The 144,179-nt window shown below is 36.3% G+C and overlaps 3 protein-coding genes, 3 long non-coding RNA genes and 3 pseudogenes across 11 annotated transcripts; 6 read left to right on the top strand and 3 right to left on the bottom strand.

Moving 5' to 3' along the window:
- Positions 1-20,708: 20,708 nt before the first annotated feature.
- LOC147501395 (putative NAD(P)H dehydrogenase (quinone) FQR1-like 2 pseudogene) lies at positions 20,709-21,469 on the bottom strand (annotated as a pseudogene).
- Positions 21,470-47,517: 26,048 nt separating this feature from the next.
- LOC147501394 (protein FAR1-RELATED SEQUENCE 5-like) lies at positions 47,518-48,252 on the top strand. The gene has a single exon (XM_086604305.1). The coding sequence runs from the start codon at positions 47,518-47,520 to the stop codon at positions 48,250-48,252; it is 735 nt and encodes a 244-aa protein (XP_086460431.1).
- Positions 48,253-56,937: 8,685 nt separating this feature from the next.
- On the top strand, positions 56,938-59,967 carry LOC147501392 (uncharacterized). Of its 2 annotated transcripts, XR_015221378.1 has the most exons (5): positions 56,938-57,330; positions 57,594-58,322; positions 58,425-58,562; positions 59,214-59,437; positions 59,533-59,967. It is a non-coding gene; the product is annotated as an uncharacterized LOC147501392 (long non-coding RNA). The 2 variants fall into 2 exon arrangements; XR_015221377.1 differs by having other exon boundaries at positions 59,214-59,967.
- LOC147501393 (uncharacterized) lies at positions 57,792-58,998 on the bottom strand. Its single transcript, XR_015221380.1, has 2 exons — positions 58,741-58,998; positions 57,792-58,401 (listed from the first exon to the last, which is right to left on the bottom strand). It is a non-coding gene; the product is annotated as an uncharacterized LOC147501393 (long non-coding RNA).
- LOC147501391 (uncharacterized) lies at positions 59,701-61,692 on the bottom strand. The gene is made up of 4 exons (XR_015221379.1): positions 61,181-61,692; positions 60,692-60,913; positions 59,969-60,345; positions 59,701-59,839 (listed from the first exon to the last, which is right to left on the bottom strand). It is a non-coding gene; the product is annotated as an uncharacterized LOC147501391 (long non-coding RNA).
- Positions 61,693-67,309: 5,617 nt separating this feature from the next.
- On the top strand, positions 67,310-71,612 carry LOC147501390 (homogentisate phytyltransferase 1, chloroplastic-like). Its single transcript, XM_086606444.1, has 13 exons — positions 67,310-67,447; positions 67,551-67,595; positions 68,149-68,408; positions 68,494-68,577; positions 69,011-69,085; positions 69,242-69,325; positions 69,567-69,656; positions 69,758-69,859; positions 69,942-70,037; positions 70,351-70,422; positions 70,522-70,617; positions 71,112-71,216; positions 71,364-71,612. The coding sequence occupies exons 1-13, from the start codon at positions 67,390-67,392 to the stop codon at positions 71,403-71,405; spliced, it is 1,209 nt and encodes a 402-aa protein (XP_086462570.1). The 5' UTR covers positions 67,310-67,389; the 3' UTR covers positions 71,406-71,612.
- A 5,561-nt stretch (positions 71,613-77,173) lies between these two features.
- LOC147501389 (uncharacterized) lies at positions 77,174-81,499 on the top strand. 4 transcript variants are annotated; one of them, XM_086606441.1, is made up of 7 exons: positions 77,174-78,142; positions 78,278-78,307; positions 79,142-79,340; positions 79,465-79,605; positions 80,675-80,822; positions 80,904-80,923; positions 81,026-81,499. In XM_086606441.1, the coding sequence occupies exons 4-7, from the start codon at positions 79,472-79,474 to the stop codon at positions 81,141-81,143; spliced, it is 420 nt and encodes a 139-aa protein (XP_086462567.1). In that variant the 5' UTR covers positions 77,174-78,142; positions 78,278-78,307; positions 79,142-79,340; positions 79,465-79,471; the 3' UTR covers positions 81,144-81,499. The 4 variants fall into 4 exon arrangements, with proteins under 4 accessions (XP_086462567.1, XP_086462566.1, XP_086462568.1 ...); XM_086606440.1 differs by having other exon boundaries at positions 78,278-78,348; XM_086606442.1 differs by having other exon boundaries at positions 77,174-78,307.
- Positions 81,500-106,482: 24,983 nt separating this feature from the next.
- On the top strand, positions 106,483-115,087 carry LOC147501388 (3-dehydroquinate synthase, chloroplastic-like; annotated as a pseudogene). Its single transcript, XR_015220870.1, has 8 exons — positions 106,483-106,682; positions 107,716-107,866; positions 108,779-108,948; positions 110,464-110,690; positions 111,571-111,691; positions 114,267-114,329; positions 114,545-114,689; positions 114,781-115,087. The product of XR_015220870.1 is annotated as a 3-dehydroquinate synthase, chloroplastic-like (transcript).
- Positions 115,088-141,682: 26,595 nt separating this feature from the next.
- Positions 141,683-142,513, top strand: LOC147501387 (uncharacterized; annotated as a pseudogene).
- Positions 142,514-144,179: the final 1,666 nt, after the last annotated feature.

Below are 144,179 nucleotides of genomic sequence, written 5' to 3'. Positions count from 1 at the left end.
AATTTCACAATTTGAATTACATCAAACAAAGTTTAAATATGCTATTCAAAATTATCAGAGATGCATTTTAAATTGTTAAAGCTGTATTGAAATTAGTTATAATCAACATACATTTTTTCCGTTTTTGAAGTTGATGTTTTCCACATTGTTTTGGTCTCTCCAGAAATTCATCTCACTTTTAATTGGAATTTTGTAGATTTTGGATGAATTTTAGTTATTTTGATTAACCCACTACTCTTTTGGTAACTGATTTAGTTCGTAGTTTTTTTTTTGTTGGTAGTTGGCTACTTTAGTTGGGACTAATAAAAGAGGTCAAAATTGTAAAAGTCAGTCTGAAATTTGAGACAGATGTCAAATTTCAGTTTTTATGGAGGAAAAACAAAAATAAAAGTTTGCTATTTCCTCTGAACTTAAGAAATTTGCCTCTGTGTACCTATACCCAATTTTCTGTATACTAATTTACCCAAGGCCGGTCTTGTTTAAATGGGCCAATGCAAATCCACAAAATGAGTTTTTTTTTAGTGGAAATTTTATTGAAACTGATAAGGAATTTTACAAATAATTAGGACAAACGTGCAACAAGCTGCGCTGCAAGTCCTTTATGAATAGCAAATCCTATTCTTCTAAAAACGAACTCGTTAGAACCAGCTGTCATAATGTTACTGTCAATAACTTTTTGAAGTCTCTTGAGAAGCTCAACAGACTGTTGTTCCAAGAAACCAAAAGTGTCGAAACTAAACGGAATGAAACAATGCTGGTTAGCCGCGCAAGCTTCCTCATGCTTCTCCATCTTTCTTGTCGCTGCTCTCTTAGCTGCTTCTCCCATCTCAAAGACTCCATTCCCAAGCCCTACTAATGGAGAGGCTCCAGTTACATCAACACATGCATGTCTCCCCTCAAACCAACTGTAGATCAATACATCCGCAGGCCGAAGTGTAGATCTTTCCTCATTCAGATCAGTGAGAAAAATCACGGGAGCCTCCTTTTTCACTTGTACCCCAGCTCTCCAAAATGCATCACATAAAATATCTCTGACATGATCATGTCGATATTTGAAACCTGAAAAATGTCGACAATGTGCTGCATGGTCCCCGAAAGCATCTAGTCTACTATTTTTGCAAACATGGCATAAACCACCATTAGAGTACAAATGAATCATGAGACGGTACCGGAGAATAGAACGATACTCTACCGGTGACATACGCTGTCCAAGTCCCTCTGTCACACCCCGAATTTTGACAAAATTGGAAAAACAATATTTGTTCCCGACTCTTCGATTTTTGAAGTGTGATACACTCTCAACTTCCAAAAACCCATAAAAATTTCGAATAAACAAAAGTCCTCTTCATTACAAAAATTCACAAATATGATTAAATTACAAATTTCTTTTCAATAACTCTTTAATTATAATTACAAATGAAAATACAAAAAAATATTGTCTCAACTGAAAATCTATTGCACCTTAAGGGAAAACAAAACATATCCTGTAATGCGATGCTAACGCAAACTACAAGCAGCAACCAACCGTCTTCAACACTAATCCTGTTAAGACTTATCAACTGGGTTCATTTTATGAACACACCCGATAAGCAAATATGCAAATTGGGTCAGCATTATAAACAATACTGGTATGAGTAGCCATAAAATACAAAATATACTTATACATATATATACACAATCCATAAGACAGTTAGTTCCTCCACCGAGGCCCCTTAACTTCTAACGAATAATACAACATTCTTAAATACAATAATTAAGGCAGATAGTTCCTCCACTGAGGCGCCTTAGCTTCCAATTCAATAATAATAAGTCATTTAGTTCCTCCCATCGAGGCATTTTTAGCTTCAAACCGTACTAAATTAACTGCATCTAATAATAAAATAACAAAACTAAAACTTACTCTATACTTACACTGGTATAAGCCTAATCACAGAGTGGGTCACACCTGCATAAATAATCAATTCCACCCACCCTTTTGCAAAACTATTGTGAAGGCAACATAACTTACAATAAATTATTTGTTATAGATTTAACGTACACTTTGATATATCATCACAATTATTGTCTAAAGTTTCTTCAAGTGTCTTAAGAATCACGTCGTCTCTATGCAAATAAAAATAGGATAATGAGCAGTAACAATAGACAGAAACCTTAGACAGAGAAATATGTCCGTATACACCGATACACGGAAAACTATAGATTCAGTGAAATAGCAAAAATAACTACTCACTTAATTAAAAGCTCCATGAATTTTCCACTAGTTCGAATCGTCGCGCTCCAACGCTCTAGCCAACGAGCTTTTATCTCCGCCTCCATTTTTATTTTATTTTTATCTCAAAACTCTATTATCTAGAAAAATATGTATATATACCTGGGTTTGAAACCTAAGCCCAACACAGACTCGGGCCCAGAAATCAGGCCCACATATCCCAAATCCAAATCCAGCGAATTTTAAATAAATAAATATATATTTTAAATACGGGCGTTACATTTGGGCCAGAAAATCAAGCCCAAAACCCAATTTCTTCAGTCCATAGAGGCCTTTTCAGCTAGATTTGACTTCCACGGAATTTTTGTCCACTTTCACTCCTTTGATTGGATCAAGGCTTAGACCATTTGAAAGCTCTTTCCGAGCCGGTCGTTTTGACATAAGGTAAGCCCAATTCCGAGGTCTGAGTCCAAAGATACGCCCGAAGTTCTCACGACTTTTTATCTTTGTTTACGCCCGCGTTGACTTTGACTTTTCGGCTTTGACCGGGCTTTAAAAAGGTTTTTTCTCCTTGAATCTTGGCCTTTTATCATAGAACTTTTTAGTAACCAACCCTTGCTTTTTTATCTCGCAAAAGGGACGCATTTCTACACATATTCGACTCCAATGCCTGAAAGACACAAAAGCACGATAACAATATTAACTCTTACTTATTAATCACATAATTGGTCTAAAGAAATATTGTTAAAGGAGTTAAAACTACAGTTTTGGGCTCTTATTAGTGTTCAGAAACAAGTTCAGTAGTGATGGTTCCTTAGAAAGGTCTAAAGCTCGACTTGTTGCAAGGGGATTCACCCAAACTTATGGTCAGGACTACAAGGAGACTTTTGCACCAGTTGCAAAAATGAACACGTTTAGAGTTCTTGTATCTCTAGCTATAAATCAAAACTGTAAATTATTTCAGATGGATGTGAAAAATGTATTCTTATACGGAGATCTTAAAGAAGAAGTGTATATGAGGATCCCACCTGGACATCCGAAAGAGACTAAGGTTAGTGATATTAGCTTTTTACGACCACTTAGAGTTTAGAACTCTCTAAATTGAAGCAAAAGAAATCAAGGTTCCTTACTCACTATCTTCGTTGAGTAGAGTTAGAATAAGGATTCGAACTACCTAAAGTATAGAACAACTACAAATTGGATGTTACAAAAAGGGAACTAAGGAGTAAGGGTCTAATATAAATGCTAGATTTTTTTCATTCCTACTTAAACATTAAGAAAACATTAAGTTGAAAACATGCACTTGATACTAAAAATTCAAATTACTAAAAAGAAAGGTGGAGAGTTAATCCTCCTCATGTGAAACTATCATTAGTTGTTTATTTGAAAAAGGTTTTGATTCTTCCTAGACTCATAGACAAGTCCCTAATGGAAAAATAGAGTTGATCCCCTAAAGACGCATGGCTCACTTAAAAGCTCATACATGCTAGCAAGTGAAACCAAACAATGACTTATCTCTAAGCTCATTGTTTGATTTCTAACTAGACACTACACCAACTATCATTTTGGGATAGGATGTAGTGTTAGTTGTTCATCCTAAAAACCTACCAAACTCACAACCAATGTTTTCCCTCACATGAGTTGGATTAACTCCCCAAAGGGAAGTTAGCTCATGATCCTCGGGGACAAGGACTTATGAACTAATAAAAACTCCAAAGAGAAAGAGAGAGAGAGAGAAGAATTAACAACAACCAAACTCACTTCTATTATATCTCTAGAAGAACAAGTGTTCCTCCATTAAAACTATTACAAGCTTTTTGCAAAATAAAAACTAAAACTTCCTTCTCATTCTCACTAAGGAACTAAAATAATGCCATGTGAAGAAAATAAGTCAAGGGAGTAAATGGAGTATCCCCCACCTTTGTCTAATTTCTTCTCCATTTGAGAGAAATCTCATTTCCTCCCACGTGAATTATCAAACCACATTGATTCATTTTTATCTACCACATTAAAACAAAGTGACACCTTGCCTTTTTTCTCACTATTAACACCTAATCTAATTTATTACATGCAAGGTGTCAACTTTGCACCAATAATTTGTTATCTTTGTCTTGACATGCTCCATGATTGGTGACTCATCCAATCTTGTGGCCCCAAGATAGTGGGTCCATGTGCAGTCCAATGGTGATCCCGGTATTTTTGGGCAGTTTTACAACTTCCCCGCTTATCGCGTAGAGTTCATCGCCCGATTGTCCGAAAGCCTCTCTCTCTTGTCGCGATTCGAGTCCCCGGTTCAAGAGGTAGGAGCTTTGGAAGTATGATGCTTCTACGCGGATTTGAGAAAATTCATATATACGCCGTTCCCTCGTTTTTATTGCAGGTTTAACCAATATTTCCATGTTCTTTGCAAATACCGCAAAAGTATGAAAACATATTTATTTCATGATTATTAAACACATAATGAACCAAATTTATATGTCTCAATGGGGTTTCATAATACACTTTTGGATGCTTATCACACTACTCCCCAAAAAGCACTTTGCTTGTCCTCAAGCAAAGAAGAGACACTAAAATAGATAAGTGGCCAAAAATGTGTAGTCCTAAACTAATTCTCGTTTAGAGAGTGCGACAGCATTGACCATATGCAACAAGGCCTTAAACCACTAGGAATTCCCTAGTGGACGAGTTATAGCCTCGTGAGAGTTTTCCAGAAAAGATACTCACAAACTTCATTTATACTACAACGACTCAGTGACAGAAACTTGTTTCCTAAATTAATCTCAGATATCCATACATCTCCTTAGCAGGGAATGAGGATTTATTTCTTTGAAACTCAAGTTAATATGTATTCAATAATTAAAACATCTACATATGATTATTCATGCAGTGAACTTTTCATTGAAATATACTAGCAAGGTTGTTTCTAGATCCTTGGAGAGCATACCTAAATGGGTTCTCACAGTATATGTGTTGAAACACATATTCACTCAAAATTTTTCCACTCGTGTTTTGTTAACTCCGCAGTAAGTGGGCACACGTTTCCTTACATCTCAATGATCAAATGAGGAGCCGATGTCGATCAATCACGCCTACTACTTATTATCACACCACCCTACTCCTAATTGAGCTAGAGGTCTTTATTAGGTATTGTGGGGCTTAGGTGATAGTGTACAAGAAAATGGAAATGGATAATCAAAATTTCACTGTAGTATGAGAGAATAGGGTCTTCATATATTTATACTAGAGAAATCCTTTTTTCTTTCCTTCTTCTTCTAACCGAAGTTTTTTCCAACCTTGTTCTTAAGCCTCACGGATACTAATATATATATATATATATATATATATATATATATATATATATATATATATATATATATATATATATATATATATATATTTTATATAAGGCTTAAGAACATGATTCTATTTTTTTTTTAAAGCAAGTAAGACTTAAATTTGGGACAAGTCTTTCTCTTTATTCTTTCCACATTTCATCCTATTTTCATACTCATCACTTAGGTAGGTTCTTTTATTTGGTTTAATAGATGGGTAAGGAATTTTTGTGGTGAAAGTGAAAGGTTTGATGAAAGGTTCAAGGAGTTTGACTAGCGGTAATATTTGTAACAGGTAAGAATTTTAGCTATGTCGATCCAAAGAAGGCCTAAATTCTCGCTTAGGGGGTCGGGTGGTGATCAAGTAAGTAGATGCGTAATTTCCTCTAATCGAAAAACTACTCCTCCGCGGTCATCACACACAAATCACTCATATCAAGGCTTTTGGTTAGATTCTCACAGGGGTTTATAGTTTAAGTAACTAACCGTTGTTTCCGTAAACTTACCGCTATGTACAATCAATGATACTCAAGACATGAATATTCATGAAAAGATGTATAAAACTATTGCGCACGATTATCTAAAATTTCTAAAAACAAATCCTAATTCGGATACTAATGTGAGATTTCTAGACAATTTTCATCATTGAAAAGGAAACAAGACTTTGTCACTAAGTACAATTATTAATATGAAAATAAAAACTATATATAGGCTACAAGATGCCTAATTCTTGCTATAGGTTTAAAAGCACCCCCAAACAGTAATGATGCTTAGTCCTCGAAGGATCAATAATTAAAGAGAGAAAGTACACGAGAACCGCGGAGCAAAATTAGGGCTAGATTGCCGGAACCGAGAGGTTGTAGATCATAATATATTATTCAGAAAAGAACAAGAAAATGTTCAATAGCACACTAAACATAGCACACGCATATAATAAACCAAAGATATGAAACATGAAAAACAATAGCACACCAAACAAAAGGTTTAGCTAGATATATGTACAATGGCAAACTCAAGTTTACCATCCCGCAGCAGGCGAGAGGGTCAAGGCGCCCTCTTTAAGGAAATGCATTTCCTTAGCATCACGCCAATAGATAATAGTCCGCCAAATTTCTGCCCATTCTTTGTCTCCGGATTTCCTCAAATTGGTCTTCATCTTTTCGCCCTTTGGGTAACATCGAACATGCCCTCGTATCGCGGGACGCTTCCATTTTTAAAACCTTAATGAGCTTAATGATTCCGCTTTGTCGGGCACATGGAATCCACTTTGACCCGATCATGAAAAGTAGCCGCAAACCGTGGGAAATGTGTCTTCATGATTCGCAAGAGGTGATCGGTAAAAGTATATACTTATCTGAAAAGTGCGCGAGCTCGCTTCAGCCGGAGACAACACAACCTAAAATGTTAAATAATGCATGACCCCGAAGCTAGTGCAATCGGAATACAACGCAGCAGCCCTCATTGGCGAGAAAAAATGCCAATCTCCCATAATGTTTAGGAGTACAAATAACATGGCAGTCCCCATGTTCATGGTCATGCTTGCTAATGGAATGGTGATGTTTTCGCCATGGCACATGGCCATCTCCTTCCCGCTTGATCTCAAGACCATCACCATAAGAGTCGCCAAACGCTTTGCCACCGAAATGAACCGGTAAGAATTATGAAAGATGTACCGCCAAGATGCAAAAGGTTCGTGGATATGGGAGGTCCAAAGATAGAGCAAGTTGTTGTTCAGAAAAAGATATGAGGTGTGTCACCAACTCGGATTGTGAACCCGTCTAAGTAGAAACCATGCGCATGGTTGAATGTCGGTGTGTCATCCATATTAGCATAAAAGTATGCAGCCAAACTAGGAGAATAAGTTTGGTCGGTTGAAGAATTAGGGAAGACCACCCAATGTTTGTGATGTAATCATGGAAAAGATGGCCATAGGCATTGGAATCCATCATAGATCGAAAGGATTGCTCATGAATGAGTTTGGGAGGGACCATGGATGATGAAGATCCGATTGATTGATGAAGATGCCATAGTGGATGAAGTAATAAACTAGGTACGCATTAACCGGATGGAAAAATGAGTATGTAAGAAAATAGACCCTCCTCAGAAGCACATGTTAAAATTATATTAGTCACAATGGAAATGATGACAATCCTACTAAGCATTTCATACAAAATAAAACAAAAGGATAAGATAAAATACATAGTTTGACGAAAAAACGTAATAACATATATGATTATATACTTATTGACTTAGTAATATCATGGATTCCGATATTGATCTAGGAGATGCATATTTTGCACCGTGATTTGTTTAGGTCTTCTATTTGTTGGCCGAAATGCATCCGAATGTCCCCTGGTCGGGAGAGAGTATGCTTTGATTTTCCATTAGGAGCGCGTGATTTTGCAAGGATTGAGAATGAGTTTCCAAGATCTCTTCCTGTTCAACATCATGAGTTGCTTGACGATCTTGGAAATCCTGAAGAGTTGTGATGATGATATTCTGACGAGCGTGTAGTTCCCTCAAACCCTGATGAAGGAGTTTAATGCCGTCCATAGGATTAATAATATTCACCATGGCATTTTCATCAAATAAATGGTCAGAATTTGAGCTTGGGGTGTTCTGCTCATCTATCAGAGTATTAGGGGTCCAAAACCAACAGAGTAGTCTGTTTGAAAGACCTTTATATATGCTCTTTGAAGGGGTGTCTCGGAGAAATTACTGGATAACCCCAACGCATCATAATCTGCGTAACCAAAGTGGGCAGAGTCGCCGACCTTCTTGTTTTCTTGGTGATTACGTTCCAAGAGGTGTTGGATCATACAAAAGTCATCTCTCTGAGTTTGCAAAATCCAAAGTAGGTGAAGCTGAGGCTTTGTGACTTCAGATTGGTGTGATGTACCTAACACATTATGTCCCAACCAGTGGAGCACAACACGTTGATTCTGTTTCAAAGAGCGTTGAAGAACAATGTGATGTGTATTTTCGACGTCGCCATGAGATATACGGTAGCTCGCAGAAAGTTTTTTATGAATCAAATGATGACTCTTGAAAAAGGGACTCCCCGGTTATTTATTGGGATTTGAAGTATGTCTGAGATCATGTCCTTATTCAATTCCAAACGCTGTCCATAGGCATTGAAGTAGAATCTTCCATCTTCATAACCGCTTAAATTGGTAGAACATCAAAACCAATTCTGAATAACTAGCTGATGAATGATATAGAAGAGGCGCCCAACCATTTTAATCGATTTTGTCAAAATAAGGAGAAAACCGCCCTCTTCGAAAGATTTCGTAGTCTTTCTCGCCTTATTATTTTTCTTGGTTGAGCCATTATTGAGGGAAGGATAGTGAAAATTGTATGAATAAGAATGGCTTAAAAAGAAGAGATTTATAGCCAACTGAGTTCCCATGTAGTTAATGACCCATGTGATTATGAACAAAGATCATAGGGATCCACAAGAAGTCTTTGTCATGTCGATATCCAAATATAATTAATGAGATTGTTTAATGTTTAGAAAATACGGAGGAAAGTTTCACAGTGGTAGTTAAACTTACACTTAATTTCAGAATTGATGATCATAACTCAAGAATAGAATATGGATAGAATAATCGAAATGATCCGCGTGACAAGTGTTATGTGTACCTTGAAGGCGGCGTGATTTTCTCTCAACACCATGTGTATCCATTAATGATTTTGTTGAATTTTGGATGGCCTTTATGGTTTGTTTGGTTTATTTATTTATTTACTTATTATATATATATATATATATATATATATATATATATATATATATATATATATATATATATATATATATTTATTATTTTTATTGTTTTTTTATATAATTTTTTTTATTTATATATATATATATATATATATATATATATATTAGAGATCTAAAAGACAACTAATAGACACAACTAATTAATACGAACTTCTCCATTTAATACGAACCTGCATAAATGTGTGAGAATTATTTAACACACCATACTAATATACAAAATGAAAATCAGAAAAACAAAAAAAAAACGGTTACATAGATCTAGTTATGCTGTGATCGGTTATGCATGAGTGACAAGAGAATGATGATAAACACCGCCATCACAATTAATGTGATAGCCCATTCGCGTTGCTTCCTTTTCCCATCGCCTAGTTTATTCATTATTGTCAAGAAATTGAAAAATTTGTGAAGAAGAAGTTGTGAAGATTGAGAGAAGGGAATGAGTGAAAGAGGAAAGGAGAGTCAGATTTATAACTTGGTTTCAATCATTGGCATGTGACCGCTTTGATCAAACCATTGGTTCTCAATCATTGGGCTTGTGAGAGTAGGCCCAATGAATCAAGGAGCAAACTCATATTTTGAAAGTACTATATTCGTGATAACATAAATAATTTCTCATTTAAACCGGTTCGAGATACAAAATTATGAGAAATCAACCGATATATAATAATTTAGCACTAAAAATAAAATGCGATGCATTAGGGAAATAAATGACATAGTCATTTTAAACCAAAGAAAATAAACAAACCATCGAATCCTCCGGTTAGCAGAAGATGAACCCGGTTTCTACGCCTTCGCCACTATTTAACTTCAGCCGAAGCCGATCGGGGTGAATGTGGCCTATGATCAGAAAGTAACCGATCTTGAATTGCTGCCGATTAGCCATCATCATTCTCCTCGAATTGGCCTTGGCGATTTCATTTTTTGCTGGAATTCATTCCGGGAAGTAATCATCTCTTCCCCTGGCTAAGAAACATCCCTACAAGATACTAGAATTCATGTTCCTCAAGGCATCCATAGGAGTATTTATTCGGCGCGATGGTATCTTCGTTAAAACAACCCGTGGTGAAGGCGGAGGAGGAGGTACGCTATCATGCTCAATGTCATCTCTAGCTACCGGGTCCCAATGGTCCAAAACACAAGTCTCAAAAATTCCAAAATTCTCGAAAAGCCCTTGTTTCAATGAAAGGCGAGCAGACCGAACCCTAAATTAAGCATAAGCCGAAGTAACAAGTACAAAGAAGAGGAGTCTGACCCGCTTGACGCGGTCGTAAGAATATGGCCCGTGAAATGGACCATACGTAAAGTGTGCTTCCTCTCTGTAGGATCCACAACAGGTGCAAGAAAGTCTTGTTCACGCCGACGCCTTTGAAGTTCCAATGACGCCAGGCGCCAACCATCGAAAGTGACGGCGCTAATTGGTTACGCCCCTCGAATAACGCCGGTACACGCAGTTCGAGCGTTGTTGTACTCCCCTCGAAGCGCGGTCAAACATCAAATCCCTCGTGGTCGGATACTCGACAATAACAGGTCGGGCTATCCGAAAGTTAATCGAATCGCGCAGTATTCAAATCAACTCCAGCTGTGAGTTCACGCTCCATCCCATCCGCCAGAATCCAAAATTCGCCACCCCGAAACCTCCATTGTTATAAAATTTCAACACCAAATCTTCGAATATTGAGCTGGGATTCGATGCAAAAGATATTCCCACTCTCTACTTTCAATTTCCTCATCAAAAACGGGTGAAACATCCCTAATTATATAGATTTTTCAAATTTCTCTCGACCGTAATTCGCCTTCGTGCTGCCATAGCGGTTTAAATTGAATTTTGATAGTGCAAATAGTAAGAGGAGGTGGAGGAGGGTGCTGCTGGAGGAAGGGGTTGAGTTTGGTGGAGGTTGACTACGCTGGCCGTCGATTTTTTCGGTGGAGGGTGGTCGAGAGGTGTATGTTGGGGGACCAAGATCCGTTTTTCAGGGGAGAAGAAAATAGAGGGGGAACGCTGCGGGTGCCCCGCTGCGTGGGCTTTGTAACCGATCTTGGGTTTTGGGTGGGTCAAAATTTTGGCCCAAGTACAAATGAATTACAGAAATTCCTCTTATGTCCCTAAAAGTTCAAATTTCAAACGTGAAATTTGATTCGCTTCAACTCCGAATTTAACGGATGAGATATCAAAACGATCAAGATTAAAAATGCCATCCACTAGAATATGAAAAATCGCATTCAAACATCAAATTTTTTTTTTTTTTTTTTTAACAATCTTTGGTTTTATTTATTTATCCTTTATATACAAATGTACAAGTCGAGAAGAACGCGGTCAACAACACCGAAATCCAAATAAAACAACACATCACAAATGCTTTAACTCAGTAACTTTCATGTCGGCTCTGGGTGAACCCAATCCACCCGGCGCGGGCTTATCCTTTATGTTTTGGGGGCCTAGGGTTTAGGATCGGCATTCATCCTTGACCAATGTGCAATGGTCTAATAATAATATTACCCTTAGTACATATGGTATAGCCTCAAACCGCCCAAAACAGTCACATAGAAAACTGAATGGGTTGGCCTGGGGAATCCATTGCCCGCATTTAACTATGAAATATCCGATGGTGCATATCACGACTTCTTTGGGGGCACCATGTCGGGTGCTAATAACACAAAACGTATATACATGTTGAGTCTTTTAACGCCCGATCCTCAAGACGAAGTGAAGTCTTTTAACGCCGATCCTCAAGACTAATCGTGAGTCTTTAACGCCGATCCTCAAGACGAATGTGAGTCTTTTAACGCCGATCCTCAAGACTAATCCCAACCTCGGGGAGCAACGGACGACGATTTAAGTTTATCCCGTTGAGCTGGTGTCGCATAATAATATACCTTATACCGCTCATCTCGATAAAAGATCAAGACCGGACGTAAAGGAGTTTGATAGTTCATACACCACCCCATCCTTTCGCCGCCGCCGGAGCAAAAGTACTACGCACCATTACCAATTCGAGATGGGTGAGATTTGGACCAAATGATGAGTTGGAGTTCGCGAGGAAGAGAATAGAAAAGGGAAGAGAAAGAAGGAGTTGAAATTTTGGTACCCATTGTTTTCCGAGGCACGCTTTTGCTCGACATCAAGACATTTATACTTCAGCCTCAATTAGAGTTTTTTGTGGACTAAGGTTCCGGCTTTGCAACCACACACCTCTAGGAATTTTAGAAAAGAAAATAGAAGAGGTCCGGCTACCCTAATGGTATACTTTTCCTTGTTTAAATACATGGAAAGAAGTACACCAAATGAATCTATTAGTCCAGGTGGACCGGATCATTGAGAAGAGTCTCTTCGACATCCGGAGAGCGAACTCATGATAATGTTTAAGGCTACCGCCATTTACTTGGAATTCGCTACCATCATTTTACCGTTTTCACAGAGATAGCCCCATAAGGTGACAGAGACAAGTGGAAAGGACCGCACTCATCGAAGTTTTAATTTTCCCCGAAAAATGTGTAATCTTGAGTTGTACATCAAAACTTTTGACCGATTTTGAACTCTTTTTCGCAATATGTGCTTGTCATGCACTCTTTTCATGTTGGCTTTATAGGATTCGGAGAGATCATAGGCATCACTCAATTTCCTCAAGCTCATTTAACCGCAATTTTTTTTCACCGCCACGTTAGTGTTATAATTGAGGCTTTTGATGGCCCATGTGGCACGGTGCTCAAGTTCAACCGGCAGATGACAAGGTTTTCCAAAAACGAGGCGATACGGAGACATCCCTATAGGTGTCTTAAAAGTCGCTCAGATGCCCACAAGGCATCGATAATCGTAGAGACCGCCTTTCCTAGATGGATTGACAGCTTTTTCCAAAATGGATTTTATTTCGATTAGAGACTTCTACTTGACCACCGGTTTGAGGATGATACGGAGTTGCCACTTTGCGTGTGACTCCATATTTCTTTACTAATGATTCAAAAATTTTATTGCAGTAAATGTTTTCCCCATCACTAATTATAGCTTTTGGAACACCAAATCGAGAGAAAATATTTTCTTTTTACAAACAAAACTACCGCTTTATGATCGTTAGCACGACATGCCAATGCCTCAATCCATTTTGACACATAGTCAAACCGCTACAAGTATGTATAGGAAGCCATGAGAATTTGGAAATGGACCCATGAAGTCGATGCCCCATACATCAAAGATTTCCACAATTAGAATGGGATTTAAGGGCATCATATTGCGCTGAGTAATGCTAACCTAATCGGCTGGGTAACGATTGCATGCTTTGCAATGCTCATGTGCATCTCTAAACAAAGTTGGCCAATAAAACCACATTGTAGAACCTTGGCCGCAGCTTTTCTTTACCACTAAAATGACCACCACAAGATTGTTCATGGCGTATGATAACACATCGCCAGGTTCCTACCGAATGCAACGCGGATTAGTTGGTCCGAACAATACTTGAAGAGGTAGGGATCATCCCGTAAATAGAATTTCACAAAGTGGATAAAACTTTTTCCTGGTCATTACGGAGACCAAGATAAAGGAACTTCCTCGGTAACTAAGTAATTTACTATGTCCGTAAGCGGGACGAAAAAAAATAGAGTACAAGTGTTCATCCGAAAGGAATCACAGATAGGTTCAAGATCGATCAACATCAATCGACAAGTCTTGATAAATGGTCCGCAACCACATTTTCGCTTACCTTTTTATCTCTAATTTCGAGAGTAAACTCTTGCAAAAGGAGAATCCATCGGATCAACCTTTGTTTTGCATCTTTTTGCTAATAGATAACGGCGCCGCATGGTCGGGCAGTAGATAATAGTTGGAGAACCTACTAGGTAAGGATCTAAACTTATCTAACGATATACAACGGGCGAAACTCTTTCTCGGTGGTGGTATAGTTTCATTGAGCTTCATTAAGGGTTTTACTCGCGATAGTAAATGACAACCGGCTTATCTTTCGGCGTTGTCTAATACAGCTCCAATAGCATAGCTAAGGCCACACATTAATTCAAAAGGTTTAGACCAATCGGGTGGTTGAATTATAGAGCGGTAGTTAACGCGGTTTTAATACCTCAAAGGCTTGTTTGCAACCGAAATTGAAATCAAAAGCCGCATCTTTAAGCAGGAGATTGGTTAAAGGTCTAGCAACCTTGAGAAATCTTGAATAAATCTCCTATAGAAACCCGCATGTCCTAAGAACGCCTTGAATGTCTCAACAGTTTTGGTATAGGAAGTGAAGCAATTTTTTCTATCTTAGCTTTGTCTACTTCGATTCCGCCCTTTGAAACGATATGTCCTAAAACTATTCCTTTAGTAACCATGAAATGGCATTTTTCCCAATTAAGAACAAGGTTTTTCTTCACAACGGTAAAGACCTTTTTCAAGATTTGATAAACACCTATCGAAAAGAATCTCCATAAATTGAGAAGTCGCCCATGAATACCTCCATAAACCGCTCAACCATATCATCAAAAATATGAAGCATGCAAATATTGAGTACTGTGTGCATTGCGAAAGCGCCAAAGGCATTCGCCTATATGCAAATGTTCCAAATGGACAAAGTGAACGTTGTTTTTTCTTGATCGCCAGGATCTATGACTATCCGAAAATAACCTCAATAATCATCAAGAAAACAAGAATAGGCATGACCGCCAAACGCTCGAAAGCATCCGATCGATGAATGGAAGTGGAAAGTGATCCTTACGAAAGTGACATTAAGTTTTCTCAATTTATAGTCAATGATATTCGCCATTTTATCGATACGAAGCGAAATGCATTCATCTTTATCATTTCGCATAACCAGAATGCCGATTTCTTTGGAACTACGCAGGTAATGTGACTCACCCAAACACTATCGAGATAGGGTAAATAATGCCGTGATCTAGTAATTTTAACACTTCTTCTCGCACCACATCTTTCATGGTGGTTTAGGCGACTGGTTCACGCCGACGCCTTAGCATTTTCTTCCGTGTATGCGATGGGTGCACACATTAGGTTCAATGCCTTTAATGTCATCGAGGGACCATCCAATAGCGTAACGATGTTGTTGAATGACATTAATTAAACGAAGCTTCGATCGCCGCTTAATCAGGAAGAAATAATAACTGGTGACGCACCATCAAGATCAAGTCGACGCGATTTTAATTCAAGGAAGTGGTTTTAATTCAGCAGGGCAGAGCTGGTATTAAAGATTCGCGGAGGAAGGTCATCATCCATGTAAGACAGAGGGATGATCATCCAAGTTACTAGACATCACCGGGCTGGTAGGTCAATTAATGGTAATCGACTCTAATAACTCATTTACTTCGTTTGTATAATCATCGCCCTCAAACTCGTGAGTCGCTAAAGGAAAGAAATTGGTACACTTCATCCTCGTGAAAAGAGTTTGAGAAATACTCTTTCATGGAATGTCACAATCCCTGCTGACTTCACCATCAATGTCGCTCGAATTTGTTTCATTAACTTGAACACATTCACCTCGAACGAAAAGATTTTCAAGGACATGGTCATGGAACCATCTCGACAGCTTAATAAGAGCATTAGCGATTGGCAAAGGAACGGACGCCCTAAAATGATAGGAATGGAATCACAAGCAACTTCAGATCCAAAATAACAAAGTCTACAGGATAGAAGAAATCTTGGACTTTTACAAGGACGTTTTCCACAATTCCTTTTGGATACTTTATGGAACGATCCGCTAACCGTAGAGTCATGGTGGTAGGTTTGAGTTCATGAAGACCTAATTGTTTAAATAAATAATATGGAAGTAAGTTCACGCTTAGCTCCAGGTCTAATAGCGCAAAGAGCGGTATTTGTCACCTAAGGTGCATGGAACCGATGGGTCGACGTGGTCCTTGTATTTTACAATACCATCGTTGTTCGGTGATGGAGGAAACCGCTCAAAATGAGGAACGCTTGTTGAGGAACATTAGTTCTCCTTTTGTGGTGCACATATCTTTTAGAAATTTTGCATGTTTTGGTAGTAATTTTAAGGCATCGGTGAAAAGGTAAGTCGATTGTTAAATTTTGAAAAGCTCTCGAATTTCAAAGAAATTGTCATCGTTTATTCTTTGCCGCTGCGTGCGGAAACGGTGCCTTAGTATGAATTTGGCAAAGGGTCTACTTGCTTGTTTCCTACATTCGAGGTGTTGACTTTGTTGTATCCGGGGAATCTTCCGTGAGGTTCATTATTAGAAATAGATTCCTTGAAACCCCCGTTCTTTTGGTCGATCATCCGCATACGTGATCCGACGTTTACGCTTTTCCAGATCGAAAAGTCGCGGATTGCATGGACCTCACCTTGGGGGGGGGTGTTTGTATTGTGGGCATCGGGTCGGGCCCAAAGGTCGTGGTTTGCCGGTTTAGGGTTTCGAACCGCCAGGCGTGAAACACTTTTCCTCGACTTTTTCAAGGCCAATCGCCGAAGTTGATTGTTGGATAGACGCTAAAATTTGAGACCGCTGGTTCATGTAAGCCAAGAAAGTCTCATTTGTTCTATCCGTAATGGTTGGCGCAGTTGTGCAACGTAGTAGTTCTCGATTATTGCTTAGAAGTTGTTGATTATAGTTCGGATTGATTACCGAACAAGGTCGCGTTGGTTTGATAATTAGCATTGGAATTATTTTGAAATCGACCTTGTTGGTATTGTTGATTATTTCTTTTACGGTATGGAATAAAAATTATCGTAGGTCGAACAATTGTGTTGATTATTAAAACCCGAGGAGCCCCATTTGTTGGTTATTTTGGCGCCAGTTTAAATTCGGATGTTGTCTCCATGGTGCATCGGGAATGTTGAATGCACATGCCTCCGCTTTGTCGAAAGTAGGGAAGCATGTATAACAAAAGGACAATACGCATCGATGATCGTGACTAAGATAAAGGACACAAGGAGTGGTGTCAACATTCATGACCGGTTTTCGTAGTTGATCGCTTATTTGAATTGCAAGGGCATCTACTTTTTAGTTAGGATTCTATCAAATTTTTATTTCAGATCAGGTTTTACCTCAAAAATAGATGTGGCTTTTGTAACAAGATCCTTTTTGATGATCTAGACGGTTCTTGTTACCCAAGCAGTACCTTTTTTCTTTGTTTTTCAAGAAAAGTATAAGCTTCCTTTTCTTTTGTCCATGAAGCAACCTCCGCTCATTATATCAAGAGTTTCTTTTGACGATCGCATTGCACTATTAAAGAATGAACGAACAAGGACGCCTTTTTCTAGTTGGTGGTGAGGACATTCTAACGTAAGATCAAGAAACGACTCCACAAGCCCGTGAAAGGATTCATGAGGATTTTGACGAAGAATTGAATTTTTCAAGCATTTCATTGTTTTTTCTCGAAAGTGTAAACCGAAGCATAAAAGCTTGAACTAGTTTATTCCATGTGTCTATGGATCGTGATTGTTGTCCGCTAGCCGATTGATGCTTTTTCCGCTAAAAGTGAATGGAAACAAAACCAAGCAAGAGTTGTTCCTTAGAGACCACGATGATGAAATGTTGTTGCCACTTGTCAAGTTCACGTAAGATGATCAGACGGGTTTTTTCGCGCCCAAACCATGATATATCGGTAACAAACTCAAGACGCTTAGCGGATAATGAAAATCACCGACAATGTCCTCAAGTTTAACGCAGGAAGAAGGTCCTTCCCCCAGAATAAAAGATAGAAGTCCGAGAAGCGGCTTCTTCGCTGGTGGAGGATCGCCACCATAATGACGTAAGTTGATGGCTTACGCATGATTGGATGAAGGTAATTAGCGTATAGAAGGACAATTTTTATGGAGAACTCCACTTAATTGCTTATCGATTTTTTCGACGATAGTTTGTTCAATTTCTTTAGTGGAACTGCACTTTAATCTCATGCAAGCATAAAATTAGATCTAACTTACGTATGTGAATTATGAGGACTCAATTTTATTATTATCTTAAGCATTAACAATTGAACAACATATGCCTAAGTCAGCCGCTTAACGTGAAGGGTTGAAGCTAGAATATGTGCGCATAAACCAACAACCGTGTCACAAGATAGATTTAGGAGGATTTCTGCAAGCACTCCGCTCTAATTAAGTAACCTCAATCTTCAAGTTTCCTAGACATAACCATCGAATATGATTAAGATTTACTAATTAAAATTTACGAAAGAGTGGTATTAAATTAATTTTAATTTAATTTATTTTTTTTTTTTTTTTTTTTTTTTTTTAAGATTTATGCAAGGTTTAAAATACAAAACATACAAATACGCATCTACTCATACAATACTAGGTGCAAGAGTATGAAGGTACTTACTCATATAATGATAGCTATACCTAATAAAAAGTTTTGTGTCATCCATAAATATTTCCATACGCATGCAAAATATACATCAAGAATAATGATATGCACTTAATTTGTAAATCGATATTACGAAAATGTATATCAACAAGAATTTGAATTTGAATCGCCATAATGATCTAAATACCTTAGCATACTAATACAAGATACATAATGCCAGTAATAGATGACAAAACTAAACATGCAAAAGTATTATACCCAAACTAAAATACGACTTTGTATTGCATAATAAATCGATTTCGGACAATACTCATCGAGATTGCGAATGTCCCATAGAGAAATTTTTTACCCCCGTAGGTTTAGGAAACAACTTACCCAACTAAGATTTTAACCCTCATTGAATGTTCTCTCTTTTCTTGACAAAATCGACTTAATATACAAGACCGTAACGATAATGAGGAGAGAAATATCAAACATGTAACAAGAAACATTTATAATGAGAAAGACATATACCCATGCAAAACAAGTATCATTAATATGTAAATATACATTAATATGTAGATCATGTCCAAGTAATCAGATATAAATATTTACCGTATACCTAACTCGATTCATACATAATTCGAGGCTAAAACTTAAATAATGATCCATAAATATTACCTAATACTATATATACATGGCATACATGCAGAAAAACATAAAAAATTTACAATAATAATCAAAATTGAACCTCAGAAGCCCCGCTGGCCAAAGAATTAAAAACGAACGTTTCGATCCGTCAATGCGATTAATCCCAAAGGAATATTGAATGTTTCAGGTACAGGGCCAAATATTTAGGCCTGGAAATGGATCAAGGTGGATCGAGATGTCGTGGTCGATGATGAGCAAGAACAAGAAAATTGATCATGGACGCTGGTCCCACAAGACGACGACTCCACAATAAAGACGCTGGTTTTTTTTTTCAAAATGACTTCAATTTTCAAGAAGTCTTATAATTTGCTGAAAATGATGTTTCCACCCTAACTTTTGAACCCGGCAAGGAATCCAAATTTTTTTGGATTATCTCCCCTCTGATAAAGCCTTCCCTAGTGGAATTGATGAATATCTAAGTATCTCACTAGTTAAACCCATCAAAGCCCCCACAGAAGGATGGGCTTGATAGAATTACTTGATCATATGGTTCAAAATAGGATACTGAATGCAAAACAAATTGCAGCTTACAATGATGTGTCTGTATATACTGGGTCCAACCTAAAAAAGTTTGTTTAGAGTTGAGAACATAACTCAAAGGTAACCATATGTATGTGGTGCTGTATTTCCTTCAGATTTTGCAATTTCATTTAAGAACATAGCAATTTTTTTTCGATCGATTCCTAGGTGGTGGTCCAGGTTTTCAAATATCGGAACTAGGAATTACCAACTTTATGAGGAGACTTGACAAGCTAAACTAGATGGCTTCTACAATGACAAAACTTTTGTATGAATCCTCCTTTTTCAGCAATCTACCTCTACTAAAGCGTCCTCTTCTAAATGCTTAAAATGTCCCTAATATGCTATTTGACTCTAAAAATTCGTTGAATTTCCTCCAATTCCAGGTAGATATTTCACGTAAATTCTCTATTATATCCATCCGCCCCTTTCAGAGGTCTCCTTCAGCTCTTTTAAGTTTATTTCATATCTAAAAGATTGTCCTAGCGACATAACTTTACAAGGCAAGCCCAGAACTTTTACAAAGGGTATAACGGCTCAACTGTGTGTCAAATCCTAAATCCAAATAGAAGTTGCTGTTAGCAATCAACTCTAACAAAATGGTTTTGTGATTGTAATCACAGTCTAAACTACTTTTAACAGTGACATGTCTACCCTAACCAATGTAACTTCCAATAACCAAAGCAGGTGATACCATTACAATCCATGGGAAGGATAACCAACATTTCCTTTTAACAAACCCTGCTTCAAATACTACTCAGGCTAATTAGGCATTCTTCTGCATCACTTCTCGACTTTCATAACCTATACTTCCTTTACAATATACGCACAACTCATATCCAGTTAACAATATGAAAACATTAAACAACAATATCACACAATAAAACAAACAAACAAACAATGCAATTAAAATTTGGACTTACGCGGTGGTTTCCTGCCCACCACCTTGTGTCCCAGTACTAACAAAAAACCACCGGGCTTCCCAGCAAGTTTCTGCTCCTTCCACAGTTAGCCCAGTAGAATCGAAAAAATGACTTCATTTGTGCAGCCATTGACCCATACCTAGCTGGAAAGCCAAACAAAAATCCATCAGCCTGGACCAATTCCTCGGCATTCGATATAACTTCAATCCACCGTCTTTCTGAGGAACCTTCATTTGTTCCAAAACTTGAATTGATAATGTTTCAGGCACCCTATACAAATACCCTTGAACCTTCAATTAAATCAACCCCTTTTTTCATTCTCTTTGCTAATCCTTCCACGTGTCCATACATTGAGTAAAACACTATAAAAATCTTGAGCTTTGAAGCTGCTGTTGTTGTTGTTGAGGGCAATGCTAGTAAATTTGAATTGTTGTTCTCTTCAACATGTGTAGTAACAATGTCATTATTATTACTAGTTTGTTGTTGTTGTTGTTGTTCACTTTCTCTTTCTTCAGGTGATGCTACTACTGGTGCACGTTTCTTGCTTGGCACGCAACCTCCTCCTTTCCCCATTTCTTCTTCACTATAATAACATCAAATTATAAGACAAGCCCAGTTTTTCTGATGTTAGGGGAAAGTTTTAATCTTTTTTCTTGGGATTCGTATGAATTATAGATTTTCGGGGGTGAAATGGTAAAAAACCCTAATTTGATGATGAAATGGAATGGAAAAGATTTGCAGATTTGAGCTGAAGAAATAAAATGGAATTATTATGTTTTATTGTTTGCAGACATTTTGACTTTTAGTGGTTTGACTTTGACTACAACAGAATTTCTGTCTTTTAGTAGCTAGTGTTTGCTGGCCCGTGTGCTTAATATTCTCGGGGATTGAGTTACTTGGTTTACAAGTAGATTTTCCAATCCGTCTTCTGAATACGAACGGATGGCGTTATATTAAATTATTTTAAAATCTGGATAAGCTAGCAAGAAATTGAAGTGGAGGAGGGTGGAGAAGAGATGGAGAGATGGGTTTGTGGGTGGGGAGAGTTAGGGTTTGGTTGAGGGGAGGGAGAGAGAAGGAAAGAGGGAGATGGAGAGAGGGAGGATAGGTGGGATTGAGATAGACAAAAATCAACCAAACTTAGTTTGGCAGCATAACCCCTTACCAGATCGTTAAAACAAATCTAATTGAAAACATATTAGAACTATGAGATATGAAAATTATATTAATCAATCACGTTTCAATTTTCTTTGCACTTTTCTATAAAATGAAAACACCAACCTTGATAAAACTTATCGACTTTTTTTGTTATTAGGTTTAATAATTGAAGTTTAATTGAAATTTTGTGAGAATGCCAATGTGGTGAAGATAATATTGAAACTACGAATAGCAGACATTCCCCTCATAATAAAAGAATTATGATAAACACTACTTAAAATGCAAAACTATATTTGCTCGAGACATTCTATTCCCCGCATATAATACAAATATATGTTTTAGGGTTATTAGTTTTAATGCATTTGTATCAAGTTTATGATTTTCCATTAATTATTCTTTTGGTTAGTTCACGTAGAATTCATCCCAGTTTTCAATTTTTTAGTTAATTATTATTTGAGGCTTAGTTGAGTGCAATTTAAATCAATTTTATGATTTCTTGCTAGTTATTCATAAAATTTAAAGGCTAATTCATTCTGATTGCATCCAGGTTTATTAATTAAGTCTTTGAGATTAGTTTATTCATTTATATCCAGTTCAGATCTCCGTTAATTATCGATCTTTGAGTTAGTTCAATACATCTACATCCATTTCTAATTTTTACATTAATTATTTTTTGATGTTAGTTTGATGTATTTGCATCTAGTTTACAATTTATAGTTATTTATGCTTTGAGATAAGTTCGATGTAGTTACATCCAAACCGATTTATGCTTAACTATTATTTGAGGTTATTTCAATGTATTTGCATCCATTTTTGATTTCTTGTTAGTTAATCTCCTGATTTTAGTTTAATGTAGTTGCATCGGTTTAAATTTTTCAAGCATTATTTTTTTGAGATTAGTTTAATCTTTATTTGCATCTAATTCCCCGATTTTATGTTAATTATTCTTTGAGGTTAGTTCAATGCATTTGCATCAAATTTCCGATTTTCCATTAATTATTTTTTTAGGTTAGTTTAATGCGGTTACATTAAATTTATAATTTTCCAATTATTCATTTAAGTTAGTTTAGTGCAGTTTCATCCATTTTTGATGTTTCGTTAATTAATCTTTGATATTAGTTCATTGCATTTTTGGTCTAGTTTCGATTTTCCGTTAATAACTTCTGTAAGGTTAGTTCATACATCTGCATCTAGTTTCGATTATTTATGCTTTAGGGTTTGTTCGATGCAATTACATCCGAATTTTGATTTCCCGTTAACTATTCTTTGAGGTTATTTCAATGCATTTGCATTTAGTTTTTAATTTCCCACAAATTATTTTATGAGGTTAGTTCAATGCAGTTGCATTCGATTTTTGATTTTATGCTAATTATTTTTTGAGGTTAGTTTAATGCATTTTCATCCAGTTTCCGGTTTCCCGTTAATTATTATTTGAGGTTTGTTTGATGCATTTGCATACCGTTTCCGATTTCCCGTTAAATATTATTCTCTGACGTTAGTTTAATGCGCACCGATCCAGGTTTCATTTCCAGTTAATTACTTATTTGAGTTTAGTTTATTGCATTTGCATAAAGTTTCTTATTTCCGTTATTAATTACTCTTTTGAGCTCGCCATGTCTTTGAATCCGGTTTCCAATTTCCATTTAATTATCTAATGTGGTGTGTAATACCAACTTCTACCGATTCTTTGGTTTCTATTAGAGATGAATTTAAATGTGATACCGGGTTTTTGATAGTGGTGGGTTGGGATCCGGAGTTATTTACTAGTAAATAAAGGCCATTGAAATTGGGCTTTAATTCTCTTTTTCGATCAAGACTTCAACTCAAGCAAGTACAAGTGAGTCTGACTTGAGAGCTATTCAAGCAATCAACAAGCTTAAAAAGCCTCCATGGTATTGTGAGGACTTGGTTAAGGCCATTCATTTATGTTTTTCTTTACTAATGTATTCGGGGAATGTAATAGGCGATAGATTATCTAAGCGGGCTATATGTCGAGAGATTGCATTTTTTTAGTTTTTGAGTCCTCCACTTGATTGTAATTTACATATAATAGTGGAGGAAGATGCTAATCGGAAAATTGTACAACATAGTTTAATTCTAATACAAGTGAGGGTCATTCTAACCCCTAACTTATTTTGGAAAAAAAAAAAAGAACTTTCTCGATCCATCCATCAGAGTGTCCCTCGCAACATGACATAAAAAATAAATTATGCTTGATTTACTATGTGGGGTCATCAAGATTATCTAGTTTCCTATTTTCCATTAATTATTATTTAAATTATGCATGACTCAACGTAGTGGAATCTTCAAAGATTATCTATGAACGGGTGTTGCTATATTAATTATTCTGAAAAAATATTTGCAAACTATATGGGAACTATTATATATTAATATTTTATTGATCACTCATCTAAATTTCTTATAACGTGAAAATCTCACTCTCCATTAAAAAAAAAACTCACATTTGATAAAATCCTTCAACTTCATTTTGTTGTTTAATAATAGAAATTTGATTGAAGTTTTGTGAAATTGCCTAATAAGGCGAAGTTCATATTGAAGCTACTTGAATAGCAATGAGTTCCCAATCATCTAAAAGAGATAAGATAAACATCATTTTAAAATGCAAAACAATGCTTATCGAGACATTCCCACAACATATAACCCAACTATGTTTTGAGGTTAGTTCAATTCATTTGCATCTAGTTTATGATTTTTTGTTATTTATATTTTGAGGTTAGTTCAATGCACGATTGCATCCAATTTCGATTCCCGTCATTATTTATTTTTGAAGTTAGTTCAATGCAGTTACATCCAGGTTTCTAATTTCCATTAATTATTCTTTCATGGTTAGTTCAATACATTTTGCATCTAATTTCCAATATCATGTTAATTGTTCTTTGAGGTTAGTTTAATGCATTTGCATCCAATTTCCGATTTCCCAATTATTATTTGAGATTAGTTTAATATATTTGAATCCATTTTTTTCTTTCTTTTGTTTATTATTTGATAAGGTTGCATTTGCATTTAGTTTCCAATTTCCAGGTTAATTATTGTTTGAGGTTAGTTCAATAAATTTGCATTCGGTTTCGATTTCAAGTTAATTATTTATTGAGGTTAGTTTAATGCATTTGCATCCAGTTTATTTTTGAGATTAGTTCAAAGCGAGTTCTATCCGGGTTTCGATTTTTCAAGGTGGTTCTCTTTAAGATTAGTTCAACGCATTTGCATTATGTTTCCAATTTATAATTAATTTTTCTTTAAGGTTAGTTCAATGGATTTGCATTCAGTTTTCGATTTCCCGATAATTATTCTTTTATGTTAGTTTGATGTATTTGCACCCAAGTTTTGATTTTCCTCCAAATTATTCTTTAAAATTAGTTTAATGCAGTTGTATCCATATTCCAATTTTCTATTAATTACTTTTTAAGATTAGTTTAACAATTGCATTTGCATTCAGTTTCTGATTTCTCGTTAAATATTATTTGAGGTTTGTACGATGCATTTGCATCCAATTTTCGGATCCCCGTTAATTGTTCTTTGAATTTAGTTTCATGCAATATTATATATATTTTAAAAATATTTGTCATTATTGGTTTGTCATTGTTATTTTATTATATTTATTTTTCATTTTCTATTATATATTTTGTGATGTTATTTTTTTGTATAATTTACTTTTCTGCATGTAATTTGTTTTAGTTTGGTATATAATTTATTTAAGCCCAACGTCCACTTTAACTGAATCTCGTTATTCCGCCAAAATATATATTTTATAAAATTGGAAATTACATTATAGTGTTGAAATATTATAAATTTATAAATTTAATTGGAATATGTCGTAAGTAATTATTGTGGTCGGAATTATGATTTTTGGAATCCTTAAGTTTGAATAAATGTCTAAATCCCACAGTAGACGGCTCATCAAATCGAAAGGGTTTTAGGAGAATCGTTTTTTATAGAAATTATTGTTTTTAGCAATTCAGTTTTTTGTCTCCTATTTTATTTTTTTCGTAATTAACTATATAACTATATATATATATATATATATATATATATATATATATATATATATATATATATATATATATATATATATAGCAAATCAAAGTTGAATTTTTGTAGAGATGTTCTTTATGGTTAGTATATCATATCTTAAAAGATTAGATTTTAAATCATTTTGTAGGTAAAGTTGTAAAGTGTTTTTAGATTTGGTACTTATTTAAGGTCCTTTTAGAGCTAGAAATTTGTATATATATATATCGGTTTGGCTAAAAGTGAATAAAGATAAGAGCCTAAAACAGTAGTTTTAACCCCTTTAACAATAATATTTTAGACCCGACCATGTGATTAATAAGTAAGAGTTAAACTTATCGTTTTTTTGTATATTTCAAAGCTTGAGTCGAATATGTAATGGAAATGCGCCTTTTATGAGATAAAGGAGCAAGAGTTGGTTCTTAAGAAGTTACGCGATTAAAGGCCAAGATTCAAGGAGAAAAAACATTTTAAATCCCTTCAAACCAAAAGTCAAAGTCAACGCCGTAAAACAAAGACACAAAAATCGCCAGAACTTAAGGCCGCGTATCTTTAGACTCAGACCTCGGAATTGGGCCTACCTTATGTCAAAACGACCGGCTCGGAAAGATATTTCTAATGGTTCAAGCCTTGACCCAATCAGAGAAGCAGAAGTGGGCGAAAAGTCCATGGAAGTCAAATCTAGCTGAAAAAGCCTCTGTGGACTGAAGAATTGGGTTTTGGGCTCGATTTTCCGGCCCAAAACATGGCTCCTCAGCCCATGCACGAAAAAGTGGATCTGGTCTCCTCCATTTGTATGGAGAAGACTTAGCTCTTAAGCATACCTAGATCTAGGTTAGAAAAATTAGGTTAGACTCCATTAATTAGTTAGAATAGCTTGTTTTAGATCTAGTTTTTTACCTTCAATTAATTAGTGTTAGAACAAAGTAGATTATTATTTAGAATCACTATTAGTTTTATAATAAAAGTATTAGTTTTCATTTCAATTTAGTTATTGATTAAATTCTTATTTAGTTTTAGTTGTTTTAAATTCATAAATTAGGTTGTCCTCATTTTGATTCTTAGACTATTGTTAAAATTAGATTTATAAAGTTTAAATTAGTTATTAAATTATGACTTGTTATTATTGTTCTTGTGTTGGGAATGATAGTATAATGATATTAGCTAAAACCTCCATTGTAGAGGAGGTTAAGGAAGACACATGTGAGGATGATTGCTTGTTAGAATAGTTGTTATTTAGAATAGAAATTTCACATCTTATTACTCTCACCATTGTTCCGTTTTGATTAGTTGAATTCGTTTAAGTCTAGATAGATTAAGAGTGGAACGATTCCGTACTCTATATATTGCATGAGTATACACTTGAGAGTAGGAAATAAAATAATTGATACCGTAAGAACAAGGTTAGAAAAATCTAATTGAGTTTTTACGGGTTATCAAATGGCTCCGCTGTCGGGGTAATCTCGTTCAAGACAAGAATTCAATTGCTTGAATTCAAGGGGTAATCCCCCATTCTCTACCCACCCACCATTTTAATTTTTCATTCTTATTTCTTGAATTTTTGGAACTGTTCACTGTTTTAGACATAGGGGCTGCGGATTCACAGAGGAAAACACTGCAGTAAAGGTATTTGTAAATTTTGAAAAATTCTGAAAATTTATAGGAATAATCCTTAAGGTGTTATTGATTTACTGTAATTTTGTCAGATTTTTCCTAGTTGTTTTACCTAGTGAACTAATACGATCATTACAGTGCTGCATTTCAGTTTTCAAACCGTAAGTTATTGAAAAACAGACAAGTAACATTACTTAGGTAGTTCTAAAAATTCTAAACTTTTTACAGGAGTATCTATCCTAAGTCAGGAGTTTGCAGTAAACATTTGACGAGTTTTTGATTTGTTTTGACCTCCTAACTAGTGGAGTGTTTCCAGTGTGTTTCTGCAGTTTTGGAAACACTTAATTTCTGGAACAACAGCCGATAAGGAGGGTTTGTAGAACTCCAATTACTCTAAAATTTTTACAGGAATACCCATGATCTGTCAGGAGTCTCCAGTAAAATTTTGTCAATTTTTTTCTCTGTTTTGATTGGTTAACCATTTGGTTGTTTGCATTATGTCCGAAAACTGTTTCACAAACTTTGAAGGGAAGTAGAAGGACTTTTATAGCTCTGATTGATTTGAAATTTTATAGGCTACTTGATAGACATCTTAGCAAACTACTGTAAAATTTCAAATTTTTGGAGTGCGACCCGCGCCCTAGATAGCCTATTTCCGCCCCACGCTCAACCGCACGGACATTGTGTCAAGCACGAAGCGCCTTCGTTCCCTAGATAGCCTATTTCCAGCCCCAAACTCCGCCGCTTTCGGCCGCTGTGTCAATGTGTCCAGCACGACCCCCCGTCCCCTAGGTAGCCTATTTTTCCAAAACCGCCCGCCAATGATAAGATCCCAAAATCCGTAGTTTTAACACCTTAACAATTGTACTTTTAGACCAATTATGTGAATAATAAGTAAGAGTTAATATTGATTCACGTGTTTTATGCATTTCAGGCTTCAAAGTCCATTATGTGCGAGAAATGTGCCACTTTAGCGAGATAAAGGAGCAAATGGTCGGTTGCTAATGAGTTAAACGATTAAAGGCCAATTTTCAAGAAGACAAAGCCTTTGTAAAGCCGCCAAAAGTCAAAGTCAAAGTCCACGCGGGCAAAATCTGTAATTAAAGTCGAAGAAAACTTCCAAGACCATATCTTTGGACTCGGACCTCGGAATTGGGCCTACCTTATGTCAAAACGACCGGCTCGAAAAGAGATTTCCAATGGTCCAAGCCTTGGCCCAATCAGAGGAGCAAAAGTGGACGAAACATTTGTCAAAGCCAACTATAGCTGAAGAGCCCATTTTGGACTAAAGAAATTGGGGTTTGGGCCCGATTTTCCGGCCCAAAACATGGCTCCAAGCCCATGCACGATTTTTGGATCTGAAAGTATAAAAACAAAAGCTTGACTCTTTGTTAATGGTAGTGAGGTTAGGAAGCTAATGTTAATGGAGTTTAGGGTTAGAAAAAGATAGATCTAGATCTAGTCTTTTTACATTCATTCAATTAGTTAGTTTAGAATCATATTTAGTTTTTAGAATAAAGTATTAGTTTTTCATTTCAATTTAGATTATTGTTTAAATTCTTATTTAGATTTAGTTGTCTTAAATTCATAATTAGTTATTCGCAATCTTAGTTCTAAATTAGTTTTAATTTCAGTTTAATTTAATTATGTCTTATTATTATTATTGTTCTTGTGTTGGGAATGGTAGTATAGAAATTTTACATCAAATCATTACTCTCACCATTGTTCCTTCTGGTTTGATTAGTTGAATTCAATTTAAGTATAGAGAGTTAAGAGTGGAACGAATCCTTACTCATTATATTGCATGATTATGTTTTGAGAGTAAGAAGAATTGATTTAAACGTAAGAATGGTAGGATTACGTATTAGTGTTGTTAACATTAATATTTAGGATTCTATTGTTTTTATGTTTATCACTCAACCACCTGGAACTTGAGTTAGACAGAGCGACCAAGACCCTACCAGGCCATTTCGAGAAAGTGACTCGCCCCTCTTCTCGGAGCAACTCGATTTTCACAGTCACAAAAATTTTCATTTTTTCAGTTATTCAAATGTTTCTAACATTATACAAACACCGAGATCGTGGTATACAAGACACTATTCAAACGCGTAGCAAGGAGGCATTAAGGTACTCCTTCTTCCACTCCTCGCCTCTTACGTGAGGAGGAGTTTAATTCTAGTATAATCGGACTTCTTTTTCGAAATGTCAACGCATTGCCTATCTAGAAATTTATAGTTAGAGTTTCGTTTGCATATTAATTGTCTTAGAATATATTTTTAAAACCAATATGGCATATCAATATGTAGGCGAACAATCATGTGATTATTATGTAAACCTTCACCATGTTCATGTTTGCGGTAGTCCTTACCATTGGGCTTCTCATTGCACATCATACCAAGAGTTTGGACCTACTATAGAATATAATAATAATTATGAGCCTCAATTTTCAAATTTTCATAGTAACCAATACAATCACGAGTTTTCTAGTCATCCAAACTATACATGGAGTCAATCTAACCCAGCATAGTACGAAATTAACTAGAGTTACTCAAACGCCAATAACTATGACTATCAAACACCGTACCAACTAGAACCACACCACCAATCTTCCCCTCCGCTAACAACATTTGATAAAATAATGGCCCAAAACAAAATAATACTTCAGAACCTAGAACGGACAAGATTGATGCTAACCTCACCTATGCCAGACCTTTCCACCATGCCAAAAATCACCCACCCATCTAGTTCACCACCCTTCCCAGACAAAATTTCCCAACAAATAGCCAACAATGGAAAAACGTTTAGAGAACAAAATGCAGAAACCCAAACTATGCTTCAGAATCTAGCCAAAATGATTTCCATGATCCCCTCACCTAACACAGAACTTTCAACCTTGCGGATCGACACACAAGATGAATCATTACCTTCCCATGACCCTCCCATTAACCATTATATTAACTCCACACAATCCTGGATGAGGAAATTCTTGAAAATCCTCTGTAGGACTTGTTTGGATGACCATGATGCCATTGAGGAAACTTATATTGTTTTAGAGGATCTAGAGCGAGGAAATAGAAATCAATAATTCTAATATAAGGCATGAACAAGGTAATGTGCAGGAATTAAAGGAAGTAACATCTTTAGAGCAATGTGAATCTAAATTTAGTTTGGCGGTGAGGAAATAACAATGGAAAACATAGATGAAATTCTTACGATAAAGCCACAAACCACAACTTTATAGATTCAGGCTAAGCTAGATGAAGAGTTCTATGATTTCTTAAGAGCATGTGAGGATCCACCAATTGATAAACCATCAACTCCACCACCATATCATCCACCGAAGTTACCACCTCCTACAATCCAACCATCTCCCACAACTAAGCCATCCATTCACCCACTATTTTAGAAGAACCTCGAATTTGCACTTGAGCCTATTGCCTCGAGAGACCTCTATAATTTTTTTCAACCTTCATGGTGAAGAGTGTTTGCCTAGTACACAATCCCACGAAGTACACCATTCCCGTAGTTGAGAGCCAAGCTTTGACCGAGTGTAGTGAGAAACCTAGTTTGTCTTATTTTTCCTCATCTAAGCCTTATGAAAGACATCAAAATCCATACTTCATTCATTTCTCACCTAAAATATCACTAATTCATCTTTTGGGTCATTCTAACTCTTTAAAATAGCAACAACATGATGGTTTGCATATGTTTTTTGATGGGTTACATAAGTTTTCTTTCATTCTTCTACATAATTGCTTCCAATTATACAATTTCATTTTGTTTGGGGGTGCATTTAGTATCATGTTTTTATGGCTAGACACCCAACTCTTTCGGCTATTAGTTTATAGTTGACCACACATCATCCATTTTGTGTCACCCCAGTTCTTGCTTGTTTGGGGGTGCGCACAGTCTAGGAGAATTTGACTTTAAAAGACCCATATAATTTCTTGTAAAATACCACCTTAATGGAGTATAGACCACAAAATTTTTCAAACTTAAAAAGAGTTTTCCAATTTTGTTTGGGGGTGGCGTATTTTGGTATTTTATTTCAAATCTTTTTGCCGCCCTTTGTTTGTCATGTTTACTCCAGTAGAGTTTGTGTTAGTTCGTACATAACAGTTTAATTGTGCTTCACGTTATCATATCATTTTTACAATATTTCTATTACAGGTACTGCCAATTTTTGCCAAGTTTCTATGGTAAATTATTTCATAATCTCTTCACACTTTGAGGACAAAGCATTCAATTGTTTGGGGGTGGGATAGAAATATTTGCAAAAATTAGACACCTTTAGGATGTAAATTATGCACTTTTCTTTATATAAAAAAAATTAAAAATCTTAAATATTGTTTATACTAGGCACTTAGTGATAATGGTATTGTTCCCTTCTTCATGATGATATTAGTCTAGAAATCTCACGTAATACTTGAATTAGGATTTAATTTTTGAAATATAGATTAATATATAGGTAATAGTCATTGCATCTTTTCACGAACATCTTGCATGAGCATCTTTGATTGTACTTGACAGTATTTTTCTGAGACCTAGGTTAAAGTACTTAATATATATCCTGTGAGCATCTAGCCTAAAAGCCTCATAAGAGTAAAATATTTGAGTGATGACACAAGGGAGAAGTAAATTCCGAGTAGAGAAATCACACATCCACTTGCTTGATCACCACACCATATCCTAAGCGAGAATTTAGGCCCTCTTTAGATCGATATATCCAGAAATTCACACCTATATGAAATTTATTATCCATTTGAAGTAAGCCCTAATCGAGCTTTTTCATTAGCCTTTTCACAAACCACAAATTCTTTTACCCAATAAAACAAAAGAAAAATAAAATTAGCCTACCTATCTGGATAAGTCTGAGAAATGGGATGAGTGAAGAAAAGAGAAGAGAAATGTAAACAAAAATTAGCTAGTTGCTTCAGAAAAGAAAAAGAAAAGAAGTTTTCATCCAAAGAAAAGAAAATAAAAGAAAAAGAAAAATAGAAATAAAATAAAAACTCCAAAAATAGAATAAAAATAGTCAAAAAGCCAAAATAAAAAGACTAAGGATGGAAACAAAGTGTAGAAGCAAAAGAACAAGGTTTTCTCTAGTTACATAATATAAAGACCCTACTTTGTCAGACTTGTCTTTTTGAATATCCATTTCCTTCCTTCTTTAACCAACACCTACGCCCCGTATCACCTAATAAGACCTCTAGCTCAATTAGGAATAGGTTGGTGTGATAGTAAGTGGTAGATGTGTTTGATCGACCTCAGCTTCCTTGGATTATTATTGAGATTGTGAGGAAACGTGTGCCTACTGCACATTGGAGTTAGCAAACTTGAGTGGAAAAATCAGAGTGTTATGTGTTTTGACACATTCCTTGTGAGAACCTACTTAGGCACGCTACCCAAAAGTTTCAGAAATGGACCTGCATTGCATTTCATATCATAGTTCATTGTATAGTTGTTTATCTTAAGATGATTTGATTATTATGCATGTATTAGTTTAAGTTTTAGAATGATCATTCTTGTTTAAACACTAGTGAGATGTATAGATCATTGAGACATAAATAAGGAAACAATAGTTTTATTTCTTAGTTGTTATAGTATAAATGAAGTTTGTGAGTACCTTCACTGGGAAACTCTTATGAGGCTATAACTCGTCCACTAGGGAATTCCTAGTGGTTTAAGGCCTTGTTGCATATGGTCAATGCAATCGCGACTTCGGATAAACGAGATTAGTTAGAACTCCATTTTTAGTCACTCATTCTAATTTCTCATATTTGCTTGAGGACAAGCAAAATGCTGTTTGGGGGTGGTTTGATAAGAGCCCAAAACTGTTGTTTTAACCCCTTTAACAATATTGCTTTAGACCAATTATGTGATTAATAAGTAAGAAGAGTTAGTACTGTTATCGTGCTTTTGTGTATTTCAGGCTTCGAAGTCAAATATGTGCAGAAATGCGCCCCTTTTTGCGAGATAAAGGAGCAAGGGTTGGTTGCTAAGAAGTTCTGTGATTAAAGGCTAGGATTCAAGGAGAAAAATCCTTTTAAAGCCCGTAAAAGCTGAAAAGTCAAAGTCAACGCGGGCATGAAACAACGACAAAAAGTCAGTGAGAAACTTCGAAGGGTCGTATCTTTGGACTCAGACCTCAGAATTGGGCCTACCTTATGTCAAAACGACCGGCTCGGAAAGATCTTTCCAATGATCTAAGCCTTGACCCAATAAAAGGAGAAAAAGTGGGCAAAAAGTCAGTGGAAGTCAAATCCAACTGAAAAAACCTCTGTGGACTGAAGAAATTGGGTTTTGGGCTCGATTTTCTGACCCAAAATATGGCTCCTCATCCCATGCACGAAAAAGTGGATTTGGTCTCCTCCATTTGTATGGAGAAGACTTAGCTCTTAAGCATACCTAGATCTAGGTTAGAAAATTAGGTTAGACTCCATTAATTAGTTAGAATAGCTTGTTTTAGATCTAGTTTTTACCTTCAATTAATTAGTGTTAGAACAAAGTAGATTATTATTTAGAATCACTATTAGTTTTATAATAAAGTATTTGTTTTCATTTCAATTTAGTTATTAATTAAATTCTTATTTAATTTTAGTTGTTTTAAATTCATAAATTAGGTTGCCTTCATTTTGATTCTTAAACTATTGTTAAAATTAGATTTATAAAGTTTAAATTAGTTATTAAATTATGACTTGTTGTTATTGTTCTTGTGTTGGGAATGATAGTATAATGATATTAGGCTAAAATCTCCATTAGAGGAGGTTAAGGAAGACATGTCACTACTAAAAAATTGACATTTCCCAACGGATGGAAAATAGATATGCCTACGGATCCAGTCCATACTTCTATTGCTGATGGACATTATCCGTCGGCATAAAAGCCCAGGTCCGTCACAGCTCACTTTTTATCTATTCCAACCCGGCGACGGTTTTGTTGGGAATCTAATCCAACAAAATTCAACCCTAAAATCCCAAATTTTCTTCGGTGGCTCTATTGTTATTTAGACAATAAAATTTTTTGAAACCGTCGGCTTACATTTAGGCACCAAGGTGAAAATCTCCCCCCAATAGTTTTGTGAGCTTGAAGATTTAATGTCGTCATTGTTTTTTCTAGAGAAGTGTTTTTTTTCGACCGTTCATTGTTCTAACGCGAACCAAACACAATCTTTGCTCGTTAATTTCTCGTAAATTTTCAATCTTTTTCACTTTAAGCATCGATATTTATAATCTTTTTGTGAAGAAGAAATTTGGTGTTTAGAAGTTCAAGTTTAGATATGTGGTTTCTTTTTTTTAGTGATTGGCAATTTATTATCTCATTCGTAATGAGTGTTTGCTGCAACTGTCAACTCAAAAAGATTTCTTAAAGACTGATGATTGAGGTTAGCACACTAAAGATTCACTTTATTTTGTAGATCGAGTTTTGTAGTGAGGAATTGAGGTTAGCGCACTAAATATTTCTTAAAGACTGATGATTATTCAAAGAAAAACATCTATAGTATTAATAAGACATCCTAATTCTATTGGTGGTAATCCAAGTTCAAAAATCCCGTCAAGTGCATGCATCCGGTTTCATGTTGAGTTTTATTAATTCCTTCCACTGTCTACACTTTGTTATACTAAGTACTAACAATGAAATTATTCTTAAGCTTCTTAATTTATGTTCTTCTTTTTTTTTTCGATAGGAAACTTCTTAATATATGTTCGAGAACCATCTTTTTAGCAAGTACATTATTGAATGACGATGACACAAGCTCTTGCTAGTACCAACTCACAAGGACAAAACACACGCTCTTGCACACTACTGATACACAATCACTAAAAGCTACTTTAAATTTGATAAGAGCGGGAAATTTTCAGTGGTTTAGGAAAAATTCAAAAAGATAATGCCCATTTCCCCGAGAAAAGTCATTATGAACTCGGTCTACTGATGAAACAAATTGAAAATAGTAGCGAAAGCATAAGATTTTCAATAATGAAGCACGGTGACATTATACTTTCAAACCGTGCATCTCCTTTGGTATTAAACCAAGTAGTCTTTGCAAGTGCATACCCACGAGCTTAACTGAAAGGCCCAAATCCCTCCAACAATTGACATCTCCCTTATTGGATGAAGTACAGAATTCTTCCCCAAACAATTGACTTAGTAATTCTTCCCTCCAACAATTGACATCTCCCTTATTGGATGAAGTACTACCGTTATATTTTCCCTCCATGAAGGCATAATTTAAGACCATAAGCAAACCCGACTCTTTTTTAGCTGCCGATGCATATATACCTTGAGCTTTTCCTACGAGTTTCGACGTGAGCTCGAGTCCTTCTGTCAAGGGATCGTCTGTAATCATCATAGTTCCAAATCCAGGGACTTTCGGTCCAACTATTTGCTTGGCTGATGGTTTGCCGCCACTGATAGTATCATGAAAGTAGAAATGAAGGTGGCTGAATTTCTCCTTCATTTGTCCCAAGAGTTTGGTTTCAGAAATCCATTCAGAGTTTTCTCCATTTTGATGATGAGTATGGTTGAGAGAACGAGCAAGTTGAAGAAGTTTGTGAGAGAGAAGCCATTGCAATAGTTGTTGAGGTTAGAAAGGCGAGAATATATGAAACTAATCTGCATGCTGAAAATAGTGTAGTCGGTAGTGGAAGGGAGTTTATGGTTATATATTATGTGGTTTGATGTTGGCGTGGTAGCTAAACTTGGAGGACATTATACTTTTGAGACTTCTAAACCCGACCAATGTAAGACCATTGGGATTAGAATAACGTAATTAAGTTGGCCCGGTCGGATAATCATTGGTTCCATCTAACCATGCACTTTTATCTCATATTTATGTTCTAGAGTGGGTATCCAACTATAGGAATCTCCTTTTCTCTGTTCCAAAATCTGAGAAAGAGTGTGTGATTTTGGACATAATGGCATTTTTTTATTTGGTGAATTGAATCTAACTAGGCATAACGATATTGGTGTGGCCATTGATAATGAGTGAATACATATTTGAAGAGGATCACTCTTGAGGGCATATGACACATTTTAAGTAGTCTTCAAAGTCGAGTGAGACATGGTCTTAAAAAGGTTTGTCTCTCTCATCATTTCACCTACCCAGAGCTTGATGTTCCCATAAACCATGTTAAAGCATCTTTCTGAGAATGCTAATGAACTTCCATTTCTCAACCGGATACCTGTTGGTTGTCGTTGGGGGTATAATTATGACTTTCTCGAGCATGCTTGCTTTAGAAATAATGAATGCTTTTTCTTTACTCATGTTTCCACATGCATAATAGGTACTCAATACATTGTAATGGGGTTGGGCTGTTGGGGCCTTCTCGTTGCTAGGTCGGCAATATCTTTAGGGACTTTCATCCCTTTGTGGCTTTGTTGATGAGATTGCATGTATGTAGTAATGTAGAATTGTAGAGCTACAAGCAAATTCATGATGAAAAATGGCTTATTTCTTCACAATAGATCTAGTACAACCTAAACTACACGGATATGGATTTGAGCTTATAAATAAATGATTGTGCAAATTTGGTGTTTTCACTTTGAGCTTATAAATAGATGGTTTTTTTTATACTATATAGTTTATAAAGTCGTTGTTTTGAGTATTGGTGTTAAGGTTATAGTTTTATTTATAGATAGTTTAGATCCGGTTCTATTAATTGCACTTTGTTAATGCTTTATTTATTTTATTATTTTGGTAAAATAATTGTATTAATTCATGGCTTAGATTTGAGAAATTTTGGGTTATTGTTATTTTGTTTTAGGTTTAGGGCATGTGTAGACAATCAACAATTTAATCAAGTATATTTTGCATGAAAATTGTTGTTAGAAAATGATGCTATTCTAGTTCTCCATCTATTTAATTCTTAGCATGGATGCATTGCATTGTATGGTGAGGTGCTTAGTATTGCATTCTAGAATGCTAAATCATAGATTTATTTGATGCCTAATTATCTGATTTGGTTGATGCTTCTTACATACTAGCTTTTCTTTGTTATATATAGTGGTATGGATGCTTTCGCTTCATCGATAGATAAAAGTTGGATTTCCTTGAAATATCCGGATAAGCGTTTTATAGCTGGTTTAGAGAAATTTGTGGAGTTCGAAGATACACCATCGTAATAAAAGGTCATACCACATCCATGTGGCAAATGCCTAAACCAAGGCCCGCCAAGACCCATGATGACGCCAAAGTAGATTGTTTTAGGCATGGCTTTGTGAAACATATAATGTGTGGTTAGTGCATGGTGAAGTAGCACAAAATCGATTATGTTGAACAAGGATCGGGTTTTAGGATAATGCATATAATGAAACGGACATGGCTAATGCCCTTAACACCGTGGTGGGAGAACTTGGTGGTGATAATTTGGATACGCTAATGGGAGAACATAATGAACAAAATGACTTATTTGAAGATGTTAAGTTTAGTTCTAATTTCGTAAAGGCGATGAAAGTGAATTGTATCTTTGGAAATAAGGACTTCACCGTTCTTAGATTTGTAGTGAAATTATTTAATTTGAAGATCACACATGGGTGAACCGACCAAAGTTTTACTGCATTACTTCAACTATTCCGGTTGGTGCTTCCAAGTGGGAATAACACACCAAAATATATGTATCATGCGGGATAAGATAATCAAAGATTTAGGATTGAAGTATGATAAAATTGATCGCGCGAAAATGATTGTATGTTATAATGGGGAGACTACAAATCTAAGGTTTCTTGTCATATTTGTGGGGTCTCGAGGTTTAAAACTTTAAGCATTGAGGAAATAAAGAAAGGGGTCGTCCGTGCTTTTTGAAGATCTTAAGATATTTTCCACTAGCGAGATAGGTTAAAGAGATTATATAGAGTGGATTGGGTAGCAAAGGCTATCGTTGGCATTCAATTGGAAAGTCCCCTCCGTACTACTTTGGGGCATCCAGTTGACTCAGGGTGTGGAAGTTAATTGATACACAATACCCGTGATTTTGTCTGCCGAGCCTCGAAATGTCCGTTTAGGGCTAAGAATGATGGCTTCAATCCTTTTGGGTCATTAAGCTCATTGCATAGTTCGTGGCTCTGATGATGTGTGACTTACAACCTTCCACCTTGGTTATGCATGAAACCCCAATTCACCATGCTCACAAAGACTCATCAAGGTCCAAAATAGCCGTAAAGATATTCATGTGTTTTGCAACCATTGGTCAAGGAGTTGAATGACTTGTGGCATGAAGGAGTAATGGTAAAAGATGCATCAAAAGGAGACGTATTTAAAATGCGGGCTGTTTTGATGTAGACAATACATGACCTTCGGCTTATGGAAATATCTCCGGTTGTAAGACTAAAGGAAAACATGGTTGTCCGGCTTGTGGTCCAAAGATCGCTTCTTTTGGCTTCGCAATGGAGGTAAGCATGTGTACATGAGAAGCGTTACGTTGGTTGCCTTTGTTAGATGAAGCCGAAATGATACAAGAGAAAAGCACCTATGATAAAACTCAAGAGCTAGAGGAGCCACCAAAGAAGGCTAACTGGGATCGAGGTTGATACTATGACAATGAACTTAAAAAAAAAAGTTGGGAAAGGCAAAACAAAACACAATGTTACCGAGTCGCGATGATAACCAAGAAAATGAAGGTGAATCGTGTTTTTACCAATAGGTCGGATTCTTTGGGTTGGATTATTGGAAGTACATTCCAGGTCCCTCATAATTTTGATGTCATGCATATTGAGGAGAAGAATTTTGTGAAAATCTTGATTGCAATGATGCTTAATTCGAAAAGAAGACCAAGGATAATGACAAGGCACGCAAAGACTTGAAGCTTTTGAAAATTAAAAGAAGGTATTGGTTATCCCAGTGAATGGTAAAACTGTTATGAAGCCGGAATTTTTGGCTTAACAAAGTGGAGAAGAAATGCTTTCTTGATACATTCAAGCGAATCTGAGTGTGCCCATTGGTTTTAGTAGTAATTGGTCTAATATTGTCAAGGCTGATTCAGTAGATTTAAAGGGATTGAAGTCACATGACTATCACATCTTGATGCAAAGACTTGCTCCCTGTAGCAATTCAACATGCCTATAGAGATGGCAGTAGAAAGGAAGCTCAATCTATCATCAAAAGCATTTGTACTTTTTTTGGTGCTTTATGTGCTAGAACAATAGATGTCGAAACACTTAATGTACTCGAAAGAAATATGATTAAGACATTGTGCGCACTCGAGAGACATTGCCCTCCATCACTTTTTGTTATCATGATGCATTTGCCCATTCACCTTGCTCAGGAGGCTCGTGAATGTGGTCCTGTTTGGGCGAGATGGATGTATACATTCGAAAGGTATTAGTTTTGTAATTATTGTCTTGCAAATTCTGTTTCCTATTAATGTTATTCCTATAATGTGTTCCTTGTCGTTTAAAGGATGATGAAGACTTATAAGAGATCCGTCTCAAACAAAGCACGTCCCGAGGGCTGTATTGCGGAGCGTTACTTGAAAGAAGAGACCCTTATTCATTGTGCAGGCTATAAAGGAGGGGGTGGTATTCTAGAGAAACTTGATAGGATGGCTGAAAATGAAGCTCCACTTGTACCTGATTTGTTTGATAAGATTCATGATCATACTATCAAGGAGGTTGGGCCAATTGGTGTGGGTCATGGCTATGGGTTAGAAGGTGTTGAGTATGAACAGGCACGTAATTGGGTATTAAAAAGCCATGCTAAATATGATTATTGGCAGGAGTAAGTATACCTTGACATAATTGTTTGGAATTGCATACTAGTTTAATCAAATGAAATTTCTTTCTAACATGTTAAATAATATGTAGGAAGTACACCAAATTTCTTGAGGACCAGAGAAGAACCGGGAGGAAGAGGGCAGGCCATTTAAGGATACCTTTGTGTGATAATTTCACATCATGGTTGAAAACACAGGTTGAGTACATAGAGTCAAATGATGTCCAGTTCAAAGATGTTGTGAGAGGACCTACAGGTTTGGCAACAACATACACAAAGTATTGTGTAAATGGTTTTCTCTTTGTCACCAAGGATCATGAACGAGCACGAAGGAACCAAAACAGCGGTGTTAGCACAAGATGCATGACTACTTTTGGTGTAGTGCTAAGGACAAATATCCAAATTGAAGACTATGTCGAATACTATAGTGTTCTTCGAAAATTGTCCACCTGATGATCGAGAGGGGTACAAGCCTGTTTTGTTCAAGTGTGATTGGGTAAAATGCTCCCAAACCGGTGTGAAAATAGATGTAGAAGCAAACCTTAAATTGGTGAACTTGTCTAACCTAATGAGTTCGGACCGCATGGTGATGAAGCGTTTATTTTCGCGAGCGTCTTTGCCTGAGTTTTTATTCGAGGGATCCAATGGATCCCGATTGGCATGTAGTCATAGAGGTTCCAAAAAGTTGTATTCGATCATGATGAAGTGTGTTTGCTACCGATGATAGAACGATAAATATTAATATTGATATAGGAGGCCTTCCAATGTGGAAACCATGGAGGATGATCTAGTACCTAATGACCCGTAAGATGTGTTTGTGGTTGTTGAGAATAGGAGAAATAAAAAGAGACAAAGATCTAATAGACCCTAGACCATGACTTGGTGTCGTTGTTTTTTTTAATTTTATTTTTTGACTGTTTTGTTTCCATGCTATGTATTTTGTTGGTTGCAATGACTTGTGAATTTCTTTGTTGGTTCTTGCATTATATAAAATTAAACTATTTGGTTATGTCCTTATGTCATTGGCTATGCCCTTATGTCATTGGTTATGTCCTTATGTCATTAAACTATTATAATTGATTGTGAAGTGTCATCATGGGAGCAGAAAATCAGCACAAGTATAGGATTAATAACTTCTTTTTCCCTATGTTATGTTATTAGAATCTTATAATTTGACTGTATGCTATCTTTGAAATTCCACATTTTATTTAGTGAACATGGACACTCACTACTCACACTGGTGGTTCAAACTCATTTTGGATGATGATCACCAATGAAGACATGGGTAATTAATTTAAGTTTAACATCTAAGATTTCTTTTTAATAATTATGATATGGTACAAGCTTAATTGTGGCATGTTGTCTGCTTTGTCGCAGTGATGATGCCACAAACATTCGGGTTCATCCGGAATCGCATCTTCTAAAAAAGAGGCCCCTTCAATTGGCATCAAGAAATTGAGGTCAACCACTTCAAACTTGTAACGCTGACTAACCGAAAAGGCCAACCACCACACACCCATAGATGTTGTTAGTGAATTTGGCACAAGATTGGGATACATTGCTCGTCGAGACTTTCCAGTATGCTATGAGGATTGGCGACATATTGGTAAGGATCTCAAAGACAAAGTTGTTAAGACTTTGGGATGCCAATTTGTGTTTGAATATGAGAAGACGATAGATACTGACTACACAAGGCAGAAACTGAATGAAGCATGGAGGAACTACAAGCACACGTTGTATGAAACTTTTGTCGAAGATGAAGATCCTTCCTTGGTGAAAGAAGTTGCGCCACGTAACATTCCCTTGGAGGATTGGCACAAATTTGTTGATTATTGCAATACAGATAAGTTTAAGGTATGTGTCAATGTTTTAATAGGTAGTGCTTCATGTTAGTTTGATTTGACATTGCTTTAAATATGTAGGCCATGAGTGCAAGGAACAAGCCCGAATCAAGAAAGCAATGATCATGCCTTCATCTCTTTGGCGTAACTTCATTGCTATAGCTTCGAACGAGCTAGCTTTGGAGAAAGGTATTCCTGGTCCGGAGATTACAAGGCGGAACTCCTATATGCTTATTCACAAACCAAAGGAAACTGTTCCACAAAGCCGGAAGTATTGGTTAGTGTTTTAGTATGTATTTAGCTTATATATACATCTTTAGTTTAAAATGAATGACTTTCATCTTATTTTTGTAATTTTAACGAATTCGATTAAGAATCACATCTCGAGCATCCGTGAGTCGCAATATGATTTGTCCGGAGACGCATTGCTACTCTGGTATAGTTGTTTAAATATCATGATAGATATTTATTTTAGTTTTGTACTTGCTATAAATTGCTCAATGAAAACAATGTGGTTGGGCGGATAAAAGAGGTCGTTTCCGAGGTCTAGGTACAGGGGGTTTGTAAAAGCATCTCGCGAAAGGGAGACTCTTTGATGAAAAAGAATGATGGCTTGATGGAGGCAAATACTCTCCTTGAGAGGAGGATCGAGACTATGGAGGCTAATATGGATGCTAAAATGTCGAGGCACATGGAAGAGGTTAGAGGCCCGTTTATGAGCCAAAGGGGAACTTTAAACGACAATGTTCCATCGCCACATTCTCATGCCACCATCACAAGATCTCCCCAGTAACTATCAATAACTTTCTCTTTGTTTGCTTTTTGTTTTTCTCACTTAGGTTTTCAGTTGAGCTCATTTTCTTGTTTTTTTGTGAGTTGGGTTATGTGGAGATTTGGGTTTTGTAGAGTGTAGCTAGGCATTATTTGATTTTGTTTGGTGTTGGGCCATGTGACACTTTGCCTTTTGAATATTTTTACGGACCGACAAAGAAACAAATAGATACTAGTTCTTCAATCTAAAGTAGATCATTTGGGAGTCCTTCACTGCTTTGCTTAGCTTCTAAGGGATCTCCTTACAACCAAAACCATGAATTGCAGCTGTAGAGTCCGGCTTCTATCCATAGGTTCACCTGCCCCTCATTTACGGCTCTTTCAGCTAACAGAATTGTATAGTATATTGCTTAGCATCGGTACATCATGTCTACATGTAATTCAGATTTTTAATTTTAGGGGAAATGGGTGAATCAAGTTTCCGAGTGGAATTGTACACAACCAAAAATAATCACAATATATTAATGCCACCCGGTGCTTCATAACCTCTATTGTTTGGTGGAAACTGGCAATCCAAAACATTGCCTTCAATGGAACCATTTTAGAACACCATTTCGCTCGATAGGGTTTGTATCCACTATCTACGCACTTCAAACCCTCATTTATGGCTCTTTCATTAATTGAAATATAGTATATTGGGTAACAATAATTATATATTGAAGGGTATGATAGGCTAGCTAGCTCGTCTTGTGATCGAGCTAAGCAACCTCAAGTATTAGGTTTGCAGACTATGGTTTGTATACCACTTTCTCTTCGAGTTGTTGAATTGGGTTCCACCGATTTGATTATTTAGAGTTCAGATCTAATGAATAAAGTCGAGGTGTTGTTTAATTTCAATAAAATTGAAATTGGATCTTGCCATACCGCCTTCAAACCACGGAATGGAGATCAAGGAGAAAATGATCCTTCCTTGTTATGGATAAAGCATAGCCATCTAGAGTGGAGGGAAGGCACCATAGGCGGGGGGTTAAGAAAGCAACCAAAGCAAATACAAAGGGAAGCGTTAGCTTGGGTTTCACCCGGCGCTTCAAAACCAATAGCGGGGCCAGTGTTGGATCCGGTTCCACCATCATTGGCAAAGGCGGGAGTTGAAAAACAATACCGGGAGCAAAGGTAGAGACACCACTACCAAAGGACAAAAACTAAGGTAGAAACCTGACAACCGGAGAGGGAGTAGAGGGAGAGGACCCAATATGTTGCGGGGCGGAGCTAAATAATTGTCCGGAGCATACCGCTGTTTCCGGATCGAGGAGCAACATCATATGGAACCCATTCTATTAGTAGGGGAGGGAGCCCTCGACGGAACTACACATATGCATATGCAAAGCCTTTTGCGCGATCGGCTTTTGGTCGAATCTTGCGGAGTTAAACCCAAGATTAGGGGACGTTGATCCGGAGTTTGAGGTGAGGTGCGCACAAGAGAGTGCAAATGGCCCGAGAGGCGCTCATCTTGGTTGATATTGAGAATGGCCTTTGCTGCCCGCCTTTGGCTTTCATCTTCGATCGGGGGCTTATTTGCTTGCTTTGCGATACGGCTTTTTGGCCATTATCTTGAAAGTTAAACCTAAGATCGGGGACGTGGATCCGAGTCCGAGGTGAGGTGTGCACAAGAGAGTGCAATGGCCCGAGAGGCGCTCATCTTGCGATGTCGAGAATGGCCTTTGCTGCCCGCCTTGGCTTTGGTCTTCATTGTGGTTTGAAATGAAATTTGTGCATGTAGTTTACCTAACGATTATGCTTCGTGATATTAGTATTCTCTATTAACTTATTTGTTAGAGTACGGTTTGTGTCCTAACGCACCTTTCTATTTCTTTAAATGTGCTTTCATAAATAGATCTTGTTATTTGCTTTCAATACTCAAAAGATACCCTTTTGATTTCCTTAATCATTTTGATGTCGATATGCTATATAATTCTCGATTAGTTCCTCCATGTGATATGGTTTATCATTGTGTGTTGGATGCATCAAGGCACCCAAAAATAGCGAGTTTGTTGCATTGGTAAGCGTGGATTAGTTAAATGATACAACCATATGTAGATCGATAAAAGTGACAGATTTTACAATGCATGATGGACAATAAGTTATGTCTTGGTACACCGTAACCGTGTTTCTGGCAGTTGAATGGTGTGGGTACGATAATCTGTAGTTTGCTAGTTTTGTTTTGGAGTAAGTTTCACGATGTAAGAGTGTTTGAGCGCACCACTTGCTGATAAAAAAAAATAAAAAAATAACTATAAGCGTTAAAGGCGGTTTCAACATCAATCAACTTTGTAATAGTTTAAGGCTTGGGGATTTTAAGCGGTGTGTATTGTTCAATTTTGTCTTTCAGATTAGGGAATTTCTGCAAGTTATGAGCATCATTCATAAGCGTTTGTTATTCTTGTCAGACGTTAGAACTTAGAAACTTGTCGGGTTCATCACGGATATTGTAGGGTGGTAAAACTATTGCCAAGAATGCTCCTCTCTAGTCTCCTCATATATAGTTTATGAGGTAGAAGGTGTTAAGGTGTCATAATCGGGGACTTCATTTGGGATGACATTGAGCTCTCCACCAAATAACGACTTTTCCTCGTTCCCATGACTCCGCGACCCATATGCCTTTTCCATTGTCAACCCGGCAACTTATGAGTGGAGTGAGGCTTTTTCGGGCTACCTACTTTAGGGTAGGGCTTATGTAATATATAAAGGTGAAGAGCTCGGGGGCCTTTTGTAGAGTCTGTTGTACCTAATTCAGTCTTCTTTGTTGTTCAGATATTCCGGTTTCTAAATAAGTCAGACGGTTTGATCACCCTAGTTCAGGTTCTAGTATACAAAGTAGCGGACCTAAGCTCACATCGTAACCAACAAAGATAATCAGCAGAGTTTCTACAATAGATCGATAATTGAATTTTTCGAATTTAGCAACTTTCAAATCCTCTCGCCATGAAACTATAGGCACCCTTTCTAATCGCTTAGTAAACATATTGTCATCGGTGTGTTTTCGTAAGGTTTAGGCCTAAATCTCTTGGTATTGTGAATGATTTTATTCTTAAATGTTGTGACAGCTAAATATAATCTATTAAGTAGTAATATGTTACTAATTTCAATTGTCGTTGTCATGTCTTTCCTGCTAATCGTTGGAGTCGGTGTTGTTAATCCTATATTGTTATCTTGAGTCATCAAATTAATGAGGCAAAGATGACCGGTAGTAACAAAAAATCTAGGCTTTTGTTTGGTTCATTATCTAGTTATGTTCACTTTCATGTAGAACAAATGTTAATTCAAGTGTAACACGAAATGATTACTTGTTATGTGTTGCATAGCTTCAAAACAAATCCACGAAACTAAACATTATTGATCAATGGAGAGAATGCATGTCTATCTACATGTATGTATTGTTTTAACGTGAAATCTTTATTAATTAAAATGTTTTCTTTTCAGCTTTGGAAAATGCCTACTATATTGGCAAAGATTGTGAGTTCATGTGGAGGTTGGCAGCTTGAACTTGTTGCTAGAGGCGTTGTGCAAGACGCCGACCCTAACACGTAGTATGGTGAAAGGACCTTAGAAGAAGGGAACTTCAAAGTTTATGTCCAAGTCGTGCATAGGGCTGATGCTATCCTGCCTTTCCCTCACAATGCATGGCAAAGAACGCTTTGGTCAAGTTGTGCAAGGAGTCATCATCCGGCCTAAAAGAGTTCTTGGTGTTTGCATCTCGTGAGTTCGCCTCTTCTTGAAGTGTTTATTTAACTTCATCTCTTTAGCGATCTTTATTTTGCCCTATTACTTAAGAAATTAAATTGACGTGGTGGAGGATGTGAACTCAATAGGTACTTAAGTAATCACATAAATATGGTTTTGCTAGATCAATTCTCTTTTAAGTTCAGGGATGTGAACTTATTTTGTAGTTGAAGATGAGAATTGAACATCTTTTTTTGTGTTATGAGCACAAGTTATATATATATATATATATATATATATATATATATATATATATATATATATATATATATATATATATATGGTCTACTACCTTGACTCAATCCAATTGACTTATCTTGACAAAATTCGTCACGTCCGTTTGATCACAACCATCCAACGCCCAAGAACTATTCCTTATCAAACAAAGAATTCAGAGTGGGTAAAATGGTCATTTTGATTTTCTATTCATAAAAACAAAAAAACCCAACAAAACACCACGAGACTTCTTCTTCCTCTCTCTTCCTCACTCACTCTCTACAGAGAAACCCACGCACCGTTTTCTTCTTCACAAAAAGATCACCCGACTATTCAATTAGAGCCCATTATCTTTCTTTTTCACAAAAGATCACTATACTATTTTTTGGAATTAGCCATCTCTGTAAAACCAAGGTAAGTTAATCTTATTTTATCGCTCTTTTGGTTTTCCGATTTGTAAGAAGTTAATATTCTTTGCTTTGATATTGTCCTTTTGAACTTAAGTGCTTTCTTTTCGAATTAGAATTTTTAGTTGTTTGTTCTCGAAGAATTGCTCTATAGCCCTCTTTTATACCATAATCGTTTTTTGCTAATTAGAATAGACGTTAAAATTGTCAATTTAATATATGGGAGTCATTAATATCTATTTTGCATCATTTGATATTTTCTTTGTTTCTTTTTTTGCTAGAAATGGAAGAAAATGTTAGAGCTTTTGTTGGCACTTCTTCTTGTTGTACTGATTCTCAAAGTAATGACGTTAATAAATTAGTTGCTCCACACTTAGGTATGAAATTTAATAGTGTTGATGAAGCAAAGACTTACTACAGAGAGTTTGGTAAACAGGAGGGATTTGAGATTCGTGTTCGGACTACGGATAAAAAACAAACGGGTGTGGAATTGCCTTCTAGTTGTCTATTGGTTTGCTCACGCGAGGGGGTCCATAACAAGAAAGAAGAAATTGAAGGTGTAGCTTCGAAGTACTTCACTATTAGATGTGGTTGCCAAGCTAGAATGCGAGTTACAAAAAGAAAACTTGAAGATATATATGATGTGAGTTTGGCTGAAAATCGACATAGCCATGGTTTCGTCACTCCATCAAAGAGACAATATATGAAAGGTAACAAAAATATGCCTGAAGCTGCAAAGAGTTTGACAGAGGTTTTTCATGACAACGGTATACCTGTAGGAAAAGTGGCAGACGTTTTCCATGGGGATGAGATTGGGTTTCGAGAAAAGCATTGTTGGAACCACCATTATGGTTTGACGAGAAAAATGCCTAAAGATAATGATGCAACAGCCGTGCTTCACTATTTTAGGCAGAAGAGTGCTGAAAATCCTCAGTTCTACTATGCCGTTCAATTAGATACAAAAGGTGTAGTAGTAAATTTCTTTTGGGTTGATGGAAGGTCCCGCGGTCCAATATGAGTACTTTGGGGATGTCGATCTTTTGATACAACATATAGAACTAATGTTTACGGTATGCCGTTTGCCCCTTTATCGGAGTCAACCACCACATGCGGTCCATTCAGTTTGGTTGTGCCCTGCTACTTGATGAGACGGAAGAGACATTTGTGTGGTTGTTTCAGACATGGCTTGCAGCTATGGGTGGTCGATCACCAACTTCAATACTACTTATCCATGAAGATTTAGCGATGACTACAAAGAAGTTAGAAGAGTTTTCCCTACTATTCGACATCGATTTTGTCTTTGGCACATTATGCAGAAATTTTCGGAGAAGTTGTCATTTGTCTACCATAGGCTCGATGCTTTGTGTTCGTGAGCTTACATATATTATTTGGAAGTCATATAGGATTGTTGATTTTGAAAGCAGGTGGTCTGCACTCATCATTGAAGTATAACTTGACTGAAAATACTTGGTTGAAAAATATATAAAACCGTGTCGTCTTGGGTTCCGGCTTATCCACAATGACATTTTTTTTGGCTGGTATGCATAATGACCGGGCTGGTGAATCAATGAATTCTCATTATGATCAATTCGTTAGTTCGGACGACTACACTTATGGAATTTGTCCATGGTAATGAGAGGTCTTTGGAATCGATAGCCGAAATGAAAGGGAATCGATTACCGTGCATCGAACATACTTCTCGCATTGTGGCTAAGGATGCTTTCCTCCTCAAGCATGCAGGTAAAGTTTATACCATTAGTGCTTTCAATAAATTCAAGAAACATTTAGAAAAGGCTAAGATGAAGTATAGAATTGTTGGAGAAGAGATAGACATACATGGAACAGAATTTATCACGGTGAAGACAAGAGACATTAAGCAAACTTCAATTTGGAAAGTGACTTTTAATAGAGGAACTTTGGAGGGTGATTGTGAATGTAAGAATTTTCAGTTCGAAGGATTACTTTGTGCTCACATTTTAAAGCTTTTTCAGCGTTATGACATCGAAGAGATTCCAGATCATTTTATTTTGAAACGGTGGGTTAAAAGGCAAACACATATAGGCGGTGTTTGATGGTGGACTAGTGGCGGTCATGAAGACCATGAGCCATTAAGAGTTGCCCATTGTATCAAGGTTGCTACTCAATTGGCTTATGATGCATCAACTAGTGTTGAGACATATGCATATTTTATTCAAGATGAGTGAAATGTCTATTGGAGTTTGGAGCTCAAGGAAACTATCAACAAAACGGATGCAATGAATAATGAAGCACCTCCAGTTTGAAGAGCCTATAGTTGATACCTCCACAGGTAATTTATTTAGTTTGTTTTTTATCTTTGCAATGATAAAAATCCTATTTGATTTTAACTCTTAAATCTTCTTTTCAGCTCTTGGTTTTAAATCCCAACATTTCTCAAACGAAGGGGAGGAAGAAGAAAACGGAGAGAATGAAAGGCCCCAGGGAGGAAGCCTTAGAGAATCCAGGAAGAATGTGTAAATCTTGTAATAAGATTGCTAAGCACGACTCCAGAAATTGTCCAGAAAAATTAAAAAACAAGAGTGTGGAATGACATGTTTGTTGAGTGTGGAAGGACCGTTGGTTATGTTCTTACTGTCTTGGTTTTTTTAGTGTTTTTTTTCTAATTGTAAGAATTATAAAACTATCCAATTTTTTGGGAGCTTACACCAATGATTTCGGGGTTTTTTTTTTTATGTCGGATAATTGATACTAGAAAAATGGTATGAGGCAGCTGATCCTAAGTTGTAGAAAGTCCGAGTGATTCGATTGTTGTTCCTGATGGAACAGCTTTGTCTGCATATCAGTTGTTATTTTCGGTGAGTAGATTGTGGGCTTTGTGACTATGAACAATTGGACTATGAACATTGATTGTTCATAGTCATGAGCTATTAATAAACGGAGAATGATTATTTGCGTTTTGTTTTCTATGGTGAAAAATAGGAAAATGTATGTTATCTTGTTGGACTATGAACATTCAGTGTTCATACTCCTAGTGGACTATGAACATTGAATGTTCATACTTTGTTAGACTATGAACATTCAGTGTTCATAGTTGATGCAATACAGTTTTGCCAATGATGTCAATGAAGTTGGCATATGATGTGTATGTCAATGAAGTTGACATACATCAATGAACTGGAAAAGTTGGATTATTCTCTATTAATAAACGGATAATGATTATTTGCGTTTTGTTTTCTATGGTGAAAAATAGGAAAATGTATGTTATCTTGTTGGACTATGAACATTCAGTGTTCATATATTCTAGTGGACTATGAACATTGAATGTTCATATTTGTTAGACTATGAACATTCAGTGTTCATAGTTGATGCAATCTGATTTGCCAATGATGTCAATGAAGTTGGCATATGATGTGTATGTCAATGAAGTTGACATACATCAATGAACCGAAAAGTTGGATTATTCTCTATTAATAAACGGATAATGATTATTTGGCGTTTTGTTTTCTATGGTGAAAAATAGGAAAATGTATGTTATCTTGTTGGACTATGAACATTCAGGTGTTCATACTCCTAGTGGACTATGAACATTGAATGTTCATACTTTGTTAGACTATGAACATTCAGTGTTCATAGTTGATGCAATACAATTTACCAATGATGTCAATGAAGTTGGCATATGATGTGTATGTCAATGAAGTTGACATACATCAATGAACCGAAAAGTGATTCTTCATAGTTCGGTAGCTATGAACACTCATTGTTCATAGCTATGAACATAGTCCATATTGTACAATGAGTGTTCATAGTCCATATTGTACGTACTATGAACAATGTTCATTGTTCATAGTCCAATTGTAGTATGCACAAAGAATATTCATAGCTCATGACTATGAACATTGATTGTTTATAATACATACAGTATGAACTATGAACACTCACTGTTCATAGTTCAATTGTGATATGAACAAAAAATGTTTATTACCAGTTTCATGACCAAAATTATAGAGAGCTTGTTAAGCATCATTGGCCATGCACTAATAATATTGCACATACATACAAAAATTCAACTTAGATTGTTTTGGTCACTTAAAGACTAAATTTAACAAGGCCAGAAAACATTCAAACAATTCCTAAATCAGTCCTTTAGAAAATAAAAGAGTAGAAGTTGAAAACTTGAATGCTCATAAGTTATCATAGGATGTAGTCCACTAGGCTGAAAAAAACTAACGATAACTGGTTTGCCTTGGGTCACGAAAACACTAATAAGATTCGAAAACAGAGAAGTAGTTCTTGTGCTTAATTTGTTATATGAAAAATCAATATTTTCCCCTATCAAAATTTTCTACAAGAAAAAAACGGAATGCTTTTTCAAATCAAATAACTCATCAGTTCAATTGTTCAAAAATCCCAATTGACCACTCCACTAATCTTAATCAATTTTAACAACATACGGCAGTATGATTGACTTTGATTGACTTTGTTGACTTCAACTGATTGAACACGGTTTTTGACTGATCGAAAAGGTAAATTCAATGGGGGCTCATCGGTGATAAACTTTCTCTGTTATATAGTGTTGTACACATTTTATATAGTGAGGTATGAACATTAATTGTTCATACCCCAAATAGGTATGAACAATGAATGTTCATATGAACAACGACTGTTCATAGCTCATATTGGGGTATGAACATTGTTCATACCCCAAATAAGAGAGGGTACAATGGTCATTTGACTTTCTATTCACAAAAAAAAATAGATCCACAAAAAAACCACGACCCCATTCTTCTTCCTCCTAACAAAAGTCATCTCTGCACAAAACTTCATAGTTGGGTATTGATTTGTGTATAATTCTTCAATTTGGAGATGGGTTTAATTTACCTTGGAGTTATCCTCATAAATATGAAGTGGGTTATCCTAGTTTATCTGTAGAAGTGAATTCTTTGACTTCCATTGAATCATTGATAAAGAAATACCTTATATAGTTATGACACCTTTTTATGTAAACCATTGGAAGGAATTAAAGATATGGTTGAGTTGAGAATCTTGGTGAGTTTTTGTATCCGCTTTTGATTCTATTGTTGTTGAGCGAGGAGGTAATCAATTTTCAAATGAGTTCTTCAAACTTGATTGAGTTGGGTTTTAATTATATTTTCCTTTTGATTCTTAAGATTTGATTGTGGGTTAACCGGTTCCATTGAGTTTCCAAGTAGAGTTTTCATGAAAAAACGTGGTGGTGGGTTTCTCTGAAAACTTGGTGGTGGGTGTCCCTATAGTGAGGAGAGAGAAAGAGGATGAGGAAGAAGAAAGAGGCGTCAGTTTTTATCCAATTTTCTAATCTAATTTGTGAAAGAAAAATAAAATGACTATTATACCCTCTCATATTTGCTTTGTGAAATTAGCACAAGATCTGGACATTGGATTGGGTATAATCGAATGGACGGATGAGTCAAGTTAAGATGGGTCATTCGCTTTAAGTCATCAAGATAGCCAAATTTCCTATATATATATATATATATATATATATATGAGTTCATGCTAGACAGTTGTGTATGGATTCAAATGTAGGATTTTGGTAAATATTGATTGAATTAGCAAAATATGAGTATTTTAAAAAAAATTAATAGAAAAAAATTAAAAAAAATAAAAATCCGACGGACAAAATCCCTAGCTGACATCAACGCAAAAGGTGACCTATACCGACAGATAACATCCCACACATAACTGTTGGCATAGATATTCTATACCGACAGATACCATCACACACCAATCCGTCGCCAAATGTCACCTATAACGACAGATAAAATCCCACACATAACCGTCGGCATAGATATTCTATACCGACGGATAAAATCCCACACACATCCGTCGGCATAGATATTCTATACCGACGGTCCTTCCCGACGGTTTTTGTCCCTAACTAAAGCAATGGCGACAGAGCAAATTAGGACAGCCTAGGGATGGTTTTAATCCGTCGGCGTAGCTCTATAAGGACGGTTTTTGTCCGTCGGTATATATCAATTATTTTGTAGTGTGTGAGGACGGTTTTGTTCACTAGTTCTTCTTTTCTAGTGCAGGCTTGTATCTTTTTGTTTCCTTCTTTTGCTACATTGGCTATCATGTAATCCTTATTCTTTATAATCAATCAATTACCTTTAACAAAAAAAAAACTGTGAGGATGATTGTTTGTTAGAATAGTTGTTATTTAGAATAGAAATTTCACATCTCATTACTCTCACCATTGTTCCTTGTGTTTTATTAGTTGAATTCGTTTAAGTCTAGATAGATTAAGAGTGGAACGATTCCGTACTCTATATATTACATGAATATATATGTGAGAGTAGGAAATAAATAATTGATATCGTAAGAAAAAGGTTAGAGTAATCTAGTTGAGTTTTTACGGGTTATCAAACAACCAAATTTGGGACAGCCATCGAACAGCCAAAAAACTATATGTATAGAAATGCTCTAGTGCGGGCTTCCCGTACAAAAAATAATCCGGACCAAAATAAGCCAACTTGAATTCTCGTGAATTTATTCCCTCTCTCTCATCTCTCCACTTTTTTCTCCTATTAGAACTCACACTCTCTCTCTCCACTTTTCCTCTCTCCTCTCTCTATGCCCTCTCTCTTCTCTTCCATTTTTTGCTGCCAACTCTCTCTTCTTGATTCAGAGACAATATAGTTTAGAACAATCCCGACCATAAAAAAAACTCTTTTTCTTACTCCCCAGATTAATATAGTTTAGAACAATCCCACCATAATAAAAAAAAAAAAAAAAAAAAAAAACTCTTTTTTCATACTCCCTATATTGGTTTCACCAATTTCTACCGCAAAACGAGAATATATATACCATTTCACGCTCATAGGAAATTTAAACATATATATTTGCTATTGATTGAACTATTTGAATCATGCCTTTGATTCCTGCTACTAATTACAAATGAATAGTTTAATTGATAAATCTAAGATATCAAAAACGGTAATAAATAGTTCATTGCATTAAGTTTTTCTTATTTGTTAATTAGTGCAGGCAATATATATTTAAGTTCCTCGTTTTTTGTTTTTTTGTGATGCATGCATGTGTGGCAATGAGTCCGTGGATCACATCATAATATGTTGTCATTTACATGGAAAATGTGGTGCTCTTTCCTCCCCTCAATCTGTCAGAGTGTCTTAGAGTGTGTGTACTCCCCAAATGAGTGTGCGCTTGGGAGTGTCTTGTGAGCTTGCTCTCTTTCTCAATCCCTAAGGTGTGTGTCTAGAATCTAGAGAGGGATAAGTGTCGGTTTGATGGTTTGGGATGGGTTTAATCGATCTTTTGTTGTTTGTTTTCATCAAACTTTTTAGGAAGAGTTGAGGGTATGCTCTTGTTGTGAGATTGAGTCGTATGTATCGCTCACAAGTGGTAAGGTTAAGCTTTTACTCTTTAAAAATAAATAAAGCGGTCAACTAAATGAAGGCATCATTGTCCATCTTTGTAACATTCAATTGTTTATTTAGTCTTTGTTTTTGATTTTGCAATAACTTATGCACATGCAACATAGCAAATTTAATTTCTTCGGTTCTCGACTTCTTAATCTATAGAGTGCCTCTCATTTCCATATATATCTTGTTTCCAAAGTTCAAAAGCGGACATCATTATCGGCTTAATATAGATACCATTATCATTTAGCCCTTATTATTTCTCACTTGTTAAACCCAAATACTTGTTCATGTCATCAGTTTTCAGCTGGAGGAGTCATTCGCGTGCCACGGTTTGATATGGCAATGGCCAAAGCTGAGGCCAACAAGAAACCCGGCCCCTAGGCTCCTAGCTGAGGAAGATGTGCATATTGTGACAATGTAAGTTCAATTTTATGTATTTCTTTGGCTAATAGATAGTCTCATTTTCGCCATGGGTTCATTTCTTTTCAGCCAGAAGATATTAATTTTCAGCTTGCATTTGAAAGTGATTATGATGTACTTTCACCAATATTCACATGCAGCTATGGTAGAATATATTGCTCGCGAAAGTGGATAGGGTTGCAATGTTTGCTCAAATGGTACAGATTTTATCGTGGCGTTGTTGTCACGACAGAATGCGTTCATGCCCTCAATGCGTGGTATGATCTTATCCAAACTCACCACTTCTAATAATCGATATGATTAATTAGTTATAAACAATGTTATATTGTTCTAAATTATATTGTCTCAATCAAGAAGAGAGAGTTGGCAACAAAAAATTGGAGAGAGGAGAGAGGGCGTGAGAGAGAGAGAGAGGAAAAGTGGAGAGAGAGTATATGGGTTCTAATAGGAGAAAAAAGTGAAGAGATGAGAGAGGGAATAAATTCACGAATTCAAGTTGGTTTATTTTGGTCCGGATTATTTTTTTGTATGCGGGAAGTCCGTGACTAGAGCATTTCGTGTGTGTGTGTATATATATATATATATATATACAACCCGGCTCCTAAAAGGACCTTAAATAAAGACTTTAAATAAGTACCAAATCTAAAACACCCACAACTTTACCTACAAAATGATTTAAACCCTAATCTTTTGTGCATATGATCTACTAACCATAAAGAACATATCTACAGTTATATATATATCGGTTAGGCTAGAGTGCCACTCTTATAGTGTCACCCTTATTTCACACTCCTCCTGGTCCGTTAGATCTTAAGATGAGATGATAGATCTAAAACTGATAAAAACTCGAAATTTCAAAATTTCAAAAACCAAAAATACAAAAAAAAATATGAAATTTATTTGCTTCACTTAGAGAGCGATGGGGATGAAGACACAGAGTCTGACAATGAGGCATCTTTTTCTAGGGTGCTCATTGCACCGAATGGAAGTGTTTATTCACTTGGTGTCCCACTCTTGGCAGATTTTAGGTGCAATGACAAACCTACTTCAGAAGCAAGCACTTCAGGTGAGGTGAAGCCTGTTCCAGCGGACCAGGCTATATTTGATGCAGAGCAAAGTTTTGAGAGGGAGCTCTCTTTCATTCGGGAAGCCAAAGAGTCCGGAGTCGTTTATCTTCTTGGTCACGGAGATATAAGAGCAAGGAAGGACTCTTGGTTTATCAAGAAATTGGTTATAAACTACTTTTATGCGTTCTTGAGAAAGAACTGCAGGAGAGGAATTGCAAATCTGAGTGTACTGCACTCTAATTTGATGCAAGTTGGCATGACATACATGGTCTGAAGCTGATTTTCCACCCAACTAAAGGCCTTTTCTCCTCGTTTCATTTTATTTGGTGTCGAAGTTTACATTTGCAGTTGGATTGAAAGACCATGTTTGAGCTGGGAATATTGTTAAACGAGACATACAAATGATACTACATTGTTCTTCTTTATAAACACAAGTTCTTAATGCTTCACCATATCTGTTCAATGCTTCACCAGATCTAGATTCGAAAATTGAAAGTGAGAAGAAGGGGTTTTGAAATTTCGTATTTTTTGTATTTTTGTTTTGAAAATTTGAAATTTCAAGTTTTTATCAGTTTTAGATCTGATCATCTCATCCTCGAGATCTGATGATCTGAGAGAATGCAGGAGAGTGTGAGATAAGACTCTAAATTTAACCGTATATATATATATATATATATCGGGTTTGTCAGAGTCCACTTTATAAATAGTGACACCCTTATCTCACACTTCTCTTGGTCCGTCAGATCTGTTCTTTAGATTATCAGATCTAATTCACTAAAAAATCGCGAAATTTCAAAATTTCACACTATTTCAAAAACAAAAAAACTGAAACCGAAACCCAATTTTCTCTCTCCTATTACGAAGGTTTTCTCTCTCCTATTTCTATTCTCCAATTTTCCCAAATCCAAACCCAACAATTTTCGGTAAATCAAAAATGGAAAATTGAAACCAACTCAGTTCCATCTTCAAAACAGCCCCTTTACTAGAATCAGTTGCATTTCAACTAGGCCAAAGAGGAAAGCAGGTGTGAAAATCGACAAGTCAGAAACTGAAGAGTTGGTTAAGACTCTTTTTTTAAGGAATTTTAATGATAAGAAACCTTTGGTTAATGTATTGGATAAGTATGTTAAGTTGATTAGAACCGAACATTGTTTTCATTTGTTTGAAGAACTTGGGAAGAGAGATAAGTGGCTTCAATGCCTCGAGGTTTGTTTTGTTTTTTTTTTTTTTTTTTTTCACATTTTGATTGATATGGGGTTTGTTTATTAGACTATACTAGATTTGACATTTTGATTGAACTTGTGTAAGTACCATTTTGGTTTAATCATCAAAATCAATAGTAGCTTTGAACTCATGGAAATGTTAGCACAATTTCCATCAATTTCAGTGTTGATGGAATTGCATCCGTCAATTTCAGTGTTGTTTCATGTCAGCACAATTTGATTATGTATGGGTTTTGTGCCTTGCAGGTCTAAGACAATCCCTCGGACAAACTTCGCCGACGCGGCCTCAACCATTTTTGTTCATATACAATGGAAAGCAAGGCAGCAACAAGGCAACAAGTACATGTGTTGTATTTGATTATGTTTGCTTAAGCTGTCAGTGACCGCCTTTTATCACTAAAAGCCTATCCTTTTTTGAATGTACAGTTTACATCAATCCAGCTAGGCTGGTTTAAGTCTCTGAAGGGGTAAGCTAGATTGAATGACTTGGTATGACTTCCAAGTCGTTGAGTACAAGCGAGTGAGTAGAGAGGATTTGCGTCGAGTTAGTTTTGGTAGTGTTGACCGAAGAGGACATTGCAATTGGAAGCTATAGTGGCATTTGGCCTTTTATATGTCGGTGTTTTACTGTGAACATATATATATATACTTATGTTGATTGGCCTTTTATGTTATGTGAAGTATCATCGACAAATTAGAAATGGAGAATTCTATCATTGTATATGCTTCAAAGTATTAAGTAAAAGAAAATTTTCCTTCTGTTGATATTATGGATTTTTTTTTTGCTTTACTAAGATGATTCTTCTGACAGATCAAAAATAAAAATCATTAATACCTCGTAATGTATTTGACAAGGCTAGGAAAGAAGGTCCGCTCAGAATGCTCAGCATAAAAGAGTGCTGCATTGCTTTCATCAAGCTGAACCATTGTCGCCTTGAGGATGCTAAAACCAGACTCATCTATAACTCTTTTAATGTATCCTGTGTAATTTAAACCATCTGGCTTTATCATTGCCAGTGTCTTTTCTTTTTCAGTACTTGCATAACTTCCTGATCTACATTCCAATCAAAATTGCAGTTCAGTGAGATCTTTCAAAAAGTAGACATTGACATTGAAAGGAGTAGCACCAGTATTCAATTTTTCTTTCCTTAATGATAACACTGCTAAAGGAAGGTAATGGCGATGCAAGAAAGGACATTACACTGCTAAAGGAAGGTAATTTATTTTTCATAGAACATAGAAGTAGAACAAGCACTGCAGGTAGAATACATTGCACAAGGGAATTTTACCATAAAGTATGAAACAAACTTTCCATTAAGCATTTAATTTGAATCAATGACAGATATTTAATAAGAAAAATTGAGAGTAAACAAGTGAAGAAAGGAAATGGTACCTGGAAAACAGAGCAAGAGAGAGTAAGAGAGAGAACAAGTGTTTTAGCCATCAAGTAAGTAAGGAAGATAACGCGGGAAAACGAGTAACACTAACACACATCAATTGGTTTTGAGTATCTCCAAAACTGAAAAACACACGCCAATTGATATTCCAAACTTTAACCCACGCCACCTATTTTAACTCCATTTTCTTCCCATCATTGATAGTTTCCTCTCCTTGTGGAGCCACTCAGCCACATGTGACTCTTCATGTGAATTATAAAAGCTTACGATGATCAGATTACTTGGTGTGCAGAAAAAATGAATTGAGTGTGTCGTGTATTCAAATTATAAGCGATGGTTTGATACATTTGTGGAATAATATATACAACCTTTTGCACACATGCATGCATTTCTAATCCGGATTAAAATTTATAAAACAGAAAGTTCAAATGAATAAAATTGTGAAACTGAAAAAGGCCTCCTATTACAGAGGATTGTGCCAAAGGCTATTGATGGCTTGAAAGAATGATACAGAGCCAGGTGCCCGTCCCTGTCCCTGCCTTTTGGTCGATCTGGCAATCCATCCACCATGAAGTTCTTTGCTAAATACAGGTACAAGCGTCTCCAGCTGCGATCGTTGGAGGAAGCAGGAAGCTACTGCAGATCTTTAAATGATCATTCAGAAATCAGGACAGCAAATAGATCAAACAAAAGGTGCAAGCAAACCCTATCAAAATGTTCCATGCGGCGATGCTGCCATTTGCTCAGTACTATAATACATTTGGCACCATTCTTATCTTCCATTGCAGGCCTTGTAAGCCTTTACGGACGATCCTTCGTTGCATTTAAAAATCGTAATCTATGTCAGTAATATTCTGGGAACTTGAACGCTTAACCAACTGTTCTTGCTCATTGTAAAGATCAAGGTTATCACATGGAGCAGGGAAGATTGTCCCAATCACACGTCCCTGAACAAAAGCACACTGGAAGATATGTTTCTTCTTGTACGTTGTACCCACTGACATATCCCGGAATGTGAGGTTCCTCAACGGTATATCATCACTTCCATGGAGTCGTACAGGAACACGAACTCCCTGGCCGTGGATCCCAATGAAACTGATATTTCCAAGGATTGTAATGATTTTATATGTTTCGTTTGATTCAGAAACTCAGATGCTGCAAATATCGGTCCTAGCAAGTACTAAGACCTTTAGAGACTAGTAAGAGAGAGATGAGGTTAATTACCTTGGCTTGCAGAACACAAAGCTTCCCGTAAGTAGGTAGTATAATCATCATCAATATAAGTTAAACAGCCATCTAAGCTAGAAGCAACAGAAACCATGTTTCCGACATCAAAGGTTTACTAAAAAGAGACAAATTTAAGGAATAATGCACTATATATATAGCAGCAAGCCTGCAAAGAGTACTCTCTCCAACTACTACAACAACAACAATACTAAATACTAACAACAGAGGTACATAGACGTCAGTGAAGAATCTTTTGTCAGACATTCATACTGTTTCATTCGGTTGCATACCATCCAGTATTTGAGAATACCCCTTCAACATTCTCAAGTGGAGGACCAAGACAGTTACAAGTAATGCTGGTCTTTTCCATTGATCTGTCAGAAGAATCATCTTAGTAAAGCAAAAAAAAAATCCATAATATCAACAGAAGGAAAATTTTCTTTTACTTAATACTTTGAAGCATATACAATGATAGAATTCTCCATTTCTAATTTGTCGATGATACTTCACATAACATAAAAGGCCAATCAACATAAGTATATATATATATGTTCACAGTAAAACACCGACATATAAAAGGCCAAATGCCACTATAGCTTCCAATTGCAATGTCCTCTTCGGTCAACACTACCAAAACTAACTCGACGCAAATCCTCTCTACTCACTTTCATTTGTACTCAACGACTTGGAAGTCATACCAAGTCATTCAATCTAGCTTACCCCTTCAGAGACTTAAACCAGCCTAGCTGGATTGATGTAAACTGTACATTCAAAAAAGGATAGGCTTTTAGTGATAAAAGGCGGTCACTGACAGCTTAAGCAAACATAATCAAATACAACACATGTACTTGTTGCCTTGTTGCTGCCTTGCTTTCCATTGTATATGAACAAAAATGGTTGAGGCCGCGTCGGCTTAAGTTTGTCCGAGGGATTGTCTTAGACCTGCAAGGCACAAAACCCATACATAATCAAATTGTGCTGACATGAAACAACACTGAAATTGACGGATGCAATTCCATCAACACTGAAATTGATGGAAATTGTGCTAACATTTCCATGAGTTCAAAGCTACTATTGATTTTGATGATTAAACCAAAAATGGTACTTACACAAGTTCAATCAAAATGTCAAATCTAGTATAGTCTAATAAACAAACCCCATATCAATCAAAATGTGAAAAAAAAAAAAAAAAAAAAAAAAAAAACAAACCTCGAGGCATTGAAGCCACTTATCTCTCTTCCCAAGTTCTTCAAACAAATGAAAACAATGTTCGGTTCTAATCAACTTAACATACTTATCCAATACATTAACCAAAGGTTTCTTATCATTAAAATTCCTTAAAAGAGTCTTAACCAACTCTTCAGTTTCTGACTTGTCGATTTTCACACCTGCTTTCCTCTTTGGCCTAGTTGAAATGCAACTGATTCTAGTAAAGGGGCTGTTTTGAAGATGGAACTGAGTTGGTTTCAATTTTCCATTTTTGATTTACCGAAAATTGTTGGGTTTGGATTTGGGAAAATTGGAGAATAGAAATAGGAGAGAGAAAACCTTCGTAATAGGAGAGAGAAAATTGGGTTTCGGTTTCAGTTTTTTTGTTTTTGAAATAGTGTGAAATTTTGAAATTTCGCGATTTTTTAGTGAATTAGATCTGATAATCTAAAGAACAGATCTGACGGACCAAGAGAAGTGTGAGATAAGGGTGTCACTATAAGAGTGGCACTCTAGACAAACCGTATATATATATATATATATATATATATACACGGTTAGGCTAGAGTGCCACAAACAACATATATATAGATTGTTTCCTTATCTTTATATATACTAGGTATTATTCGTGCCTACGACACAATTTGTTATTATGTGATTATTATGTTGTTTGTGGCATTAATCTTGGTATACCATAATATTTTCAAATGTGTGGCCTATGTGAGAATTTCCTTGGTGTGGTCTTCCAGTTGTTTTTTAGTACCTTAATATGAATTGAAGAATTTCCAATAAATATGTTAGTGGAAATAGTTAATTGACCTGTGTCATTGTTTTTGTTAAATAATTTTCGAGTATAGTCTAACAAAATGGGTTTAGGGAAATGGATAAAAATAGTTGAATGATTTTTTTTTCAAAGCAAATTAAACCCCAATATTGAGCCCTTTGAAATAAGTAAAAATAGTTGTATGATTTTTCAGAGCAAACCCCAACATTGAACTCTCTAGTAACATTGTTTTGTAGATTTTCCACCATTTGAATTGTTTTGGATCAAACTTAATAACCAAAAGAAGTTCAACTACTATCACTGACATTGGTTGATGGAAGGTCATTAACCAAAATTTCAAATGTATTACCGAACAAAGGTAGTGAAGGAAAGAATAGTGGATGAAAAGAAAAGCTAATAAAGGAAAAGAACGACTCTGTAACTATAAGCTCAACTTTCCTTCCGCTCATAACAAAACATCGCTCATTGTCAAGCCACGACAATTTGTATCAATTTGTGTTTGAAGTGCTAATCTGCTTCGCACCTTTTGCCCGATGCATAATATAGGTATGGTACTTTATTCAACCGCATATGTAATGTTTCAACGATAAGTATGGCACCAACGACAAAATAAACAAACACATAGAGAATAAACAATGTACACACTAATTTACCAAGTCAAACAAAAAAAACTTTGGAAACCTGAGGAATTGTAGCAAAATAATAGAAAAAAAAGCTAAAATTATCTCAAGAACCATCCAAAAAAAATTAAAAATGGAGCCATTGTTAGAAAAGATAAAATACTGGCCAAAAAATTATAAATGCACTTAATTAATATCCCAAGTAAAAAATTAACACAAATTAGGCAACCACAGACCAGCTTTCAGAAATTATAAACATTACAATGAGATTAATAATAACCATAATCATTTACTATGCTGGTTAGCATCCTCACCGGGAGCTTCAATTGTTTTCACTTGTGAGGCTTTCTCTAGGAAAGCTTGCTGTTGTATGACTTTACGCAATTCGCTTGAAGTACTACTCTTCCTCCAACCAAGCATAGTATCTTGGCATCAATTCCTAAAGAGTATTTTCCACCACCACAATGAAGAAGGCATTCAGCTATTATCACAACGAAAAAGCGTTACTCACTATAAAAGGCGGTATTCAAGATTCAAAAGGCAGCATTCTTCATTTTATACATTTCAAAGTTATAAACAGAAATAAAGTAGACATTCTCTTGTATCCCAAAGTATTCAAGTTCAGCTCCTGACCTGCTCAATTTCTAGCGATACATATGCACCAATAGAAATAGACTTCATTATACAACAGCAATCAAAGCTTTTTAACTACCAAACAATAAAAAATTTGCCAATGCGAGGGAAATTTGAGTACAACCACTTCTTATGTATAAATATCATCGGTAACTATTCAGAATAAGTCCATAGCTGAACTAAACTATCAGAAGGACAATTGCATTCTATCTATCAACTACTCTTAATTGCTTGTTTCTTAACTTTGGTGCACTCTGAAGATTCCTAGATACATACACTTCCATAGTTTAGCCATATAAACACACTACACAGTCCAATAGAAAGCGTACTTTTCAAAATTATGAAAAATCAAAGGTAAAAAGCTTACCATTCATCTCCTATACGTTCCTATGTAACTGACAAACATGCTTAATACTTTCACAACAATGTTCAATAGGCTTTACACATTTATCTATAAACTTGGTCACTTATACACACTTGAAAATCACATTAGGTTATTCAAGTCTCAAAATGTTAATATATAATAAGAAAAATAGAAAGGATTCGAAGTGTCAACAAACTATGATTTCCAGGCTTGTTAGAGATCATGAATTAAGCGTGTGGAAAAGGGTCAACAAAGTCTATCTTGTGCATGCACATCAATGAAAATAGGTACCAATTTCTCTAATGTCATTACCTATACCTGACAAAAAGTTGATGTTATATATACACAATAAGTGTTATTGTTTTTATCAAGGAAGTCTTATGCATCATAGAACGCAAAAGAAACCTCTCCTGACATGACCATTTGTTTTCTTACAAAGAGATAACACATGCACCATATCACCAATGCTAGTCGTGTGATGTGTTTTTGTGCACAATTATATTGTTTAGGAGAAAATTCCAGCTCCCTAGCACCCATAAGAGATCAGAAGAATGGACAACGGATTAGTAGACTAAATATTCACGAAAATTCAGCCATTAACGTACACCATAGTTCACAATTCAGCCTATAACAAAGAACCAAATCACAAAGATTAAAACCCACGCCTATGTGTAGTCTCCACTCTCCGCTCTCCATTCTCTTATTCTCCGCCATTCCTCTCCAAACCCTTATTGCACTCATGTTGAGTGTCATTGATATCAAGTGAGATCACTTCAATTTCCATAACAACAGGTGAGTTGTTTCTCTCTTTTTTTTTTACCGATGACAATTATAAAATTTTATGCATCTTTTTGGATATGGTATATTGAATTTAACATTATGTTTTCCTATGTCGAATGCAAAAGAAGATATTACTTAGACAATGATATTGGAAATTACAGTTTGTGTTATACCTTATAGAGTCCCGGGGATGGTTACAACAAGTGAGTTTGAGCAAATTCGGGAACCCGATCTTGGGAGAGAGGGAGTGTGGAATTGGGGGTTTATCTTGTGAAGTTTGTGGTTCTATTGAATAATTGAATTGAATGGGAAAGGAAAACAGAAAAACGGAATAAGGAGTAACGGCTATACTAATGGCAGTCTTGAATAATCCAATTAATTTTCTGGTGAAGAAAAAAGGAAACTTTAATGACTCCGTTTGGAATACAAATCGAACACGTTTGCTAGGCTTTCTAAAGAATTGAGTGCATGCTCTTCTTTCCAAAGAATCAAGTACATGCATATGGTCTTTCTAAACTACTCAACCATTTTAAATTTCATTATTGTAAATTTAGTGGATGGGCTAAATGGTTTTTATTTTTTAATTTTGGTAACTCCTCTTTAGGTTATTTATAAAGTACTCCACCGTTTCAAATTTAATTATTGTAAATTTAGTGGATGCTAAATGGGTTTTATTTTTTAATTTTGGTAACTCCTTTTCATGTGATTTATTGTTTGATGATTAAATGTGGGCTATTAGGAAGGTCATGGGGTTTCAAAATTAATTGTATTCATTTATGGCCCTACCTCAAAGTTTTTCTCAATGCAATATTTGTTGCACACGTGTCCCCCATCTAACCCATCTAATGCAGATCCCTATGAACTTACCTCACATAAAAAATGATATGCGCCTCCACGGTAAACATGTTGGTGGTAGTTTTTTTATTATAGTTCTTCAAGATCTCATGGGGAAGATTGTGAGCAAATCATCTGCAAGAACATGAGTGACTATACCATTTCAAATTTAGGGGGGAGAGTTGGTATAGGCCTAAGTAACGTAGTACTTCAATTCATCTTAAGCTTATGTGGTACCCAATTTTAGTACTATGTAAGTATTTGCAATAAACAACAGAAATTCAGAGTATTGTTTAAGTTCATACATCATAAATGCGATAAACAACACAAACTAACAACACTAATTAAGTTCATACCATTCATATTTTGAGAAACAATATATCGGAATTTCTCAAAATATGAATGGTATGAACTTAATTAGTGTTGTTTCCAATTCATGTAGAAATTCAATTTGTAAGTTTCCAACTAATGTATCACAATATTAATTTGGAGAGGGGAATTTTGACTTGAGTTCCACTACTTTGTGGTCTTTTATTTACCCAAAAAAAAAAAGAGTTCCGATCCACTTTGTGGTTATCATGACTCATGAGACATTTATCAAGGAGCCGAAAAAGGGGATTGTTCTCCGTTATTATTACCATTTAAGTTTTGTTTTTTCATCAATGAATTTCAATAGTTATTACGTCACTGAAGTTGTTTCACCCTCGTCGGTCCAACTCTATCATCAGTGATCTTATGAATCCATGATAGTTCTTTTTCTCTTCGGTGGAACCGTTCAACTCCTTATATTCCACTAGAACTTTGCTCATACATGTTTTTTTTTCCAATCTTAACTTTGACTCAGAAGAAGAGAAGCAGCTTGATGTGGAAGAGAGCGAATGAGGGTCAAACCGAAGGATAGAACTAACCCACACGTTCCAGCACAAAAAAAAACCTCCGAAATCAATTCTGATTGGTGTATTGTATTAAAATAATGAGTCAAATTCTCTCTCATCTCTTTCCTCTCTCCTCACCAGCCGATCACAGCTGACTTCTGAAGTGTGTTTTTGTGCTGGTTCATGTGTGACAGTCGCGCCCCAAACAGAAATCCGAAGTTGTTTTTTATCATACATTTCCAATTATTTGACTTGTTCCCTACCAATTGTTGAGTGTTGACACGACAACTTAAGCCCAAAACACAAAAAAGAGTTGATACCGAATTTGAACGAATGCCAAAAAAATATTTGGACGACCAAAAAAATAATTGAACGAATACCAAAAAAAAAAATGGAACGACCAAAAAAATATTTGACCAGGTTACCAGGTCTTTTGCCAAGGAAATGTAGTTTGACTTTTGAGTTGCAAAGTTTCAAACGATTGAATGAATTCGACCAATACAAATCGAGTCTTTTAACCCAAATCAATCTCACAATCACAGCACTTGCCTTGGCGTTGACATTTTTAAATCAGGATTTTATTTTCTCTTTACTTCATCAAAAATCCCACGCCCAACTAGTTACAGTATAGTAAAATAAAATAATATATCTGGGCTACCAAGAGGATATCCCTATAGGGATGAGTGTTTCGAGACTGTTGGATCCGAAATCCAACGGTCCGAAAATCAAAAACAAAAAGGAAAAGAGAGAATATGGGTTTGTTTTTGATTTTCGGACCGTTAGATCTCGGATCCAACGGTCTCGGCTGGCGTCCCTATAGGAATATCCTCATGGTAGACGAACTCATAATTTTATGTATTTTTTCTTTTTGGGACTATTTGGCCCAATACATTTCTTAAACACCTGTACTAGTTTTTATAATATATAGTAATAATAGTTGAATTAGAGGGATGAATAGGAAACTGAAAAACCGTGGGTCAGTCAGCAACAGCACCAACTTTTTTGTAACTTTTTATCTTGAGGCCTCACAAACATTGGATGTGTTTAATCCAAACGGGGCGATGAACGAGCGTAATACTAGCGTATGTAAATTGTGAAGTGTCCAGTTTACAATTTATTCTACTTTCGTAGCTGAAAATTTCAGGTCTCGACTAAATATTTTAATGCTTACAAAAGAAAGGACTAAATACTTTAATGGTTCAAAGATGCGTGTTATGTGCCTCTGAAGCATATAAATGCATCTCATTTGTGTGCAATCATCAAAACATAAACATTGCAGCCTGCATAGAAGAAGAAAAAAAATATCCAGAAACAACGTTATGACTTCTTCATATTTGAAAACCTCACTTCCCTTTGAACATTGCATTCCTCAACAGGGTACTTTTCATTAGTCTTTCCTTCTTCTCTTTGTGCGCTTGCTCTCTAATATGAGTAGTATGTTCAATGGACTTTGTTCTAATTATGTCTTGCTCTTTTACAGTTACTACGTGGAAAAGATTAAAACCTATGCAATTCCAATGTAAAGGTGGAGATTAATGTAGTTACACTTTTTATGTTTGTTTTACAGTTTCCTACTATAGCTTATTGCCATATGTAAGTTACTATGTTAAATATTCTTCGGCAAATCCTTCTTTCAATTATATTCATTATGGGTCAGCAAATACTCTCATAATTCAAGTTAGTTTGCAACTTTTTAGCTGACCCGCTTTGGCTTAGGCATGCCGCATGTTTAAGCACAGAATGATATTGGTAGCATTGCTCGATCTACAATGCCAGTTGAGAGAAATATCGGTTCGTCTGATTACCATATTTGACGTGATCGAGTTTTTAGTTTATTTATCGAGTTTCTGCAACACTTTTTTTTCACTCTCAGTACTTTGTACAACAACAAATTGGAATGGCTCCTTATGGCTGCTAAAAGCAGTTCATTACCTTAACGTCTTTGGTTTCCGGTTTCACATTGTTCAACCGTGTTTTAGCATCAGAAATATTTACTATAAACAATTTTATGTCTCCATTAATTTACATATTTACTGTTTGATTGTTCATTTCTTTACTTATTTCATTGTTTTCTGTAGGGTGTGGTATACCAAATCAAGGGCCAAACCAGAGGAGGAATAATTTCAATGCACGTAATTCCTTGACTGCTAACATTGAGAACTATATTGTCTCCGAACACAGAAGTTCAGATAAAAGCCGCAATCATTCCACAACAATTATAGAGCATGAGACTGCAACAGAACTCGACGATGATCAGCCAGAGTCCTTCCTAAGCAGTATCATCACAAAGTTTGAATTGTTGCGAAAATTTTCTCGTCCATATGCAATATTGGGCACAGTATGTTTCTTAAATACCAAGAATTAACTTAGTTTGTGAATCGACTAATAAGGTTCTGTATCTAAGTTCACCTTGTTATAAACAGGCCCTTGGTGTAGCATCATGTTCCCTCATTCCTCTGGAAACAATTTCTGAAATATCTCCTAGATTTTTCGTTGGAGTACTGCAGGTGATTATATTTTTCTTCTTACTATATGTATATATATATAATATGGGTTGACAACTTATCTTGACATCCAAAATCTAAAAGTGAATTTGTACATTAAACTAAGGGCTGATTTTTGGTAGAGAAGATCTTCCTATCTTGGATAGAATCTCCACCAAAACTAGTCTCAATTGGACATGTCAAGCTTCATTAAAAAGAGTGCTAAAATTGTGGACCATTAGATAAATATTGAACTTAAACACAATTTTTGACAAGGTTAGACATGTTCAAATGTCTTAATAATTTGTGGAGATGATCTCTATTGTATGGAGAATATATTCCCAAAAAATCAGCTCTTAGTTCATTGTGTAAGTTGTGGATGTAAAGATAAACTGTCAAAATAAACTGTCAAGGTATTTTTGGTGATGCTCTAACATTGTTATTGTTGTTGTTGCAGGCAGCCTTACCTATGATGTTGATTCACCTTTTTACAAATGGAATTAATCAATTGTTTGATGTTGAAATGGACAAGGTAGATATTAGATACTTATATACATCAAAGCAACTGATTAATTCTTTAATATAATACAAAGAAAGAAAGGGAAATGAAAGTTCAACAATAATCTTTTCTTCTCTAGACAAAATATGGTTTTCCATTTTTAATTATTTTCTGTCCCTTTCTTTTCAGGTTAACAAGCCATTCCTACCAATTGCTTCAGGAAAAATGTCTATGAAAACTGGGGTGGCCATAGTAGCCATCGCATCTTCCTTGGTGCGTTAATCAGCTCAATTCTGACGTATTGAGTAAATCTTGAATTCCAATTTTCTTTTGTATTCTATGTTGGAATTCCTTCTGTATTTAAGAGAAATGGTGTATTTACATATATAACAACATAAACTATATATTAATATATAGGATAATTTCCTCATTTACTTGTCACTTTTGTTACTATGATATGTCTGATACAGAAAGAAGTTATTACAGTCACTAAATGGTTTCCTTAATTCTACAGAGTATTGTTATGGGAATAATGATTCAGTCGCCACCATTATTATGTGCCATTCTTACGTTCTTTGCATTTGGAGGTGCATATTCTATTGATGTAAGTGTTTTTAACTTCTTAAAAAATAAAATTCGAAAAAGTAGATTACTTTGTAGTTCCTCATACAAATTTCTTGAACTTATTTTTTTCTTTTGCATTAGTTTCCCTTTCTTAGATGGAAGAGTAATGCTATTCTTGCCGCAATTTGCATCATGGGTGCAAGAGCATTTTCTATTCAAATTTGCGTCTTCCTTCACATCCAGGTATCATCAGATTATCTTAGCCATATATCTCATGCTTATTTCATATAATAGAAGAGTTCATAACATCTATGTTAACTTCCAGAGATATGTACTTGGGAAGCCTATGGCGTTTACAAGATCATCAGTTTTGGCCACAGTGTTCATGTGCATGTTTGCAGTTGTTGTCTCAGTACTCAAGGTATTACATCAATGGTATTCAGAAATCCTTAAACGTGAATATTATTTTCTAAACAAAAAAGTTGGTAAGGAACAAAGACACTGGTTGGTACACTGGGTGTTATGAATGCAAAAGGCACACTACTAATGTTAGCGCCAGAAGGCACGAGAGATCACTAGTCTATTACATCAAAATTATCTCAAAAACTGATCTGGACATATGGGAAAAAGTCTCATATTTGAACGTACTATTAAATCCCGTTACATACTTACTCTGTAATAGCATATTGACTTCTAAGTCAAGTATAAATTTTGTAATTTGGTTTGAACTTTAGGATATACCTGATATGGATGGAGATGAAGCGTTTGGAACGAAAAGCTTAGCGATTCTCTTGGGTAAAGAAAAAGTAAGTGTCTACGTTTATAATTCTTCAACCATATGACATGTGAAAGTTATAAGAATTTGTTTTTAAGCAATACATTTTATTGCATTAATTATGGAACAGGCATTTTGGTTTGGCTCCTCTTTGTTGATGATGACATATGGTGTTGCTATGGGGGTAGGGGCATCATCACCACTCATGTATAGCAAGCTTGTAACAGTAAGTATTCTCTCCGGCCTAAGCTTATAATTACATGTCTTCAACCGGCCACTTCCTTGTTCTCAGTTATTCAAATCCATTAATTATCTTCAAAAACTTAATATAAATAGTACTGGCCGGAATCTAGTCGAATTACATGCCTCGCGAGTCACGACATTCTTGCTAACACATTTTGGCGTGCTTTCAAGTCTATTGTGCGGCAGATTACAGTGTGCTTTTGACATGTCACGACCTGTATCAATGCTCAAAGTTTTTGGAACGGGCCTTAAGGTCAAATGTCATTTAACGTTGTTTAATCTAGAATCAGGGTTTTCATCCTGTTTTTATGGAAAACATAACACCATAAGAATAAGGCTAGGGCACATATGTACCACAGTAATAATCCAGCTTAACCCTGAAGGCCTCAACCAACATGGACAGAGGTGTGTAGACAAGAATAAACTGAAAAAAATCATAGTATCTGCTATTCTGACAAATTAGTACCCTTCTTGCAGGTACTGGGACATGGAATTCTTGCTTCCATTCTTTGGCTACGGGCTAAGTCTGTCAATATATCAGATCATGAAGCTGTATCAGCATTCTACCGATTTGTTTGGAAGGTAAATAGAAAGAGATAGTGAATTCAAAGGCTAATTTGTTCTTTTCTTGGTAGGGCTAATTTGTTGAAGTTACACAAAAATCAAGGTTACAAAGGTGTTATACAAAAAATTTAACCTCATTTATTTTTTCTCCTTGTTTTCATGCAGCTGCTCTATGCAGAGTACCTTCTCATCCCATTTGTTCGTTGAGCAACCAATGCGGTTTTTTCACATGGAAGCTAAAATGAGGCCCAAAGAATTCTTTGTATTTATTTTGCAACCATTTTATACTTGTATAATATTGTTTAGCAATTTTTTTTTAGAAAAAGTTAACCTTCATTTCATAACCGTGTCAACTCCTTGTAAATTACTCTTATCAATGAAAAGGTCCTCAACCTATATATACGTTTCCCCTAATCTTCTAAATCTATTTTCAATACGGTATAAAGTTGTCCCCTTCATGCTAGTTACATTTGAGTTTGTCTGTATTTCATGTTTTTTTTTGGCTATATCAATTTTAGAAATTGGGCTCTAGACACTTTCTTTAGTGTGTTTTTTGTCTAGAGAAAGATCAATATTATCTTTTGATTCTACTCCAATTTTAGCAACATGTAATTTTTTGGGTGTATTAACTGTTTTTAAAACTTCTTATTTCTCCTTTTTACCCTTTCATTTGTAACTGCCAATTTCTTCTACAAATAAATAATACGAAAATCTTTGTAGGTGTGTGTGTCAATCGAGGTCATTCATCAGGCAAGGGTGCGTGTGTATTGCTCCAAGATGTACTGCAATCAAATAATACAATTGTCTTATAAAAAAAAACCATTTGTCCTTTAACAATTTCACAATTTGAATTACATCAAACAAAGCTTAAACATGCTATTCAAAATTATCAGAGATGCATTTTAAATTGTTAAAGCTGTATTGAAATTAGTTGTAATCAACATACATTTTTTCCATTTTTGAAGTTGATGTTTTCCACATTGTTTTGGTCTCTCCAGAAATTCATCTCAATTTTAATTGGAATTTGGTAGATTTTGGATGAATTTTAGTTATTTTGATTAACCCACTACTCTTTTGGTAACTGATTTAGTTTCTAGTTTTTTTTTTGTTGGTAATTGGCTTCTTTAGTTGGGACTAATAAAATAGGTCAAAATTGTAAAAGTCAGTCTGAAATTTGAGACAGATGTCAAATTTCAGTTTTTATGGAGGAAAAACAAAAAAAAAGTTTGCTATTTCCTCTGAACTTAAGAAATTTGCCTCTGTGTACCTATACCCAATTTTCTGTATACACCCAAGGCCGGTCTTGTTTAAATGGGCCAATGCAAGTCCGCAAAATGAGTTTTTTTTTTAGTGAAAATTTTATTGAAACTGATAAGGAATTTTACAAATAATTAGGACAAGCGTGCAACAAGCTGCGTCGCAAGTCCTTTCTGAATAGCAAATCCTATTCTTTTAAAAACGAACTCGTTAGAACCAGCTGTCATAATGTTACTGTCAATAACTTTCTGAAGTCTCTTGAGAAGCTCAAATGATTTGTTGTTCCAAGAAACTGTGTCGAAATTAAACGGAATGAAACAATCTTTGGTTAGCCGTTAAGTTTCCTCATGCTTCTCCATCTTTCTTGTCGCTGCTCTCTTAGCTGCTTCTCCCATCTCAAAGACTCCATTCCTAAGCCCTACTAACGGAGAAGCTCCAGTTACATCAACACATGCATGTCTCCCCTCGGACAATCAGAATCAATACATCCGCGGTAGAAGTGTAGATCTTTCCTCATTCGGACCGGTGAAAAAATTCACTTTGGGAGCCTCCTTCTTCACTTGTACCCCAAATCCCAAAATGCATCATATAAAATATCTCGACATGATCATGTCGATATTTGAAACCCGAAAAATGTCGACAATGTCTTTGCATGGTCCCCGGCGGTAGTCTACTATTTTTGCAAACGGGGGCATAAACCACCATTAGAGTACAAAGGAATCATGAGGCGGTGCGGAGAATAGAACGATACTCTACCGGGCGACATCTGGCCCAAGTCCCTCACACCCGAATTTTTGACAAAATTGGAAAAACAATATTTGTTCCCCGACTCTTCGATTTTTGAAGTGTGGTACACTCTCAACTTCCAAAAACCTATAAAAATTTCGAATAAACAAAAGTCTTCTTCATTACAAAAATTCACAAATATGATTAAGTTACAATTTTTTTTTCAATAACTCTTTAATTATAATTACAAATGAAAATACAAAAAAACATTGTCTCAACTGAAAATCTATTGCACCTCAAGGGAAAACAAAACATATCATGTAATGCGATGCTAACGCAAACCACAAGCAGCAACCAACCGTCTTCAACACTAATCCTGTCAAGACTTATCAACTGGGTTTATTTTATGAACACACCCGATAAGCAAATATGCAAATCGGGTCAGCATTATAAACAATGCTGGTATGAGTAGCCATAAAATACAAAATATACTTATACATATATATACACAATCTATAAGGTAGTTAGTTCCTCCACCGAGGCGCCTTAACTTCTAACGAATAATACAACATTCTTAAATACAATAATTAAGGCAGATAGTTCCTCCACTGAGGCGCCTTAGCTTCCAATTCAATAATAATAAGTCATTTAGTTCCTCCACTGAGGCGCCTTCGCTTCAAACCGTACTAAATTAACTGCATCTAATAATAAAATAACAAAACTAAAACTTACTCTATACTTACACTGGTATAAGCCTAATCACAGAGTGGGTCACACCTGCATAAATAATCAATTCCACCCACCCTTCTGCAAAACTATTGTGAAGGCAACATAACTTACAATAAATCATTTATTATAGATTTAACGTACACTTTGATATATCATCACAATTATTGTTTAAAGTTTCTTCAAATGTCTCAAGAATCACGTCGTCTCTATGTCTTACCTAGTTTCCCTAGCTACCACAATCGCTTCCCTACGCCAAAGATATATATCCACATGCCTTCCCTCACATAATGAATCACTCCGTGCGTAGTTACCCTAAGCGGGATATCGCATACCAAGTAACCCCCACACGACCGTCATTATGTGGGTATTGCCACTATTCGACATAAAATATCGCGCGTCTCGTTCTAATTTTGGGAACGAAATAATCAAGCCACTATTCAGCTACGATTGCCCTACACATGGGTCAATCAACATCTCATACACCCTATACAAGGGCCAATCATATCACATACGCCCAACACATGGGCCAAATCACATGAGTTGTGGTAGCTAGGTTCTAGGATTTTCGTTACGTAAGTTATTCAGCTAACATACATTTATATCTCATAACCATTTTACTCTATCAAGTACATGCCAAAATACATTATTGCACTAAGCCACAATATTTAGAAATATTTCAATACATCTCATAATGACTTTTATTCTTTCACGTGCCAAATAAATTATTACACTAAGCCACAATCCCGTGGAAAATATCCACAAATATTATACTACCTCATGGTAGCATCTCACATATATAATGATGGAGCGTTTACATTTATTTCTCAAAGATATTACATTTAATAGATATCTTAACATATGATATCATTTAACAGAATAACAATTTCCTCATACCACAAAATGTCACAATTGCTCCAAACTTACCGCATAACGTTTTTATAGCGTTTTAAGAATATCATGTCTCTTACAATTTCAATCTCGTCACGTGTCAAAAATTACACAATATCTACGTTAAATCTTTCTTAGATAATGACAAACCAGTTTATACAGGCTTTCACAACATTCTACCATAGGATTAGTCCATAAAATTTAATATATCAAAATGTAACACAATAGACAGTCAATAGTCAACGGTCAACAGTCAAAAGGTTGACTGGTTAACAGATCAAGCCCAATAGTCAATAGTCCTAGACCAGTGGTCAACCAGGTCCTAACCCAAACCCATGTTTAAAACAGTTCAACCCATGGTCCTAACCCAATTATCCAAAACAAAACAAAAGGAAAAGCCCAAAACCAAGGCCCAAAACCATCCTATTTATTCAACCTGACCCAATTGGGGACATAAGGATCAGCCCACATAAAAATGAAAACCGCCCCAAAGAAATAAGAGAAACTGGCCCAAAGAACTTAAACTGAACTGGCCCAAAACACAAATGGGTTCGGCCCACAAAACTAAAGAAATGAAACTAGCCCACCACTAATTTGTTTGGCCCAAAGAAAACTAATCTAAAACCCAAGCCCAACCCCAACCGAAGTCATCTCCCTCACCAGCTCCCTCTGCCACCAGCCACCATCGGATCAGCCACTCCTCACTTCCTCATACCCACGGTTTCACCTCATCAAAAACCAAACATCTTTAATTAACCCACCACACCCTTTTAACAACTGTCGAGATCTCTCCCCAATCTAGATCTTGATCGCCATTAACATTTGTCAAAGCTTCAATCGCACCACTCTCCAGCACCCAAACAACCATTAATAACCCACATCAAACCAACCAATTCAAATCACAACAACAAGAGTTTATAACAAAAATCAGGATAGGCGACGCCATTAATGCCTGATTCAAAGCTTCGACAGTCACCCCCAATACCACCAAACATCATCCCACCAAAATCAAAACATAATAAACAACATCAAGATTCAAATAACACATTTCAAATCATTGACTGGGCGATTTCTTTGTTTTTGGCTTTAGCCGCCATTAACGATCTGTTCCGAGCTTCAGCAGATTCAATTAAGAGTTCCAATGATTAACAACTAAAAATACTAACTTCTATCAGTTCAACAATTAAACCAGATGAGCGAAAAATAGAATAAAGACATAGAAAAAAAAAACATATCAAAACATAGTATGAGCACAGACCATTTTCCAGCATCATGAAATCAACAAATAACAAGAATTTTTATATAAAAGAAATTCCTAAAATATCTACTCACCTTCGTATTCCTGCAGAAAAATATATAAAATAGAACGCAACCAATCCGATTCACAACTAGATAAGAAATGCACAATCCAGGCTCCGTTCTTCTTTGTTTTAACTTGTCTAGTTCTAATGAAAAAATTAGTTTTCTTAAAAACCCTGCATTTTTGATAAACCACCCCATTCTAAAGAATTCTCTGCCATATTTTACTTTAAGAAACTTTCCATATTTTCTCAATGTTTCCTTATTAGTAAAATCTCTACACTTTATTTTAAAACTTAAAAACTTTCCTATTAATCATTTTCAAACCAAACAAACCATTTTTTTTTTCAAAAAGTCAAACATACATATTCACTCCACTTGACTTAAGACTTAGTCAATATTATTTTATTATTATTATTATTTTGCACAATAATTAATTTTGGACATATAATAAAAATGAGGGTGTTACACCCTCCATCGAAATAGCAAGTAGGAAATCCTTTGCGTGTTCTGACTACAAGCATCTAATGACTGCTTTCTGACGAGCAGATAACTCAAACTCCCTCTCAAGACCAGCAACAATCTTACCGTAGAATGCTTCTGCCAAAACTTTTTGTGGTTTTGAGGGGACGGTAACATTCACAGCCAGAGAATTAAGGTCAAGATCGGGTAAACAGAGAGTCAATGCACTGCTAGCGACATCAAGAATCGCATCAACAGGTACTAGCCCACAGCTCCTAAGAATGTGGTTCTGAAGCCCAGAATTCTGACAACGGGAGGCCACGAAAGCAAAAGTAGAGACATCATAAGCACAATAGATACCTAACCTACTCACTAAGACGTAATGGGAGTATCGATAAATGCCACTGCAGATCACCAAAGCTAGGACCATCAGAAACCACAATACCTTGGAGAACACTGCGGAGATGCCGATCAAAAGTCTTAGCTACCTCTCTGAAAAGTGATGGTGGACAAGTACGAATCGCAAAGACCAACTTAGAGAGCCTAACACAAGCTCGTAAAAGCGCTAACTCACACTGAGGATCTTCCAACACAGCTAAACGGTCTATCAAAGTCATAACCTTTGCAACACGCTTTTGATCGACATTTTTTTTCTTGAGTGTGATGCTTATGATTCTTTCACTTTAGTTTATTTCCTTCCAAAATGGACTTTGTTTTACTTAAAAAGCCATAATATATATTTTTTTGTACTTTCTTTGGATGTAACTGCACTTTGTATGTGTTTAGGTGTTTTCGAATGGACCTACGTTTTAAAAGGCTAAAAGAATTTCAGTTAACCTTGACAAGTGAAGAAAGATTGGAAGATGCTGAGACAATAGCCTTTGATTGCTTTGTGATGTTGTTGTTTGGTTATGTTTTTTATATAATCAATTTTTTTTTTTTTTTGTATTTCAGGGAAACCATCAAACTTCATCTTAAGCATTTTGATTATATAAACACACAAATCCCCATTTATAGATTTTTTCGGAGCAACTGTTAGTCGGAAAAGGCTCCACTCGCGGTTTCTTTCGCTATTGTTAAATGTTTCATCACCAATATCATTTATGCTCAACGAGGGATTTTATGCAATTTCGTTTAGTATTGTTAATTTCAACAGGCGTGGAACTTTTATATGGGATCATGTAGTTTATTTAGTTGTTTTGCGTACTGTTGAAGAAGATGATGTCTAGGGGATACCATCAATATTTTTCTTCAAGATGATTACTATATTCACAAGATTGACACCCAATTTTTAAACATTTGTAGTGTAAATTTCTATAATTAAAGAGATTGGAATCATTAATTAGGCTGTCAAACATTTTAATTCCTTTGTAATCGAACACATTTTATCATGGTAGAGCTTTTCTTGATAAAAAACATTTGATCAATAACTTGACTACATTAGTTTTCTCCCCTGCAGCCCCTGTAGGTACTGAAACTGAAGAGTTAAGAAAATCTTCAGTGATTTATTTTAGTTTTCCTTACGCCATTTGAAGTCTCAAGACTCTCAAGTCAATTCTCCTCTCCATCGTCTCACACAAAATGTAGGCAAAGATCTAAAGTAACTTATATGCATGGCATAGGCTATCGTTGATAGGCTTTTTCCATCTTTGAATTGGCTCTGGAGTAGGAATATTTATTTCGTATTTCTAATTTTATATGATATGCTCGTGGTGCAGGCAGTGGCAAACAAAACCAAGATTAGCAAGGTACTTTGATTATGTATTTGGTGGTGAATTTTGACATCATGGTAATTAAGGAGCTTTTTTTACACAGCTTCATGACATAAATTCTATGTAGTATGTTCTAAACCAACTTTTGTCTTCCACGGTGCCATCAGATGTAGTATACCTTATATTAGTACTTAAGCTTGGAATCATTGCATTGTATTATTAGTTGCATTACTTATGTGGTTATGGCATTCGTCAAGACTCGCGAACTTTTTTTATCATTTGAATGGTGGACAAGTAGACTGTGGTGAAGAACATAGCAAAGTTTTAGGTCATTCATAGTTCATGAAGATGGGTTAGAACTATATGATTTTTAAGAACATGGCATTCTTCCCGTTATATTGTTGGTATACTCGATTGGAATGCAGGGCACTACTCTGAGTGGGATGAGGGCTGTCTTATTCATTTTGTCAGAGAGCCCAAGTCATTAGAGTGTTGCATAAAATGCTTGCTGACAAGTTTAGTTTGTTTTATTTTATTTTTTTGTTATGATGGGTCTAAATAGCTAATAACATCGCATTTTTGTTAGACATGAAGATAATTCTGAGGATTGGGTATTGAGCAGCATTATGTCATTGTTAGGAGCGTTCATATTAAACTTATGGTCAGCATGAATACAAAAAAGATCTCGCTACTTGCCATGAACCACCTATTAACCTATTACTATGACCCAATGCACACCCAAGGATGTATCCCAAATTCTCATGCCAAAGCACAGACTCTCTTTAGAATTGGCGACATTGTCATGGTTTAGAAACTGGAGACCTTCTGCGATACTCATACTGTTGTATTTGCTCTATCTATCTTTATCAGGGTGTTTGAAGGTGGACAAAATGATTTACCGAGTTTTAATACAGTTGATTTGTTAGACGAGGATTGAGGAGGATAACTCTAACTTCCATTCTACCGACAAAGAATGGTAACATCAGTCGTGGTAAAACAACCTGTATTCATGCGGAGTTCGAGAAGATTTACAAAGCCATAACTCAGGCCAAGAAACTCACTAACTTAGGTATGTTTTCATCTTTGCAATTCTTGAACATCTACAACGTTTTAAGTTAGCTAGGTGGTTATTCTCATTTTTAGATCATGTATGTTGTGAAGAAAGCTTAAACATGAAAAACATTGCAACACAGGTACAAGATGACATTAGAGTTGGTGGTGAAGAAACTGCTTAGTAAAGCACAAGTGGTGGAGTTCTTGGTGGTCTTTGCAGGGATTCAAGACATGGTACATAAGTATGTTGCTTGCCAGAAGCGACAGAAGGGTAAAAGAAGGTGAAAGCACACTAATTCTGAACTTTGTTAGTTATCTGTTATCTTACACTATACAAGTTGTTTCCCGAAACCTTTGCTGATTTGCATTAGACTTTGTAAACTTCAAACAGAGTTGCTGACTTTAATTACTATGTACACATTAAACTGTTTAAGTTATGATCTTTAAGAACATTCATAGTCTGTACACATGTGGAGCAGCAACGATGAATACTGCTTAATGCACCTATTCTATATTCTACAAAATATATATTAAATGTATGCTTTGTCGAGATTATATGGCCTAATGTGTTTGACTCAGAAAACCTCCAGACGATAGTTTATCTCTCATTTAATTAGTTTCTTAATTTGTTATGAGTACTTCACAGATAGTTATAATACTATATGTGAGAGAAACCATACAAGGATTTTGATTTTATTAGTAGTGTAGTCAAACTGCAATAATATTGGGGATAAAACATCCTTCAGATGAGTCCAATTTGCATCATGTTTTCATTAGGGTCCTGTACTTTGTATAAATTATCACCTAATGGCTATTGCTGCTCCCTCATCATTCAGATTGATATGCCTCATAAAACAGGAAGTGATAGTCATGATTGCTTTAATTAAGGCATACAATGTTGTTGATGAAAGCTATATATGATCAACACCCTTTACAAGTTTACATTATTGCGGATTTTTGCAGTCTATAAAAAGTGAATGTTAAAGTTTAATTTACTGGTAATTGGGTTGGATGATTGATATTATGCTAAGTTACATTGACACGTATACGTCTATCCATATCTGACATGGATACGAAGTGTATGACATGGGGAAATAAGAAAAATTGAGGTAAATCACATACAATAAGTTACACGGACACATGGATACGTATCCGACATGGATGATTTTTGAAATATGGCGTGTCCATGTAACACAGATTATTATGGAATACCTTTGTATCCATTGGTGCTTGCTACAACTAAATTGGTTCAATTCGTGCAAAGGAATTATCGGTTTTTTTTTTCATGTTTGTGACTTCAACAACTGTGTTTTGCCTATGTATTTTTTCCTTCTGCTGGTTGGACATAAGGAGCACAATGAACGCACACTATTGTAACCTCTGGAAGGCTCTTAAGAAATCCTCTGTTTCAGCAACTCTCATATTGTACACATTTGTGGCTGCTTGGTTTGTGGGTGGGCTCATGATCTTCCAGGTCTACTTAATCTGCACTAACCAGGTATTGTTCCTATCTGATTGTCACAACTTGCTCATACATTTTTTCGTCAAGAAATTTAAGTTCCAGTTGTTCTTTTTGCAGACAACGTACGAGAATTTCAGGTACCATTATAGTAGAAAGACAAATCCTCATAATCTTAGATTGATACGTAATGTCAGAGACTTCTTCTTCTAAACAATTCCTGGTTCCAAAAATGACTTCAGAGCAAAACTGAAGAAGGATTACTCTTCAGCTGTCAATACTTCATTGTCATTGGGTCATCGCTTGAGTCTAGAAATGCCTAAGAAAAGCTTTGACATGGAAATGGGTGGGATAAGGTAGGTTGTTCTTGCAGAGGAGTTTGATGATATTCAAAACCAAATAGATACTGTAGCAAGCTTAGAGAGATGTGGAACCTAGCCAAGACACACGCACTGGGATCACAAAGGCAACTGGGAGATCACACCCGATATACATGCGTTGGCTGCTGAGTTTGGAATGGAGCGTGGCTTAACAGATAGAGAAAAGATTGGATGATTGAAGTAGTTTCTGATATCTACATCTAAAAGACATATTGTTTTATTTATGTCTATGCTGTAAACTAGAGTCATCTACAGTTGAAGGAAAATGCTTCTTGTATCACATACTAATCCCTTTAATTAAACAAGGGTCATTCCAATCAGGTTTCAGTGTTATTGTGTGTCAGAACTGTGATATGTTGTATAAATCAGGTTTCAAAAACCAACATATATTAACGGTCTATGATGAGGATTTTGGACATTTTAGACCATTCATATGAAAATTGTTACATGTCAGTAGAAACAGTACCAAAGGTTTGAATGTTCCTGAGCAGTCCTTTATGGGAGAGCTGTAAAAACATTTAATTGCTGGTACACGTATAATATGAATAGTTCATACCTCGAGAATGAGACGCCCTTTGCTGAATAGAAAATTTGCGAGCCTGTAAGTTAAACAAAACAAACCAAAAAGTTGATTAGGAAATATGTACCACAGAACAAAAAGGAAGAGACATGCAATAAACAACCAAAGGAGGGGGATTCAATTCTTAGTTTTCAACCAAAGTATACGACCACTTTGTTTAACAATATGTGCTACAGTTGATCAATGTCCTTAATTCGATAACACATAAAGCAGCCAGTGTTGGTGAGTTTTTCAATTGCCATTGGTGATGCTTGTTTCGACCAAATATGATCAAAACACTAGATGGTGACGAAAAAGATAAATAACGTAGAAAAGTAGTGAGAAAAGTGATGGTGATTGAGTGTACCTTTCGGTTGCCTACGTACCCAAATTATCGATGAGATCAAGTCTCAAGAACGTAGTTCTGTATGATAAATAATTTGGTATTTATATAAGTAGAGTAGAGAATCCTTGTAGCTCAAGTATTCTTGCAGCTTAAGCAATTGTAATTGAATCTGACTCTTAATTGATAATTATCTCTTTGATATGAAACGAATCTAGACATAAATTAATGTACGTAAGTGGCAAGTCATGTGACTAGGGTTCAGCCCTAGACACATGAGTTAATGGGCATGTACATCAATCCATGGTATTGTAAATTGGGTCTTAGCCCTATTGATTAAACGAATAAAGATGAAACCCCAACCAATGGACGTTTGCCACATAGGTGGGGGTCGAAACAATTCTCTAAAGTCTAAACATGTAGACATACTCTGAGAGAGAGAACCAATATTCTTTGAACCCCTGCCCTCAAAGGCTTATATCATTTAATATATTATATTGAGAATAGCCCATGAGGGAGAAAGTTCATAGAAAACAGATTCTCTAAGTACATCGTCCTTTCCTGCTTTCTTTAAGATAAACACTTGGATCATTCTCTTTGCAACGTCTCAGGTGGCACTGTAGGCATAGCAAGCGCAGAGATGCTGAGAACTTAACAGAGCTACAGAACTGAATGAATTGCATAGTCTAGCTCCAGCCTATAACACTGGTACATAGAGACATGCACAATAGTAGGACTAAAAAAAACTCTCTGAAACTTTACGAATGTTGATTGAAACACTAACTCATTGTTCTACGTGTCAGATATTTTTGATCGAGGAAATTTATTGTTTACAAGAACACAAGAATTATAATTGATAGAGTCATGTATGGTGTTTGACAACTTTAGTGCTAATGTTGTCAATGGGAGCAAGGTTAAGCTTGGTTATGGGATAATGCAGGTGCGTATGCATCTTAAAATTTAACTGATTATGGTGATTGTTTACGTTATCATGTTATCATGTCCTTAACCTCGAATAGTGTGAAATTTTAGTGGTTTTGTATATGATTGAATGAACGCGATGATTTCTCTACTATACCATGTGGCTTGGTAATAGAACAATGATGTTAAGCTTAGTTAGTACGAAGCAATAGGTGATTAAGATTATGGTCATAAAACAAGCATTGATTTAAACAAATAGTGTGTTAGTATAACAAAATCCGTACATCTTACATGACATAGTGGTTGCAAGTAGTTTTGTGTTATTTATTATTTACCTATGTTCATATGACTGATTTTTCATTTTTCATTGAGTACATAACAAAAGTTGGTTGTCATCACCTTAGGACAAAAAGGCGTCAATGTGACTGATTTTAAATTTCCATTGAGTAGATAATTTGATAGTTTTGTTTAATTTGATAATTGAATAGCTAGCTTCATTTGCTTTAATAGCATTGGAGTCTATTTCTATAAGTGGATAGGAATATGGTCAAAAGTTGAATTCATATTAATTGAGAGAGGAGTTTGATAAAGGGTCTTAGGCTATTGGAAATTTTGAACTAAAAGTGTCTATTTTCTTTATGTTTATAGCTTTGAAAGGTATAGTTGATCGGGACGCTGTATACTGAACCTTGAAGCCAATACTTAGGTTTGGTGTTTAAGAGTTTACCATATAAGTGGTTTTTTGTTCTTTTTTGAATGGTCATATATTTGGAATTCTTTCTATGCGCTTGAATAAATTATTGTTTTTGTACCATAAGTGTAGTATTAGGCATCATTTATACATATGTTGACGGTGCATGTCACTTATTTCGGCCATATATTTCATTCTAAATTAGAAACAGTCTATGCCTAAGGCCTATAGGTCACTAATGTATACTTTGGTATATGTGGTGCTAGAGTCATTTTTTGAAAATCTCATGTAGGCTTTGGCTTTAATTACTTTGAGCTGAAAAATCTGTTTGTGAAGGGCTTTTTTTATACTAACACACAAAACAAATATTTTTAAAAAAATCACGTAGAGTAGGCATCTACACACGTGTATTACTAATTTTTTTTGAAGGAAATTAGTTAATGAAAAGTTTCTATTCCTCAAGAAACCATGTGTTATTGGTTGCAAGAAAATGTATTATCCGTATATTGCACATTATGTAACACATTTTGTGTTTATTTTTATGATGAACCATTAATTAATTCTTAATTATATGATTAGCATTCAATTACAATTTTTTATAAGAAAAATGCAGATAGAAATATTTGATGATCCCACACAGTGAATCATGTATAATTTTGTTTATGTCATGTTTGCAAGGACAATTTAGGATTACACACCACATAGGATAATCAACGAGAAATCAGAAACTGGATACAAATGCATTAAACTAATCTCAAAGAATTTATCATATAATTTATTAATTGTAATGGCACCGTACCAGTTCGTAAGTTGTAAATGAGTTATTCAAAAAATAAAATTAATATATATATATATATATATATATATATATATATATATATGTTCAACAATTTCTTTGTGAACCGGGAAATTTGATAGATAAAGTTAATGCTTTTTTCGGATAACAAATTTGGTATCCCAACTCGAAAATAAAGATGAAAATATAACATTTCTATGGGAGAAGCAAGAGAAGGCGCGGGTTGTGCCCTTGGCCAGGCAAAGTCAAGGGCGGGGCGCACTCAATCGCCTAGAGGTTCGTCAAGACAAGAGCGCGGGTCACGCCTTGAGCAAGACTAATATGAGCGCGGGTTGAGCCCGAGTCAGTTTTGACAGAGGTTTGATAGATTCGTATGTTTTCTATAAAGGAAAGTCTCCAATCCTTTTAGAAACAAGAGACACGAATATGCACTCATGTTGTGCTATATAAACACCTCTGTAACACAAATCAAAATCAATCAAGTAAAGTCTTTCTTCTCCCGTGGACATAGGTTGCCGCATTGGCACCGAACCACTATAAATTCTTGTGTGTTGTCTCTTTAATTAGTTGTTTAATTCTACACGGTATCAGAGCGGAGCGCTTAATCTCTTCTCTAAATCAATCTAGATAAACATAATACATTATGTCATATCCAAAACCAAACCCAAAGTCTACTGTTACAACAGAGATTGATTCTAATCCTGGTTGGAAGCTGTCATCAATTCTCTTGAATGGAACAAACTATATACCTTGGTCTAGGGCTGTTTCGCTATCGCTTGGTGGCAAGAGGAAATTAGGGTTCATTAATGGTGCAAAGGTGTGTCCTGCCACTAATGATGCTGAATATGAGAATTGGGTTTCCAATGATCAGCTTATTCGATCTTGTTTACTCAATTCTATGGAGTATACTATTGCTAAAAATTTTACTTTCTTTGATTCTGCAAAGGAGATGTGGGATTCAATTGAAGATTTATATGGAAACCAGAACAATTCTGCCCGTGTGTTTGAACTTCAACTCGCAATCGGTGCTTTGCAACAAGGTGAGAAGACTTTTGAAGAACACCTTGGGAATTTGAAGAAATTATGGGATGAGTTAAACATATATCGTCCACACACCACAGATGCTAAGACTATTTTGAAACGGGCTGAAGAGGATAAAATCTTCACAGTATTTCGCAGTCTTAAACCAGAATATGAAAATTTGGAAAATAATATTCTAATGGAAAGCACTCTTCCATCACTTGCTGCAGTTTGTGCAACTATTCAGAGAGAGGAAACAAGGAAGAAAACCATGAACTCCGAGGTAAAGTCCTCAATATCTGAATCTATTGTATTACTTGCAGAAAACGATTTTCGAAAAAAGTCACAGGGATTCGAAAAATGTAAGGGAAAAAGGGAACCGTCTCACTGTGATCATTGTGGAAAGAACTGGCACACCAAGGACCGCTGTTGGGAATTATATCCACATTTTAAAAAGGAAAAGGAACTGTCCAAGAAAGAGCATGTCGTTGTTGCCGAGACATCAATGTCTAACTCAGATATTAGTCATCAGTTGAGTCAAATTCTCCAACAACTCACTAAGTCCATGTCATCTAGCAAAGGTCAGTTTGCCTCAACTCATGTGTCAGGTAATTTACATGCCTATTTTACTATGCCAGAAAATAGTAACTCATGGATAATTGATTCGAGGGCTACGGATCATATGGCTAATTGCCATGTCTCTGTCCATAATTTTGTGTCCAAAACCGAAAAACATAATATTTCCATAGCCAATGGCTCCACTGTTCCCATTCTAGTTAGTGGTCAAGTGGATTTTTTTTTATCAAAGTCTCAAGAGTGATGCTCTAGTCGTTCCTTTATTCCCTGTTCAACTTCTATCTGTTGGAAAACTTACCAATTCTTTAAATTGAAATGTCATTTTTTCTCCTAACTTTGTTGTCTTTCAGGATCGAAAGTCGAAGAGGACGATTGGTGAAGGAATTATTCCAATGGACTCTATTTGTTGAAGTCGCATAAGAAGGCGTGTCAAGCTAGTGATTTACTTGAGAGTCGAATTTTGCATAAAAGACTTGGGCATCCATCTAGTCCTGTCATGTCAAATTTGTTTCTGCATGTTTCTTTAAACTCTGATAATGTTTTTGATGTTTGTCAATTTTCTAAACAAACTCGTTTATCTTTTCCAAACTCGAATTATGTGTCAAATAAGTTGTTTGAGTTAATTCACTCTGATTTATAGGGACCTTCTCCCGTTAATTCTTATGATTGCTATAAGTATTTTGTATTGTTTATTGATGATAAATCTCGTGTTACATGGTTATATTTGTTGAAATCGAAAACTGAGGTTGTGACTGTATTCAAGGATTTTCATATTATGATTACTAATTAGTTTGGTGCAAACATCAAGATGTTTAGATCTGACAATGGCATTGAGTTTTGTAAAGGTCTGTTACCTGAGTATCTTCGTAGCCAGGGGATAATTCATTAAACTAGCTGTGTTGGCACACCTCGTGAATGGCGGTGAAAAAGAAAGAACAAACACCTTTTGGAGACCACTCGTGCTCTTATGTTGGGCATGAATGTTCCTAAGCAATACTGGTCTCATGGCATCTTAACTACTGCCTATTTGATTAATCATATCGTCTTCCCAGTCGGGTTCTTGGTTTTAAATCCCCATTGCAAGTGCTCAAATCAAGGCCGCTGGATCTCTCTCATCTGCGAGTGTTTGGGTGTGTTTGTTATGTGCATCAGCAAGCTATTCATCAAGATAAATTTGATGCTCGGGCTACTCGATATGTGTTTGTTGGTTATTCTACCACATCGAAAGGCTACATATGTTACAATCTGGCGACAAGAAAACTAGTTATCTCTCGTGATGTCCGATTTGTGGAATCTTAAGCTTTCTTTTACGATTCAGCTGTGTCTGGGAATCGGTCCCAGGAGGAGTGTTTGGCAGATTTGGCATCTCTCCCAGCTGTTATGGCTGATTTGGCTCCTCTCCCAGCAGTTGGTGTAGGCATTGTTCCTATCCCAATGGTTGGTGAAGGTATAGTTCCTGCCACTGAAGAATTGGGCTCTACTGAAGCAAGGGTGTTCCCCCAGAATGAGCAAACTGAGGCGCGGGCACGCTCTAGTGCTCCTCCAGTTTCTAGACAATCTGAACGAGAGAGGCAACCTCCAGTAACTCTCAAGGATTACTATAAATCTGATAGAGAACTGCATCCTCCAGTGACTCACAGGAATTTTTATTCTTTGCATAATGTTTCATATCCTCAATAGGAGTATATAACGTGATAGGGTTATATACTAAAAGCATTACTTTTGTATTAACTCTAATTCTTTATATTTTGAATGAGAATCATATGGGCAAATATTATGCATATTAGTTATATGCATGTGTCTAATACTTTATGTTGTAGATGATATGGTGTGGACACACAAAAGATCATATCATCAGTATATTATAAAGTATAAGTAATCGTTCACAACCTAGATGGATTTGGACAAACCATTGGTACGGTTGTAGTATAATCTGGTATTAGTCTATCTTGACTATATAATTACACTAGTACACTTTGTGTGTATTGAACATGACCAAATGAGGTTGTTTATCTTTATACTGACTATATAAAAGAATAAACGCCTCTGTTATTATGGATGCTTGTCCTCTTAATCCAGATTTAATAACGGGCACTTACGTGCATTGTACATTGTACATTGCTTTAAATCATCAATGAGTGAGATTCATTTGTGAGTCAACAAACTCGATGGATTGGGTAATGACATTGTATGTAAGGTGTGCTGTTGATTATAGAAGGAATTCGTGTCCCGCAAGAAGTCGGGTTGATGATGTCCCCTTGAGGAGCTCAAAACGATTGTCATGTAAATCCTACAGGTGGATTTATTCCGACATGACAATGAGGTTGAGTGGTATTACTCAAGGATATAAGAAGTTGATTAATGTAGTTGTCAGTAACTTGACTTAATCAACGAACATTCGATATCTTAAACACGGAGAGATCAACAAGCATATAATATGGAGCCTATAAATGCTGACACGTAACTTGGGATTAGGGCGGTAGTTCAACAATGACCTTTAGTGGAATAAGTCATTTGTTGACGGACTTAGGTCCTGTGTTCTGGGCGAACATGGGAAGCCCAAGCCCGTCGGGAGGCCCAACCCTAATTTCTCCTCATGGTCCCTGTTGTAGCCTATAAATAGAATCCCTTCTCTCCTGGCCGAAATTACTATTCACTTTGGATTGAAAAGAGAGGCAAGGAAAGATAGATCCAAAATTAGATCTAGCTTTGAGAGAAAGAAGGGGGTTGATAGATCGTTGCCCACACAACGTCCAATCTATTGAAAGGAATACAACAGAAGATCAAGGGGTTGATTGTTGATTCAGATTCATAGCTATTGGATTCTCAGAGTTAGATAAGCCGGATTTAAAGGTATGTTTTCTATCTAAAACCGTGAACCCCATTAATTTCGCTGCGCGTGGGTTTTCGCGGTTTGTACAAATTTGCATTCTGAAATAACGCCTACATAACGTATGCCAATATCACTTCATCTCATCATGCTTTCTTTAGTACAGTCGATGACGTGCAGGAACCCAATAACTTTAGAGAAGCTAACTCTCGTCCAGTATGGAGAAAGGCAATGCAAGAAGAACTTCGTGCTCTAGACGACAATAAAACTTGGGATATTGTTATGCTACCGTATGGAAAGAAAATTGTTGATTGTTGGTGGGTGTTTGATAACCCGTAAAAAACTCGACTAGATTACTTTAACCTTATTTTTACGGTATCAATATTTTATTTCCTACTCTCACATATATATTCATGCAATATATAGAGTACGAAATCGTTCCATTCTTAATCTATCAAGACTAAATATAATTCAACTAATCAAATACAAACAACAATGGTGAGAGTAATGAGATGTGAAATTTCTATTCTAAATAACAACTATTCTAACAAGCAATCATCCTCATATGGCTTCCTTAACCTCCTCTAATGGAGGTTTTAGCCTAATATCATTATACTATCATTCCCAACATGAGAACAATAATAACAAGTCATAATTTAATAACTAATTTAAACTTTATAAATCTAATTTTAACAATAGTCTAAGAATCAAAATGAAGACAACCTAATTTATGAATTTAAAACAACTAAAACTAAATAAGAATTTAATCAATAACTAAATTGAAATGAAAACTAATACTTTATTATAAAACTAATAGTGATTCTAAATAAATAATCTACTTTGTTCTAACACTAATTAATTGAAGGTAAAAACTAGATCTAAAACAAGCTATTCTAACTAATTAATGGAGTCTAACCTAATTTTCTAATCTAGATCTAGGTTATCTTAAGAGCTAAGTCTTCTCCATACAAATGGAGGAGACCAGATCCACTTTTTCGTGCATGGGCTGAGGAGCCATGTTTTGGGCCGGAAAATCGAGCCCAAAACCCAATTTCTTCAGTCCACAGAGGCCTTTTCAGCTAGATTTGACTTCCATGGAGTTTTCGTCTATCTTAAGAGCTAAGTCTTCTCCATACAAACGGAGGAGACCAGATCCATTTTTTTTCGTGCATGGGCTGAGGAGCCATATTTTGGTGTCACACTCCGAATTTCGACAGAATTCGGAAAAACAATATTTGATCCCGACTCTTCGATTTTCGAGGTGTAATGCACTCTCAACTTCCAAAAACCCATAAACAGTTTAAATATGCAGATAATTAAAAACCAATAAATTTTTTAAGATTAAACAAAAGTCCTCTTCATTACAAAAATTCACAAATAAGATTAGGTTACAAATCTCTTTTCAATAACTCTTTATTTAAAATTACAAATGAAAATACAAATAACATTGTTTTAACTGAAAATCTATTTCACCTCAAGGGAAAACAAAACCTATTTTGAAATGCGACGCTAACGCAAACCACAAGCAGCAACCAACCTTTTTCAACACTAAACCTGTCAAGACTTATCAACTATGTTCATTTAATGAACACACCCGATAAGCAAACATGCAAATCGGGTCAGCATTATAAAAATGCTGGTGTGAGTAGCCCTAAAATACAAATCATACTAATACATATATATACCCAATAAATAAGGCAGTTAGTTCCTCCACCGAGGCGCCTTAACATCCAACGAATAATACAACATCATTAAGTACAATAATTAAGGCAGGTAGTTCCTCCATTGAGGCGCCTTAGCTTCCCAACAATAATACAAAAGCATTTAGTTCCTCCACCGAGGCACCTTAGGTTCTAACTACACTAATAATCAACCAAGTATATTCTATACTTACCGCATTTCATGCGAGTGGGTCGTCTCTGCACGAGTAATTAGTTTGACCCACCCTTCTGCAAAACCATATACCATCATATATTTAAAGATATATCATTAACCAACATATTACCATAATTATATTATTTAAGGTTTTCTTTGCGTGTCCCTAAAAGCATGTCGTATTTATGTCTTACCTAGTTTCCCTGGCTACCACAATCGCCACCCAACGCCGAACATGTACATCAACATGCCTCCCCTCACATAATGAACCACTCCGTGCGTAGCTACCCTGAGCGGGATGTCGCACACCAGGTAACCTTCACACGAAAGCCATTATGTAAGTACTGCCACTATTCGGCATAAAATATCGCACGTCTCGTTCTAAATTTTGCGAACGGAATAATCAAGTCACTATTCAGCTACGCCAGAAGGGCCAATCACATTACTTACGCCAGAAGGGCCATTCAGATTCACTGAAACGCCCGAAGGGCCAATCATATCACATACCCCCATCACAAAGGCAAATCACATGAGTTGTGGTAACTAGGTTCTAGGATTTTCGTTACGTAATTTATTCATGTGTCATACACTTATATCTCATAATCATTCCACTATATCACGTGCAGGTCAAATACCTTATTGCACTAAGCCACAATATTTAGAAATATCTCAATATATCTCATAACCACTTTCATTCTTTTACGTGCCAATATATTATTGCACTACGCCACAATCCCATGGGAAATATCCACAAATACTCTACTACCTCCTAGTAGTATCTCACAGATAAAATAATTGAGCGTTTATACATTTATTTCTCCAAAACTATTGTATTTAATAGATATCCTAACATATGATATCATTTAACATAACAACAATTTCAACTTACCACATAACGTCACAATAGCTCCAAACGTACCGCATAACATTTTTATAGCATTTTAGGAATATTATGTCTCCTAACATTTCAATATCGTCACGTGTCAAAAATACACAACCTCAATGTCAAATCTTTCTTAGATAATGACTAACCAATTATACAGGCTTCCGCACCATTTTAACATTTGATTTGTCCATACAATTTACAACATAAAACGTAGCACAATTAAACAGTTCACAGTCCACAATCAAAGCCCAAAAATCTAAATATTTAAAGACCTCATTTTTTTTATCTATATTAAGTTATATGAACCGGCCCCAAAACTAACTTAGAAACTGGCCCAAAGAAAACACTAGTTAGTTTTGGCCCAAGCCCAAAAGTCTAAAACCAACTTATTTATTCAACTCCCCCCTAATTGGGGACATAATGACCAATCACATGAAATTAGAAACCTTCAAAGAATACTAATAGGTTTCGGCCCAAGCCAACAAAAATGAAACTTAAACTGGCCTAAAACTTTAATTAGTTCGGCCCACAGAACTGAACCTAAACCGGCCCAAAGGAAACTAAGGTGGTCCAACCCAACAACAAACTAATAGAACTGGCCCAAACCAAACTGATTTAGTTCCGGCCCAACTAACAAAACCAAAAAGCTTTGGCCCAAAGACCAAGCCCAAACCGACCAACAGTGTCATCTTCTCCCTCCAGCAGCCTCTTCTGCCACCAGCCACCACCAGTTCCGACCGCCACCCCTCCAAACATACTCGAAAATGACCAGGGGAAAAACCCCAACTACTTTAACAAAAGCGAAATCCCCAACTCATTAAATCAATACCCTTCATCAAAACTAGATCTCGAATTCGCGTCACCATTAGCGCTCCTCCGGAACATCAGCAGCACCCCATTCGACAGCCCTCACACACACTAAACTTCAACCAATCATCAATCAACCAACAAAATCAACCGAATAACAGTTCGAATTATTTTACTGGAGGATGTCTGGGAGTGCCGCCATTAACGCTCCTCCGGAGCTTCTGCAGCACTCACCCCAAACCATTACACAGCCAAAATAACAAATCAACAACCACCGTTCACCCAACAACCGATTCTAAACACAGTTCAATCAACACCCTTCACCCATGAACCCCCCGACCGGTGTAACCACCAATTTCAACCATCACCAATACACCCGACGGTTTAACCACCGATTTCAACCAACAAATAACACCATACCCCGTTCAAATAAAAATATCCACACCACCTCATTATCCCAAATGACAAGATAAAGGAGAGGGTGATTGTTTGGGGCTCAGCCCTCATGAACCATCACTTAAGAGTTTTCAACAGTTTAACACTTCAACAGAATTTAACAATACAACAGGACGCCAAATAAAAACAGGATAATGAGCAGTAACAATAGACAGAAACCTTAGACAGAGAAATATGTCCATATACACCGATACACGGAAAACTATAGATTCAGTAAAATAGCAAAAATAACTACTTACTTAATTAAAAGCTCAATGAATTTTCCACTAGTCCGAATCGTCGTGCTCCAACGCTCTAGCCAACGAGCTTTTATCTCCGCCTCCATTTTAATTTTATTTTTATCTCAAAATCCTATTCTCTAGAAAAATATGTATATATACCTGGGTTTGAAACCTAAGCCCAACATAGACTCGGGCCCAGAAATCAGGCCCACATATCCCAAATCCAAATCCAGCGAATTTTAAATAATTAATGAAATTAATTAATTAATAAATAAATATATATTTTAAATACGGGCGTTACATTTGGGCCAGAAAATCAAGCCCAAAACCCAATTTCTTCAGTCCATAGAGGCCTTTTCAGCTGGATTTAACTTCCACGGAATTTTTGTCCACTTCTACTCCTCTGATTGGATCAAGGCTTGGACCATTTGAAAGCTCTTTCCGATCCGGTCGTTTTGACATAAGGTAAGCCCAATTCCGAGGTCTGAGTCCAAAGATACGGCCTTCAGAAGTTCTGCTGACTTTTATGCGATGTTTCTGCCCGCGTTGACTTTGACTTTTCGGCTTTGACCGGGCTTTAAAAAGGCTTTTTCTCCTTGAATCTTGGCCTTTTATCATAGAACTTTTTAGTAACCAACCCTTGCTCCTTTATCTCGCAAAAGGGACGCATTTCGGCACATATTCGACTCCAATGCCTGAAAGACACAAAAATACGATAACAGTACTAACTCTTACTTATTAATCACATAATTGGTCTAAAGAAATATTGTTAAAGGGGTTAAAACTACAGTTTTGGGCTCTTATTAGTGTTCAGAAACAAGTTCAGTAGTGATGGTTCCTTAGAAAGGTCTAAAGCTCGACTTGTTGCAAAGGGATTCACCCAAACTTATGGTCAGGACTACAAGGAGACTTTTGCACCAGTTGCAAAGATGAACACGTTTAGAGTTCTTGTATCTCTAGCTGTAAATCAAGACTGTAAATTATTTCAGATGGATGTGAAAAATGTATTCTTATACGGAGAGATCTTAAAGAAGAAATGTATATGAGGATCCCACCTGGACATCCGTAAGAGACTAAGGTTGGATTAGTATGCAAGTTAAAAAAGGCTATCTATGGACTTAAACAATCTCCACGAGCGTGGTATGCCAAGCTCAGTTTTGTTCTAGCTATGACCGGCCTTAAGCGAAGTGATGCTGATCCTTCCTTATTTGTTAAATCTAGCAGGCCAGGCTTGGTTATTGTTCTTATTTATGTTGATGACATAGTTATCACAGGTGATGACCATATCGAAATTTCTAAGCTCAAGGAGTTACTGCACAAGAAATTTGCCATCAAGGATCTGGGTGTTATGAAGTACTTTCTTGGGATCGAAATTGCTTATTCAAAAAGAGATATATTTCTAAATCAAAGAAAGTATGTGTTAGATCTTTTGAGTGAAGCAGGAAAGCTGGGGTAAAACCATCTGATTCTCCAACTGACAGTGGAGCCAAGTTGGACAACACCAGTGATCTTCTTACTGACATTGGTCAGTATCAACAATTAGTTGGTAAACTAATATATTTAACTATTGCCCGACTAGATATTTCTTATATAGTAAGCTTGATTAGTCGTTTTATGCATGTTCCAAGGACTCTACATATGAATGCAGTTTCTAGAATACTGCAGTATCTGAAAGGGTCACCAGGCAGAGGTATTTGGATGCGGAAAAATGGGCATACATCTATTATTGCTTATACAGATGCTGATTGGGCAGAATGTCCAGTTGATCGGAGGTCTACTTCTGGTTATTGTACCTTTGTGGGAGGTGATTTAGTCACTTGGAAGAGTAAGAACATAATGTAGTGGCTCGTTCTAGTGCAGAAGCTGAGTATAGGGCTATGGCTTCCACCATCAGTGAAATCATATGGCTTCGCGCTCTTCTGAAGGATTTGTGTTTTGGGTTGCATCTGCCAACTACACTTTACTGTGATAATCAAGCTGCTATGTATATTGCTGCAAATCCGGTGTTTCATGAGATAACTAAACGTATTGAAGTTGATTGTCATTTTGTACGTGAAAAAGTATAGTCTAACATTGTCACTACCTTCTTTGTTCGAAGTGGCCAACAGCTTGTAGACATTTTTACCAAGGGACTTCCAGCTTCCAAGTTCCATGATATTCTCTCCAAGTTGGGTTCGCTGGATATCTTAGCACCAATTTGAGGGGGAGTGTGGGAGAAGCAAGAGAAGACGCGGGTTGCGCCCTTGGCTAGGCAAAGTCGAGGGCGGAGCACTCAATCATCTGGAGGTTCGTCAAGACAAGAGCGCGGGTCGCGCCTTGAGCAAGACTAATATGAGCGCGGGTCGCGCTCGAGTCAGTTTTGATAGAGGTTTGATAGATTCGTATATTTTCTATAAAGGAAAGTCTCCAATCCTTTTAGAAACAAGATACATGAATATACACTCATGTTGTGCTATATAAACACCTCTGTAACACAAATCAAAATCAATCAAGCAAAACATTTCTTCTTTCGTGGACGTAGGTTGCCGCATTGGCACCGAACCACTATAAATTTTTGTGTGTTGTCTCTTTAATTAGTTGTTTAATTCTACAATTTCCTTCACTTATCTCATTATCACAAATGTCAAACATCAACAAAATTCTATTGTAATAGAAGACACGTGGTATTCAACAACAGAGATCCAGTATATATATATATATATATATATATATATATATATATATATATATATATATATATATATATATATATATATATATATATATATATATATATATATATATATATATATATATATATATATATATATATATATATCGGTTTGTCTAGAGTGCCACTCTTATAGTGACACTCTTATCTCACACTTCACGGTCCGGCCGATCTGTTTATGAGATCATCATCAAATCTAATTCAAATAAAGGGTATAATGGTAATTATAGTGTTTCTCTCCCAAATTTCGTTTCTCAATCTCCAAAGAAAAACCAACTCTCTCTCTCTCTCTCTCTCTCTCTCACTCTCCTCTCACTCTGAAAAATCTTCAAAAATCGAAACCCAAAATCAACAATAGCTATCATTCATAATCCAAAATCAAACCCAAAATTTCGAAACCCACAAATTGATTCACGAATTGATTTCGAGTTTGATTCACAAATTTGCCTCTTCAAAAATCGAAACCCAAAATCAAATAACCCAAAATCATGGTGCATGCTAACGCTTTACATATTTCAGAATCTCTTTCACTCTTTTTATTTTCATAAGATTTATTATTATTGTTTGTTTCATTTTTATGATAATCATGCTTTGATCTGATCTAATCTTAGTAGTTTATGGGTTGTTTAGATCTAATATTTCAGTTTCACATAGTGCTTGGTGTTCTGCAATCCACTGCAAATGCTACTAGTTTTCTACTTATCAATATGTTGAACGAGGGACACGCCATATTTTTGCAAGTTCAAAGTCCACATTAAGGGGTTCAATTCCTTCTATTTTTATGTTGTATCATGATGAATATGTAAAGTTGTGAACCATAATTTAGTTTAGCATTTCATTCATTTAATTTCCTTTAATGTATAAATTTGAACACTCAATCCGATTTTAGCCAAAGCGTCCCAGTTAACTATTTAGTCGAATCGATATATTCTTTCTCCCCTTGGTACATGTCCTTTATGACCTCCTTCACACTTGTGTAGTGCCTTATGTCTTTGCTGATAAAGTCCTCTTTGTTCATTAGCTTACTAGCGATGGTAGAATCTAGACAAGGCTATAGCCTCATCAAATGATCGGTTTGATTTTGAGGTTTCCTTCCCTTCACTTTGCTTCGATCTCATTGTTGTATCTTTATTTTTACTTAGTTACATTTCAATGGATAACTAGACTATATTTTACAGGTTAGTTACATTTCTACAGATAACGAGACTATATTTTACAGTCGGTGGCACCCTTATTTCTGAATCCTTCAACTCCAAAAGAAGGTGTTGTTAAGAAAGTTCATTCTGAGGGAGAAATTTGGACCTCAATCTGAAAAGAATAAAAGCTCGAATGGCTGAGGTTTTTCTTCCGTTCTTTTTATCTATATATATTTGTGTGTTTCTTTGGTCCAATGCATTTGGTGTTAATGAGGTTTTGAATCATGTAGGTGTTCCGTGGTCATGGTCTTGACTATGATGTGGATGGGCTCACGTAAAGCTTGAATCAAACTTTAATTCCAATCGTTACAAATAGATGAATCAAGAAACTGTTGCTAAATTAACATTGACCGATATGCTTAAATATGTAGGGAAACACTTTAGATAACCACAGGACTCATAACATTTGCGGGGCATCGGGGGTTCACGATAAGCAAAATGCTCTTGTGGAGGAGTTGCACCTCGGCTATTTCACCCAGGGGAAGTATATAGGAGACAAGTGCTCATTCTGTGATCATAGCCCGACAATGGTTTGCAGTTTTTATTTTAGAAATATTAACAGTGTGACTCTTTGTAACTGATGCAGGGAGTTTCTTGTAGAAGCTACTAAAAAGGTTGGAATAGAAGGAGCAGCGGAGTTTCTTGATGACCCTAATAAGGGAGTCCAAGACGTCTATTCTCCATAAACAAATAGGTTTTTTCTTACATTTACACTTATTATTTTCTTTTTAAAACTGACATTCTTCTTGGTGGTTATCTGAAGGTTTACGCTGAACTTGAGAAGTACTCCGACCACATAACAGGCGTTCCATACTATGTGGTATGTGCTCCATCTCATCATTATTCTCACTAAGAAGTAAAAGAAAATTTTCCTTCTGTTGATATTATGGATTTTTTTTTGCCTTACTAAGACGATTCTTCTGACAGATCAATGGAAAAAACAAGCTCAGTGGCGGCCAACCCCCTGAGGTATTTGCAAGAGCTTTTCAGGCAGCTGACTAAATCAATGTAACTAGGGTGCATTTGTTGGAGATTTGTACCTTACCTTTGTTCAGCTTTGAAAAATAAATTGGTTTGGATTCGAGGACGCAGATTGTTTATGTACTCTATTGAAGCATTCTCGTCCCCCGCATATTATGTATTCTATTGAAGGATTACGTCTCCGGGCATATTATGTATTCTATTGGAGCATTCTCGTCTCCGAGCATATTGAAACGGATTGCATTTTGGGATGTAATGGTGATTTTAACATGACATTTGTCTATTGTGATATAGTAGCTAACCATAATTCTTAACTTAAATTTAGTCAACTTAAAGCTCTTCGGTTTCATTAAGCCAAGCAAATACAAATTGAACCGCACCGCCCGAAATGATATAATGTCATTGATGGCCACTTACGTTCACGAGGGATTGTGATTCCGGTGTACACTTCGCGAACTACCAAATAGTGCGTGTAATAAAATTTGAAGGATGTACATGAATGCCCATTGGCCAAGTCCGAATTGAATAATCTTAGGATGTGTTTGATTTGTAGGAATATAGTTCCGTGGGGAACTGCCATTTTATATGTTTCGTTTGATTCAAAACTCGGAGATACTGAGACGAGAAACCATGCTCAAAAATTGCATTTTGCCAAGTTCGACCGTTGAAAACACGTATTTTTACAATCCATATGCACACGTTTGAGACCAACTTAGTTGACAATGTTATTTATCTTGGATATTCACAAATTGTACAATTTCTTCACTTCCCTTCAGTTTTCTTTACCCGTTGGTCCTTTCCGCCACACCGTTTGGACTTAGTCCCAAACGCATGGCCATACCGTTTGTTTGGTACTAAGGCCAAGCGGCATGGCCACACCGTTTGGACTTAGTCCCAAACGGCATGGCCATGCTGTTTGGCCTTAGTACCAAGCGGTATGGCCATGCCGTTTGGGACTAAGTCCAAACGGTGTGGCCATGCCGTTGGGACAAAGTTCAAACAGACACGCCATTTTTTGCAAGTTCAAAGTCCAACGGCATGGCCACACCGTTTGGACTTAGTTCCAAACGGCATGGCCACACCGTTTGAGACTAAGGCCAAACGGTGTGGCCATGCCGCTTGACTTTGAACTTGCAAAAATATGGCGTGTCTGTTGGACTTTGTCCCAAACGGCATGGCCACACCGTTTGGACTTAGTCCCAAACGGCATGGCCATTTTTGATTTGGTACTAAGGCCAAAACGGTGTGGCCATGCCGTTGGACTAAGTCCAAACGGTGTGGCCATATCGCTTGGATTTGAACTTGCAAAAATGGTTGTCGTTTGGACTTTGTCCCAAAACGGCATGGCCACACCGTTTGGACTTAGTCCCAAACTGCATAGCCACACCGTTTGGTACTAAGGCCAACGGCATGGCCACACCGTTTGGACTTAGTCCCCAAACTGCATGGCCACACCGTTTGGACTTAGTCCCAAACTGCATGGCCACACCGTTTGGTACTAAGGCCAAACGGCTTGGCCGTTTGGGACAAAGTCCAAACAGACACATTTGATTGTTAGGTGTTTGATAGTTTTGTAACATACATTGAGCAATCAAATTATTGGAATCCATTCCAAGGGGAAAATAAGTTATCCCCAAGGTCGATTAGTTTTTCGGTTTCTTTCCATTTTGCAAAATATTTGACTTAGCTGTGATTGTTATTTGCATTTTGTTAGTTAAAATAGTTAAGAGAACTTTGTTTTCTGATCATGTTGAACGATTTATTCCCAGGGGATGCCAAGTCTTGTGGAAGGGAGTGTAATTAATAGCGAGGGTAGGATTCAAGGTGCGATAGCAATAGCTAGAACCAATTTATACACTCTTTGATTCCTTTTGCCTCACAACTTTGCCCAGAAAATTGAGTTGCCTCACAAATACCTGAAGACAAGCCAAAAGAGTGAAAATAACTAAATAAGCCACTTATAGTTCGGTAACCGCTTATAGTTTTATCTTGAAGGCACAGTTGATACATGAAATTCATAATATATGAAATTTCTATTTCTCACTCCCCGAAAGTATAAATAAGTACAGACCACAAGACAAATACATGAAAAACTTCATTTCATCAACCTTATTTATAATCAAGCACAATTGGAATTTGAGCACAATTTTTTCATGAAAAACTTTAGCGATCGTCTTCATAATCTACTTCTTCTTCAACAATCGCATCTTGATATTGTTGATACTTCAGCCTCGATAAATTCCATCTCATTCATTCCTTCGCCATTGTACCAATGCAAGAAGACCTTCCTACTGAAAACATAATCAGAATTTTTGCACATAACTGTAATCCAAAGCAATTATTGTGAAGCTACATCCAAAGCAACTTAGGATAACTCATCATCGACAACGCCACCACGACATCCAAAGCAACTTAAGCCAATAACACCTTAACCCGACCACTTGATAATACACAAAACCGCTAAGAGAAGAAAACGGACCAACAACAACTTAAATATTAACATTCCGATTGAGTGAATTTCCGAATCGGTCGTTATCCTCCTTGTGCAAATAGAAGCTCGACTCTCGGTTAGGGAAAATGTGGGAGCTCGACTCTCATTTATATTCAACGACGACGAGCTTCCACAATTATTTTCTTCATCCACCCACTTAAAATACCTACATTTCTTATCCTTAGGCAAACGTTTGTCATTTTTTTTTTTTTGCAAACACGTAAAGATCGTCAGATTCATTTGGGTATTCGAGACTCTATTAAGAACTGAGCTTCCACAATAAGGGCACCTCATTTATAGATCGAATTTCAATCAGAGAAGGAAAAAATTAAAAAATTAAAAATATCAAAATATGCAAATGTAAAATCACCTGAATATGTAATAACTATGGAACCCTAAACCAATAACATTAAAAAACAAATGAACAAACAAAAGTTAAACAAAATATGCTAGTTCAACGAACTCTGACAGAGTTCACAAATATGCTAACTCTCGACAAATTCAAAACTCTGACAGAGTTCACCGAATATGCTAGTTAAAACTCTGACAGAGTTCAAAACTCTGATAGAATACGGCATGAAGAATACGACAGAGTTCAAAACACCCGACTTTTAAAAAAAAAAAAATATCGGTCTGTTTATTAACCTCCAAGCCAAGATGGAATTTGAAGCCCAAAATAGCACCAATTGCCAATCCCACGAGGTAATAGCACCCAATATTTACATAGGCGACAATAATAGCTTGCCAACCAAAGACCAATGGCCACACCTGCAAATTAAGTCATGTTTAATACTTGAGGTCTACTAATTTCATTGTACAAGTTCAACATTTCAGCAAGAACTTTCAAATTGTCCCAAGGAAAAACATATATGCACAACAATGCAATATACTAACCTCGATAAACAACAAAGGGTTCGCATTAAGCTCATTAAAGTATAGAAACAACCCATTTCTTTCTCATGATTGTTAACTAACAATTAAAACTGGACCTATCTTATATTCAGATTGCTTTACCACTTAAAAGATACATTTTTAGAGTTTTATATGGTTTTCCGCAAAGGAAGCAAGCAATCAAATAGAGTAGTAAATAGAGAGAGTTGGGAAAAAATTGTACCAACTACTTTAGAAGGAGGGCCTTCGTCACGAAACCCACCACCACCATGACCTCTCTGGATCAGCAGGATGGTTTGATCAGCCTCTGGGTTATGAATTTTGGGAGAGAGAGAGAGAGAGAAAACCCAATTTCGTTGTTTTTGTGATTTTCGTTTTTTTTTATTTTGACATAACGCGAAATTTTGAAATGTCTGTTTTATCAGTGAATTAGATCTTCAGATCTTGAGGGCGAGATCCGACGGCTGAGGAGAAGAATGAGATAAGAGTGGCAGATTTAGAGTGGCACTCTAGACAAACCGTACATATATATATACTAGAATTTAACCCGTGGCTACGCCACTTGAGTCATAATTAAATGAATACACGTAAATTTAACTGTTACAGTAGAGTTATCATTTTTTTTTTCTTTGACATTTAAATTGAACTTGGTAGTGTCATTGTGATACCCTTAACTGAATATGCCTTAGAAAATCATCTTAGCCGAGTATATATATTGAGAACAATTTGTTCATCCAGAAACGGAGTGTACATAGACAACTTTAACTGTTCATTTCTTGTGTAATCCATATTCAATTTATATACATTTCTAAAACGGTAGGAGAAACTATAGAGGTATTTAAACAATGAAACAATTATATAATTTAATATGTGAAATAACTACACATGTTTGCCTGAAAAAAATAGGAGTTTGCATGAAAAAAAGGGGTTTTGGAGGTTTTTAGTCGGGTTTTGGAGGTTTAATATAATTTGGATGTTTTTACCTATTTTAGAGTATTAGGTAAATAGGACTCTTCAAGCAGACACTTTAGTATTAGGTAAATAGGTTTTGGAGGTTTTTGTCTATTTTAGAATATTAGGTAAATAGGACTCTTTAAGCACTCTTTAGTATTAGGTAAATAGGACTCTTCAAGTATTAGCATAGATCCCGAGAAAATCAGGACCACCACTTAAGCCCTTATAATTTTGCTTAAAAACTGAGTTGTTTTGTATTATAGATAAGGATTGTTGTACTATGTCATAATTAAATGAATGGTGATATAGGCTTGAAGAATACATGTGTTTAGTGATTGTTGAAGCCATTAAATGTCCAAGTGGTACCACGGCAATTTGAGCTGATATAGTTGTGATTGTTAAAGGCTCTTTTATGTACGAAAATGCATCCGATGAACTACAAATGATCTAATTGAAACTCACCTATCATTGCAAGATGCAATTTGAATGTGATAGCGGGACGCGAGCTTCTATCAAGTTGGTAGGATATGCATATGCAAGGCGTACTCTGCCCCTCTATTTCCACAGAGCTTTTCTTAAGCATTCAATATCTCCTATGTAATTACAATCCCTTTGAAGCACACTGCAACATTGTATTGTTCTCAGAGTATTCATATGATCTTTAGTATGTAACTTTATTCTTAGCTTCCATTTATAGTGTGTGTAAATTCATTCACACTTAATTCATATTTTTCCTTTAACCTCAGATTCTCTGACGTCCAGAACTACGTCGATGCAATATTCTGCCTTCAACATTGTATTGTTCTTAGAGTATTCATACGATCTTTAGCATGAAACTTTATTCTTAGCTTCCATTTATAGTGTGTGTAAATTCATCGACACTTAATTCATATTTTTCCTTTAACCTCATATTCTCTGACGTCCAGAACTACGTCCATGCAATATTCTGCCTTCATTGTACACTTTTAAGTTTAAATGTGCTTGATTCTAAATCACATCCAAGAATTGTTCCTCTTCATGGATAGATAGTGCTACTACTGTATTGATATTCTTTACAGCTAAAATCTGTTATGAAAACCACAGAAAGAGCTTGCTTAATTATCACGCTTTTTACTTGAAAAATATGTTACTTATTTACAATAAGTTTAGTCGTCGATCATACTTGGGCATCCGGAAACCCCGATTTGAAAACGTAACCGAAAGATCCCTCTGCAAGAAGGTGATCCTCATTTGAAACTATTTGTAGCCGATTGCAACTCTGCAACGGTATAAGTTTTAGCGATCCACCGGGTTTCTGGATCTCCTTGTAAAACATACTCTTTTATTCGAAGTTTCCAAAATGCCATGGCGAACAGAGGGTCGACTCCTCGAGCAAGCATGGGAGGAGACATATTAGGCAAGTTTTTGAATATCTTCGGAATGTCAAAGGCATAATCTGTAATAAACCGGAGAAGCAAATGTAAAGAGAACATCTATAATATTTTGTAATAGGTATTTACTGCTGAGAAAAGAAGGTCAAACGGTAAATGGATGGAAGCCTTCTCATAATTATATTGTAAGTAGAAAAGATGACATGAAACAAGATGAACCGAGTATCAATTATCAATTGCTTCCCACTTCGAACTTTGTAATATACCAAAACATTAGGTTATAGAATGATACTGAGAATCAAGGTCATGTTCCAAAAAAAACTTAGACTTATCGGGCTTTCGGTGAAGCGGTAAATGGTATTAACTAACCATCTAAGAACCATACTGATAATTCAACCAGAAAAATGTATGCGATGTAAAGTATTTATAATAGCAAAATGGTTTGGAACACCTACCATACGTTATCTTGACCGTAACGAATTCCCATCACCTTCCACGTTGTGCATTTTATATTCTCTTGATCGTTTTATACGGATTGCAATAATAATTGCTGCAGTTCGCCACTAAAGCTACTCCAACAACGGTAAAAGCTATTCCTGCAAGGTTACATTTGAGCAGTTTGTCTTTAAAAGCACCTCTTCGGTGTGTTCATCCAAATGCTTCAAGTGGACCTATAAAATGGATGTCAATTAAAAGCATAAAAGGGCAGTTGCATGATATCGTCTTTTTCTATACATCATGGTGAAGGGATCAAAGACTGCTAGATGTCATAAGCAACAAATACTGAAATTAAAGGAAAAACTCAAATATATTCTGACCTTGTAATCTTGCATAAACTCATAATGCGAGAACCGTTTACGCTCATCTTCTTTGGCAGCCTTCAGAACTTCTCTAGTCCCTCACGGGTACCATTGTCCACTAACAAAAAAAGGTCTTAGTATTGAACTAAAGGTTATGTATTTTTTAAGGATTCCCGATGATCCTGAGCTTCAACACAACTGAAAACGCTTTGATCATCTCTTAAAAAGATGTATGCGTCTGAGATACTACTAAATTGCATATTTACATACTCAGATTTTTCAGGTTGAAAGAGACCTGAGATAAAGAGAATGGTAAAAACTAAAAAATAATTTTCATTACCACAGTTGGTTCCAAGAACGTATAGTTTTTCCAAGTTTAAATGTTGCTCTACTGCTCTTAGTGCTGCAGTCATAAAGAAACCATGCATTAAAATTGTGAAGTTTGTAACACGAAAATTTGAACATGGAAAGGAATGTTGAGAACATAACCCATAGCCTTACACTTGGCACCCTACACCACATAAGAGAAGCCTCTTTACACCTGCCGCCTGACATTGGAATAAAAGACAAAAAAGGTCATCTTCAAGATGTTAAAATATATCCCACATCATTGAATTGTCACAATAACAGTGTGAACAGAAAACCGTAGAAAATAAAGTGCAACCACTAATCACTGATTACCAATATTCTTTACATCATAGAATGACTCTCCATGAATATATATACTCTCTATTTCCTGGGACTCTCTATTATCCTAGGACTCTTCCGACTCTCTATTTCAAGTATTAATATATTACCTAGATTTTCTCTAGGACTCTATTATCCTAAGATTCTAGGATGTTGTTTTTTATGATATATATCCGAATGAAGATATGAGATATAATCCTGTGGATATATATCGGAATGAAGATATGAGATATAATTTAATATATATATTAACTATCTATGAGCCGTCAGATGTACTGACTGTATTAACTGTTAGCCGTCCGATGTAGGCTTCACACAAAGAGCTTAAAGACCAAGCTGTTTTATTATATATATATATATGGACTTGTGTTACACATTAAACGTGACTTTGCCACAATTAGCGTGACTGGACCTATCTATGGTGACAATAACAATATCTATCGATGTGTAGCATGAAAATATTGATCTCTGAACATGTTATTTCAATTAAATTACATTGCATATTAAAAAAAAAAAAAAGTTTCAAAAAGATTATGTTAATGATTATTTATTAACGAAACAATTATAAATAATATTTTGTAAACAAGAATATGTAACGCAACCCGCCGTTCGTAGGACGGGTTCAAATATTTTGTAAACAATTATATCATAATTTTTCGTAATTAGTAAGGGCATCTCCAATGGAGAGTGTAAAGCGTATAATGTGTGAAATTTACACTCCTATTTTGAAAAAACTCCTTCCAATGGAGGGGGTAAACCGTATACAATAGCTATTAGTTGTTAAAATTTGGTGGAAATTCCCCTCTCATGTTATTAGCTAATAAGAAACACGGACGTAGCTTTAAATGTCGTTTGTGGGTTTTTTAAGTCCGGACGTCACTTCAACAGACGTGGGAAGTTAAAATATTTCATTTGCGACGGGCCATGACCGTCGCTACGTTTGTTTTCAAATTTTTGAATACGGACGATAGTTGAAGTGACCGTGCGATTTTCTATTTAAATTTTATTTTTGCAAACTTGCAACGGTTAACGTCTGTCGTTTTACTCTTATTTCCAACCCTTGGAAGAGCCATGAGGTGTATCTTTATTACTTTAAAAATAAGAGTGTAAAATCCTAGTGGCGCCTACATGGAACCTATGTGGAGGTGGAGATTTACACTCTCCATTGGAGATGCCCTAATAGAGTTGGGAATAATGGCTTTTTGCGGCACTCAGCCTCTTCGATTTTCAGTTAATTCTACAATACTAAAATTGATCTCTCGATCAGAAAATTGTGGCATCCTTTCCTTACGTAGTAAAAACGACGTTTCGTTTGGATCAACCTCAATCTCAATCTCAATCTCACGTGTGTTTGAGTTCAACTCCTCAGCATTCAACAATTGATGTCAATTTGGAAACACATAGCTATCCCATCTATGTCGGACCTGGACTTCTCAATCAGCCTCAGCTTCTCCACCGGTACTAATACTATTTTTCATTCTTTACTGTGTTTTTTTTACTTCCATATAGAACATGTCATTGAGAATAAACTTGTTACAGAGTCAAGCCCCTCTCTTTGCTAATTATGTGCATGTTGTTTATCGACTGACCTCAAAACAAAGTTTATTCTCAACTTTTCTAGTGCCATGCTGATGTAGTGATGTAGGCACTGGCAACGGAGTGGTTTGGCATTTCGTGGCCCTTCACACCACGATTTTTTGCAGTTTTCAAAAAATCGGACAGTCATGTCCTATTTCGTTTCGGTTCCTTACATAAGTTGTTAATTAAAAATGCATGATGCGTCCATTGTGGAGGCAACATGCAAAAAAACACTTCCAAAATTAAAAATATATATATATATGGAGGAGAGTGAGTGTTTATGAAAGGGAGATGAGAAGAATCTTTGTTCAGGATGGACAAGGCTACTTATTAGTTGTTCCAACAGCTGCTTGGTGTGAGGTGATAGCTAGGAGGAAAAAGAGAGGAAGTTATAATATCAAGACACATGGACGATGGTAACATAATCTTTGATCCAAAAACTATATTTGTTCCTCATAGAAAGCAACATTTTATTTGAGGATTTGTTTATTTATTTATGAAATATTGGCGCATCACTTAAGGATTCATCTCAATATAAGTGAATTTTGAACCAAGAAAGATGGACAAGGAAATTTAACATCTGTTGCAAAGACTTCATGGTAAGGTGAGAGTGTGTTTATTATAGGAAGAAGAGAACAAAATGGCATTTTCCAAAATGGAAAATCATGCCAACTTAATATCTTAGTCTTTTTTCTCAAAAGTTCCCTTTTGACTTATTGTAAATCCAAATCATTTCGACAAATTTTTTTAACTCTAAATCACTTAGGGTTTTAACTCACTTAAAGTTTATATTGGTCCTACTATCTTATTGTTTGTCTGTAACTTTCTTAATGCACTTTTATTTACATACTTCAAATGGAAATGGTTGAATTCTGGTTGGGATGATCTGACTTGTTGTTTATTGTTTTGTCAGGCATCTTCCCGGGGAGAAAGTTCTGGTTGTGACTAACACCACTGTTGCACCGTTATACCTTGACAAAGTTATTAATGCCTTGACTCATGAAAATTCAAATATTATAGTTGAGACTTTAATTTTCCCAGATGGTGAGGAGCACAAGAACCAGGTAAACAATTTAGATTATCTAATAGATTTTAGGTTTCGGTTCTTGTAAACAATGCAATATTTTGGACTGGTCTATTTTGGTTAAAAGATTCGAAACTGTCAAGTATTTTCATAATGGCCCAAATATCCTCATGTGCATCCCACGTGAAAGTTCAAAACCTAAAACAGTGAATTACAGGAAGAACTAATGACTGATTGTGTATTGGCGCTCCCCTACCACGAGAACCATTTGTGAGATCTAGTTGAAAGTGCATGTCGGTAGTAGAAACGGTAGAAAGGTAGCAGCCTAGCACATACTGCAGATTGTATGAGAAAGAAAAATCAGTTTGGCAAATTTTCACTAAATGAAGTACTAGTTACAATATGAAGTGTTTAATGACCAGTTACTTTTGCTGCCTGGACCCTGAGAACAGTAGGTGTTAGTGGCCTTGAACTGCAGTATAATATCTTGATAACTTCCTAGAAGGGTGCAACTTAACGAAATCTGCCTGACTGTGAAGCGATATTGAGTTGCATCCCTGGTTGACAACTCACGAGAAACATTTCCCCCTAGTGATCACAGACCTCTTTTGAAGTCTTCAATTGGTTCTTATGAAAGCTGTTTTTAATGTAAACGTTAGATAAATCAATTTACCTTATATAATTTTGGAGACATGCCCAAGTTCAAACCTTAGTCTTTAGCCTTTCTTGTAGTTCTATATTTTTTTTGTTGTGGCCTTTCACCAGGGATGCAGAGTGAGGGTTATTTATATCATAAATAACTTGAATGTTTTTTTGTAATGATAAAAAGGCCAACCCGTCATATCACACCACCAAAGGGCCAGACTAATTATTTACAAGGGCCAAGACCTTAATTCCAATCCCACTACTATGTCTTTTTTTGACAGTGTTAATTGATGTCCTCTTGTCACAGCGTTCCTTGTATGAGATTTTTCGAAGGGCTTTTTTTTTTAAATGGCTCCTACCTCAACAATTGTCGCTCTTGGGGGTGGTGTAATTAGTGATTTGTGTGGGTTTGTGTTGTGTTGGTGTTTGTGGCATGGCACGAATTTCATTCATATTCCAACTACTTTAATGGCACAGGTATGTCACAACTGCTATCTTTAATTTTCTTGTTGCTAATGTTGAATGGGTCGGTTTGGATAGAATTCAGCTGGTTCCCTATTTGGATCCTTCTTTCTCAGGTAGTACTTCATAAAATTGAAATGACATGGCTGAACTTAACTAAGCAAACTGTTTCAAATGATAGGTTCATTAGGTTGGATAAACGGATTGGTAAAACTGAAGCTAAAATTGCTGAATGACTAATTAGCACTTTTATGATTTTATCATTATTAAAATTGCTTAAGTTAAGTAATTTCAACTTAAACATTTGAGAAACAACTTGATTTCGGTGTGTAACTAGCAGTCAACTAACAAAAATATGGCATAGTGGTGCCAAACTTTCAACTAAAACTTGGTGCTGCATCACTGTTACCTACTTAGCTAGTACGACAACAAAATGTTGAAGTTTCAACCACAATTTGGCTTCGAAGTGCTGAAACTTTAGCTAAACTTTGGCAATATGGCGTCGAAAGGTCAACTAAATTTCGAGACCTAGGGCTTGTTTGTTTTTTTTACTATTTATGAGTTTTTACAAGTCAAGTTTTCCTACTTACACTTTTGGCATTTATAAGCAGCAAAATATACCAAAATAAGATTCTACCACTTATTAGTAGCTGAAAAACAAACACCCCAAAAAAAGTGGTCCGCCACATACAAGTTACAATAAGTGGCAAACTACTAAACAAACACCCTCTTAGTCACCGCAGGCTAGTTAGACAATTGCACCCGAGGATTGTTATTAAATATTTGGCGATCAAGCACCAAATGGAGCTGTTTCAAAGCTCTATTAATATCGTTTAATTTTAAAATTTTCATGTCCCTTTTTCAATAAATCAAACCTTTTTGTTTGATTTGATTCTAAAACACAAACCTATTTCAACAAATCGAATTGTTTTAATTGATTGGATGTGAAACACAAACCCATTTAAACAAATTTTATGCATTTTGTTTGATGTGGTGTAAAACTACACACAAATTCATTTAAACAAATTGAATCTTTCTTGTTTGCTTTGATGCACAAACACCGGTGATCAAGATGGCGGTGGAATAGTGGTGGTGGTTACGAATATGTCTTTGTTGAGGTGTGACAGTTAGGAGGAGGAGAGATTGGGAGTTGGGAAGTGTATATTGATGATAGAATAAGGCAAATGAGTGTTCTTATGGTATATAGGAGGAGAGTTGGAAAGGACAATAAGAAGCCACCTTCAGGTGTAATGGGGTTCTCAGAAATTTCAGTAGGACAGGAATGTAATAACAATTTTTGAGTAGAGTCCGCCCTCTGAGTCTGAGAAACGGGGTGCATACACAACAAGACACTTTTTAAAAACTGCATTTGACTTGCTTTAGACTTTGGGTCTATTCTGTGGTCCAAACCTGGCCAAGAGGATACATTTCAAAACCCTGCACCTTTTCCAGACCTATTTCTCGTGGTCGCAACCATGCAAGCGTCAATTATTTTTCGATGAATGTTTACTTTTGTTGTTGTTTTTTTAGGTGGATTTACCTATTGGAGGTAAAAACTTTGTACATGTTACGTCGAAGGGATATGTACATGAAAGTTCCTACCAGCCGCAATGTGTACTCATAGATACAGACACATTAAATACATTGCCCAATAGAGAGTTAACTTCAGGAATTGCTGAAGTCGTAAAGTATGGCATTATCAAGGATGCAAAAAATTTTGAGTGGCAAGAAAAGAATGTGTCTGCTTTATTAGCAAGGTACTGAAATGACCACCTCTTTGGAATTGCATTATTATGCATCTTCTTAGCTCAATTGCGTATAATCGTACTCCTCTCTAATAAGACAAGTTTTATTAGAAATAGTAAGTTATGCAATGTTAAACTGATGTTACTCAACATGTTTTAAAGTTGGTAAAAAATAAACTGAATACTCTGGATTTCCCCAATTTTCTCTTTTAAAGTTGCATAGGGATGCGTAAAATGATTGGAATGCCCTACTACTGGCCAAATCAATGGACACATGGAAGGACCAGTGATGTAACTTGTGGGCTATTTCTAATTTAACTAAATAAGCAATATGCGAATTTATATCCTTGCTCCTGCATCATTAAGGGTGGGACTATAATTTGGTTTCTTTGTACAAGGATTGGAACCAGAATAGCGGTCTTCCACCTGATTCCATGTTTTGTGTTGAGATTATAATCCCATATCAGTTGTCTAAAGCCTTGCAATCAAATATATAAATTCTAGGGCCTTTTCACTTGTCACCAACTGGTTTTAAGTTGGATGCTCTTCTTCTATATGTATTGAGATTCTCTTACCCATGTCTCACGGTTTTCGTAAAGTTTGGTACTCATTTTGAGAAATGAAAGTTGAGATTGTGCTTGTATAATACATTCTTAAAATGCTACCTACGTACGTGTTCACATTCAAATTAGATTGATGGCTTTGCTGGTTGCTTTTTTGTCGTATCTTTGTTGTGGTTCGTGCTTTAGTATCATTTTATCTGCAAGTACCTTTGTTTCTTAATTCAATTTTTTGATAGGTAAGACTTGTTTGCGGGTTTTGAAACCTGTTATGTAGTCAAAACACCTACAAACTTCTACAACTAAGCTACCTGACACGTTCTTATGTACAGGGACCCTAGTGCAATGCCTTATGCTATCAAACGTTCTTGCGAAATCAAAACTGAAATTGTATCACTTGAGAAGGAAGATGGACTGAAGGGAACACTAAACTTGGGTCACACCTTTAGTCATGTGAGTTTCGTACCTTTTGTTATCTGGTTGATACTTTTATGGCATTTATGCTAACCAAGTAACTAGGAATTGATCGTTATAGTTGGTCTAGGAGCAAGTAGCGACTAGGCCTAGTTGGCCAGAGATTAATCGGTCGATTCTTGCTAGGATTGTTCCCTCCATTCCAAGTAATATGCATACTACAATTTTACTATTTAATAATAATTACAGATGCTGAGATGCATATTGGAGTTATTATCTTTCAATCGACAATAGATTATTGCTCAACAGTGAAATATTAGGGGCGCTAATTTGGCAAAGAGGAGAGGTGCTACTAGTGCTGTCAAATGGGCCGGGCCGGGCCAGCCCGGCCCTCAAAACTTACAACCCTCACTAATTGAGGGCCGGGCTAGCCCGCCCCTCATTAGTGTTGAGGGCCGGGCCAAAACGGGCCAATAGAAAATGTATTAAGCCCTTACCCGCCCTTCAGCCCATTATAGAGGGCTGAGGGCCGGGTTAGAGAGTCGGGCTGAGGGCCAGGTTAGAGATCTTTTTTTTCTCATTGTAATCTTTTGAGTAGACTAACAGTCTTCATTCAATATTGAAATACTGATTTTATCCCATACTACAATACAAACACTTAGACCCAAAATAGAGTATTGATTTCTGGTTACAAATACATGTTTAATGTTTAGGATCCAACCATACAAAATGAGGAACAAATACATAATTCTAAGTCTCAAGTGGTTTATGGCTCATCCACTGTCATGACTGACCAGTGGGAACCCATTCTATCAATAACGAAGAACCTGAACCACCTATAGATCGACCTAAGACAATATAAACTTGTTATATATCTTATGAAAATTGAGACATCCTTTTTCTGATAAGGGATCAGGAAAATGAACGAATCTATATAATTAAAATGAAATGAAAATATGGTTGTGGACTTTACCCAATTTCTAAAAGGGTAGATACTATAACCCTAAGGGTATTTTAAGTAAAACAAAACTTTGATATAGTAATAAGTTAATTATAGATGAGGGCTTACTGCGGGCTTGAATGAGGGCCTAATTAGGGTCGGGTTGTGGGCCGGGCTTAAGGTTTGAACTCTAGGCCCTTACCCTCCCCTCATATGTTTGAGGGTCGGGCCGGCCCTACCCTCAAATCAATGCGGGCCTTGTTTTGAGGGCTTTTTCAGCCCATGGGGCGGGTCGGGCAGAGGGCTTGAGGGCTGTTTTGACAGCACTAGGTGCTACTGCAGTCTTGATTAAGACTTTTTTGCTTTAGTCAGTTGAATATGTACTAACGGATGGAAAAAATAAAGTAAAAGCAGAATAAAGAAAAATGCTTGAGAGGCGAGTTAACTTGGGAGTTAGTTTTGACTTGAATCAGCTGTGTAGGCCGATTAATTAGGATATTTAGTCACTGGCATCAGTTTAACCGATTATGTTAATGATCTGCAACACTGTGGTATGTGGATACCCATCGAATTGTCCTACATGGCAATAATCTAAACCATCCGTCACCTTAGCTAGACATAAGAACAGGGATTTTGGTCTGGAGGGACACAGAAGCTCTAATTACCTCTCTTGTCAGAAACGTCAGCAGAGTGTCATGTGACACGTCCCTAAACACATGCTGCTGGACAGGGTCAGCACATAAGGTGCTACATGGGCTGATTCCCACTTAGAGTTAACAGGGTATTCTTGCCAGCTGTTTCAGAAAACCGACCTTATCTTGTGCCCAGCATGTTTTACAACCTCAAAGCTGCTACTATAAATAGTTAAAGATAGAATCACATTTACCAGTTGTAGGATTTCTATCCTCTTTGGTTTATGCCCATTCTGTTTGGCTTTTCACCTTCTATTCTTCACACTACTCTTCTCCATCATCCCCTAAATTCTTTGTCCTTCAAGCCTTTATCTCTTATTATAACCTCTTTGTGAATTAAAAAAAATCTCTTTGATAATCGCAGGCATCTTTTAGAGAAATATGTTTATTTTTCTTGCTAAACGATTTTACAGAACTTGCATCAATTACCTCCTTTTGAAGGACCGCAATGGGGGAATCCTAAGTTGTGCTTTGAATTTTAAGAATATATATGGATCATCTTAGTAACCTCATTCAACGATTCCAAATTTCCAATGTGACATGTTTTTCTAGTGTAGATAATGTGCCAGTATTATGGTGTGTTTACAACCTCGGTAAGCTTAAGAACACATGAATATTAACTGTACTCTTGGGTTCAGTCTGACGGTTTGGTCTTGCTTGTTGGCTAACACATGATTGAGATTGAGAATATATGATACTGTAGTCTTTTTAACAAAGTATTTAGTCATTTGTTCCATGTTTCATCGTGGCCATTTTTTTGGTGGGGTTGGTTGGGCAATTGGCACCCGCATGCATTGTGCGATTTCTTCATGCTTGTGGGCAGATATGTCATTGAAAATTTGGATGTATGATATCATTTCTAACTAAATTATCTATACCTGCAGTGGAGCCAATCGGCACCCACAACGATTGTGCATCTTCTTGTGGTGTTATTATATTTCATGTTGGTTACATGTTTCTAATATATCTCATTCCTTTCTAGGCATTAGAAGTTGGGCTCGGTGCTGGTCTGTGGCTTCACAGAGAAGCTGTTGCAGTTGGAATGGTACTGCACCCATATCTAGTCTACTCAATTTGTTTTTACTCCTGTGTCTGCAGGGAATGAACGTGTATGCACACCCTTATGTATTGAAACCCATTCTTATACTTGTAATGAAGCAATAATATCCGATAAAAGGATTTGCACCTACAAATTTTTCAGAAAAAAATTGATTACCACCCTGCAAATTTACACCTGATTTTGTCACTCTCTATTTGCAGCTCATGGCTGTGAACGTGTCCTATCATCTTGGATGGATTTCGAAGTCAACTGTAGAGCGTATCTTTAATATCCTACGATCGGCCAAATTACCCACAACCCTACCACCTAACAAAATGACTGGAGATGTTCACTTCTTACATGGCTGTATGAAACCCATCAACAGTCCAACCTCTCAAACTCTGTGTTTTTCTTTAATGAAACTTCTAGTAGTTGATTGAGTCGTTTGACAATGTAGGCTGACAAGAATGTATCTGGTGGACTATTACGGCTAATACTTCTGAAAGGTCCTTTGCGTAACTGTGTTTCTACTGTTGATTATGACAGAAAAGCCCTTGATGATGCTCTTCATGGATTCTGCACGTCACAGTACTAATCTTTGTTGCTTTCGAGTTTGAGACCATTTACAATCCAAGTCTGGATTGAATGTGTTTGAATATTGGGCCTTTTGTGGATAGGGAGCAGTAACTTATTGGTGTTATCATGGCTCGCGGTTTCAATTACCATATATAAGGAAGATAGGGTCCAATTTGTTTTGGGCAGACTCAAAAAAAAAAAAAAAAATTATTATAATTGTGTCATTAGTTTCAAAAAATCTAAAAAAAAAATTATTACAAGTATGTCATTGCTCCAAAAAAAGTTGGATTCGAAAACTCCAAACTTAAACGACCTGGCTAGGTCGTTTGGACTAAGTCCCAAACGACTTGGCCACACCATTTGGGACTTAGTCCAAACGATGTGCCCATACCAAGCCCCCAAAAACAGAATTTTATATTTTTTTGAAGTCAAATCCCAACGATACGGCCACACCGTTTGGGTCGAAGTTCAAAACGATGTGGCCATGTCGTTGGGGATTTTTTTAAGTTCAAATCCCAAACGATATGGGCTACATCGTTTTGACTCACCCAAACAAAGTGGCCCCATCGTTTGATTCGATTTGATTTTGAAAATATAAAAGTTACGCTTATATACCTAAAATTATAAATACCTACCAGTTATATGCTTCCAATTATTCCATAGCGAGATTAAAGAAGGTATTTGTTATTGACGGACCCCAATTTGTGTTGGGCAGACTCCAAAAAAAAATGATTATTACAAGTGTGTCATTAGTCTCAAAAAATCTAAAAAAAAACAATTATTACAAGTATACCATTGGTCACAAAAAATTGGATTTGAAAACCCCAAACTTAAACGGCCCGGCTAGGTTGTTTAGACTAAGTCCCAAACGATTTGGCCACACCGTTTGGGACTTAAATCAAAACGATGTCTTTTCTGGCCGTCGTTCAAAAACGAACTTTATATTTTTCAAGTCGAATCCAATCAACGATATGGCACACCGTTTGGATTGAGTCCAAAATGATGTGGCCATGTCGTTTGAGATTTATAATTTTATAGTCAGTGTAGGAAGTAGGAAGGCGGATGGTAGCTATTTGTTTGTAATGCTATTTTTCTCTAAGCACAGGAGTACATGACCCATGTGGCATGGGCCAGTAATCGATTAAAATACTATAGATGTGAGATTGGTCGCAAGGGAAACCGTTGTACTGTAACTGTCTTCACGCTGTCACACAAGATGTTTGTGGACGTATTGCACTTTCTTTTAATAATAACTAGCATTTTTGTACGCTCGATGAGAGTTGAATTAAGCATAGTATTAAAAAATTAAATATCTCAACAATTTAATAGAAAAAGCTATTTTTTTAACTAAATAAATATGAATAAGATGCATATTTATCTAAAAAAAAATATGTATGCGAAAAAATCTTAAGCCCTTAAATGGGCCAATCATATTGACACATTAGAAACAACAAATTTACTAAATGTCCAAAACATTAATAATTGGGTCCTATTCTTTTGATTTTTATTGTTTTATTTATAATGGAAGACAAATATGTAATTTCAACAATAAAATGAGGGCAATAAAAGAAACAAAATTAATGACGCGATGAATTTGCTGTTAAACTCCGTTTTCTTTAAAAAGTTAAATAATTATTATATTATATTATAATGTAATATTGATATGAAACTTACAGTGGCCTTTGACTCGTTGCGTCTTCCTTAATAAATACCATCTGAATTTTGATGTCAAAATTAACCAATTTCTCTCTCTTTCCCTATTTTTTTTAGCATATATCAGTTATCACTCTCTGTTCTCCTACTCTTTACCTAATTAATATCAAACTTTTAACCCAAACTTATAAAGTTATATATTCATTAAACATAATTAAATACAATTTCAAAGTAACACTCCTGTAGCAATAAAAAAATATGGTGAGACTAAGAAGTCAGGATAAATTATAATTGACAAACTTTTTAGTACTCTGTTGAAATTAGGCGTAAAGATGACCAATCAACATACCTCTTACCCATCAACCGGGAGATACATAATAAAAACCCATAAAACAAAATGAATTCTTAGGTGGGAGTAGGGACAACCAAATCACAGTGGCCTACTGCAGAAAGGATGTGCCGCAGAGTACAAAGTTCTTCGACGTTTTATGGCAGGAGATTCATAAACATCTTCGGCCTTTGCTGCTCCTGGGTGGGAAGAGACCACATTCGCGCAGCTTTGCAGCACTAACTCCCAGTCTCCCACTCTCTCTTCAGTCATTTACTGATTTTACTCTACAGCACACAGAATTTTGTTGTTCTTTATCAACTCTCTCTCCTGAAACTCACAAAACTCTCGCATAAAAACTTTCCGTACAGCTCTCCCATTCAACTTCAATGTAAAAAACAAAAACCTCTCCTCAACTCAAAATTTCTTTTTCATATCAAAACATGTTCCAAACCTTCTCGTCCATTAGCCGAGACATGAAGTTTTGACGTTATTTCAAAACTTTATACTACAAGACATTAGACAGAGATACGTATATATGATTAGGACAGAGGTACGTGGTAAATGGGATCAGTATACATATATAGTTACATACATATGTGAAATGTAGATAGTTGGTATTGATATTTTATATGCATTTTGCATATATGTTGGATTTTAATTAAAACCCTCTCTTTGTTGTGTTGACCAAAATGCACCGCCTTTGATATCTTTGAAAGTTAACCCACCAATATTTATTTTGACAGCCTTTTTTATGTTATTTATGTTGACCAAAAGCCCAAAAAGTAGACGTTGGCACTTTACTATTCATCATCTACTCCATAAACCCTTCCAAAACCTCTATATAAAAACCAGTTACATACACTTATACACTCTATAGTATACTTACACTCTACTAGATAAAATGGATCCTCTCATCTCACTTAAATATCTGATAAATAAGCCACTACTTCTTCAACTACCTTCTTCATCAACTTTCTCACCATCTTCACCATCTTCTCTGCAGTGCAAGCCCTGACATTTTGGTGGCCTAAAACAAGACAATAGAATGTGGCCCCTATATGCGTTAATGTTATCAATTTTTTTAACTTGTGTTATTCAATATAATCCAAGAGAGAGCGAATGAAGTGATTTTGTTATTTTACAGAAGAGTTTTATTTGTTTTTTTAGATATAGATAAAAGTTTGGGTTTTTTAATTGTGAGTTGGTTTAATGTTTTTTGTTTTTTTTAATTGTTTGTAACGAGTGGGTTAAGTATTGCCAAAGAGTTTAATAAGGAGTTGGGTTCTCGGGGATTGTGAGTGATTTTGTTATTTGGTAGAGAAATTTTATTTGTTTTTTTAGATGTAGATAAAAATTTGGATTTTTTAATTGTGAGTTGGTTTAGTGTTTTTGTTTTTTTTTAAATTATTTGTAACAAGTGGGAGTGGGGTAAGTATTGCCAAAGAGTTTAATAAGGAGTTGGGTTCTCAGGGATTGTGAGTGATTTTGTTATTTGGCAGATGAGTTTTATTTATTTTTTTAGATATAGATAAAAGTTCGAGTTTTTTAATTGTGAGTTGGTTTAATGTTTTTTGTTTTTTTTATTGTTTGTAATGAGTGAGGTAAGTATTGTCAAAGAGTTTAATAAGGAGTTGGGTTCTCGGGGATTGTGAGTGATTTTGTTATTTGACAAAATAGTTTTATTTGTTTTTATAGATATAGATAAAAGTTTGGGTTTTTTAATTGTGAGTTGGTTTAGTGTTTTTGTTTTTGTAATTGTTTGTAACGAGTGGGTAAGTATTGTCAAAGAGTTTAATAAGGAATTGGGTCTTTGGGGATTGTGAGTGATTTTGTTATTTGGCAGATGAGTTTTATTTGTTTTTTAAGATATAGATAAAAGTTTTGATTTTTTAATTATGAGTTGGTTTAGTGTTTTTTGTTTTTTTTAATTGTTTGTAACGAGTGGGAGTGGGGTAAGTATTGCCAAAGAGTTTAATAAAGAGTTGGGTTCTCGAGGATTGTGAGTGATTTTGTTATTTGGCAAATGAGTTTTATTTGTTTTTTAGATATAGATAAAAGTTTGGATTTTTTAATAGTGAGTTGGTTTAGTGTTTTTTATTTTTTTTAATTGATTGTAACGATTGGGGTAAATATTGTCAAAGAGTTTAATAAGGAGTTGGGTTCTCGAGGATTATAAGTGATTTTGTTATTTGACAGAAGAGTTTTATTTGTTTTTTTAGATATAGATAAAAATTTGGGTTTTTTAATTGTGAGTTGGTTTAGTGTTTTTTGTTTTTTTTAATTGTTTGTAATGAGTGAAGTAAGTATTGTCAAAGAGTTTAATATAAAGAGTTGGGTTCTCAGGTATTGAGGGATTAATTGAAATCGTGTGTTTATTTTTTTTCTTAAATATGGTTGGTTTATTTTTTGTCCTAAATAAATGGCAACTAACTGAACTCTTTATTAGAAAGTTTATTGTTTTGTGCCGATAATAGTGTGACCCTTATTTTTTGTTTTGGTTTGGTGGCCCAAAGCAATCGCTTGGGTCGCTTTGCCTCAAGGCTGACACTGCCTTCTCTGTCACCTTTGATACCTTTCTATCAGCCCAAACCCTCCCTAATCTGCAAGTCTTCATCCCAAGAGAAAGGTGAAGGGTTTAAGTTTGAACCCTATTTTCTTAACCTCTTCAAATCATTGGATGAAGACCCTAACTTCTCCATAAGACATGACATTGAGGAAAATGCTTTTTCAAAATCAAATATAAACCAAAAGGCAATAACCTACAACCTCACTACTGTTGAGGCGTTTACCACTATCCTACACACGCTTTCTAGGGATTCTATTGCCACTTTTTCTAGATTTGTTATTGAAGGCAATGGGGAGCTTGATTACGTACTATATCAATCTTTTGTAGAGAAGTTAAAAAAAATAGACTTGATGAGGGGGATTCCGGATTTCATAATTATTTTACCAAAGTTTAAAACTGGAGAGATGATTAAGATGCTAGGAGATGGAGAAAAACAAGGTGAAAAGATGATTCTCATTAGGTTTGGGGAAGAAGGAAAAGTTGATGAGGTTCCACTTGGGGTATTCCAAGTAGTTATTTTTCGACATGAAGCAGGAAAGAGAGAGAAGTTTTACCATCCAATAGAAAAGGGTTTTAAGGAGTTCATTTCATTTCATGAAATATCAGAGTTGTTTTGGGCTTCCTTTTATGATGAGACAATTACGAATATAGGAATACCAGAAATATGGTTTGGCTGATACCGGAGGTGATATTTTTAGTAATTTTGGAGTTATGGTTTAAGACTTTGGGTAGACTTATAAATTAATCTTTATGGTTTTTGCAAAATCTAGCATGCGCCTGCTGTACCTGTGCTCTAGCATCTGGGCCCTCCAATAACCAAAGCTGCTCCACAAAGTCTATAACCAAGGTACAAGATGACTGTGCACCCATACATCCCGCGTACTCTAGCATTGCTATTATGTTTTTATATTATAGCATTGCTATTGCTATTATGTTTTTATATTATAGCATTGCTATTATGTTTTTATGTTACTGTTATGTTTTTATTATTACTAGCTAGTGCCCGTGGCATGGAATGTTATCAAAGCTCTTCTAAAGGTAATAGTTGGAAATTAGTCAAATTCAACCGGTCTTATATAGGGGTGGAACTTGGGTCGGGTTAGTCCAAGCCCGATGGACTAAAATCTGATTTTTGTTGGTCTTGGGCTAACATATCAGATCCGTGGTCCGAGCTTGATTGTAAAATCAAAACCCGACTTGGTTTTGGGTTGGGCTAAGGTTAGAATATAAAAAAGCTGAAAAATCCGAGCCCGTATGCATATATGTACGTATATATTTCATTCATTCTATTTTCGTAAAAAATAAGGTTGGGAATCTCTATTTTAGAGAGAATAGTATAACCAACAAAATTAGTTTTCCTTTCAAACAATCAAATCTATTTGATTTTATTAGAAGATTACAATTTTGGTGTATTTTACCTCATAATTCCAAAAAAGATCTGAAAAGTTTGACCAACCCTACATAACCCGACCCAACCCAAATTGGTCGGGCTAGGATTTGAGCTGAAAATTTAAGAACTGACTAGGACTTGGTCTCGGGCTCGAGTTGAAGCATTTGAAACTCGAATTAGGCTCAGGTTATACCTCAACCCAACCCAACCCGCCCGAGTTCCACCCCTAGACTCTTATATGTTTTTTTGCTCATGCTCATTCTTATAATTTCAACCTGCTGTTTAGCGTTTTGTCCTCTAATTGCTAATTTTGGTTAGCACATCGTTCGTTGTGCTCTACACAAATAAGTGTTACTCTATTCAGCCTATCGTTTGGCATCAGATACTCTTGGATTTTTATACCATGATTGGCGTGAAAAAACATAATTTCACTTCTTTGCCAAGTGCATTCACCACCTGCCTCCTTGTCACAAATCAAAGTTCCATATGAACTTTTCAATGTTAATACTTAATAGTACTTTAAACTTTTAAAAGATGTGACTTCGGCAAGCACATCTATGTTAAAAAAACAACTGATATATTTAATCCCCATGCTTAACTTCTATTTTAAAATTGTTGGAAAACAATATGCAAAAACAGGATTAACAATGAAATTGGAAGCTGAGGCGCGGACTAGGTCACTCTCTTTAAGGTATTGCGGTCTGTTCCTCCCGTGTGCGCACGGACCGCGGAACCTCCAAGATACAACAGCCTCTGTAAAAGTCTTGATGATCACTGCACAGCAAAAACCAAAACTGGAAGAGAGAACAAGAACTAATAGTCTACTGCCATTATCAGGGAGAGAAGTTTTTCTTAAAGAAAGGAAAGATATGAAAAACTGGTGTATTTGGTCTGCTGTAAAGCCTTGTTTTTATAGAGTTGAGAGAGTGTAACGTTTGGTCAACTCTCAACGTTATTGTCAAAAAATAACGTTCCAAACTAAAGGTCGGTTCTGGACTTACAGACCAAAAAAAAAACTTTTCCTTTTTTGTTTGTAAACATACCAAAAAGCGATTAAAATAACCAACAATCCCCACTTATTTTAATAACGTAAATCAAAATAAAGAAATATGGCAAATACTATTAGTTCCAATATATCAAGCATAGGTAAAGGTGTTCAAGACTTAAACATTTTTACGTAGTGAAGACTACTCAAAGTATAAGATCCATAAGTGACGAAGTCTTGAACTTAGGTCTTGTATATACAATGAGTTATCATCACACATAACATACTCATTGTTCTCTTTCCAAACTTCGCACATTAAAGGCCCCGTGCTTCCATCTGGATTAAGTGAATGATCTAAAGAATCAGCCTTCATTCTCATAGAAAGCGGCCTATACTTTCACATTCACTAGGTGAGTTCTATCAAGAGTGCTCCCAGTAGCTTACGCGACTCCGTCCATAAGGACCATAGAACTTCATTAAGAGTTTTCCCCGAAAACTACAACCTCTAATCGCCAGGATCACATACAATTTACTTATCTAAAATTCGGATGGATAAGTATCATTGTATGTCTTATACTCAAACATTCTATGACTTGTTCTTCCCTTTGAACCTAGTTCTTGGGATCTCCAAATCCCTAGGTTGGGTTACCGTCATATACATTTATCTTACAATAGGCTTCATCCCATACTTACCGGCAAGAGTCCACACTTTTTCTCGGCGAGCTTTAGTAAATGGATCTGCAAGATTATCACCGGATCTCACAAAATCAATAGTCAATGCACCCTTGGATATGTAATCCCGCATGCGATCTTATGCTTACGATGTATCTGTAAGTGATTTACCATTATAAAACTTGTTGTGGACTCTCCCGATAGCCGCGGTGCTATCACAATGTATCAAGGTAGTAATGGTACCGGTCTATGCCAAACCGGTATGTGAGTGAGTAGGTCCCAGAACCAACCAGCCTCCTCACTTGCACTAGCCAAAGCAATCAACTCGGACTCCATAGTAGATTGTGCTATAATGGTCTATTTCTTGGACTTCCAAGATACAAAGACACCTCCACCAATGCGAACACATATCCACTAATAGCCTTAGAGTCTTACGAAAGAGTATTCCAATCAAAGATCGATTGTACCCTTCAAGAATAGCGGAAATCTCCTCGATAGTGAATACCCAAATTGATTGTTCTCTTTAGGTATCTCATTAACCTGCCTATTGCTTGCCAATGTTCAACACTAGGGTTACTAGTGTACCTGCACAAAAACACCTATTGCATAGGCAATGTCGGTCTTATACAATCAGTAGCATATCTCTTAAACTACCAATGATACTAGCATATTCCTTCGATTCACGGGTTCACCATTATTAATAAACAATTTAACACTTGAATCAAAAGGTGAGCAAACAGGCTTACAATCGAAATAGTTATACTTCTTTAACACTTTCTCAACGTAGTGTGACTGATCTAACCATATGCCATCTAATGATCTTGTAATTTTAATCCCTAAAATTACTTCTACTTCTCCTAAGTCTTTCATATCAAAGTTAGAAGACAATAAGTCTTTGGTCTCTTTTACCGCTTGCAAATTAGACCCAAAAATAAGTAGATCATCAACATATAAGCATATTATAACACATATTCCATCATGGTACTTATAGTATATGCATTTGTCACTTTTCGTTTATGTAGAAACCATTAGCAATCATAAAATTATCAAATTTTTCATGCCATTGTTTGGTGCCTATTTTAAACCATAAAGTGACTTCTCGCTAACTTGCATACCTTTTACTATTACCTTGTTCCACATAACCTTTTTGGTTGTTCCATGTAAATCTCCTCTTCTAAATCCCCATTTTAGAAAGGTCGTCTTAACATCCATCGATGAACAACTAGATTATGAACATCAGCAATAGATAATAATACTCGATTGAAGTTATCCTAGTAACTCGGTGAATATGTATCAAAGAAGTCAAAGTTCTCCTTTTGTCGAAAACCTTTGACAACTAGTCTGGCTTTGAACTTTTCTATTGGACCATCGGTTTTAAACTTTCTTTTTAAAACCCATTTGCTTCCTATAGTTTTACAACCAGGAGGCAAATCCACTAACTCCCAAGTCTTGTTTTCCATGAGAGAATATATCTCACTTTGAATAGCTTCTCTCCAAAACTTCGAGTCGAGGAAGAGGCAAGAGCTTCTTCTATGGAGGAGGGATCTCCATCCAAAGAAAACGTCACAAAATCAGATCCTAGATCTTTAGCGACCCTAGCTCTTTTACTCCTTCTTGGTTCAGTTACAGTGTATGTGTCCCTATCATGCAATCTAGATACATCAGAAGCAGAAACATCTTTGGTAGGGGTCTTAGAGGAAGATGCACCCCCACTATTTCTAGATAAATAAGGAAAACTATCTTCTAAAAACTCGGCATCGGATGATTCAATAATAACATTACTCTTCATATCCAGAAATCTATAGGCCTTACTATTCATAGCATAGCCTAAAAAGACACACTCATAGGCCTTACTATCAAGCTTAGAGATTTTGGGGTCATGCTTCCTTACAAAGGCCAGACAACCCCATGTCCTGAAATAACTCAAGTTGGGCTTTCTATTTTTCCATAGCTCATAAGGTGTAACCTTAGTCTTAGAACTAGCAATTCTATTCAAAACATAGCATACAGTTAAAACAGCTTCACCCCATAAACTTGAGGATGCTCCAGAGCTAAGCAACATAGCAACAGTTAATTCCTTAAGTGTTCTATTCTTACGTTCAGCTACTCCATTCATTTCAGTGAATAAGGAGCCGTCGTCTGAATTTATACCATGTGATTGTAAGAAAAGATTAAAATCGGTAGAATCATACTCAAATTTACCTCTATCACTTCGAATTACTTTTATGTTTCTATCATGCTGATTTTGAACCTCAATCACATAAGCTTTAAAAGCATTTAAAGCATCACTCTTATTCTTCAATAAATAAACATAGGTGAATTTTGATAAATCATCAATGAAGGTAATAAAATATCTTTTACCACCTCTAGTTAGAACACCTTCAAGTTTACAAATATCGAGAATGTACTAATGCTAGCAGATTTGTACTTCTCTCAACCGACTTGTGAGGTTTTCTTAGTGATTTTGGCCTTGGTGCATGATTCACGATTAATACAAAAACATCATTCTTCAAGATAGGAATTAAACCCAATGTGCTCATGTTCTTAACATACTTCCTATTAATATGACATAATCTACCATGTCAAACATTAACGAATAAGCAATCATGTAGCGTAAGTAGAAGTTTTATTCATGTCAGCAACATTCAACTTAAACATCCCATTACATGCATATCCCTTGCCAACAAAAATTTCAGACTTAGTGATCACATACTGATCACTACCTATCACTTGCTGAAAACTAGCCTTGTTTAAAATAAAACCAGAAACTAAATTCTTCCTAATATCAGGTGTATGAAGAACATCCTTCAAAACCAGTTTCTTCCCAGAAGTAAACACCAACTCCACATCACCAGAACCTACAACCTTGATAGTATGGTTGTCGCCTAATAGAACTTCCCCGGTTCCACGGTTGTAGTATAACTCTTGAACCAGTTTCTATCAAAACAGACATGCCTAGAAGCACCAGTATCAGCCCACCATCCCTCAGAGACATTGACAGAATTGACTTCAGTTATCATTGCCACAAAAGTGTCCTCAGTGACATTAGCCTCATTTCGGTACTTGCAGTTACGAGCATAATGTCCCTTTTTTTGCATGTATAACATACAACTTCTGTCATGTCTACTGGTGGCCTTTGGTTCATATTAACCTGGTTTCGGTTTTATGTGGAGCTTTCTTATTATTATTCGGTTTGTTCTTTTCATTGCCTTTTTTATTAGGTTTCGATTAGAATTGGTTTTATTAGCATGCTTGATTTATAATATTAACTTTAGCCTTGGCAGATGACATAGCCACTTCCTCATTGTGATCCTGTTTTCGGGATTCTTCTTCAATCCGGAGTCTCATAATGAGACTCTCCATCGAAAACTCCTTGGATTTATGTCTAAGAATGTTCCTAAAATCCTTCCATGAGGGAGGAAGCTTATCAATAACGACTGCAACTTGAAATTGCTCGTCAATCTTCATTCCCTCAGAAAGTATTTCATGAACAATTATTTGTAGGTTGTGACACTGAGTCACAACCGACTTGTCATCTTCCATCCGGAATTTAAGGTAACGACTTACAGCCGTACTTTTTCGAGCCGGCCTCCTCGATTGTCATATTTCTTCGCGGGGGCATCCCACACATCGAGAAGCGGTTGGAAGATAGCGATGCAGTCGCACAAGTCGTCGATAAGTGCATTCGTGGATATAGTTCTTGCACTTGAAATCCTCGGATTCCATTTGTTGACAAAGAATAAAGAAGCGGGTTCCAACCGGATCTTCCGCCGTGGAGTCGTTTCTCTGTCGAGAACATTATCAACCTTCACCAAGGTCGGATAAAATGTCATCTTTGCTTTCCACCGTTTGAAGTTTTGACCGCAAACTTGAAAGGGCGATTATTGTTGTTGTCGTTTTGAACCGGGCTTCCTTCCTCGTGTTCCATTGTTAAAACGGACAAAAGAATACCTTAAAATTGTTGGAAAACAATTTGCAAAAAACAGGATTAACAATGAAATTGGAAGTCGAGGCGCGGACTAGGTCGCTCTCTTTAAGGTATTATGGTCTGTTCCTCCCCCGTGCATGGACCGCGGAACCTCCGTGATACAAATGACCTTTGTAAAAGTCTTGATGATCACCGCACAACAAAACCAAAACTGGAAGAGAGAACAAGAACTAATAGTCTACTGCCATTATCAGGGAGAGAAGTTTTTCTTAAATAGAGGAAAGATATGAAAAACTGGTGTATTTGGTCCTGTAAAAGCCTTGTTTTATAGAGTTGAGAGAGTGTAACGTTTGGTCAACTCTCAACGTTATTGTCAAAAAATAACGTTCCAAACTAAAGGTCGGTTACGGACTTACAGCCAAAAAAAAAACGTTTTCCTTTTTTGTTTGTAAACATACCAAAAACGATTAAAATAACCAACAAAAATCAATTGTATTTTTAAAACCAACTATTTTCTAAATTTCCTCATCAAATTCATTTACTAGAAATCAATCTGATTTGTTGGTCAACTGCTAGCTAGGCCTTTCTGGACATGAATTTTGGGTAGGATGTCACTGCCCTTGCTACTGATAACCAATAACACAATGTACAACAATACTTTCATATGGCTCGCATCCTTCTATCCAACACTACATGATAAATCATAAAATGAAAGTGCATTTTGCTCTTGATGAATGAAACTAAAGCCCAGGTTAAACATTGTCAGAAACATTTATTCATGAAAGAAATGTTGAAGAATAACCACGTTACAGACTTTTATAGAACCCCCAGCTTTTTAAATCAAAATCAAGCAAGTATCAGAAGCTCAAACCCCTTTCAACACATAAATATTCTATTTTGTTAAAAAAATAAAAATATTCATACATAAATAACCAACACAAACATCAAACATTTCATTACTTACTTTTTGATTGATAACTATCTTCTCTAAACAGGTGCTTCCTTTGTCCATTTTGGACTAACATAAATTCAGGAGTCACTACTGTAACTTCAACATCAGGACCAAGTTCAACTCTCAAACTATCTTAGAAATTTATTAGCGTCGTTTTGTGTGCATTATATTATAGATGGTCATTCCTGGAAATGGCAACCATCCGCCAACTGAAGTCAAAAGCGTAGAAGTAGCTCGTAAAGTTTCCCATGCAAGTACTTGAAAAATCAGCACGATAGTGAAGCACAAATTTCAGTTGGATGAAGTCATAAAAGTAAATTGAAATCATGAGAAAGTACCACTTAGAAAAACATGCAGACATTCATAACATCAATTAGGATCTTTTAAGTTATTTCCATTGCTTCACCAAATCAAAATGCGTTGTGAATTTAAGACTGTGGAAACAACGTTATCCACAACAAACAGATTAATCCAACACAAGGATCGATCCTTCTCAATAGACAAGACTTCAACACCCTCCAAGCAATATCCCAACACTTCTCAATATCAAATAACAAGCATATAAAGTAAAACAATTAATGCAAAAGAGAACCAACCACAAGACAAAGATATATCGTGGTTCGGCAATTTTCCTACGTCCACACTGCGAGTTCCAAGCTTTACTAGATGTCCGGAGTAACAGATTACAAGTCTCTCAATTCACTCACAAAGAATGAACACTCAACTCACAAAGAATTGCTTTCTTATAATCTCTCTCTTTCTTGATTTTGGAAAAGTTAGATTTCTACAGAAAAAACCTATATTTATACTATTTCAGAAAAAATTCCGAAACAGTGAATTTCGTGTTGAAATCGGTAGAGCTCGGGTCGCGCCCATCGGAGGCGCAGGTGCGCTCAAAACACTGGAGGTTAAAGCGCGGGTCGCGCCCATTTGAGGCGCAGGTGCGCTCAAAATGTAAAAGAGAATTTTTTTTTTCTCTACATTCTCCACCTCGGTGAGGTTTTAACACATAAAACCAAGCCGAACACATCCAGTAGGAACACATCTAGCAAGGAAGACTCGCAGTCAACTACCCCGAAGGGCTATGCCCACACAGGGCTCTTTCAAATATGTAGGATTTGGAGCAAGTCCAAACAGTGTTGGAACTTAACTCCGATGACAACTTTCGTCAGCATATCAGCAGGATTGTCATGGGTGTCCACTTTCTCAAGTGCTACATCACCATCCTCAACGACATCCCGTATAAAGTGATAACGGACATCAATATGCTTGGTCCGAGCATGATGAACTTGGTTCTTCGCCAAATGAATAACACTCTGACTATCACAATACAAAGCAACACTATTCTGCTCAATACCCATATCATCTAGAAGACCTCGAAGCCATAGTGCCTCTTTCACTGCCTCTGCCACTGCCATATACTCTGCCTCAGTAGTAGATAGAGCAACTGTAGTCTGTAGCATAGACCTCCAACTAACCGGTACACCATGCATCATAAACACATAACCAGTAGTCGATCGTTGTCTATCTAGGTCACCTGCATAATCAGAATCCACAAACCCACTGACATAACAAGTGCCTCCACCATAAGCTAATCCCACATCCAAGGTACCCTTCAAGTACCTTAGTACCCATTTCACTGCATCCCAATGCTGCTTCCCAGGATTTGCCATATACCTGCTTACAACACTAACTACCTGTGAAATGTCTGGGCGTGTGCATACCATAGCATACATCAAACTACCAACGGCACTTGCATAAGGAACATTAGCCATATGCTTTTGTTCCTCCACCGAACTAGGAGAGAACTTAGTCAAAAGCTAAAATGCCCAAACTAAAGGTGTAGAAACCGACTTTGCATTCTCCATACCAAATCGAAAATTACTTTACGAAGGTATTTCTTCCGAGATACAACTATCCGCCGCTTCTTCCTATCTCTCATTAATCTCCATGCCCAAGATATCTTCTTGGCTCCACCTAAGTCTTTCATCTCAAACTTCGAGCTAAGTTGAGATTTCAACTTGTCTATCTCCACCATGCTTTTGGAAGCAATAAGCATGTCATCCACATAAAGCGGGGAGATAGATGAAGTCATTACCACGAAGCCTTCTAAAGTAGATATACAAATATCATCGTACTTACTTGGTGTACTCATGTTGCATCATGAATGTGTTAAAGCCGCTTGTATCATTGCACAGGCGATTGCTTTAACCCATACATTGACGATTCAATTTGCATACATGATCTTCTTTATCAGCAACAACAAACCCTTTAGGTTGTCTCATATAGATCTCTTCCTCCAGGTCCCCATGCAAAAAGCGGTTTTCACATCAAGTTGCTCTAACTCCAAGTCAAAGTGAGCAACTAAACTCAATAACACACGAATGGAAGTATGTTTTTGACCACCGGGGAAAATACCTCATTGTAGTCGACTTTCTTCTTCCCTTCTACTACGAGAAACCCTTTTTACTACTCTTGCCTTGTACCCGAAACTATCCGCCCATCATTGTCGGACTCGGAAGGACCTCTTTCTTTTCAAACACCCATTTATCGCCGATAGTCCTTTTGCCCTTTGGCAATAAAACTAGGTCCCATGTGTGATTTTTATCAAGAGACTCCATCTCTTTGTTGCATTAGCAACCAACCAATCTCGTAATGAGCATCTCTATAATCGGCTTCCTTGAAACTATCTCGGCTCATCATTTTTTTCATATTATATTGTCATATATGCCACTAAATCCACGACCATAGTGTTTCACGGCTTCATCCTCTCTCTACCATTCCCATACTTGTGCACTTCTTTAACTTGTCTCTTTGGCCTAGTGGTCAACCAATACAAGTTGATGCTCTTGCTCTTTTTTCTCAAACATTCATCTTTCGTGGTTCCATAATTTGGTACCTCATCATGAACTAACCCCAAACATCGATGCATCGACAACTCAAGCTCGATTGAACTTGAACCACTATAGTCTCACCATTACTTGCCCAACTCGGACAAACCCTTTTCACTCATATGCCCTAGTCGCGATATGCCACATCTTAGTGCATTCAATCATCACTACATGCACCCATCGCTACATCGCCTATCATCATCACTACCCATCAAAGTATACAAGGTTCCGTGTCTTTGACCCTTCATAACTGTTAAAGAGCCACTGACAATCTTTAGGACTCCACCTTCGCCCACAAACTTGTGGCCTTTGGAATCCAAGGTACCAAGAGAAATAAGGTTTTTCTTTAGCTCAGGAACATGCCTCACATCAGTTAAAGTCCTCACTATACCATCATGCATCTTAACCCGTATCTGCCCAATTCCTACCGTCTTACAAGCAACGTCATTACCTATCAAAACAAAACCACCATTAATGCTCTCATAAGAAGTAACCCACTTTCTATTCGGGAACATATGGTAGGAACATCCGGAATCAAGAATCCACCTTTCGGCCATATAGTCTTGTGTGGACACACAGAGACTCAACTCTTCCCCTTCGTATAGTCCGAGCATAACTTGCCTCAATTTTTGCCTTACCTTTCTTCTTACCATCTCTCTTGTTCTCTTTCTTCGGGTGAGGACAATTACTTGCATAATGTCCCTTTTCATCGCAATTGTAGCACTTCACATGTGTCAAAGGCTTCTTTGACTTGGACCTAGACTTCTCATTGCTTGTAGAAGCCTTTTTATACGACCTTCCTCTTGCCACTAGCCCCTGACCTGCATCAATGCTATTCTCTACACGTGTCTTCTTCATTAACTCATAAGAAAGAAGTACACTCTGAACTTCATCAAGATCGATGTCTTCTCTGTTCATAAATGTAGTCATTAGATGCTCATAGCTTTCTGGCAAGGAGAATATTAAACATGCCGCTTGATCCTCATCATCCATCTTCATACCAACATTCAAATAATCCGCTAGACGTCGACGGAACTCACTAACGTGCTCTTGTATCGTTGAACCATTGACCATCATGTACCGATAAAGATGCTTCTTAAGGTACATCTTGTTCGTCATGCTCTTGGTCATATACATAGACTCTAGTTTGAGCCAAATACCGGCAGCGGTATTTTCTTCCATCACACTATACATGACCTCATTAGCAAGACATAACCGGATTGATGAACAAGCCTGAAGATCGAACTCTTCCCAATCATCATTACTCATACTCACCGCCTTAGATTTAATCCCATTTAAAGCCTTAAGCAAACCTTGTTGGATGAGGATGTCCTTTACTTGGACTTGCCAAATCCCAAAGTTATTCTTCCCATTAAACTTTTCTACTTCAAACCTTGCGTTTGACATCTTGGGAGCCATCTTTCAAGTTACACATAATAACCCAAAAAATTTCACCTTGAAATTTAATCGAACCTTGTCTACACAAATTTCGAAAGCACTAAACTCAAAATCCTAGGTCAGATACCTACGCCTCGATACCAATTGTTGTGAATTTAAGATCTGCGGAAACAACGTTATCCATTAACAAAACGGATCAATCCAACACAAGGATCGATCCTTCTCAATAGACAAAGACTTCAACACCCTCCAAGCAATATCCCAACACTTCCGATATCAAATAACAAGCATATAAAGTAAAACAATTAATGCAAAAAGAGAACCAACCACAAGACAAGGATATATCGTGGTTCGCAATTTGCCTACGCCCACACCGCGAGTTCCAAGCTTTACTAGATGTCCGAGTAACAGACATAAAGTCTCTCAATTCACTCACAAAGAATGAACACTCAACTCACAAAGAATTGCTTTCTTATAATTTCTCTCTTTCTTGGTTTTGGAAAAGTTAAGTTTCTACAGAAAAAACCTATATTTATACTATTTCAGAAAAAATTTCGAAACAGTGAATTTCGTGTTGAAATCGGTAAAGCGCGGGTCGCACCCATCGGAGGCGCAGGTGCGCTCAAAACACTGGAGGTTAAAGCGCGGTTCGCGCCCATCTGAGGCGCAGGTGCGCTCAAAACGTAAAAGAGAAAAAAAATTCCCTTTTTCTCTACAAAATGTAATACATCAATAAGGGCATCTCCAATGGAGAGTGGAAAAATCCACCTCCACATAGGCTCCACATAGGCGCCATTAGGATTATACACTCTAGAGAAATCCCAAATACATAAAGTGTATATTTACTATTTGTGGCTATTCCAATGGTAGGTGGAGGTAAATGTGTAAAAATAGATAGCAACGGACTTAAACTGTCACAGCCCATTCAAAATTATGTAAAATAACGGATTTGGTCCGTCGCAAAAGCTTAAAACAAATAGTGGTCCACTTTCAAACGTCATTCAAAGCAACGTCCGTGTTTTTAACAGTTTTAAATCAGCGAAATACGGACTTAGACCGTCGCAAACAGAAAAAATAAAGCTTCAAACGTGTGTTGAAGTGACGTCCGAGTTTTTAAGTTAAACAGACATTATTTTAAGTGACGTCCGGGCTTTTTATTAACTAATAGCGAGAGGGGGAATTTCCCACCCTCTCTATTAGCTAATACATTATTACCTACGGTATAGCACCCCCATTGGAGAGAGTTTTTTTATATTTAGGGTGTAAAATTTTCACTCTATACGGTTTACACCCCCCATTGGAGATGCCCTAACAACCTAAACTGAACTACTGAAGCTTAGACTCTCTATACTGAAGCTTAGACTCTCTGTACTGACAAAGAACAAAAAACAACATAAGCCAATACGCCATGCTTGCCAAATTTGATACACCCATGTGGGCAATTCGATCAAATTTGAATATGAATTGAGCTGAAATATAGAATAGTTTGTATTGTACGTCAATCTGATAGCACGAATTGTTTACGCAAAAGTATTATAATCATTATGACATGTTACACAAATTCTATTAGAACTTAGCAATGGAACTTACAGATGTAATACAACCTATGGTGGTCAAACTCTTATCTCACCTTACAAATAAAATACACTAACTATAGCGAGAAATATCGGCTTCAAACTCCTTTTATAGGATGACTCTCTCAAGACGTTATTATCACCCATTTGTACAGCTATTTGAATCACAAAATACGTAATTTCTTGAAATTTTTAATAATGAGCTTTGAGCTTTCGTACACCGTAAGTGGTTCAAAAAATTAATTATCAAAGTTAAAGACACTTAGCTATTGCATTTTTATCTACTGTTTAGCCAGCGTATAATGTCGAAACAGTGACCGAAAGTAGCTGCCAGTAGTCTGCCACGGTTTACACCCTACTCCCAATTTCATCTATGCTTTGCACTTGCATCTAATATCTCCAGCTTGTACAATAAGCCGATGAGCAGCCTTTTAAAAATAATTGGTGAAGTGAATATTTGATATTGGACTGTGTTGCGCGGGTATGGCTGAGTGTCCGGACACCGGTACGACTTCCATTTTGAAATACCCACACAACACAAATATTGGATAACTGCTATATATTAGTTAGAACTCATGACTCAATTACAGCACAAATATAGCCAATAGTGAAAGTACACAAACGATCTTACCCACTGAATGATGTCTATCACCAAATATTGTGCTGCTTCTTCATAGGAGAGCTAGGCTCGCCTTAATTGTATATTCTTTATCTGCACGAATGGACTGGTGCTTTTCCCATCCTTTCCCTAAAGCTTCAGTAACTTACTGCGGGTGGTTATCTTAGGCACAAAAACATATAACAGTATTAAAATCTAGCTCCTATACATAATTGGATAAAATATAGAACGTTGTATTGGCCTAATTTTTTTCTTTAGTGGATCTTTTATTTGCATCTGACACAAATATATACTAATTATTTCCTTTTAATATGAATATGGCTTACCAACATGAGATGAATGTCATATAAGGCTTCGGCACATACCTGATTCACCAAGATTAAGAAGAATAAGTTCCATAAGTCTTCCTTCTTTTCTCGATGCTGAGCAATAAAAATGTAGAAAATATCACTATATATAGAATCTAAACAGAGACAAAAAATTCATCTTATGGGTCTATAGTTGAACTGAACTATTAGCAGTACAATAGGATTGTGTCCATCGATCACTCTAAACTGTATGCTTATTAAATTTTGTACGCTCGGGAACACAATGTGAAGTCTACTTTCCAAAGGGGATCAAAGTAAAGATGTAACTGTTAGTCAACACTTCACCATTTAAATTGAGCAAGAGACTAAATATGTCATTCAAACTGCTAATGATCAATTTTTCCATGAATCACCTTAAAAGGAAGTTTTAAATTGAGACATACGTGACAAAGCACTGCCGAACACAATTTTAAGAGGAATCTAAGCACTCCACAATTGAGTTCCAATCATGTAAGATTGATATAAATTACAGTACATATTACAATTAACCAAATAACCTTTGAGCTCCTCTCATGTTCTAGATATGAGAAAATGCCAATATTAAGCACTCAAAACACCTATTATGTTATATTCCACAGTTGTTAGGAGAAAGTCAAGGCATGGGGTTCCAACTAGGGGTGATAAAAGGGCCGGGTCGGGCTAGCCCGCCCCTCAAACCATAAAAGCCCTCATGATTGAGGGCCGGGTCAATCCGCCCCTATTTGATATTGAGGGCCGGGTCGAGTAGGGTCAAGCATGAAAACTCAAGCCCTTAATCCGCCCCTCAACCCTCATTTTTGAGGGCCAAATGAGGGCCGGGTCGGGCCCGATCTAATTATACTTCACTAGTTTACTATTTTTTTGTGATTTTTTTGTGATTTTTTTTTTGGTAATTGATTTAATAATATATATATAAGTATACAAAACTAATTATTATATCTTTAGAAAAAAAAAAATAGATAGAGATGGTGGAAGAGATGATATTCTTAAAATATCTACATTTTGCATACTTAACTATGTTGTTAGGTTGGATTTGCTTTATGTATGACTTATATACATATCATTAAATCAACTACAAAAGTGCATATATTATATTATGTTATAATTTATCCCATATTGAAAACTAATTTAATGATTTTTTTACAATTTAGATAATTATAATATAAAACATAAATATAATGTAAAATAACAAGAAAATGTGGTTTTCTTTTAGGGTTTACATAAATATATAGTATAATACATAAATTATCACCCCTATTTTGGGTTTACACAAAATAATCATAATTCACTTTTCTTTTTATATTTGACCTCTTTTACTCAAATTACAAAATACTCCATATGATATGTGGTAAACTACTATTATTAAACATCATTTGTAGTGAAAATATTTAGTTTAAATAGAGATAATTGTGGTACCCTACATATATAATGTAAAAATATATATATATATCTTATCGGAAAAAAAAATATTAAGGGCCAAGTGAGGGCTTGGAAGGGCCAAATGCGGGCCGGGCCTATGCTCCATAACCTAGACCCTAGCCCGCCCCTAATAAGCATGAGGGCCGGGCCAGCCCGGCCCTCAAATCTGTGAGGGCCAACTTTTGAGGGTTTTGACGCGTATTTTTGAGGGCCGGGTTGAGGGCCTGAGGGCCAAATTATCACCCCTAGTTCCAACCTCCTTTATTGGCACCTTCGACATGGTTGGATAACCACTGGTGGTGCTATTGAAAACATATCTACTATCAACTAATTAAACAACTAATTAAAGAGACAACACACAAGAATTTATAGTGGTTCGGTGCCAATGTGGCAACCTACGTCTACGGAAGAAGAAAGATTTTTTTTTTATTGATTTTGATTTGTGTTACAGAGGTGTTTATATAGCACAACATGAGTGCATATTCGTGTCTCTTGTTTCTAAAAGGATTGGAGAGTTTCCTTTATAGAAAACATACGAATTTATCAAACCTCTGTCAAAACCGACTCGGGCGCGACCCGCGCTCATATTAGTCTTGCTCAAGACGCGACCCGCGCTCTTGTCTTGACGAACCTCTAGGCGATTGAGCACGCCCCGCCCTCGACTTTGCCTGGCCAAGGGCGCGCGCCTTCTTTTACTTCTCCCACACTCCCCCTCAAGTTGGTGCGAAGATATCCAGTGAACCCAACTTGGAGATAATATCATGGAACTTGGAAGCTGGAAGTCCCTTGGTAAAAATATCTACAAGTTGTTGGCCACTTCGAACAAAGGAGGTAGTGACAATGTTAGATTATACTTTTTCACGCACAAAATGACAGTCAACTTCAATATGTTTAGTTCTCTCATGAAACACCGGATTTGCAGCAATGTACATAGCAGCTTGATTATCACAGTAAAATATAGTTGGCAGATGCAACCCAAAACACAAATCCTTCATAAGAGCGCAAAGCCATATGATTTCACTGGTGGTGGAAGCCATAGCCATGTACTCAGTTTCTGCACTAGAACAAGCCACTACATTCTGTTTCTTGCTCTTCCAAGTGACTAAATTACCTCCCACAAAGGTACAATAACCGAAAGTAGACCTCCGATCAACTAGACATCCTACCCAATCAGCATCTGTATAAGCAGTAATAGATGTATGCCCATTTTTCCACATCCAAATACCTCTTCCTGGTGACCCTTTCAGATACTGCAGTATTCTAGAAACTGCGTTCATATGTGGAGTCCTTGGAGCATGCATAAAACGACTAACCAAGCTTACTGCATAAGAAATATCTGGTCGGGTAATAGTTAAATATATTAGTTTACCAACTAATCGCTGATACTGACCAATGTCAATAAGAAGATCACCGGTGTTGTCTAACTTGGCTCCACTGTCAGTTGGAGAATCAGATGGTTTTACCCCTCAACTTTTCTGTTTCACTCAAAAGATCCAACACATACTTTCTTTGATTTAGAAATATACCTCTTTTTGAATAAGCAATTTCGATCCCAAAAAAGTACTTCATAATACCGAGATCCTTGATGGCAAATTTCTTGTGCAGTAACTCCTTGAACTTAGAAATTTCGATATGGTCATCACCTATGATAACTATGTCATCAACATAAATAAAAACAATAACCAAATCTGACCTGCTATATTTAACAAATAAGGAAGGATCAGTATCACTTCGCTTAAGGTCGGTCATAGCTAGAACATAACTGAGCTTGGCATACTACGCTCATGGAGATTGTTTAAGTCCATAGATAGCCTTTTTTAACTTGCATACTAATCCAACCTTAGTCTCCTTCGGATGTCCAGGTGGGATGTTTATATACACTTCTTCTTTAAGATCTCCGTGTAAAATGTATTTTTCACATCCATCTGAAATAATTTCCAGTATTGATTTACAGCTAGAGATACAAGAACTCTAAACGTGTTCATCTTTGCAACTGGTGCAAAAGTCTCTTTATAGTCCTAACCATAAGTTTAGGTGAATCCCCTTGCAACAAGTCGAGCTTTAGACCTCTCTAAGGAACCATCACTATTGAACTTGTTTCTGAACACCCACCGACAATCAACAGTTTTCTTTCCATACGATAGCATAACAATATCCCAAGTTTTATTCTCGTCTAGAGCACGAAGTTCTTCTTGCATCGCCTTTCTCCATACTGGACGAGAGTTAGCTTCTCTAAAGTTCTTGGGTTCTTACACGTCATCGACTGTACTTAAGAAAACATGATGAGATGAAGTGATATTGGCATACGTTATATACCCCTGTAAAGGATATGAAACATTATGCAAAGAATAAAAATTCTTGTGAGTCACTGGAGGATGCAGTTCTCTATCAGATTTATAGTAATCCTTGAGAGTTACTAGAGGTCGTCTCTCTCGTTCAGATTGTCTAGAAACTGGAGGAGATTGAGGAGCACCCAGAGCTTCCTCGTTTGCTCGATTCGGGGGTTGCTTCAGTAGAGCCCAATTCTTCAATGGCAGGAACTATACCTTCACCAACCGTTGGGACATGAACAATGCCTTCACCAACTGCTGGGAGAGGAGCCAAATCAGTCGTAACAGCTGGGAGAGGTGCCAAATCTGCCAAACACTCCCTTTGGGACCGATTCCCAGGCACAGCTGAATCGTGAAAGAAAGTTTCAGATTCCACAAATCGAACATCACGAGAGACAACCAGTTTCCTTGTCACCAGATTGTAACATATGTAGCCTTTCTGTGTGGTAGAATAACCAACAAACACACATCGAGTAACCCAAACATCAAATTTATCTCGATGAATAGCTTGCTGATGCACATAACAAACACACCCAAACACTCGCAGATGAGAGAGATTCAATGGCCTAGATTTGAGCACTTCCAATGGGGATTTAAAACTAAGAACCCGACTGGGAAGACAATTAATCAAATAGGCAGCAGTTAAGAATCCATGAGACCAATATTGCTTAGGAACATTTATGCCCAACATAAGAGCACGAGTGGTCTCCAAAAGGTGTCTGTTCTTTCTTTCAGCCACGCCATTCTGCTGAGGTGTGCCAACACAGCTAATTTCATGAATTATCCCCTGGCTACGAAGATACTCAGGTAACAGACCTTTACAAAACTCAGTGCCATTGTCAGATCTAAACATCTTGATGTTTGCACCAAACTGATTACTAATCATAGTATGAAAATCATTGAATACAGTCACTACCTCAGTTTTTTTCGATTTCAACAAATATAACCATGTAGCACGAGATTTATCATCAATAAACAACACAAAATACTTATAGCCATCATAAGAATTAACGGGAGCAGGTCCCCATAAATCAAAGTGAATTAACTCAAATAACTTATTTGACACATAATTCGAGTTTGGAAAAGATAAACGAGTTTATTTAGAAAATTGACAAACATCACAAACATCATCAGAGTTTAAAGAAACATGCGGAAACAAATTTGACAGGACAGGACTAGATGGATGCCCAAGTCTTTTATGCAAAATTCGACTCCCAAGTAAATCACTAGCTTGACACGCTTTCTTATGCGACTTCAACAAATAGAGTCCATTGAAATAAATTCCTTCACCAATCGTCCTCTTCGACTTTTGATCCTGAAAGACGACAGAGTTAGGAGAAAAAATGATATCATAATTTAAAGAATTGATAAGTTTTCCAACAGATAGAAGTTGAACAGGGAATGAAGGAACGACTAGAGCATCACTCTTGAGACTTTGATAAAAAAATCTACTTGACTACAACCTAGAATGGGAACAGTAGAGCCATTGGCTATGGAAATATTATGTTTTTCGGTTTTGGACACAAAATTATGGACAGAGGCAGGGCAATTAGCCATATGATCCGTAGCCCCCGCATCAATTATCTATGAGTTACTATTTTCTGGCATAGTAAAATAGGCATGTAAATTACCTGACACATGAGTTGAGGCAAACTGTCCTTTGCTAGATGACATGGACATAGTGAGTTGTTGGAGAATTTGACTCAACTGATGACTAATATCTAAGTTGGACATTGATGTCTCAGCAACAGCAGCATGCTCTTTCTTGGACAATTCCTTTTCTTTTTTAAGATGTGCGTGGATATAATTCCCAACATCGGTCCTTGGTGTGCCAGTTCTTTCCACAATGATCACAGTGAGACGGTTCCCTTTTTCCTTTACCTTTTTCGAATCCCTGTGACTTCTTTCGAAAATCGTTTCTGCAAGTAATACAGTAGATTCAAAGATTGAAGACTTTACCTCGGAGTTCATGGTTTTCTTCTTTGTTTCCTCTCTTTGAATAGTTGCACAAATAGCAGCAAGTGATGGAAGAGTGTTTTCCATTAGAATATTGCTTTCCAGATTTTCATATTCTGGTTTAAAACTGTGAAATAATGTGAAGATTTTATTCTCTTCAACCCATTTCAAAAGAGTCTTAGCATCTGTGGTGTGTGGATGATATATGTTTAACTCATCCCATAATTTCTTCAAATTCCGAAGGTGTTCTATAAAAGTCTTCTCACCTTGTTGCAAAGCACCGATTGCAAGTTGAAGTTCAAACACACGTGCATAATTGTTCTGGTTTCCGCATAAATCTTCAATTGAATCCTACATCTCCTTTGCAGAATCAGAGAAAGTAAAAATTCCAGCAATAGTAGACTCCATAAAATTGAGTAACTAAGATCGAACAAACTGATCATTGGAAACCCAATTCTCATATTCGGCATCATCAGTGGCAGGACACACCTTTGCACCATTAATGAATCCTAATTTCCTCTTGCCACCAAGTGATAGCGAAACAGCCCTAGACCAAGGTATATAGTTTGTTCCATTCAAGAGAATTGATGACAGTTTTCAACCAGGATTAGAATCAGTATCTGTTGTAATAGCAGACTTTGGGTTTGGTTTTGGATCTAACATAATATATTGTGTTTATCTAGATTGATTTAGAGGAGAGATTAAGCGCTCCGCTCTGATACCATGTAGAATTAAACAACTAATTAAAGAGACAATACACAAAAATTTATAGTAGTTCGGTGCCAATGTGGCAACCGCTCTGATACCATGTAGAATTAAACAACTAATTAAAGAGACAAGACACAAAAATTTATAGTAGTTCGGTGCCAATGTGGCAACCTACGTCCACGGGAGAAGAAAGATTTTTTTTATTGATTTTGATTTGTGTTACAGAGGTATTTATATAGCACAACATGAATGCATATTCGTGTCTCTTGTTTCTAAAAGGATTGGAGAGTTTCCTTTATATAAAACATACGAATCTATCAAACCTCTGTCAAAACCGACTTGGGCGCAATCCACGCCCATATTAGTCTTGCTCAAGACGCGACCTGCACTCTTGTCTTGACGAACCTCCAGGCGATTGAGCGCTCCCCGCCCTCGACTTTCCCTGGGCAAGAACGCGACCCGCGCCTTCTCTTACTTCTCCCACAAAATTAAATACGCATTATGCACACTGAGATCAGCAGGCCAAATTAAAAGTTATTTAACTAAAATTGCTTAGTAACACTGGTGAAGACCCTGTTCAACCAAATCACATCCTGTTACCCAATTCCCAAACTTGAACACAACATGCACAAGGGTACCACCAAATGAAAATGGGGTACTACTGAACTAAATGTGAAGCAGGAATTTCACAAGAACCTCTAAAGGGAAAAATCGAATAAATAAACTAAAAGGATTCATCAATAGATAAAACCTGTTATATGTGCATTCGTTGACACCTATTGTTTTTGGTGCGTATGTCAGTGGGTGGATTTGGGGGGTTGGAATTCATCATACGCATGAACACCTCCATTTACTCTTCCCTTTTTAGGAGATAGGATCAAATTAATTAAGAATAACTGAAAATTACCTGGGAGAGAAGGTCTTCAATTAGTTTCTGTGCAAATGAATATATTTGGTGTAGCCTCACAAAATGGATTGACCTTTGCACGTCAGAAGAGTATGCCTTTAGGGTTCTTGTTGTAGGAACTAGGAAGCATTAGTATGGATCTCTGCAATTGAACCAACTGATGCCTCTTCTCAAAATCGAGTTCTTCCACGGTACCATGTGGAATCTTGCTTCAAATGCCATTTCGGGAACTATTAGACTAAGGAGTGATTCATCGAAAGCAAGTCAAGCTGGTTCAGAGTGCTCAGACGATGAGGTTTCATCAAACACTAGCCGAGATCGAGGAAGGACTAGAATTCCCTATTTGCTGGAAATCGTTCAACATTGTCGAGAATGTGTGCCTTATGTCTTATGGTGTGGTCATACACTCTGCAAGAACTGTGTCCTTGGTCTACAATGCATGGGCCGTTGTGAAATTCCCTGCTCTACCAGTTCAGCTGCCACTCTTTATTTCGTGCCCATGGTGCCACCTTTTATCTTTCCGGTTAGTTTACAAGGGCAATCTAAAATTTCCACGCAAGAACTTTTTCCTTATTTGGATGGTTGAGAGATGAATGGTGATAGGGTGAAGTCACATTCTACCTGTTTCGGTGACCATCAACCTGCCTGCTCTTCAAACAGCAATACCCCCACGAGCCAAATTAATTACAGTAGCCTTAGGAGGGCCCCTCGTTCACATCATCTGGAACAGTCAGGTCCTAACCGTTAACCTGAACTTAGAAAGTGTAAATGCATCGCTCACAAGTCACTGATTTTCTTTGTTCACTTGAGTGCCAAGTTCCCATTGGTCATCATATTTCTTATGATCGTCCTGTATGCCATACCTGCCAGTGCTGTCATTTTGGCCCTGTACATTCTCATCACTGTTCTGTTGGCACTTTCATCTTTTCTCATATTGTACTTGGCATATCCTAGTTTGGATTGGCTGGTGAGAGAAATAATCACTTGAGATGCAGTTGGTTTCTTTGGTCACAGACTCACAGGCCATATGAATAGGTGATTAGAGTTTGGGTGGACATTACTCTCCTTTGAACCGAAATTTACCGACTTCTCGTTTTATGGTTGAAGTTTTTCTCTTTTCTTTGTATGGATTTTTATCATTAGATCAATTGGTTTTAAGAATTAGTTTAATGTGATGATGGAAACCCTATGGAAAGGAAAAGAAAATAAGAGTGGTCCACCTTTTCCATAGTTTTTAAGGCCTTTGTTTATCCATGAAAGGAAATGAGCTTTTCCATATGGAAACAAAATCATGAAAATGAAAAAGATTTTGTGTCCTTAGCTAACTCGTGAAAATTTTGTAGAAAGGAAAGAAAAAAAAATAGATAGTTAGAGATTTACTACTAACACACCCATGACCCAACAATACAATTATTCATTTCCATAGTTTTTGCAAACAAACATGATTATTTATTTTCCCAGTTTTTACTTTCCTTTCATCAGTTTACCAAACACATACCATTTAAAATTATTTACTTTCCATTCCATAGTGGACCATCCATTTTATTTCATTTCTTTTCCATGAGTTAAAATTTAACAAACACACCCTAAAAAAAAAAAAAAACGAAGATTGAGGAATAAATCAATGGCAAATTAGTAAAGAAAAGAGTAAATAAGAGATTAACCTTAGATAGAATAACATTAATTGAGAGAGCGAGAGAGTACTGATTGAAGGAGTGTTGGGGAGATAGCAAATATATTACTATATCAGCGCATGGTTTCTATTCATTGTTTGAAGGTTTTCTTTCACCATTAAGCCCCAATTAAATTCCAATCCTCACTATATTATAATGGCCAATAGTGCAAATCAGCAATATTTTCAAAAAACTCCTCACTTAAAAAATATTTAATCCATAGATTATCAAGTTAACCTTATTATTGGTGTATTTAGTAATTTATAGAAAAACATTTTGGTCTTTTCAAATGTGTCTGAAACGAAAAAAAACTAAACACCCGCCATGATTTTACTACTAGTTATTTGCAAGTATGCATACCATGCTGCGCATTGTGTGTGTGTTTTTTTTTTTTTTTTTTTTTTTGTCTAAAGTCTTAAAATCCATCCCTCGAGTTCGATAGTTAACATGATTTTTTTGGATTCTAATTCTAATTGATAATTGTAATTATGTAGGAAAAGCTCATATATTTTTAATAGGGAATAATTGTGTTATTTAAGTGACATTAGAAAGGTGTTTTTAAATTATTAATAAAAAAGAGCTTGTTCTAATATTAGCGAGGGAAATTATGACTAATTATATAATTTAAGTGATATTAGGGAGGTTTTTCTAAATTATTAATAAATAAGGGGTTTGTTCTAATTTTTGTGAGGGAGGTGTTTCGAAATTGAACAACTATCGAGATTACAAATTGCCTACTCGACAATGGAGAGGGTTCCTAAATACCCGGCTATAATACAGTGTAGAGATTCGGAATTAAAAATACAAGACCCAATAAACAAACAATAAAACCCTTAGACAAACTCCAAAAAAAAAAAAAAAAAAAACTATCTTCTCCTCAAGGTTGAAGTTCCAACGAGTCTTCAGCAGCAACTATCTTCTATCTCAGTCACAACATCACAACTTTAAGATAATCATCTAATAACCAAAAATAAATAAAAA

The sequence above is a fragment of the Coptis chinensis genome, chromosome 4 (genome assembly GCF_015680905.1).
Source record: "Coptis chinensis isolate HL-2020 chromosome 4, ASM1568090v1, whole genome shotgun sequence".
In the NCBI taxonomy this organism is placed as follows: domain Eukaryota; kingdom Viridiplantae; phylum Streptophyta; class Magnoliopsida; order Ranunculales; family Ranunculaceae; genus Coptis; species Coptis chinensis.
The sequence above is the reverse complement of the archived record's forward strand: the minus strand, read 5'-3'. Positions and strand labels throughout refer to the sequence as shown.

Excerpts from the sequence above, each read along its gene's own strand:
- LOC147501394 (XM_086604305.1), top strand. The coding sequence starts at position 47,518 with ATGGAAGAAAATGTTAGAGCTTTTGTTGGCACTTCTTCTTGTTGTACT.
- LOC147501390 (XM_086606444.1), top strand. The coding sequence starts at position 67,390 with ATGACTTCTTCATATTTGAAAACCTCACTTCCCTTTGAACATTGCATT. Across the intron at positions 69,657-69,757 it reads GAGGTGCATATTCTATTGAT|TTTCCCTTTCTTAGATGGAA; the intron begins GTAAGTGTTTTT and ends CTTTTGCATTAG. Across the intron at positions 70,423-70,521 it reads TTCTCTTGGGTAAAGAAAAA|GCATTTTGGTTTGGCTCCTC; the intron begins GTAAGTGTCTAC and ends ATTATGGAACAG.
- LOC147501389 (XM_086606441.1), top strand. The coding sequence starts at position 79,472 with ATGACATTAGAGTTGGTGGTGAAGAAACTGCTTAGTAAAGCACAAGTG. Across the intron at positions 79,606-80,674 it reads CGACAGAAGGGTAAAAGAAG|GAGCACAATGAACGCACACT; the intron begins GTGAAAGCACAC and ends GTTGGACATAAG. Across the intron at positions 80,823-80,903 it reads ACTTAATCTGCACTAACCAG|ACAACGTACGAGAATTTCAG; the intron begins GTATTGTTCCTA and ends TTCTTTTTGCAG.